General features: G+C 45.1%; 2 protein-coding genes across 2 annotated transcripts; both read left to right on the forward strand.

Annotated features, from left to right (window-relative positions):
* Positions 1–13681: 13681 nt before the first annotated feature.
* LOC123439812 (protein FAR1-RELATED SEQUENCE 5-like) lies at positions 13682–58482 on the forward strand. The gene is made up of 3 exons (XM_045116476.1): positions 13682–14019; positions 14122–15595; positions 58414–58482. Exons 1-3 carry the CDS (start codon positions 13682–13684, stop codon positions 58480–58482), a joined length of 1881 nt encoding a protein of 626 aa, XP_044972411.1.
* Positions 58483–76703: 18221 nt separating this feature from the next.
* LOC123443541 (COP9 signalosome complex subunit 2) lies at positions 76704–83581 on the forward strand. Its single transcript, XM_045119957.1, has 12 exons — positions 76704–76863; positions 77006–77098; positions 79633–79711; positions 80709–80949; positions 81038–81112; positions 81205–81339; positions 81952–82139; positions 82226–82294; positions 82383–82473; positions 82575–82709; positions 83114–83226; positions 83308–83581. The coding sequence occupies exons 1-12, from the start codon at positions 76854–76856 to the stop codon at positions 83396–83398; spliced, it is 1320 nt and encodes a 439-aa protein (XP_044975892.1). The 5' UTR covers positions 76704–76853; the 3' UTR covers positions 83399–83581.
* Positions 83582–144179: the final 60598 nt, after the last annotated feature.

The raw sequence follows: 144179 nt of genomic DNA on the forward strand, positions 1-144179 counted from the left end.
TCATGCTACTAGGAGTACTAGTAAAGTACACATCAACATCATGTATATCAAATACACTTCTTTCGACTTTCGCCAGCCTTCTTATCTACCAAGTATCTAGAGTTGCTCTGCCTCAGTGACTGTTCCCGTCATTACAGAAGCACTTAGTCTCAGGTTTGGGTTTAATCTTGGATCTCTACATTAGTGCAGCAACTGTTTTGCCGTTTCATGAAGTATCCCTTCTAGCCCTTGCCTTTCTTGAAACTTAGTGGTTTTACAAACCATCAACTATTGACGCTCTTTCTTGATTTCTACTTTCACAGTGCCAAACATCGCGAATCGCTCAAGGATCATTGTATCTATCCTTGATATGTTATAGTTCATCACGAAGCTCTCACAGCTTGGTGGCAGTGACTTTGGAGAACCATCACTATCTCATCTGGAAGATTAACTCCCACTTGATTCAAGTGATTGTCGTACTCAGACAATCTGAGCACACGCTCAACGATTGAGCTTTTCTCCTTTACTTTGTGGACAAAGAATCTTGTTGGAGGTCTCATACCTCTTAACAAGGGCACAAGCATGAAATCACAATTTCATCTCTTTAGAACATCACTTATGTTCCGTGACGTTTTACAACGTTTTCGGCGCCTTGCTTCTAAGCCATTAAGTATTTTGCACTGAACTATCGTGTAGTCATCAGAAACGTGTATGTCGGATGTTCATAACATCCACAGACGACGCTCGAGGTGCAGCACACCGAGTGGTGCATTGAGGACATAAGCCTTCTGCGTAGCAACGAGGACAATCCTCGGTTTTACAGACTCAGTCTGCAAAGTTTGCTACTACCAATTTTCAACTAAATTTTCTCTAGGAACATATAAAAACAGTAGAGCTATAGCGCAAGCTACATCATAATTCGCAAAGACCATTAGACTATGTTCATGACAATTAGTTCAATTAATCATATTACTTAAGAACTCCCACTCAAAAAGTACATCTCTCTAGTCATTTGAGTGGTACATGATCCAAATCCACTATCTCAAGTCCGATCATCACGTGAGTCGAGAATAGTTTCAGTGGTAAGCATCTCTATGCTAATCATATAAACTATACGATTCATGCTCGACCTTTCGGTCTCATGTGTTCCGAGGCCATGTCTGCACATGCTAGGCTCGTCAAGCTTAACCCGAGTGTTCCGCGTGCGCAACTGTTTTGCACCCGTTGTATGTGAACGTTGAGTCTATCACACCCGATCATCACGTGGTGTCTCGAAACGACGAACTGTAGCAACGGTGCACAGTCGGGGAGAACACAATTTCGTCTTGAAATTTTAGTGAGAGATCACCTCATAATGCTACCGTCGTTCTAAGCAAAATAAGGTGCAAAAAAGGATTAACATCACATGCAATTCATAAGTGACATGATATGGTCATCATCACGTGCTTCTTGATCTCCATCACCAAAGCACCGGCACGATCTTCTTGTCACCGGTGCCACACCATGATCATCCATCAACGTGTTGCCATCGGGGTTGTCGTGCTACTTATGCTATTACTACTAAAGCTACATCCTAGCAAAATAGTAAACGCATCTGCAAGCACAAACGTTAGTATAAAGACAACCCTATGGCTCCTTCCGGTTGCCGTACCATCGACGTGCAAGTCGATATTTCTATTACAACATGATCATCTCATACATCCAATATATCACATCATATCGTTGGCCATATCACATCACAAGCATACCCTGCAAAAACAAGTTAGACGTCCTCTAATTTTGTTGTTGCATGTTTTACGTGGTGACCAAGGGCATCTAGTAGGATCGCATCTTACTTACGCAAACACCACAACGGAGATATATGAGTTGCTATTTAACCTCATCCAAGGACCTCCTCGGTCAAATCCGATTCAACTAAAGTTGGAGAAACCGTCACTTGCCAATCATCTTTGAGCAAAGGGGGTTACTCGTAACGATGAAACCAGTCTCTCGTAAGCGTACGAGTAATGTCGGTCCAAGCCGCTTCAATCCAACAATACCGCGGAATCAAGAAAAGACTAAGGAGGGAAGCAAAACGCACATCACCGCCCACAAAAACTTTTGTGTTCTACTCGAGAAGACATCTACGCATGAACCTAGCTCATGATGCCACTGTTGGGGAACGTCGCATGGGAAACAAAAAATTTCCTACGCGCACGAAGACCTATCATGGTGATGTCCATCTACGAGAGGGGATGAGTGATCTACGTACCCTTGTAGATCGTACAGCAGAAGCGTTAGTGAATGCGGTTGATGTAGTGGAACGTCCTCACGTCCCTCGATCCGCCCCGCGAACAATCCCGCGATCAGTCCCACGATCTAGTACCGAACGGACGGCACCTCCGCGTTCAGCACACGTACAGCTCGACGATGATCTCGGCCTTCTTGATCCAGCAAGAGAGACGGAGAGGTAGAAGAGTTCTCCGGCAGCATGACGGCGCTCCGGAGGTTGGTGATGACCTTGTCTCAGCAGGGCTCCGCCCGAGCTCCGCAGAAACGCGATCTAGAGGAAAAACCGTGGAGGTATGTGGTCGGGCTGCCGTGGAAAAGTCGTCTCAAATCAGCCCTAAAACCTCCGTATATATAGGTGGGAGGGAGGGGCCCTTGCCTTGGGGCTCAAGGAGCCCCAAGGGGGTCGGCCGAGTCCAAGGGGGAGAACTCTCCCCCCCCCCAAACCGAGTTGGACTAGGTTTGGTGGGAGGGAGTCCCCCTTCCTTCCCACCTCCTCCTTTTTTTTTCTTTCTCTCTTGATTTTCTTCTCCTTGGCGCATAGGGCACTTGTGGGCTGTCCCACCAGCCCACTAAGGGATGGTGTGTCTCCCCCAAGGCCTATGGGCTTCCCCGGGGTGGGTTGCCCCCCCCCCGGTGAACTCCCGGAACCCATTCGTCATTCCCGGTACATTCCCGGTAACTCCGAAAACCTTGCGGTAATCAAATGAGGTCATCCTATATATCAATCTTCATTTCCGGACCATTCCGTAAACCCTCGTCATGTCCGTGATCTCATCCGGAACTCCGAACAACATTCGGTAACCAACCATATAACTCATATACGCATAAAACAACGTCGAACCTTAAGTGTGCAGACCCTGCGGGTTCGAGAACTATGTAGACATGACCCGAGAGACTCCTCGGTCAATATCCAATAGCGGGACCTGGATGCCCATATTGGATCCTACATATTCTACGAAGATCTTATCGTTTGAACCTCAGTGCCAAGGATTCATATAATCCCGTATGTCATTCCCTTTGTCCTTCGGTATGTTACTTGCCCGAGATTCGATCGTCAGTATCCGCATACCTATTTCAATCTCATTTACCGGCAAGTCTCTTTACTCGTTCCGTAATACAAGATCCCGCAACTTACACTAAGTTACATTGCTTGCAAGGCTTGTGTGTGATGTTGTATTACCGAGTGGGCCCCGAGATACCTCTCCGTCACACGGAGTGACAAATCCCAGTCTCGATCCATACTAACTCAACGAACACCATCGGAGATACCTGTAGAGCATCTTTATAGTCACCCAGTTACGTTGCAACGTTTGATACACACAAAGCATTCCTCCGGTGTCCGTGAGTTATATGATCTCATGGTCATAGGAACAAATACTTGACACGCAGAAAACAATAGCAACAAAATGACACGATCAACATGCTACGTCTATTAGTTTGGGTCTAGTCCATCACATGATTCTCCTAATGATGTGATCCCGTTATCAAGTGACAACACTTGCTTATGGCCAGGAAACCTTGACCATCTTTGATCAACGAGCTAGTCAACTAGAGGCTTACTAGGGACAGTGTTTCGTCTATGTATCCACACAAGTATTGGGGTGGGAGTCCACATCCTCCCTTCAGTCGGTGCCCTTGGGGCTCCCTTGAGCCCCAAGGATAGCCCCTCCCCTCATCCTATATATATTGGTTGTTTTAGGGCTTTTGAGACATAACTTTGCCACGTGCAACTCAAACCTATACCACATAGTTCTTCCTCTAGATCGGATTTCTGCGGAGCTCGGGCGGAGCCCTGCAGGAGTAGATCATCACCACCACCGGCGTGTCGTCACGCTGCCGAAGAACTCATCTACTTCCCCGTCTCTCTTGCTGGATCAAGAAGGTGGAGATTGTCATCGAGCTGCACGTGTGCTGAACGCGGAGGCGCCGTACGTTCGGCGCTAGATCGGAACGGATCGTGGGACGACGGTGATTTGAATCACGAAGTTGTACCACTACATCAACTGCGTTTCTTAACGCTTCCCGCTTAGCAATCTACAAGGGTATGTGGATCCAATCTCCCTCTCGTAGATGAACATCACCATGATAGGTCTTCGTGTGCGTAGGAAATTTTTTGTTTCCCATGCAACGTTCCCCAACAGTCACACCCTCCCATCGAGCTTCCCCTCCCACCAAGCACCGATTTTTTTCTATCCCACAAAAACCGGTTGATGAACAAAAAACCCCGAAAAAACATTATGTTGAAACCTATTGTACGTCCTCCCTCCCATTCTCATCTCGAGCCGCCGCAAGCCCCTTTCATTCCCTCCTGTTATATCCTCGACTCCTCCCCTACCGTCGCTACTCCACTCCGGCCCTGACCCTCCACACGTGTTGTTGGGCCACGTCGCCGCATACCGGTCATACGGTTCCTATATGCCACTCCCTCTACCCCGGCCATCCACCAGGTACGTGAGGGGCATCCATCCGAGGCATTGGTGGAGGGAGTGAAACTGATTGGCTATGTCGTCGTGGCCACCGACAAGGGAAAGCCCGCGCTCCGGCGTCGGGACGTGGTTGTCGCATGGTGTAGCACGGTCCAGGCTCTCGAGCTGCAGAGATGATTGGTGCAACAGGTCTGGATCTCCATCTACACCCTCGCCGACCCGGAATCCACCAAGAACGAGGACACTCCAAAGACGAGGTAATCTCGTGAATACAATGAAGATACTATCACGTACATGATACACACGGTTCAATGTTGAGCTCACTTGGAGCTACATGCTTGTGCAACCTGTTGGGGAACGTCGCATGGGAAACAAAAAATTTCCTACGCGCACGAAGACCTATCATGGTGATGTCCATCTACGAGAGGGGATGAGTGATCTACGTACGCTTGTAGATCGTATAGCAGAAGCGTTAGTGAACGCGGTTGATGTAGTGGAACGTCCTCACGTCCCTCGATCCGCCCCGCGAACAATCCCGCGATCAGTCCCACGATCTAGTACCGAACGGACGGCACCTCCGCGTTCAGCACACGTACAGCTCGACGATGATCTCGGCCTTCTTGATCCAGCAAGAGAGACGGAGAGGTAGAAGAGTTCTCCGGCAGCGTGACGGCGCTCCGGAGGTTGGTGATGACCTTGTCTCAGCAGGGCTCCGCCCGAGCTCCGCAGAAACGCGATCTAGAGGAAAAACCGTGGAGGTATGTGGTCGGGCTGCCGTGGAAAAGTCGTCTCAAATCAGCCCTAAAACTTCCGTATATATAGGTGGGAGGGAGGGGGCCTTGCCTTGGGGCTCAAGGAGCCCCAAGGGGGTCGGCCGAGTCCAAGGGGGAGGACTCTCCCCCCCCCCCCAAACCGAGTTGGACTAGGTTTGGTGGGAGGGAGTCCCCCTTCCTTCCCACCTCCTCCTTTTTTTTTCTTTCTCTCTCGATTTTCTTCTCCTTGGCGCATAGGGCACTTGTGGGCTGTCCCACCAGCCCACTAAGGGCTGGTGTGTCTCCCCCAAGGCCTATGGGCTTCCCCGGGGTGGGTTGCCCCCCCCCCCCGGTGAACTCCCGGAACCCATTCGTCATTCCCGGTACATTCCCGGTAACTCCGAAAACCTTCCGGTAATCAAATGAGGTCATCCTATATCTCAATCTTCGTTTCTGGACCATTCCGGAAACCCTCGTCACGTCCGTGATCTCATCCGGGACTCCGAACAACATTCGGTAACCAACCATATAACTCATATACGCATAAAACAACGTCGAACCTTAAGTGTGCAGACCCTGCGGGTTCGAGAACTATGTAGACATGACCCGAGAGACTCCTCGGTCAATATCCAATAGCGGGACCTGGATGCCCATATTGGATCCTACATATTCTATGAAGATCTTATCGTTTGAACCTCAGTGCCAAGGATTCATATAATCCCGTATGTCATTCCCTTTGTCCTTCGGTATGTTACTTGCCCGAGATTCGATCGTCAGTATCCGCATACCTATTTCAATCTCGTTTACCGGCAATTCTCTTTACTCGTTCCGTAATACAAGATCCTGCAACTTACACTAAGTTACATTGCTTGCAAGGCTTGTGTGTGATGTTGTATTACCGAGTGGGCCCCGAGATACCTCTCCGTCACACAGAGTGAAAAATCCCAGTCTCGATCCATACTAACTCAACGAACACCTTCGGAGATACCTGTAGAGCATCTTTATAGTCACCCAGTTACGTTGCGACGTTTGATACACACAAAGCATTCCTCCGGTGTCCGTGAGTTATATGATCTCATGGTCATAGGAACAAATACTTGACACGCAGAAAACAATAGCAACAAAATGACACGATCAACATGCTACGTCTATTAGTTTGGGTCTAGTCCATCACATGATTCTCCTAATGATGTGATCCCGTTATCAAGTGACAACACTTGCTTATGGCCAGGAAACCTTGACCATCTTTGATCAACGAGCTAGTCAACTAGAGGCTTACTAGGGACAGTGTTTCGTCTATGTATCCACACAAGTATTGTGTTTCCAATCAATACAATTATAGCATGGATAATAAACGATTATCATGAACCAAGAAATATAATAATAACTAATTTATTATTGCCTCTAGGGCATATTTCCAACACAACCATGGGTGTGTGATATGTCTCCAACGTATCTATATTTTTTTATTATTACATGATGTTATGTTATCATCTTAAGATACCTTTTGGGTCATGATGCACCAATTTATATTATTTTTTAGCTCTAACCTATTAACGCAGTGCCACTTGCTGTTTTTTGCGTGTTTTTGAAGTTTTTAGTACCAAATGAAGTCCAATTGCAATGAAACTTTTTTAGGATTTTTCCTGGACCAAAAGAAGACCTTGAAGCTTCAAGAGGAGACCTAAAGCCCCATGATGAGAACAAGGCGCGACCAGGGGGGTGTTCGCGCCCTCATGCCTTGTCCCCTCCCCGTGGCCCCTTTTTCCTCGTTCTCTGGTCTATAAATTACCAAATATTCCAGAATCCCTAAATAAATCCACGAAACACTTTTTATGCTGCCGCTAGTCTTTGTTCCACGACGACTTCATCTAGAGCTCTTTTTTGGCACTCTGTTGGAGGGGGGCGATCACGGAGGGCATCTTAATCAACCTTCATGCCCTCGCGATGATATGTGAGTAGTTCACCACAGACCTACATGTATGTAGTTAGTATCTAGATGGCTATTTCTATTGATATTCAATACAATGATCATCACATCTTCGCTTTGATCTATCCGATGTAATTCTTTTGTATGGTGTGTTTGTTAGGATCCGATGAATTGTGGGTTTATGTTCAGATTATCGTGAAAAGTATTTGAACCTTCTCTGAGTTTTATGATTCTCATTCGCATGATTATCATAGCTACGTAAATCTATCCGATCTATTGAATTGCTTTGGCTAAGTAGTTTGATCTTTTTTTAGTGGTAGATGTGTGTTGTAGTGGGTTCAACCAGACGAATTTCTATATCCCATTGACCGAAGGGGACAAGATGTGTATTTTTGTTGTTTCCACTAAGGATAAAACGATGGGGTTTATTCATATTGATTGAGTTTACTTTGTCTACATCATGTCATCGTTCCTCAAGCATTATTATGTTTTACTTAATACTCTAGATGCATGATGGATAACGACCGATGGGTGGAGTGATAGTAATAGGTGCGGGCAGGAGTCAACCTATTTTCTTATGGACATGATGCCTATATACACATGATCATTGCCGTGAAAAATCGATAACTATCCATTGTTATATCAATTGCCCAACAGTAATTTATTTACCCATCATATGTTGCTTTCATGAGAGATGTCACTGGAGAACACTATGTCCCTCTGGGTCTATTCACTTATATATTCAAAAAAATATAATTTCCTCGTTGTTTTTTTTTATTTTGCAAGTCACAACTATTTACAATTATCTACACACCTCATTTGCTTGCAAATAACGAGATCAAGGGGATTGACAACCCTCTTGCCAGCGTTGGGTGCAAGTTGTTTGCTCTTTTGTGTGCAGCCGCTGAAGACAGTTGATGATTGATATTTCTATTGGTTCGATAAACCTTGGTTTATTAATTGAGGGAAATACTTACCTGCATCGTGCTGCGATAATCCGTTCCTCTTCCCGAAAAACCCAACGCAGATCACAAGCATGAGTGTGAGGTGCCGGCTGAGGTAATACGGTCTATGCAAGGTAAGAGATAACTCTCCTAGAAGATATTTGTATTTTTTTGGAAATATCGGGCACCTGGACCGAGGATCAAATATGCCAGGACCAATGAGGGAATTGTGGGCCTTCATATTAAATATTTATTACCTTCTTGCATTCTTCATTTTTTTATAGATTACATGAACTAGGTGTCTTCAAGTGTCTACACACTACAGGAAGTAAGTTTCCTATATAGTATTGGAAGTGTCTACATACTGTGTCGTACGGTGTCTTACGTATAGGCGTTCATGGACGCGGCTGAAAGGATCGATATGGTTGACTAGAGGGGGGGTGAATAGGCAACGACCACTTTTTAATTAATCTTAACAAGTTAGGGTTAGCAACATAAAGGTTCTCTAAAATGACAACAAGGTGATGAACCTATATGATGCTACCAACTATAAACACTACGGCAAGTAAGAGATAGTCTACAACAAAAACATACACAATGTAAAGATTAGAGATAACCGCAAGTGGAACCAATGCAGACGAGGATGTGTTACCGAAGTTCCTTCCCTTTGACAGGAAGTACGTCTCCGTTGGAGCGGTGTGGAGGCACAATGCTCCCCAATAAGCCCCTAGGGCCACCGTATTCTCCTCATGCCCTCACACAATGCAAGGTGCCGTGATTCCACTATAGGTGCTCTTGAAGGCGGCGACCGAACCTTTACAAACAAGGTTGGGGCAATCTCCACACGAAGCTTGGAGGCTCCCAACAAGACCACGGAGCTTTACCATAATGGAATGTGGATCCGAGGTGACCTCAACCGTCTAGGGTGCTCAAACACCCAAGAGTAACAAGATCCGCAAGGGATTAGTGGGGGGAATCAATTTTCTCTTGGTGGAAGTGTAGATCTAGGCCTTCTCAACCAATCCCTAGGAAATCAACAAGTTTGATTGGCTAGGGAGAGAGATCGGGCACTTTTGAGCTTAGGGAGCAACAATGGAGCTTGGGAGGTTCAAAGGTAGGGTTCTTGAGCAAGAAGAACCCTTTATATAGCGGGGGGGGAATCCAACCATTTTCCCACTCACAGCACGAGCCCAGCGGTACTACCACTGGCTAGAGCGGTACTACCGCTGAGCCCATGGTAGCGCAAAGATACTACCGGGCCAACCACCGCCAAGAAAGTCTTCGCAAAAAGTCTGACGAAGTACAGCCGCAAGGATGGCGGTAGTAAAGTCGTGGAGCGGTACTACCGCTGACCAGTGGTGGTACTACCGCCAGCTCTAGCGATACTACCGCTAATCCCAGCGGTACTACCGCTAGGGCCAGCGGTACTACCGCTAGGTGACCTTTTTGCAAGAGGAGAAAAACCAGAGATGGGAAAAGCTCCAAAGTTGCAGGGAAAGGGGATGGAGATAAAGTGTGTGCGTGCAAGATTGATTCCACCCAAACCTTTCCAATACGGATCCCCTCTTAATAGTACAGCGTCCTACGACTCACAAACCACCAAACAGAATCGTAGAGGACACCGTGCTTCTATTCCATGGAGGGTGTCGAATCGTCTTGTTCCTTTGTCATGTATTATCTGAAAGCTCAATGCACACGATTAGTCCATTAAGGTACTGTCATCAATCACCAAAATTACTTAGGCATAAATATGCCCTAACAATCTCCCCCTTTTTGGTGGATTGGTGACAATACCGGATTTGCACAGTAGAAAGCATGTGATCATAAAGATAATTTAATAGAGATAATTGAAGAGCATATGACTCAGAGCATATGATAAAAATAGGTCTCACAATAAAAACAAGTCTCACATCACACATAGTAAAGATAGCAAATACAATCAAACCAAGTTCAAAGCAAACACGATAAAGATAAAGCAAAGCAAATCCCTAAAGCAAAGCAAATCCAACTCCTAGACTCTCTCCCCCTTTGGCACAAGACACCAAAAAGGGGGCACACCTAAGACATAGGTGGTCACTCCTCATCCCCAGACTCATCCGTGGCATCCAGATCCTGCTCGTCCTGCTCCTCCTCAATGTCCTCCTCCTCAGCATCAGACCCAGTCCACTGGTAACCTTGAGCCCTCATCCAGTCAGTCTCTGGGGTGATGTCGTCCTCTGAGCCGCTTGAGATTGCCACATAAAGGGTCCTTAAGACACGCTTGTGCCTCTAACGGTTCTCCTTCTGGGCCACATGAGACTGTTACTTTCCCTTGGCCTGCATACAGAATATAGTCTTCATCTGATCCTTCAGCTTCACAACCGAAGATGGCATAGCAGAAGAGCGGGTATGCGAAGCAGGTCCTCCTCCAGCAGCAGTCTCTTTGTCCGTATCCATGGGGTGAGAAGAAGTTGATGGGTTGGCCCATTTGTCCTTTATACGCAGCTTGATAGGATCATGCACAAAATAGTCAGCTTGAATAGGGAAGGGATCTATCAGATAGATATCGTTCCACCTCTTCTGAATATAGGCAAACAGGTAAGGCCCGTAGATGGGAACCTTACGGTTCATGATGCAATTCCAGAGCTCATGGAACATCACATCTGCTATGTCGAGAGGCGCAGTTTCCTTAGTCCTTGCCTCCTCACACAGCAGAAGCATCTCAGCCAGATGACCATGCACCTCGTCCTTGTTGCCAATACGAGGGAACAGAGAGTTGCGAAGACCCGATGCATGATATCCAGATGCGTGGGGAGCACACCTTTTTTGATGTAATGTTGTTGCAGCCTGTCCTTGGGGGTGGCAGTAGAAGAAGTAGGAGCATGAGTACGCATCCCAAGAACATTTTATTCCCCCTAGAAGTCGACGTTGAGGAACAGCATGAGCTCCATCCACGAACCAGTCAACTTATGATTACCGGTCATCCAGGTCATGGTGCGCTCGTCATCAGGTTGAAAGTGAAGAGTGGCATAAAACTGGGCCACAATATCTGGATCAAAGTCCTTTCTGAAGGTGATGATATTTGTAAGGCCAAGCTTTTCAATCAAGGAGAGAGCCTCGCCAAAGTAGTCTGGATGCCGTCGAAAGTGAGTGAGGTCGATCCACTGCACTAGGACAAAGATATTCTTGAAGGGCATGATGATGTCACGATACATCATTGCGTGTTCCCGTGACCAAACATGATCGACGCCCCTGAGCTCAGCCTTGTCATCAACATAGGGATCACGGGTGCGGAGTGCCAGAAAATCCTTGGGGGCCATAGTGCGAACGTTGACCCCTTTGGACTTGGTAGCAGTCTTCTTGAAGGACCTCTTCTTAGGATTCAGATTGGAAGTGGCGGAACCTTCTGGAGCCTCTTGAGTGCGATACTGCTTTGGTTGGGTGTTACGCGCAGGGTTCGAGCGACGAGGACCACCTGTGACACACAAGACACACACACACCAAAAAGAGCGACAAATGGAGTCATGGCAATTTTCAAAAATCATAAGAAGAAACACATATTGCCAAGAGAAATCAAAATAAAAAGAAAATACCCTCATGGCGGTAGTACTGCTCGCCCTGGCGGTAGTACCGCTGGGGCCCTAGCGGTAGTACCGCTAGGGGGTTGACTTTCAGATCTGGATATATTTGAACCCGCAAAAACTACTAGATTCATTTCAAGAGATTCACGGCTAATAAATAAACTAATTACAAGAAGGTGGCTGCTACAAATCTGTCGGCTGATTTGTACCAGACGTAAGCCCCTTGGAGAGCCGTCCGATGTGCCGAGCCCCCACCGTCGGATTCAGTCCGGACAACGTCCCACCTGAGCAGCCGTGCGCCGACACCCCTCGTAGCATTTTGCGTGCTGCATTCAAATGTACCGGGCAGACACAACCCCACCTGAATCCCCGCGGATCGCAGGCGGCGACGCGGTGACCTGCGGCGACTCCGCCCTCCCTACCCACCCTCCTGCCCCACCACCCTCTGCTGCCGTTCCACCCCCCACACCCCACCAGCGCCGTGCGGCAGATCTCGCTCGCCTGCAGCTAATCGCAGTACCACAACCGCCAAAACGAATCCGCCCTCCCAAACCTACTGTTTGGGCCACCATGGCGCAGCACATCTACAGAGACATGGCTGCTTCAACTTTTGCTCGAAGCTCAGATGGATCGAGCTACCTAAATCCAGTTGTGTTCTTCCCAGAAAATCAGACGTATGGTTCCGCAACAGATGTGGTGAGTTACTCTATAAAAACACCTTGTGTTGCAGTGTTACTATGCTGAAAAAACACATGCTGTCAAAATATGAAAGCAATGCTTGTGGTTCTATGGTTTTTTTAGTTGAACATGGTAGTCTTTGCCGGGTAAAAAATCAGTATGGTTGCTGTAAAAATACAGTTTACGCAGCAACATGATAACTAAAATCTCTACGCCTCTACCAGTGGGTGGACTAAATTTCTGTCTTGAGATGTACATGATGCTTAAAATACATGAATAAGTAAAAAATGCCCTGACCGCCACATGTCAAAAGCTCTTAACATCGCTGAGGCATACACTAGTAATTTCATTTCCACCCACAGTTTTTCATGAGCTCTACTTTCTTCACTTCTTTCATCTTTATTAGGGGGGAAATGTGGTTCTGAGTCATTCTTTCAGTTTATTTTGCTCACATCTCTGTTGGAACTGTGAAACCATATTTGTTCTTGTTTTTGTTGCAGTGGCCAGTGATGTAACTCTGAATTCTACTAACAATTGTAACATTTGATTTACCTAGAACCTCCTTGACATTTAGACTTGAGTCTGTATCCAGCTATGTTTCTGTTTGTTGGTTTTCCTGAAACCTCTGTTGTTACTTGGCTGATGATGTCTTACAAGTAAAATATCTGACACACTTGTCTTGTAAAAAATGTATATTGCCTGAGTGGCTGCAATATCAGTCAATGCTAATGTTGCACTGCCACTATGATAAAGAAAACTCATGCTATCAAAAGCAGTATGGTTGCTGTGCAAAAAAAAGTTCTATCCTTGTCCAACAATGTTCAGAAAAAATGTGTGTTCAAAAATTAGTAATGCAGTAAACTTTTGTGAACTGGTAATGTGTATCATTGCCCTGATAAGAAAAAATGTTGTTGTGAACTATTGTGAAGAAATGTTAAACCCTTGTATCCTTGTGCTGCAAAAAAATCTTTTAGAACAATTATTGTGCTGCAAAAATTCATGCATGCTTGGGTGATCTATTGAGGTTAAATAGTAGTGATGTATGGATGTACTTTTGATGTATTTTTTGTAGGATGCTCATGATGGAACAGAAGCTCAACATAGTTATGTGGCTCATGCTGGACTCAACTCGACTGCTACAATGTATGACTGTGATGATGAGGAAGAAGAAATTTCATCGCAACCGCTATTGCCATTTGTTGGCATGCAATTTGACACTGTCAAAGATGCCAGAATATTCTACAATGAATATGCCTTCAAGACTGGATTTGGAATACACATAGGCGCTTCTCGAAACAGCCAAAAGAAAGGTCCTACGACACTTATCAAGAGGGTTTTTGAGTGTGTCCACACAGGCAAGCCATGTAGCAAAGCTGATAGTAGCACTACTTCAGAGGGTCTATCAATTGGTGCAGCCTCGTCTAGCAAAGATAGTTGGTTCGAAATGGATGTTATGAACAAACGTCAAAAGAATAGGTTGATGCGACATGATTGCAAAGCTAAAATGATAGTTGGAATCAGGGGGAACAGGTGGCTTGTATCACATTTTGTTGCTCAGCACACACACCCCCTGATGCCACAGCCAGAGCTTGTACGATATTACCGCTCACACCGCAACATTCCGGAAGAAGATATGGATCTCATAATGACAATGCATGATGTAAACTTCTCAACTTCATCGTGCATGGGGATGCTCTCAAGGGTGCGCGGCGGAGACCTCAGGATACTACCATATGTGAAGAGGGATGTTTCAAATGTCCGGTCAAAGTTGCGCCAAAACCTAAACCTCCGAGACATGGATTTGACAGTTGAGTATTTTAAGAGGCAGGTAGCTGAGAATCCTCAGTTCTACTATGAAAAAATTGTTGATGAGGATACCAACTCGGTTACAGGGCTCTTTTGGGTGGATGGCAGGACAAGGGCATTGTACCCTAAGTACAAAGACTGTATTTTCTTTGATACAACATTTTGTACAAATAGATACAACATGCCATTTGCTCCGATTGTCAGAGTGAACAACCATTTGCAAACGGTGTTGCTCGGTTGTGCGTTGCTACCAAATGAACAGATTGAAACTTTCAAGTGGGTCTTCGAGAACATTCTGCTTGCAATGAACAATGAACACCCATTGACCATTATGACAGACCAGGACAAGGCCATGGAAACTGCCATATCACAAGTCTTCCCCAACACAGTGCACAGATGCTGCAAATGGCATGTCCAGAGAAAAGCTCGTGAGAAGCTTGGCAGGATAATGAGCAGAGATGAGGTTTTTGAGAATGCTTTCTACAGGTGCATCAACGATTCTGACACGGTTGATGAATTTGAGGAGAACTGGCAACATATGATAAATTTCTTCGAATTAGTTGAGAATAGACATCTTTGCAACATGTGGCGCACCCGTCACACATGGGTCCCACCATTCTTTCGGAAGGGCTTCTTCCCCTTCACAAACACTACTGGGAGGTCAGAGGGGCTAAACTCCTACTTCAAGACATTTGTGCACCCTCAAGATTCGGTGTGGAGGTTCGTGCAACAATATGAGATGCTACAGGAGACTATGCCAGACCGTGAGGACAATCAAGCTTTCATTGGTGCAGCAACCACAACCCCGCTTTACTCTAGGTACAAGATTGAACGTCAAGCAGTTGGTTTCTACACTCGAAGCGTGTTTTCCAAGTTTCAAGCAAAATTGGCTGCATCAACAGGCTTTGTTCTAAACCAAGTTCCTTCTATTGACATTGGAGGTGTGAAATTTGAGCTCTTTTCAAATTACTATGAAGACCCCAAGATATTTACAGTAAATGTTGAGATGGAACAAGAGATATTTGAGCACAGCTGCAATTTTTTCGAAATGAATGGCATCATATGTGCGCATATCATTAGAGTCATGGTCCACCTCAATGTCCAAGCTATACCACAATGCTACTTGCTAGAACGTTGGTCGGAACAAGCAACTACACCAACCGGCAATAGTGCTCATCTACTAGATCTTGCGCTCCCTTCAAACAATACACTCAAGTACAACAAATTGTGCAAGAAGTTCACATGGTTGGTGATACGTCTCCATAGTATCTACTTTTCCAAACTCTTTTGCCCTTGTTCTGGACTAAAATTTGCATGATTTGAATGGAACTAACCCGGACTGACGTTGTTTTCAGCACAATTGCCATGGTGTTGTTTTTGTGCAAAAATGAAAGTTCTCGGAACGTCCTGAAAATTTACGGAGAATATTTATGGAAAATATGAAAAATACCAGCGCAAAGATCCACCGGAGGGGGTGAGCCTGTGGGCCACAAGCCCTGTGGCCGCGGCCACCCCCAAGCCGTGCCGTCAGGGCTTGTCGGGCCCACGTGGCTCCGCCGCCTCCAAACTCAGCTCTATATATTCCCTTTCGTCCCGGAAAAAAAATCAAGAGAGAAGATTTCATCACGTTTCACGATCCAGAGGCACCGCCACATCCCGTTCTTCATCTCGAGGGCAGATTTGGAGTCCGTTTTGGGTTCCGGATCAAGGAGATCGTCGCCATCGTCATCATCAACCTTCTTCCCTCTCCAATTCCATGAAGCTCTTCATCGTTCCTGAGTAATCTATCTGTAGGCTCGCTGGGCGGTGATGAGTAGGATGAGATCTATCATGTAATCGAGTTAGTTTTGACGGCGATTATCCCTAATATCCATTATGTTCTGAGATTGATGTTGCTACTACTTTGTCATGCTTAATGCTTGTCACTAGGGCCCGAGTGCCATGATTTCAGATCTGAAATTATTATGTTGTCACCAATATATGTGTGTTTTAGATCCGATCTTGCAAGTTGTAGTTACCTACTATGCGTTATGATCCGGCAACCCCGGAGTGACAATAACCGGAACCACTCCCGGTGATGACCATAGTTTGAGGAGTTCATGTGTTCACCAAGTGCTAATGCGTTGGTCTGGTTCTTTATTAAAAGGAGAACCTTAATATCCCGTAGTATCCATTTGGACCCCGCTGCCACGGGAGGGATGCACAATAGATGTCATGCAAGTTCTTTTCCCTAAGCACGTATGACTACACACAAAATGGATGCCTACACACAATAGATGTCATGCAAGTTCTTTTCCCTAAGTTCTTTGTCCTGCTGCTGCTGCCACTACTGTTGCTACTGCTGTTACTCGCTACTTCTGCTACTTGCTACTGCTGTTACTCGCTACTGCTGCTACTTGCTACTGCTGTCACTACTGCTGTTCCTTGCCATTGCGACTACTCGTTACACTGCTGCTACCTGCTACAATACTTTTCTGGCGCCATTGATACTTCAGTTGGGAATAATCTGCCTTGTCAACAGATCGTTTCTGGCACCGCTGCTATCATACTACCTTTGCTGCTTATATCCTGCTTGCAGATACTAATCTTTCAGGTGTGGTTGAGCTGACACCTCAACTGCTAATACTGGAGAATATCCTTTCATTCCCATCGTGTCGAACCAACAAATTTGGGTTGAATACTCTACCCTCGAAAACTTCCGCGATCCCATATGCTGGTGGGCCTTTGCAAGACAATTGCTAATTGTTGAGCAACTGGAAGCAACTCTTTTCTGGCGTCGTTGCCGTGGAGGCATCAAGTCAGGAATAGTTGCACGTCAACACCATTTTTCTAGCGCCGTTGCCGGGGAAGGATAGCTATATTCTCTGAGTCACTTGGGATTTATATCTGCTGATCACTATGAACAATCTGAAAGATCCAAGAACCAAAGTCTTGCCCTCAACTACGAGGGGAGGTAAGGAACTGCCATCTAGCTCTGCACTTGATTCACCTTCAGTTATGAGTAAGTTTGCAACACCACCTCCTGCTAGAGATGCTACTATGCCTGATACTGCTAGAGATGCTATGCTTGATACTGATAGAGATGCTATGCCTGATACTGCTAGAGATGCTATGCCTGATACTGCTAGAGATGTTGTGCCTGATACTGCTAGAGATGCTATGCTTGATACTGCTTTGCCTAATGATGCTAGAGATGCTATTTTTCCTGATGATGCTATGCTTGATACTGCTAGAGATAATACCTTGCCTGATATGCCACTAGGGGTATTCCTTGATGCTCATATTGCTAGAGTTACTGCCAATGCTCGTGATGCTTCTGAAACTGTCGATACTATTGAGATAGAACCTGCTTTTGCTCCTGCTAGATCTAGCTCTCCTAGATATGAATTGTCTGATATACCTGAGGGTTATGTTATGGAGGGAGAGATAGCTGAGGATTTTCTTGCGTGTAAGGATGCCTATGACGCTGAGAAATTACTTCTCAAGTGGAAGGAAAAATCTCTGAAAGCTAGGATGAAATACGACCCGAAGTTTGCCACTTCACCTATCTTTATCACCGATGAGGATTATGAATTCTCTGTCGACCCTGAGATAATCTCTCTAGTTGAATCTAATCCTTTCCACGGTTATGAGTCTGAGACGGTCGTAGCCCATCTTACCAAACTACACGATATAGCCACCCTTTTCACTAGTGAGGAGAAGATCCGCTACTACTATATCCTTAAGCTATTTCCTTTCTCTCTAGGATGACGCTAAAGCCTGGTTCACTTCTCTTGCTCCTGGATGTGTGAGTAGTCCCCAGGATATGGTCTATTACTTCTGTGAGAAATATTTCCCTGCCCATAAGAAGCAAGATGCCTTGCAGGAAATATACAACTTTGCTCAACTCAAAGAAGAGAGTCTCCCACAAGCTTGGGGGAGGCTCATCCAGCTACAGAATGCTTTGCCTGATCACCCTCTCTAGAAGAACGAGATAGTTGATATCTTCTATAACGGACTTACCGATGCTTCTAGAGACCACCTAGATAGTTGTGTCGGTTGTGTTTTTAGGGAACGAACTATAGAACAAGCTGAGATTCTACTGAATAACATCTTGATCAACGATAATGCTTGGACTATTCCCGAACCACCTCCTAAGCCAACTCCTAAGAAAATAGGTATTCTAGTCCTCAGTCCCGAAGATATGCAAGAAGCCAAGAAATCTATGCGAGAGAAAGGCATTAAATCTGAAGATGTCAAAATTCTACCACCTATCGAAGAGATCCATGGTCTCGATAACCCGATACAGGTAGTAGAAGTAAATTCTCTGCGTAGGTTTGATGAGAGTGATATTCCTTTTGATAAACCTGCTAGCCTATGCTTTGATGAATTTGACAACTTTGTTGCCAAACAACAGAGTTTCAATGATTATGTTAGCAGAAAATTGGAACAAAGTACTCGTATGCTTAGTCATTTAAGTGCTTAGGTAGACAGAAATGTCAACGATCTGAAGCTTCTGAGTAAACATGCCTATATACAAGTACTTAAAGCTCAGAATGACTTGCTCAATGAATTAAATGACAACTCTGTCAGAGTCATTACTAGAGGAGGCAAAATGACTCATGAACCTTTGTATCCTGAAGGCCATCCTAAGAGAATTGATCAAGATTCTCAAGGAATTAATGCTGATACACCCAGTCATCCTAAGAAGAAGAAGGATGATAGAAACCTACGTGTGAGTTCACCAAATACTATCAAGCCTGAAGAACCAAATGATATTTCTACGTCTGATGCAGAAACACAATCTGGTGATGAACATGAACCTGGTGACAATATGGACAGCGATGTTCATAATAATGCTCAACCTAGCAATGATAAGGATGTGGAGATTGAACCAACGGTTAATCCTGATAACCCACAACCTAAGAGATACGATAAGAATGACTTCACTGCTAGGAAGCATGGTAAAGAAAGGGAGCCATTGTGACAGCCCGATGCCGAAGTTCCAGAAGATTCCCCCTTCTTTTCCGTTTCCGTCGTGTCATATTTTGTTTGTTGCATCATCATGTAGATTGCATCGTCGCATCATGCATGGCATCTTGCATCATCTGTCGTGTGTGGTGTTTTGAGTGTTGTGCTTCGAGTGATCACCGAGTCGTAGTGTGAGGGTAACTCCTCCTTTTTCTCCTCTTATTTCTTTCTTTGTGGTTTTGCTAAAGTTTCCGTTTTAACCCCTTTTAAAAATCATCTTCTTTTAAAAATCATTTTATTAAATGTGGGGGCAACCCCTAGGTTTTGCTTTATTTTTTCCTTTGTTATTTGTTTTAAAACTAGTGACCCTTTTATTTATAAAAGGGGTTTGATTTTTTTTATTCTTTTGAAAACGGGTTTTAATTTTAATTCTTCAAAAGGTTTTATTTTATTTCTTTTAAAAATGCCCAATTATTTCTTATAGTTGGGGATATTTTTTTCAAAAGAGTCAAAAGCCTTTATTTTATTTTATTTTTGTTAAAAGCTTTCTTCGTTTTAAATTGTCTGATTTTAAAAAAAGGGGTTTAAAAATTAAAAAAAACACTAGGGGGAGGGAGCCCAGCCGAGCAGGCCAAGGCCCAGCTGGCCCACCTACCCCGCTACCCTAGCGAGCACGAGCCCTCGCTCGGCTCGATCCATGTCTTCCTCCTCGAGCCCTACCGCCGCCTCTCCCTCCTCCCTGTCCTGCCGCCTCGCCCTGTGCCTCGCCATGGCTGCCACGCGCCGCCGGCCTCGGCCTCGCCTCCCGGTCGCCGCCAAGCCCCCGTCGCCGCCTCCCTCTCCTGCGCCCCGGTCTCTCGAGCCCCCTCCTCCTCGAGCCCGCGCCGTCCCCATGCCTCGCGCAGTCGCCAGCCTCTTGCTCGCCGCGCCGCTTCGCTGCCCGCCGCCGCCGGCCGTTCCCCTGGGATGCGGTCCCTCAAGCCTCCCCTCGGCCTCGCCCCTCGACCACGCCGCCTCTCTGCGTCTCCAGCGCCGACGCCCGCGCCTCACGTCACCGCGCACGCCTGCCCGAGCTGCCCGTCGCCGGTGCGTCATCCCCACCGGTGTGCTCGCCTCCCTGCCGTCAGAGCTCGCCGAGCTCGCGTCCCCGTCGCCTTGGTCCCGTGGGCATTGCTCTGCCGAGCTTCTGCCTGTTGCTGCGTCGCTATTGCTGTCGGCATGCTGCCAGCCTGCTTGCCGTGGTGATGCTGCTGCTTGCTGTAGCCGCTGCTGGTTCCTGTTGCCGTTGTTGCTGCGCTTGTTGCTATGCTATTGTTGTCGTCCTTGCGCCGCTGCCGTGCGATTGCTGCGTGCCATTTGCTGTAGTGCCTTGCTGCTAGCTTGCTTGCTGTCACCTGCTGCTTGTTGTTGCCGCTGCCGTTGCCTGCTTGCCGTTTTACTGCTGGTTGTAGATGATGTAGCTGCTTGTGCCGAGATTAGCTGCTGCTTGTGCCGAGGTGGTTTGTTGCTGCTGTTAGTTGCTAGTTGCTGTTGCTAAGTTGTAGATGCTAGCTGTAGCTGCCAGTTGGATTTTGTTGCTTGCTTGCTGTCGTTGCCGACAGTCGTTGCTGTTGTGTCGCCGTTGTCTCCGTCATCCCCGCCACCGTGAGTCATCGACAAATTTGACGAGCACCACGTCATCCTCGACGAACCGCAAACATCGACGGAGACGTGATTGACTGCCGATGCCGAAGACCCGAGAACCACGACGCCGAAGACCCGAGAACCACGACGCCGAGCGATCGACTACCGACGCCGAAGACCCAGAACCACGATGCCGAGCGAACGACTACCGTCGAAGAGACCGTGTACGACTACTTCCACGACGACCACAACCTCCACGACATCTGCTTCGACTGAACCCCTCCGATTCGCACGCGTCGAAGGTTTACCGATGAGACGTTGTCGTGACCGCGTGCATGTGATGTATGAGTTGAATGTATGTTTGCACCGTATGTTTGACCATTGCACGTTGTCCCTCTATGTTGTGCTCGGCACATGGGAACCCGGTAGCGGGATCACCCCACCTTTATTTAACGTTCCTACACACGTTTACTATACGTTGGCACGATATCTCGATGAGTTATCGGGATAGGAACGTTGTCGTGGCATTGTTTCCGTCTTGCCGATAGTTCCCCTTTCGCTCGCCGTGGCGACACTTGTTTCTGTCTCTTCTTGCCGTGGTGTTGATGAACTCTCATGCATGACGCATTCATGGCATATAAATCTTGTGTTGCATGCCTCTTGTGCCATAGCTCCGTTCTATGCTCCGCGTGTTAACCGTCTAGGATGCCATGTAGGATCACCGCTTCACCTCTTGCCATGTTAACAACATTTAATATTGCGTGTTACATAATCGGGAGTGAATTAAATAATTAATCGTGGAGTTTCGTCGATATGCAACCCGTTGCATATCGAGCTTCACTTAATGTGTAGAGTTGTGTGAGGTGAATTTCCATGCCATCCCTTGCATCATTGAATTGTTCACGCATCATAGTAGGTTGTGCATCATGTTGTGCATCGTGTGGTGAATATCTGTGTTGATGTTTGTTTCTGGTTTGCTCCGTCTCGATAGAATTCCGCAAGCGTGTCGGAATGTGAGGACCCGTTTGACTACGTTGGTTCGCCGACTTCACGGAATTGTTCTTCTTCCAAGCGGGGTCTCAGGCAAGATCACCATTTCCCCAGATACCATTACTATCATTGCCATGCTAGTTTTATCGCTTCTACCACTTATGTCTTGTTGCCTACCACATGTTAAATATCAGCCTCTCTACAATGCCATGATAACCTTCAACCTGTTCGACCTAACAAACCACTGATTGGCTATGTTACTGCTTGCTTAACCATGTTGTTAGCATTGCTAGTTGCAGGTGTAGTTGCTTCCATGTGATAACGTGGGTTCCTTGTTATATCACCATATTAATGCTATTTAATTTAATGCACATATATACTTGGTAAAAGGTGGAAGGCTCGGCCTTTCTAGCCTGGTGGTTTGTTCCACCTTTGCCCCCTTAGTTTTCGGCTACCGGTGTTATGTTCCATAAACGAGCGCTCCTAACACGATTGGGGTTGTTATGGGGACCCCCTTGATAATTCATTTTAGATTAAAGCTGGTCTGGCAAGGCCCAACTTTGGTACTACATTTCCCTAATAACTAATGAACTTCATAGAGAGTAATTAACCCGAGGAAATTTAATCAACCCCCGGGCCAGTGCTCCTCATGAGTGTTGGCCCCACCTAAGCGATGTCCGGCACCCCTCTGGTCACCCGGAGGTTTAGTGATCCTGACGTCCAGCTCATCCGCTGTGTCGTGAGAACGAGGTACGCGACTCCTATCGGGATCGTCGACACGTCGGGCGGCCTTGCTGGTTTAGTTTTACCTTTGACGAGATATCTTGTGCATCGGGATTCCGGTGATGCTTTGGGTAAACTCAGAGTTGTGGTTTTCCACTAGGGAATCCGACGAGATCGCGAGCTTCGTGGTTGAGGATTTCTATGCGGCTTGTGGTAATTTGTGATGGAATAGTTGGAGCACCCGTACAGGGTTAAATCTTTCGAAAATCCGTGCCCGCGGTTATGTGGCAATGTGGAAACTTTGTTTAACACTGGTTCTAGATAATTTGAAGTTAACTTAATTAAAATATACCAACTGTGTGCGTAACCGTGACTGTCTCTTTCGTGAGTTCCTTCCCCGATCGAGGACACGGTGGGGTTATGTCTGACGTAGGTAGGTGTTCAGGACCATTCATTTGATCATCGGTAGTTCACGCCCGTTATGCGTAGATCTTCCCCCTCTTATTTCTTGTACTCGTAAGTTAGCCACCATATATATATGCTTAGTCGCTGCTGCAACCTCACCACTTATCCATGCCTCACCCATTAAGCTTTGCTAGTCTTGATACCTTTGGAAATGAGATTGCTGAGTCCCCTGTGGCTCACAGATTACTACAACACCAGTTGCAGGTACTGGTAAAGGTTACTTGATGCGAGCGCGTTGATTGTTCGTTTGGAGTTGCTTCTTCTTCTTCTTCTTCTTCGATCTGGGATGGGTTCTATGCCGTCAGCCTGGGATAGCAAGGATGGACGTCGTTCTTTTTTTGTCGTTTGTTTTCGTCCGTAGTCGTACCCTGCTCTTACTCTTGATGAATATGTAATGTACTGCTATGACTCTGATGTAGCTTGTGGCGAGTGTAAGCCAATTCTATATATATATGTATATCTCTTCTTTTCAGTACATGTACTTGTAACGATATCCATTCTTGCGACACGACGGGATGCGCTTCTATCCCTGACGAGGCCCTCGTGCCAAATTGAGGATAGGGTCGCATCCTGGGCGTGACAAGTTGGTATAAGAGCAGTACCGACCTAGGAGCCCCCTTGATTGATCGAACTTGGCCGAGTCGAGTCTAGTCAAAAACTATTGAGTCTTAGTTATATGTCGAAGAGTAGGATTCTTTTTTCTCCTGTTCTATGCTCTGGTGAGGAATCCTGACGTAATATTTTAATTCTACTCCTCTTCTCACTCAAAAAAAATTAGGATCACGCGGATATTTTTGGAATCTATATGATGCCGATGTGACGGAGTTCTGTCTTGGTGCCTCCTATCTGCTTTGAGTTTCAGGGGAGTTGAGCTCCAGGGGATTCTTGAGCACATCGTTATCATTCAGATTTCTTAGTATCTCAGGACGAAGGATGTTCGTAATTGCTTCAATACTAGTAGTGGTGAGATAACCCCGATGTCCCCAGTACTAGTGCAGATTGTTCGGGAGTACTGCCATACTTTGTATCATTTTGATCACGAGGGTCTGTTGTAGATGAAGGTCCGAGATTCTGGTTGTGTGTTGACGGATGTGATACAAGTGACGGGTTAGTATAGGAGTTGTGTGATATTACTCCTTGTATCCGTGTACCAGATTGCGTGACCAGATATTTCGGGAATTCATAGGTGGGAATTCAAGTAGTTACTTATAGGACGATCTTCCAACAAATTCGTGTTGCTTCGATGTCAAGTGGTGATATCAGATCTTTTCTAAGAGGTGTTCTCATATTTTTATGAGAGTATTAATTCTTTTTCTCTATCAATTATCATGTCAGTTCCTTTTCAACCAGAGTCATCGTATCAATTTCATTCAACCGGTGTGCTTCTCTTCAAGTGTATTCTATCCTCTATAATTTTGCAAGATCATTCTCTTATTCCATCCGGAGTTCTTCTCATCCGTCCCAAGTTGTCTTTGTTTTTCAGATCTTTAATTATTTCGAGGTGCTCTACCTCATCTAGTTTTCATTTGTACCGGTGCAATATCTCTCTTTCTAAGAAATCTTTTCTAACGGTGGTTTCTTTGAGTGGGCCCATAACCCACAGGTTTTCCCAGGATCTTATCTGGCTCTTGTAATCTTTCCCGAAGATCTCTAATTCTTTCAACTATGACGTAAGTATGTTTTCCATCAGTCATATTACTTCTTCAAGATCTATTTGAATTAATTCTCATAGTTGGCTCAACCTTTCGTTCTTCATTATTCTAGAGTGTCTCAGTAATTCTTGGTGTTGTTCTCATCATCATTCTCATCTTGCATTCGAAGGAGTGTTTCTCTCAATCTTGGTCCATTCTCTTCATGATTCATCGTTTTAGCCTTCTGGCATCATCTTGAATTATTCCCAATCGTGGGTAATTCCTTTCGTGCTATCCGGTGCTTCTCTGAGTTGTTTTCATTCTCGATCCTCCGAAGGCCATCATTTTAGAAGATTCTTTGTTCTCAGCTTTCAGCTTTCATCCACAATTCTACTCAATTGTTGTCTCTTTGTTCATCTCTCGATTATCCGCTGTCTTGTTTAAGTTTTTATCTTAGGTGGATCATGATCTCTTCATTCTCTTGTATCTCTATTAATTCATGGTGTCCCCATTTATTTGTGAATTCTTACCAGTGCATCCTTCAATCATGCCTCAAGTGATGCTTATCTCTCTCCTCAATCATTTCTAGAAGATTAAGTCGTATGCTAATTCCGTGCTTGTCATCAATTAAACTTGATGAAGTATAAACATAACATAATTCTTATTCTTGCTCTTAGTAATCTGAATTCTTCTTCCAGAGTGGCTCATGATATCAATTCCTTGTTCTCAAAGTGTTCTTATCTTTTCTTTCCGGAATTCCAAGTTTTGTCAATTATCTCTTTGTGAAGCTTCTTCGAAGTCTTGCAAGGTTACAATCTTATTCTTTCATCCTTCTTATCTTTGCATCATCCTTTTCATACGGAGGCTCGTCATGGTGATTCTTCAAGGATGTGTTTTTTCTCAAAGTGTTCTTCAACATTCCTCTTGGAGTACCTCAAGTATCCTTTCTCTTGCATCTCCAGTGCATTTGTTCTTCCTTTATCCTTTGAGGTGGTATTATAGCATTCTTATTAGTGTAGGAGCCTTGAAGAGTTTTCCTTTCAAGAATGAGATAATTAAATCCACCAATTCTTTGATCATGAGATATTTCAACCCATGATTTCTTCTTTGAGCTATCTTGGTTTGGATTTCACCTAAAGCTTTTTCCTATGGATTGTTGCTATCATGGTGCTTGTCATTAATCCCAGTTCTAATGCACCCTCGGTGTAAGAAGTTTTGATATCTTTGCTTTCAACTATCCATGTTTCTTTTAGTGGTTGGTTGTCACCTCATATATGTTGAGATGATTTTCATAAGCCCACTTGAAAAGACCTCGATGATGCCTAGAGGGGGGGTGAATAGGCTATTTAAAAACTTCTTCGGATTTGGCTTGAAACTAATGCGGAAATAAACTAAGAGGGTACTTGTCAAGCACAAATCCTAAATGCACTAGGCACTGCAACGTGTATCAACAACACGATTTACCAAGATGGACACAATACAGTTACTAACAAGCACAAGTAAGTTACACAAACTTACTTGAGCTATATCACACGACAAGTAGGTGAACAACACAAGATACTAGATCACACTATATCACACGATATATCAAAGGCTGCAAGTATGAACGTGTGGATATAGAGGGTATGCTTGAATGATTAATCTTGTACAAGAAATAGCCAACACAATATAATGAGCACAAATAATATGCAATGTATGTATGCTCAAGTAACACAAGTAAACCACAAGTAAGGAGTTAGGGTTAAGGATAACCAAGGTCACTGACACGAAGATGTATCCCGATGTTCACTTCCTTGGAGGGAAGCTAGTCACCGTTAGAGAGGTGGATGTTACCACGAAGGCACACCAACGCCACAAAGGCTCACCCTATTCTCCCTTTGAGATAACACCACGAAGGCGTTTCTCAACCACTAGTGGTAAGCCTTTGAGGTGGCTTCCAAACCCTCACAAACTTTTCCGGGGGAAATCACACAGATTGATTCCTCTCCGAAGAACTCCTACCGCCTAGGAGTCTCCAACCTCCAAGAGTAACAAGATCACGGGGAATGCTCAAAACTAGCTCAAATCACAAATAGCTTGGGTTGAGAGAAGGAGAGGGAGACGATCTATCTTTTGATTGGAACAACTCTCAAAGGGGCTCACAAATGCTCTTGGGATCTAAGATTTGGAGTGAGCAAATGTGTGTGAGGTGGAAATGTGTTCTTATGAGGATAAGGCTGTGTTAGGCCACCCTCTCACGAAGTGGGAGGGGGTATTTATAGAGGGGAGAGAAAAAGAGCCGTTGGGGACACTTTAAGTCACACAGGGTCCGAACGTCCGACAGTTGTCGGAAGTCCGGGCGTCCGCGAGGGGTCATACGTCCGACGGGGGTCGGTCGTCCGAGGCCTGTAGATACGACTGAAACTATTTTGAATTAAACAGCGACCGGATGTCCGACAGGGGTCGGTCGTCCGAGGCCTGAAGATACGACTGAACCTATGTTGAATTTATCAGCCACCGGACGTCCGGAGAGGACCGGAAATCCGAGTTATACAGCTCAACTTCTACTGGTGGTATGTTCCGTATTTCCGACGGGTGTCGGACGTCCGGCGCTCGAACGCCCGGAGGGAGCCGGATTTCCGAGATATAGAACTCAACTTCTACTGGTGCAGGCTTCCGGATTTCCGGGCCTTGGCCGGACATCTGGGCCTTGGACGTCCGGAGGAAGCCGGAAGTCCGAGTTATATGGCTCTGATTTCTCTGGTATAGGATTCCGGATTTCCGAACTAGTCGGTCGTCCGGTCCTCAGACGTCTGGAGAAAGCCGGATGTCCGAGGCACTGGTTCTGTTTTCAGATAACAACAAAGCAGTGGAGATGTGGTCTGAGCAGAAAGTGATGATGTAGTTTGAGCAAGTTCATCGCAAAACCTGTGATCCCCTCTTAATAGTGCGGGATCCCTAAGGACTCAAGAATCATAAAAGAGTATTGATGATCCATACTTGAGTGTATACTTTTATTCGCTGATCATCACTCCGCACATCTAACGTCAAAGGAACTGATACCTTTGAGTTAGCCCTTTCACCTGAGCTTGATGTTGTTGTTCCTTCTTGGCTCAAGTTGAAAGCAAGACATGATGAAGTCTTCAAGTAGCTTTCCCATACACAATGCGGAAAGCCTAGCTTATGTATTCATCTTCATTTGTCCACCATGTGAACATCCACAAGAATCAAGCATGTAGTGCTCACGAATGCTTATCTTGATCTTGTCCTTGTTAGCACGTGAGGTTGTCCTTATCAACATCCTTGTTAGCTTATGTTTCAATGATATATTCGTGTTGATCCACTTGAACTTGCACACCACAATCTTGATGACGATCACCACTTGACGTCATCCTTCATGGGTTGTATGAGATCTTCCTTTTGACGCAAGCCCAATGAAAGCACACCTAACCCCCACACAGGAGTCTCACAAAGACCATGGGTTAGTACACAAACACGTAATGGACAATGCTTACCATACCATGGGATCACTTGATCCCTCTCGGTACATCTTATACGCTTTGTGTGTTGATCATCTTGATTTACTCTTTGTCTGAGATCTTGATCAACCTAGTGTTTCTATGACCATTCTTTGGATAATACCTTGAATAACATCTTGGTCATCATATAAACTCCTTGAACCCAACAGATGGACTTCAAGAAGTGCCTATGGACAAATCCTATAAATATAACTTAAGGCAACCATTAGTCCATAGGAATTGTCATCAATTACCAAAACCACATATGGAGATATATGCTCTAACAATCTCCCCCATTTTGGTAATTGAAGACAACCACTTCAAGAGAGTTTATGTAAAGAAATAAGCATAACCAAGCGCACACATACAAGGTAATAATGCATGTGTGCAAGATGTAAATGCTTACGCAATAAAAGCAAAACCCTCTAAACATATCCAAAGTAAACTCTCTAAACTTCTCCCCCATTGGCATCGATTGCCAAAATGGACAACAAGTTTAGAAAGCCAAAATAGTAGGTGGTCCTCCAAAAAGTGTGTACTTCTCAGCAAATGAGTGCAGAAAAATACACAAATACAATGATAAGTAGTTGGAGGAAAACAAACTATATTGAGGACCCAAAGATTGCAAATAAAAGGATCATATGCCACAAAGACATACAAAGATGGAGGCAAGCAATCAAAGAATTCCAGATGGAACAAACGATCATATGGTCCTTCGAACCACATGAATAAAAGATATTATGATAGAAGCAAGCAATCAAAGAATTCCAGATGGAACAAACAATCATATGGTCCTTCGAACCACATGAATAAAAGATATTATGATAGAGGCAACATAGTGCTTTATCAAAAACTAGAGAAGCTCCCCATGATTTGTGCACTAATATGAGATTTTTGTATTTGACACAGGTGCACAAAATAGGATTGTTGGTCCCCAGAATTAATAGAAACACACAAGAGTGCAAGAAGATAGATGAGACAATAGGCATATCAATTGCACAAAACTAATGGTTGAGCAACATGTACAGGAAGCAACTTAAGAATAAGCTCAACCAAAGTAATGTGTGTGAGTCATGGCAAAGCACTTGAGAAGACTTAAGATAAGGATGAGCATTGCTCATCAACATAGTCTTGATGAATATGAGATACAAAGTGCAAGACATATCATTCCCACGCACACATACTAGAAAATGGGTTCACAAGCTTACTAATAAACAAAATAAGAACCAACGCTTGTGACAACCCATTGTGAAGATAGGAAGTAAGAATCTTGTCAAGAGGAGGGATACTAATTGAAAATGGCAAAACCCTCATCAAGACAAGCATGAGGAAAAATAATCTTCACGGCCAAAGAGTGCATCAAGATGTAGGAAAATCAGATACGCACTCAAAACAAATCCTTTCACGAAGCCACCAAAAACTGAAAAAGGAAATGTAACGATGGACGTGAAAGAAAAGAGGATATCAATTAGAGATGTAACTTCTCTCATGTGTAAAAGATTCTAAGTAGAAGACAATCATGATGATATTTATCCACAGAGAAGGATATACACACAAAATGGTTACAAGAAGGAACAAACTAGATATCCAAAAGGAAGTCATAAATATATCAATGAGATCTTTTGCTTGGAAGCATAGCACATGGCCTCATATTTTCTTATTGTATAATATGAACTTCCAACATACGAACATCAAAGACATCCCAACTAGTAGTAAGACATCATCGTTCGGATGCTTTGAGAAAGCAAACAAGTACTACAAGAACGAATCAAGAGATTCATGCCATGATGCAACCTGGAAAAGAAAAGACAGGTTGGGTCCTTTGCAAGAAAAGAATGCATGAAGTGGATACTTGTTACTGAGACAACATTGGATTGATGTAGTAGATAGTTGTTCTTTGATCATCCTAACTTGGCTCCAATAATCACATGGTCTCAACATCTTCCTTATAGGTGAGCCGAGCATCCAATGCATCTCCAGTTGTTCCTGGAACAACAAAACAAACAAAATGGTGCCCAAACTCATTGGGACCAAAGAGTTAGAAAACCAGCAATACATAGGACAAACTCCACACACATATGTGCATATATATATGAATTTGAATTTCATGCACACCTTAGCCAATTTATGATAGGTGGAGTTTCCCTTATATATTGGGTCAAAGGAGGAAAGCAAGCAAAAGAAGTTGTATATAGTAGCTAGATACGCATGCTCAAGACACTCAAGAATCAACTCACCACAAAGTTGATAAGTCATCAAAAGACAAGGTATCAAGTGATAATAAGATCCTAAAACAAAAGAACTATCACTTGAAGGATATCAATTAAAAGATACATCAAGGAATGAGATATCCATTGACACATGCCAAATAGAAGGCAACAAGAAACCAATTGAAGGAAAACAAACACGAGGTATCTAGTTTCCAAGAGAGAGCTAGGTTCCAACAAACAAAGCCCTCTACAAATTTTCATGATGGCACAAAGCATCATAAAGAGCAATACTTGCCTCCCATCAACACACACTTGATGGGGATCAAATGATTTTATGATGGGTGAATAAAGAGAGTGTTTTAAAGAGAATAGGATAGCTCCCCCAAGGGACGTGCATTATATAGAATTTGCATTTGAATACAAAATGCACACGATGGGATCATCACTTTCTCTATATTTATAACCACACTAGACATGTTAAAAATAGATTCATAAGAGGCAAGAAAGACAAACGAAACACAAAATCCAATGTAAAGATGATTATCAATTCCAATCACATGATCGGAATACCAATTGTCAAGGACAAGAAGTATTTTTGAAATGATACTTATTGGTAGATCACAAATATATCCAAGATCATCTTTACACATAAAACGCAAGCAAATGACACTTGTAGAGCTAACATGCCACCTAGGAACAAGATAATTTACAATATCAACATTAAGTGGCAATACGTCAAATGTACACATTTTCTAGGTTTGTAATATGCACATAGCATATTACTCCCCCATAATGTGATAAACCAATAACATTAACAAGTGGCAAATTAAAACCAACAAGAGATACTTAATGGACCATATAGAATTTGAATTTCTCATGAGTAAGACATACCACATAGACACTAGATAATCTTGAAGCATCAAAACTAAGTGGTATTCCCCATGTATACACATTTATAGGATTGTGAGGTGTGCAAAGCACATCACTCCCCCACAATGGGATAGTCCATTAATCTCTCACAAGAGCCAACAGAAATACAGACAAGATGCAAATAGGCTCAATACAAGACTCACATGTACATGATGTGCAAACCAACATACACATACTCGATTACTCAAGATAAGCAAGTTGGAAGCACAACATATACAAACGCATGCAAGGTACAAAACCACAACATGCAAAGGGGCAAGCACCTAACAATGTAAACAATTTAAGTATAAGTTACCGTAAGGAGGCACATTGGATATAAGACAGAGACTCGATAATCCAAATGACTTGGCTTGAGATAATATGAATGATGAAGACCCCTTAATTCTTCATTATGTATCCAAGTCTCTAATGTCCTCCAAGGTCACCTATTGATCAAGTTTGAGCTTGTTGGTCCCCAACTACATTGGGTCCTAAGAGGTTAATCACAATAGGCTTGGCAACCCAAATGGTTCTTTTCTTGGCACCATTTTGAGTACCAACAAACTTGGCAAACACATTGCCAACCTTATCCTTCCCAAGGGAATATGTATCATCAATAGTGATTGGGTTGGATAAGTTACCTTTCGTGCAAGACGAAGCGACGTGACCCTTCTCACGACATAAGTAGCAACATCTACCCTTTGTTTTCTTCCCAGTTGATTTCTCACCTTGGGGAGTGTTGGCTTGGGTCTTATTGGGAAGAGGCCTTCCTTCAACTTGTAGTTGAATATGTGATTGAGTTTGTGGCCGCTTCCCTTGTTGCTTGTGACTTTGAGACTTCGTCTTCAGAGGGCAAGATCTAACATGGTGCCCTTTAACTTTGCACTTGAAGCAAATGATTTTGGCCGAATTCTTGACTTGTTCTAGGCCCCTCTTGTTCTTGTTTGAGTTTACTCCAAACTCATTTTTGTCATTCAGAGATGTTTGCTCACACAGGACGTTGTTGAGTGTGGGCATCCCTTCATGACACTGTTCCAAGTCTTTCTTCAAAGAACTGACTTGGGCCTTGAGCTCTATGATCTCCTCTGCACGGTTAGTATCAATGCAAGTACTAGAGGAAGTGTAAGCTTCAATGTTAGAGCAACAAGGCAAGGAAAGTAATTCATCACACGAGGTAGCAACATTATGAGTAGATGAATTACGAGGACTGGCACATGGAAATATAGTACTTTGACTAGAAGTAGTGCCATTGTCCACATGAGGCTCGCTTGATGTTACCTTGGTGATGATAGCCTCATGAGCTAACTTTTGCACATTAAGGGATGTTAGAAGATCGGCATGAGAGCTTGTGAGCATTACATGGTTTTCTTCCAACTTCCCATAATTGCTAGTTAGTAAATCAAGTTGAGCACGTAGCTCAACATTCTCCTTCAATGTTGATACTTCAAAAGAGACGGGGTTAGATGTACAAGTATCATCAACAATATGAGAGGAATAAGTAGCGATCAGAGACTTCTCATGAGTAGATTGAAGCTCCTCATAGATCTTAGAGGTTTTGACGAGCTCTCCCTTGACATTCTTGCATTTAAGGAGAAGGGCCTCAAAATCCTTCTTAAGTTTATCATGAGCAACTTCAATCTCTCCTTTTGAAGATCTTAAGTCTCTACATGCTTGATGACTCTTCTCAAGTTCATGTTCAAGTTGTTCACTTTTAGCTTGTTCATGATTAAGTGAATCATTACAATTTTCAAAGTAAGCAAGAACATCTTGGAATCTTTGAAGAGTGTTATTTTTAGCTGTATGAAGAATTTTACTGATCACATAGATATTTTCGGTCAAATCATCATCATCATCCTCATCGCAAATATCATTGTTATTGCACATGGAAGATGATACCTCATTATTACCTCTTGCCATGAGGCACATGTGAACTGGAGGAGTTGATGATGATTCTTTTGGTGAATCAGATTCTTCATTAGTCAAAGGTACTTCATATTTCTTGATTTCCCCTAAATGATTAGTCATAGAACAACTAGGGAGAAACAAGATATTTTGATCAAGAGGACACGAGGAAGCAGGCATATCACCACAGACATTTGTCGAGGGATCTTTAGGTGAAATGCATGACCTATCAGCACAATAATTTACACTATGTGTGGTGCTAGATATGCTCGTGTCCATAGAGGCTATGACATTTTCATCAACATATATTTCTTCACTCACCATGTCATTACCTTGTGAGATTGAAGATGCTGAGGTGTGCAAGCAATCGGATATGGAAGTAGTGGTGGAATCTTTAAGATCGAAAAGAGTGAAGAGCTAATGCACCAACTCCTTCATCATAATACCGTCTTCATCAAGATTGGACCCACCATATATATCTTCAAGTTTAGTCCAAACTTCATGAGCTGACTTGCAAGTCGAGATAGACTTAAACACTTCAGGACTTATAGTTCGATGAATGGCAAGAAAAGCCTCATAATCAAGATACATCTCATTAGTAGATGAAGATGCATCATCCTTTTTGTCGGCAATCCCTACAAGAACAATTCGTAAAGTATTTGGGCCCATGGCTCGAAAGTGATGATGTTGGGGAACGTCGCATGGGAAACAAAAATTTCCTACGCACACGAAGACCTATCATGGTGATGTCCATCTACGAGAGAGGATATTCGATCTACGTACCCTTGTAGACCGCATAGCAGAAGCGTTAGTGAACGCGGTTGATGTAGTGGAACGTCCTCACGTCCCTCGATCCGCCCCGCGAACCGTCCCGCGATCAGTCCCACGATCTAGTGCCAAACGGACGGCACCTCCGCGTTCAGCACACGTACGGCTCGACGATGATCTCGGCCTTCTTGATCCAGCAAGAGAGACGGAGAGGTAGATGAGTTCTCCGGCAGCGTGACGGCGCTCCGGAGGTTGGTGGTGATCTAATCTCAGCAGGGCTCCGCCCGAGCTCCGCAGAAACGCGATCTAGAGGTAAAACCGTGGAGATATGTGGTCGGGCTGCCGTGGCAAAATTGTCTCAAATCAGCCCTAAAACCTCCGTATATATAGGGGGAGGAGGGGGAGCCTTTCCTTGGGGTCCAAGGACTCCCAAGGGGGTCGGCCGAGCCAAGGGGGGCAACCCTCCCCTTCCAAACCGAGTCCAACTAGGTTTGGAAGGAGGAGTCCTTCCCCCTTTTCCCACCTCCTCCTTTTTCCTCCTTGATTTTCTTCCTATGGCGCATAGGGCCTTCTTGGGCTGTCCCACCAGCCCACTAAGGGCTGGTGCACCACCCCCAAGGCCTATGGGCTTCCCCGGGGTGGGTTGCCCCCCCCCCCGGTGAACACCCGGAACCCATTCGTCATTCCCGGTACATTCCCGGTAACTCCGAAAACCTTCCGGTAATCAAATGAGGTCATCCTATATATCAATATTCGTTTCCGGACCATTCCGGAAACCCTCGTGACGTCCGTGATCTCATCCGGGACTCCGAACAACATTCGGTAACCAACCATATAACTCAAATACGCATAAAACAACGTCGAACCTTAAGTGTGCAGAACCTGCGGGTTCGAGAACTATGTAGACATGACCCGAGAGACTCCTCGGTCAATATCCAATAGCGGGACCTGGATGCCCATATTGGATCGTACATATTCTACGAAGATCTTATCGTTTGAACCTCAGTGCCAAGGATTCATATAATCCCGTATGTCATTCCCTTTGTCCTTCGGTATGTTACTTGCCCGAGATTCGATCGTCGGTATCCGCATACCTATTTCAATCTCGTTTACCGGCAAGTCTCTTTACTCGTTCCGTAATACAAGATCCCGTAACTTACACTAAGTCACATTGCTTGCAAGGCTTGTGTGTGATGTTGTATTATCGAGTGGGCCCCCAGATACCTCTCCGTCACACGGAGTGACAAATCCCAGTCTAGATCCATACTAACTCAACGAACACCTTCGGAGATACCTGTAGAGCATCTTTATAGTCACCCAGTTACGTTGCGACGTTTGATACACACAAAGTATTCCTCCGGTGTCAGTGAGTTATATGATCTCATGGTCATAGGAACAAATACTTGACACGCAGAAAACAGTAGCAACAAAATGACACGATCAACATGCTACGTCTATTAGTTTGGGTCTAGTCCATCACGTGATTCTCCTAATGACGTGATCCAGTTACCAAGCAACAACACCTTGTTCATAATCAGAAGACCCTGACTATCTTTGATCAACTGGCTAGCCAACTATAGGCTTGCTAGGGATAGTGTTTTGTCTATGTATCCACACATGTATATAAGTCTTCATTCAATACAATTACAGCATGGATAATAAACGATTATCTTGATACAAGAATTATAATAATAACTATATTTATTATTGCCTCTAGGGCATAATTCCAACAGTCTCCCACTTGCACTAGAGTCAATAATCTAGCCCTCACATCATCATGTGAATTACATTGTAATAAATCTAACACCCATACAGTATGGTGTTGATCATGCTTTGCCCGTGGAAGAGGTTTAGTCAGCGGGTCTGCTACATTCAGATCCGCGTGCACTTTGCATATATTTATGTCCTCCCTTCGACGTAGTCGCGGATGAGGTTGAAGCGTCGTTTGATGTGTCTGGACTTCTTGTGAAACCGTGGTTCCTTTGCTAGGGCAATGGCACCCGTGTTGTCACAGAACAAGGTTATTGGATTCAGTGCGGTTGGCACTACTCCAAGATCCGTCATGAACTGCTTCATCCAGACACCCTCCTTAGCCGCCTCTGAGGCAGCCATGTACTCCGCTTCACATGTAGAATCTGCTACGACGCTTTGCTTGGAACTGCACCAGCTTACCGCACCCCCATTAAGAATAAATACGTATCCAGTCTGCGACTTAGAGTCGTCCGGATCTGTGTCAAAGATTGCATCGACGTAACCCTTTACGGCGAGCTCTTCGTCACCTCCATACACGAGAAACATCTCCTTAGTCCTTTTCAGGTACTTCAGGATATTCTTGACCGCCGTCCAGTGATCCACTCCTGGATTACTCTGGAACCTGCCTGCCATACTTATGGCCAAGCTAACGTCCGGTCTAGTACACAGCATTGCATACATGATAGAACCTATGGCTGAAGCATAGGGGACGGTGCTCATATGCTCTCTATCCTCATCAGTTGCTGGGCACTGAGTCTTACTCAATCTCGTACCTTGTAAAACTGGCAAGAACCCTTTCTTGGACTGTTCCATTTTGAACCTCTTCAAAACTTTATCAAGGTATGTGCTTTGTGAAAGTCCTATCAGGCGTTTCGATCTATCCCTGTAGATCTTAATGCCTAGAATGTAACCAACTTCTCCTAGGTCCTTCATAGAGAAACTTTTATTCAAGTAATCCTTTATGCTCTCCAAAAACTCTACGTTGTTTCAAATCAGCAATATGTCATCCACATATAATATTAGAAACGCCACAGATCTCCCACTCACTTTCTTGTAAATACAAGATTCTCCAACCACTTGTATAAACCCAAATGCTTTGATCACCTCATCAAAGCGTTTGTTCCAACTCCGAGATGCTTGCACCAGCCCATAAATGGATCGCTGGAGCTTGCACACCTTGTTAGCATTCTTAGGATCGACAAAACCTTCGGGTTGTATCATATACAACTCTTCCTTAAGGAAACCGTTAAGGAACGCCGTTTTGACATCCATCTGCCAGATTGCATAATCGAAAAATGCAGCTATTGCTAACATGATTCTAACGGACTTAAGCATCGCTACGGGTGAGAATGTCTCATCGTAGTCAACTCCTTGAACTTGTGAAAAACCGTTTGCCACAAGTCGAGCTTTATAAACGGTCACATTGCCGTCAGCGTCCGTCTTCTTCTTAAAGATCCATTTGTTCTGAATAGCCTTGCGGCCCTCAGGTAGTACTTCCAAAGTCCATACTTTGTTCTCATACATGGATCCTATCTCGGACTTCATGGCCTCTAGCTATTTGTTGGAATCTGGGCCCACCATTGCTTCTTCATAATTTGCAGGTTCATTGTTGTCTAACAACATGATTGACATGACGGGATTACTGTACCACTCTTGAGCAGCACGTGGTCTCGTCGACCTGCGTGGTTCGACAGGAACTTGAACCGGAGTTTCATGATCATCATCATTAACTTCCTCCTCAACCGGCGTCGCAATGACAGAGGTTTCCCCTTGCCCTGCGCCACCATCTAGAGGGATGAGAGGTTTGACAACCTCATCAAGTTCTATCTTCCTCCCACTCAATTCTCTCGAGAGAAACTCCTTCTCGAGAAAAGCTCCGTTTTTAGCAACAAACACTTTGCCCCTGGATTTGAGATAGAAGGTGTACCCAACTGTCTCTTTTGGGTAACTTATGAAGATGCACTTTTCCGCTTTGGGTTCCAACTTTTCAGGCTGAAGCTTTTTGACATAAGCATCACATCCCCAAACTTTAAGAAACGACAACTTTGGCCTTTTGCCATACCACAGTTCGTATGGTGTCGTCTCAACGGATTTTGATGGTGCCCTATTTAAAGTGAATGCAGCTGTTTCTAATGCATAACCCCAAAACGATAACGGCAAATCGGTAAGAGACATCATAGATCGCACCATCTCTAATAAAGTACGGTTACGACGTTCGGACACACCATTACGCTGTGGTGTTCCAGGCGGTGTCAACTGTGAAACAATTCCACATTGTCTTAAGTGAGCACCAAACTCGAAACTCAGATATTCACCCCCACGATCAGACCGTAGGAACTTGATCTTCTTGTTACGATGATTTTCAACTTCACTCTGAAATTGCTTGAACTTTTCAAATGTTTCAGACTTGTGCTTCATTAAGTCGACATAACCATGTCTACTCAAATCGTCAGTGAAGGTGAGAAAATAACGATATCCGCCGCGTGCCTCCACGCTCATTGGACCGCACACATCGGCATGTATGATTTCCAACAAGTCACTTGCACGCTCCATTGTTCCGGAGAACGGAGTTTTAGTCATCTTGCCCATGAGGCATGGTTCGCACGTGTCAAGTGAATCAAAGTCAAGTGACTCCAAAAGTCCATCGGCATGGAGTTTCTTCATGCGCTTTACACCAATATGACCTAAGCGGCAGTGCCATAAAAATATGGTGCTATCATTGTTAACTCTAACTCTTTTGGTCTCAATGTTATGTATGTGTGTATCACTATCAAGATTCAATATGAACAATCCTCTCACATTGGGTGCATGACCATAAAAGATGTTACTCATAGAAATAGAACAACCATTATTCTCTGACTTAAAAGAGTAACCGTCTCGCAATAAACAAGATCCAGATATAATGTTCATGCTCAACGCAGGCACTAAATAACAATGATTCAAGTGCATAACTAATCCTGATGGTAACTGAAGTGAAACTGTGCCGACGGCGATTGCATCAACCTTGGAACCATTTCCTACGCGCATCATCACTTTATCTTTCGCCAGCCTTCGTCTATTCCGCAGTTCCTGTTTCGAGTTGCAAATATGAGCAACAGAACCGGTATCGAATACCCAGGCACTACTACGGGAGCCGGTTAAGTACACATCAATAACATGTATATCAAATATACCTGATTTTTCTTTGGCCGCCTTCTTATCAGCCAGATACTTGGGGCAGTTGCGCTTCCAGTGACCCATACCCTTGCAATAGTAACACTCTGTTTCAGGCTTAGGTCCAGCTTTGGGTTTCTTCGTTGGATTGGCAACAGGCTTGCCGCTCTTCTTTGAATTACCCTTCTTGCCTTTGCCGTTTCTCTTGAAACTAATGGTCTTATTCACCATCAACACTTGATGCTTTTTACGGAGTTCAGACTCTGCGACTTTCAGCATCGCAAACAACTCGCCGGGTGACTTGTTCATCCCTTGCATGTTGTAGTTCAACACAAAGCCTTTATAGCTTGGCGGCAGTGATTGAAGGATTCTTCCAGTGATAGCCTCTTGCGGGAGTTCAATCCCCAGCTCAGCTAGACGGTTTGAGTACCCAGACATTTTGAGCACATGTTCACTGACAGACGAGTTCTCCTCCATCTTGCAAGCATAGAATTTATCGGAGGTCTCATACCTCTCGATCCGGGCGTTCTTCTGAAAGATGAACTTCAACTCCTGGAACATCTCAAATGCTCCATGACGCTCAAAGCAACGTTGAAGTCCCGGTTCTAAGCCATACAAGACTGCACATTGAACTACTGAGTAGTCCTCCTTATGTGTTAACCAAGCGTTCTTAACATCCTGGTCAGCCGTAGCGGGTGGTTCATCTCCTAGCGCAGCATTAAGGACATAATCCTTCTTCCCAGCTTGTAAGATTAGCTTAAGATTACGAGCCCAGTCTACAAAGTTGCTTCCATCATCTTTCAACTTAGCTTTCTCTAGGAACGTATTAAAATTCAGAGTGACTGTCGCGTGAGCCATGATCTACAACACAAATATATTCAAAGTGGACTTAGACTACGTTCAAGATAATTAGAGTTTAACTTAATCAAATTACTCGCTAAACTCCCACTCAAAAAGTACATCTCTCTAGTCATTTGAGTGGTTCATGATCCACTTACACTAGCTCAAGGCCGATCATCACGTGAGTTGAGTATAGTTTCAGTGGTAAGCATCCCTATGCTAATATATCATTTATATGATTCATGATCGACCTTTCGGTCTCATGTGTTCCGAGGCCATGTCTGCACATGCTAGGCTCGTCAAGCTTAACCCGAGTGTTTTGCGTGTGCAACTGTTTTGCACCCGTTGTATGTGAACGTTGAGTCTATCACACCCGATCATCACGTGGTGTCTCGAAACGACGAACTGTAGAAACAGTGCACAGTCGGGGAGAACACAATTTCGTCTTGAAATTTTAGTGAGAGATCACCTTATAATGCTACCGTCGTTCTAAGCAAAATAAGGTGCATAAAAGGATTAACATCACATGCAATTCATAAGTGACATGATATGGCCATCATCACGTGCTCCTTGATCTCCATCAACAAAGCACTCGCACGATCTTCTTGTCACCGGTGCCACACCATGATCTCCATCAACGTGTCGCCATCGGGGTTGTCGTGCTACTCATGCTATTACTACTAAAGCTACATCCTAGAAAAATAGTAAACGCATCTGCAAGCACAGACATTAGTTTAAAGACAACCCTATGGCTCCTGCCGGTTGCCGTACCATCGATGTGCAAGTCGATATTATCTATTACAACATGATCATCTCATACATCCAATATATCACATCACATCGTTGGCCATATCACATCACAAGCATACCCTGCAAAAACAAGTTAGACGTCCTCTAATTTTGTTGTTGCATGTTTTACGTGGTGACCATGGGTATCTAGTAGGATCGCATCTTACTTACGCAAACACCACAACGGAGATATATGAGTTGCTATTTAACCTCATCCAAGGACCTCCTCGGTCAAATCCGATTCAACTAAAGTTGGAGAAACTGACACTTGCCAGTCATCTTTGAGCAACGGGGTTACTCGTACCGATGAAACCAGTCTCTCGTAAGCGTACGAGTAATGTCGGTCCAAGCCGCTTCAATCCAACAATACCGCGGAATCAAGAAAAGACTAAGGAGGGTAGCAAAACGCACATCACCGCCCACAAAAACTTTTGTGTTCTACTCGAGAAGACATTTACGCATGAACCTAGCTCTGATACCACTGTTGGGGAACGTCGCATGGGAAACAAAATTTTCCTACGTGCACGAAGACCTATCATGGTGATGTCCATCTACGAGAGGGGATATTCGATCTACGTACCCTTGTAGACCGCACAGCAGAAGCGTTAGTGAACGCGGTTGATGTAGTGGAACGTCCTCACGTCCCTCAATCCGCCCCGCGAACCGTCCCGCGATCAGTCCCACGATCTAGTGCCGAACGGACGGCACCTTCGCGTTAAGCACACGTACAGCTCGACGATGATCTCGGCCTTCTTGATCCAGCAAGAGAGACCGAGAGGTAGATGAGTTCTCCGGCAGCGTGACGGCGCTCCGGAGGTTGGTGGTGATCTAATCTCAGCAGGGCTCCGCCCGAGCTCCGCAGAAACGCGATCTAGAGGTAAAACCGTGGAGATATGTGGTCGGGCTGCCGTGGCAAAGTTGTCTCAAATCAGCCCTAAAACCTCCGTATATATAGGGGGAGGAGGGGGAGCCTTGCCTTGGGGTCCAAGGACTCCCAAGGGGGTCGGCCGAGCCAAGGGGGGCAACCCTCCCCTTCCAAACCGAGTCCAACTAGGTTTGGAAGGAGGAGTCCTTCCCCCTTTTCCCACCTCCTCTTTTTTTCTCTTTGATTTTCTTCCTATGGCTCATAGGGCCTTCTTGGGCTGTCCCACCAGCCCACTAAGGGCTGGTGCGCCACCCCCAAGGCCTATGGGCTTCCCCGGGGTTGGTTGCCCCCCCCCCCCGGTGAACACCCGAAACCAATTTGTCATTCCCGGTACATTCCCGGTAACTCCGAAAACTTTCCGGTAATCAAATGAGGTCATCCTATATATCAATCTTCGTTTCCGGACCATTCCGGAAACCCTCGTGATGTCCGTGATCTCATCCGGGACTCCGAACAACATTCGGTAACCAACCATATAACTCAAATACGCATAAAACAACATCGAACCTTAAGTGTGCAGACCCTGCGGGTTCGAGAACTATGTAGACATGACCCGAGAGACTCCTCGGTCAATATCCAATAGCGGGACCTGGATGCCCATATTGGATCCTACATATTCTACGTAGATCTTATCGTTTGAACCTCAGTGCCAAGGATTCATATAATCCCGTATGTCATTCCCTTTGTCCTTCGGTATGTTACTTGCCCGAGATTCGATCGTCAGTATCCGCATACCTATTTCAATCTCGTTTACCGGCAAGTCTCTTTACTCGTTCCGTAATACAAGATCCCGTAACTTACACTAAGTCACATTGCTTGCAAGGCTTGTGTGTGATGTTGTATTACCGAGTGGGCCCCGAGATACCTCTCCGTCACACGGAGTGACATATGCCAGTCTAGATCCATACTAACTCAATGAACACCTTCGGAGATACCTGTAGAGCATCTTCATAGTCACCCGGTTATGTTGCGACGTTTGGTACACACAAAGTATTCCTCCGGTGTCAGTGATTTATATGATCTCATGGTCATAGGAACAAATACTTGACACGCAAAAAACAGTAGCAACAAAATGACACGATCAACATGCTACGTCTATTAGTTTGGGTCTAGTCCATCACGTGATTCTCCTAATGACGTGATACAGTTATCAAGCAACAACACCTTGTTCATAATCAGAAGACCCTGACTATCTTTGATCAACTGGCTAGCCAACTAGAGGCTTGCTAGGGACAGTGTTTTGTCTATGTATCCGCACATGTATATAAGTCTTCATTCAATACAATTATAGCATGGATAATAAACGATTATCTTGATACAGGAATTATAATAATAACTATATTTATTATTGCCTCTAGGGCATAATTCCAACAGATGAAGCATACGAATTCTCCATAGGGTATAATTTGTGCCATCAAAGTCAAAGATGCCATTGTGCACTAATCCAATAGTCGACATCGATACTCTCTAGGTCGTGAAACCTAATTAAAGAGAGACCTAGCTCTGATACCAATTGAAAAGACCTCAATGACGCCTAGAGGGGGGTGAATAGGCTATTTAAAAACTTCTTCGGATTTGGCTTGAAACCATCCGGAGTTCATCTCATCCGTCCCAAGTTGTCTTTGTTTTTCCCCGCCCTCCCGCCCTTTTTTCAATGTTTGGATTTCATCCAAGTGCCTACTTATTCAGTGATGCTTCCGCTACCTCTTCTTCCTTTTGTAGCCGGTGATTCATTGCGAAGATTCTCAGGAGATTCGTGTTCCTCTTTATTCATTCTTGTCATCTTTCCGGTGAATTTAATTCAGTTGTCTGTGTTGATCATATCCTATTCATCCTTGTAATTCTTCCTATGTTGGAGTTTCTTGTCAGCCTATCTTGTTTTTATTTTCTATCTATCCTACCCGGAGTGTTGAAGATATCTCAGAGTTTCTTGTTTCAGATCTTTAATTATTTCGAGGTGCTCTACCTCATCTAGTTTTCATTTGTACCGGTGCAATATCTCTCTTTCTAAGAAATCTTTTCTAACGGTGGTTTCTTTGAGTGGGCCCATAACCCACAGGTTTTCCCAGGATCTTATCTCGCTCTTGTAATCTTTCCAGGAGATCTCTAATTCTTTCAACTATGACGTAAGTATGTTTTCCATCAGTCATATTACTTCTTAAAGATCTATTTGAATTAATTCTCATAGTTGGCTCAACCTTTCGTTCTTCATTATTCTAGAGTGTCTCAGTAATTCTTGGTCTTGTTCTCATCATCATTCTCATCTTGCATTCAAAGGAGTGTTTCTCTCAATCTTGGTCCATTCTCTTCATGATTCATCGTTTTAGCCTTCTGGCATCATCTTGAATTATTCCCAATCGTGGGTAATTCCTTTCGTGCTATCCGGTGCTTCTCTGAGTTGTTTTCATTCTCGATCCTCCGAAGGCCATCATTTTAGAAGATTCTTTGTTCTCAGCTTTCAGCTTTCATCCACAATTCTACTCAATTGTTGTCTCTTTGTTCGTCTCTCGATTATCCGGTGTCTTGTTTAAGTTTTTATCTTAGGTGGATCATGATCTCTTCATTCTCTTGTATCTCGATTAATTCATGGTGTCCCCATTTATTTGTGAACTCTTACCAGTGCATCCTTCAATCATGCCTCAAGTGATGCTTATCTCTCTCCTCAATCATTTCTAGAAGATTAAGTCGTATGCTAATTCCGTGCTTATCATCAATTAAACTTGATGAAGGATAAACATAACATAATTCTTATTCTTGCTCTTAATAATCTGAATTCTTCTTCTAGAGTGGCTCATGATATCAATTCCTTGTTCTCAAAGTGTTCTTATCTTTTCTTTCCGGAGTTCCCAGTTTTGTCAATTATCTCTTTGTGAAGCTTCTTCGAAGTCTTGCAAGGTTACAATCTTATTCTTTCATCCTTCTTATCTTTGCATCATCCTTTTCATACGGAGGCTCGTCATGGTGATTCTTCAAGGATGTGTTTTTTTCTCAAAGTGTTCTTCAACATTCCTCTTGGAGTACCTCAAGTATCCTTTCTCTTGCATCTCCAGTGCATTTGTTCTTCCTTTATCCTTTGAGGTGGTATTATAGCATTCTTGTTAGTGTAGGAGCCTCGAAGAGTTTTCCTTTCAAGAATGAGATAATTAATCCACCAATTCTTTGATCATGAGATATTTCAACCCATGATTTCTTCTTTGAGCTATCTTGGTTTGGATTTCACCTAAAGCTTTTTCCTATGGATTGTTGCTATCATGGTGCTTGTCATTAATCCCAGTTCTAATGCACCCTCGGTGTAAGAAGTTTTGATATCTTTGCTTTCAACTATCCATGTTTCTTTTAGTGGTTGGTTGTCACCTCATATATGTTGAGATGATTTTCATAAGCCCACTTGAAAAGACCTCGATGACGCCTAGAGGGGGGTGAATAGGCTATTTAAAAACTTCTTCGGATTTGGCTTGAAACTAATGCGGAAATAAACTAAGAGGGTACTTGTCAAGCACAAATCCTAAATGCACTAGGCACTGCAACATGTATCAACAACACGATCTACCAAGATGGACACAATACAGTTACTAACAAGCACAAGTAAGTTACACAAACTTACTTGAGCTATATCACACGACAAGTAGGTGAACAACACAAGATACTAGATCACACTATATCACACGATATATCAAAGGCTGCAAGTATGAACGTGTGGATATAGAGGGTATGCTTGAATGATTAATCTTGTACAAGAAATATCCAACACAATATAATGAGCACAAACAATATGCAATGTATGTATGCTCAAGTAACACAAGTAAACCACAAGTAAGGAGTTAGGGTTAAGGATAACCAAGGTCACTGAGACGAAGATGTATCCCGATGTTCACTTCCTTGGAGGGAAGCTAGTCACCGTTAGAGAGGTGGATGTTACCACGAAGGCACACCAACGCCATGAAGGCTCACCCTATTCTCCATTTGAGATAACACCACGAAGGCGTTTCTGAACCACTAGTGGTAAGCCTTTGAGGTGGCTTCCAAACCCTCACAAACTTTTCCGGGGGAAATCACACGGATTGATTCCTCTCCGAAGAACTCCTACCGCCTAGGAGTCTCCAACCTCCAAGAGTAACAAGATCACGGGGAATGCTCAAAACTTGCTCAAATCACAAATAGCTTGGGTTGAGAGAAGGAGAGGGAGACGATCTATCTTTTGATTGGAACAACTCTCAAAGGGGCTCACAAATGCTCTTGGGATCTAAGATTTGGAGTGAGCAAATGTGTGTGAGGTGGAAATGTGTTCTTATGAGGATAAGGCTGTGTTAGGCCACCCTCTCACGAAATGGGAGGGGGGTATTTATAGAGGGGAGAGAAAAAGAGCCGTTGGGGACACTTTAAGTCACATAGGGTCCGGACGTCCGACAGTTGTCGGAAGTCCGGGCGTCCGCGAGGGGTCGGACGTCCGACGGGGGTCGGTCGTCCGAGGCGTGTAGATACGATTGAAACTATTTTGAATTAAACAGCGACCGGACGTCCGACAGGGGTCGATCGTCCGAGGCCTGAAGATACGACTGAACCTATGTTGAATTTATCATCCACCGGACGTCCGGAGAGGACCGGAAATCCGAGTTATACAGCTCAACTTCTACTGGTGGTAGGTTCCGGATTTCCGACGGGTGTCGGACGTCCGGCGCTCGGACGTCCGGAGGGAGCCGGATTTCCGAGATATAGAACTCAACTTCTAGTGGTGCAGGCTTCCGGATTTCCGGGTCTTGGCTGGACATCCGGGCCTCAGACGTCCGGAGGGAGCCGGAAGTCCGAGTTATATGGCTCTGATTTCTCTGGTATAGGATTCCGGATTTCCGAACTTGTCGGTCGTCCGGTCCTCGGACGTTCGGAGAAAGCCGGATGTCCGAGGCACTGGTTCTGTTTTTAGATAACAACAAAGCAGTGGAGATGTGGTCTGAGCAGAAAGTGATGATGTAGTTTGAGCAAGTTCATCGCAAAACCTGTGATCCCCTCTTAATAGTGTGGGATCCCTAAGGACTCAAGAATCATAAAAGAGTACTGATGATCCATAGTTGAGTGTATACTTTTATTCGCTGATCATCACTCCGCACAACTAACGTCAAAGGAACTGATACCTTTGAGTTAGCCCTTTCACCTGAGCTTGATGTTGTTGTTCCTTCTTGGCTCAAGTTGAAAGCAAGACATGATGAAGTCTTCAAGTAGCTTTCCCATACACAATGCGGAAAGCCTAGCTTATGTATTCATCTTCATTTGTCCACCATGTGAACATTCACAAGAATCAAGCATGTAGTGCTCAGGAATGCTTATCTTGATCTTGTCCTTGTTAGCACATGAGGTTGTCCTTATCAACATCCTTGTTAGCTTATGTTTCAATGATATATTCGTGCTGATCCACTTGAACTTGCACACCACAATCTTGATGACGATCACCACTTGACGTCATCCTTCATGGGTTGTATGAGATCTTTCTTTTGACGCAAGCCCAATGAAAGCACACCTAACCCCCACACAGGAGTCTCACAAAGACCATGGGTTAGTACACAAACACGTAATGGACAATGCTTACCATACCATGGGATCACTTGATCCCTCTCGGTACATCTTATACGCTTTGTGTGTTGATCATCTTGATTTACTCTTTGTCTGAGATCTTGATCAACCTAGTGTTTCTATGACCATTCTTTGGATAATACCTTGAATAACATCTTGGTCATCATATAAACTCCTTGAACCCAACAGATGGACTTCAAGAAGTGCCTATGGACAAATCCCATAAATATAACTTAAGGCAACCATTAGTGCATAGGAATTGTCATCAATTACCAAAACCACATATGGAGATATATGCTCTAACACCACTACTATCTTGTTCTTCGTTGTTAGTTTTCTAACTACTACGTCAATTCTCTGTACGAAGGCTCTTCAAGTCTATTGTGATGATAGTTGGCATTCTTTCTTCATTCTCTTCTTCTGCTTGAGCTAGTTCATATTCTCTTGTTCCGTAGGCATTCTGATGTTGCTCTTTTGGGTCTATCATGCTGTTCTATCAAGATCATGGTGTTCCCTTGTTCTATTTAGTTGTTTGTTATGTATATTGTCGAATTCTCTCTTCGTATCGAATTTTTTGTCCCATTTTCCTACCGAAGTGCTGCCGAAATTTTCCATGAATTCTTGCTTGTTTCTCATATCATTCCTCATCTCTTTGCAACTTTCAAGGATCGTTGGTTTCACTCGTTTGTCAAAGAAGCGACTAAGTTTTTACCTCGTGTTCTTTCTCATCCTCTCCCCCCTTTCATTCTTGGATCTCGGGGCGAGATCCTCTTGTAGTGTAGGAGAGTTGTGACAGCCCGATGCCGACGTTCCAAAAGATTCCCCCTTCTTTTCCGTTTCCGTCGTGTCATATTTTGTTTGTTGCATCATCATGTAGATTGCATCGTCGCATCATGCATGGCATCTTGCATCGTCTGTCGCGCCTGGTGTTTTGAGTGTTGTGCTTCGAGTGATCACCGAGTCGTAGTACGAGGGTAGCTCCTCCTCTCTCTCCTCTTATTTCTTTCTTTGTGGTTTTGCTAAAGTTTCCGTTTTAACCCCTTTTAAAAATCATCTTCTTTTAAAAATCATTTTACTAAATGTGGGGGCAACCCCTAGATTTTGCTTTATTTTTCCTTTGTTATTTGTTTTAAAACCAGTGACCCTTTTATTTATAAAAGGGGTTTGATTTATTTTATTCTTTTGAAAATGGGTTTTAATTTTAATTATTCAAAAGGTTTTATTTTATTTCTTTTAAAAATGCCCAACTATTTCTTACAGTTGGGAAATTTTTTTTCAAAAGAGTCAAAAACCTTTATTTTATTTTATTTTTGTTAAAAGCTTTCTTCGTTTTAAATTGTCTGATTCAAAACAAGGGGTTTAAAAATTTAAAAACACTAGGGGGAGGGAGCCCAGCCGAGCAGGCCAAGGCCCAGCTGGCCCACCTACCCCGCTACCCTAGCGAGCACGACCCCTCGCTCGGTTCGATCCCTGTCTTCCTCCTCGAGCCCTGCCGCCGCCTCTCCCTCCTCCCTGTCCCGCCGCATCGCCCTGTGCCTCGCCATGGCTGCCGAGCGCCGCCGGCCTCGGCCTCGCCTCCTGGTCGCCGCCAAGCCCCCGTCGCCGCCTCCCTCTCCTGCGCCCCGGTCTCCCGAGCCCCCTCCTCCTCGAGCCCGCGCCGTCCCCACGCCCCGCGCAGTCGCCAGCCTCTTGCTCGCCGTGCCGCTTCGCTGCCCGCCGCCGCCGGCTGTTCCCCTGGGATGCGGTCCCCCAAGCCTCCCCTCAGCCTCGCCCCTCGAACTCGCCGCCTCTCCGCGTCTCCAGCGCCGACGCCCGCACCTCACGTCACCGCGCCCGCCTGCCCGAGCTACCCGTCGCCGGTGCGTCATCCCCGCCGGTGTGCTCGCCTCCCTGCCGCAGGAGCTCGTCGAGCTCGCGTCCCCGCCGCCTTGGTCCCGTGAGCGTTGCTCTGCCGAGCTGCTGCCTGTTGCTGCGTCGCTGTTGTTGTGGGCATGCTGCCAGCCTGCTTGTCGTGGTGATGCTGCTGCTTGCTGCAGCCGCTGCTGGTTCCTGCTACCGTTGTTGATGCGCTTGCTGCTATGCTGTTGTTGCCTTGCTTGTGTCGCTGCTGTGCGATTGCTGCGTGTCGTTTGCTGTAGTGCCTTGCTGCTTGCTTGCTTGCTGTCGCGTTGCTTGCTATCGCTTGCTGCTTGCTGTCGCCGCTGCCATTGCCTGCTTGCCGTTTTACTACTGGCTGTAGATGATGTAGCTGCTTGTGCTGAGATTAGTTGCTGCTTGTGCCGAGGTGGTTTGCTGCTGCTGTTAGTTGCTAGTTGTTGTTGCTAAGTTGTAGATGCTAGCTGTAGCTGCCAGTTGGATTTTGCTGCTTGCTTGTTGTCGTTGCCGACGGTCGTTGCTGTTGTGTCGCCGTTGTCACCGTCATCCCCGCCACCGTGAGTCATCGACAAATTCGACGAGCACCACGTCGTCCTTGACGAACCCCGAACATCGACAAAGACGTGATCGACTACCGACGCCGAAGACCCGAGAAGCACGACGCCGAGCGATCGACTACCGACGCCGAAGACCCGAGAACCACGACGCCGAGCGAACGACTACCGTCGACGAGACCGTGTACGACTACTTCCACGACGACCACAACCTCCACGACGTCCGCTTCGACCGAACCCCTCCGATTCGCACGCGTCGAAGGTATACCGATGGGACGTTGTCGTGACCGCGTGCATGTGATGTATGAGTTGAATGTATGTTTGCACCGTATGTTTGACCGTTGCACGTTGTCCCTCTATGTTGTGCCCGACACATGGGAACCCGGTAGCGGGATCACCCCATCTTTATTTAACGTTCCCGCACACGTTTACTGTATGTTGGCACGATATCTCGACAAGTTATCGGGATAGGAACGTTGTCGTGGCATCGTTTCTGTCTTGCCGACATAGTTCCCCTTTCGCTCGCCGTGGCGACACTTGTTTCTGTCTCTTCTTGCCGTGGTGTTGATGAACTCTCATGCATGACGCATTCATGGCATATAAATCTTGTGTTGCATGCCTCTTGTGTCATAGCTCCGTTCTATGCTCCGCGTGTTAACCGTCTAGGATGCCATGTAGGATCACCGCTTCACCTCTTGCCATGTTAACAACATTTAATATTGCGTGTTAAATAATCGGGAGTGAATTAAATAATTAATCGTGGAGTTTCGTCGATATGCAACCCGTTGCATATCGAGCTTCACTTAATGTGTAGAGTTGTGTGAGGTGAATTGCCATCCATCCCTTGAATCATTGAACTGTTCACGCATCATAGTAGGTTGTGCATCATGTTGTGCATCGTGTGGTGAATATCTGTGTTGATGTTTGTTTCTGGTTTGCTCCATCTCGATAGAGTTCCGCAAGCATGTCGGAATGTGAGGACCCGTTCGACTACGTTGGTTCGCCGACTTCACACAGTTGTTCTTCTTCCAAGCGGGATCTCAGGCAAGATGACCATTTCCCCGGATATCATTACTATCATTGACATGCTAGTTTTATCGCTTCTACCGCTTATGTCTCGTTGCCTACCACATGTTAAATATCAGCCTCTCTACAATGCCATGATAACCTTCAACCTGTTCGACCTAGCAAACCACTGATTGGCTATGTTACTGCTTGCTTAACCATGTTGTTAGCGTTGCTAGTTGTAGGTGTAGTTGCTTCCATGTGACAACATGGGTTCCTTGTTATATCACCATATTAATGCTATTTAATTTAATGCACATTATACTTGGTAAAAGGTGGAAGGCTCGGCCTTTCTAGCCTGGTGTTTTGTTCCACCTTTGCCCCCTTAGTTTTCGGCTACCGGTGTTATGTTCCATAAACGAGCGCTCCTAACACGATCGGGGTTGTTATGGGGACCCCCTTGATAATTCGTTTTAGATTAAAGTTGGTCTGTCAAGGCCCAACTTTGGTACTACATTTGCCTAATAACTAATGAACTGCATAGGGAGTAATTAGCCCGAGGAAATTTAATCAACCCACTGGCCAGTGCTCCTCATGAGTGTTGGCCCCACCTGAGCGATGTCCGGCGCCCCTCTGGTCACCCGGAGGTTTAGCGATCCCGACGTCTAGCTCATCCGCCGTGTCTGAGAACGAGGTACGCGACTCCTATCGGGATCGTCGACACGTCGGGCGACCTTCCTGGTTTAGTTTTACCTTTGATGAGATATCTTGTGCATCGGGATTCCGGTGATGCTTTGGGTAAACTCAGAGTTGAGGTTTTCCACTAGGGAATCCGACAAGATCGCGAGCTTCGTGGTTGAGGATTTCTATGCGGCTTGTGGTAATTTGTGATGGACTAGTTGGAGCACCCCTGCAGGGTTAAATCTTTCGGAAAGCCGTGCTCGCGGTTATGTGGCAACGTGGAAACTTTGTTTAACACTGGTTCTAGATAACTTGAAGTTAACTTAATTAAAATATGCCAACTGTGTGCGTAACCGTGACTGTCTCTTTCGTGAGTTCCTTCTCCAATCGAGGACACGGTGGGGTTATGTCTGACGTAGGTAGGTGTTCAGGATCATTCATTTGATCATCAGTAGTTCACGTCTGTTATGCGGAGATCTTCCCCCTCTTATTTCTTGTACTCGTAAGTTAGCCACCATATATATATGCTTAGTCGCTGCTACAACCTCACCACTTAACCATGCCTCACCCATTAAGCTTTGCTAGTCTTGATACCTTTGGACATGAGATTGCCGAGTCCCCTGTGGCTCACAGATTACTACAACACCAGTTGCAGGTACAGGTAAAGGTTACTTGACGCGAGTGTGTTGATTGTTCGTTTGGAGTTGCTTCTTCTTCTTCGATCTAGGATGGGTTCGACGCCGGCAGCCTGGGATAGCAAGGATGGACGTCGTTCTTCTTTTGTCGTTTGTTTTCGTCCGTAGTCGGACCCTGCTCTTACTCTTGATGAATATGTAATGTACTGTTGTGACTCTGATGTAGCTTGTGGCAAGTGTATGCCAATTCTATATATATATATATATATATATATATATATATCTTCTTTTCAGTACATGTACTTGTAACGATATCCATTCTTGCGACACGACGAGATGCGCTTCTATCCCTGACGAGGCCCTCGTGACAAATTGAGGATAGGGTCGCATCCTGGGCGTGACAGCCATGGGTTCAGAGACCTATGCCCTTTCCTCCTAAGCCATCCAAGAAAAAGGATGATGAGGATTTTGAGCGCTTTATTAAAATGTTGAGACCCGTCTTTCTCCAGATGCGGTTAATTGATATGCTCAAAATGTATCCATATGCCAAGTACATGAAAGATACCGTGACCAATAAACGGAAGATACCAGATCCTGAGATCTCCACCATGCTTGCCAATTACACTTTCAAAGGTGGAACTCCTAAGAAACTTGGTGATCCCAGAGTGCCCACTTTACCTTGCTCCATTAAAGGAAACTACGTAAGAACTGCCTTATGTGACCTTGGAGCCGGTGTTAGTGTTAGGCCTCTCTCTCTTTATCGTAGACTTGAACTGGATAAGTTGACACCCACTAAAATTTCTCTGCAAATGGGCGACAAATCAACTGCTTTCCCTGTCGGCATTTGCGAGGACATGCCTGTTGTGGTTGCTAACACCACTATCTTAACAGACTTTGTTATCCTGGATATTCCCGAGGACGATGCCATGGCTGTCATCCTCGGAAGACCCTTTTTAAACACTGCAGGGGCTGTTATAGATTACAACAAAGGCAATGTCACTTTCCATGTCAACGGTAATGAGCATACAGTGCACTTCCCGAAGAAACGATATCAAGTACATTGCATCAATGCTATCGAAAAAACTTCATCGATTCTTATTGGGAGCTTTGAATGCCCTATTCCTCGTGTTAAGATGAAGTATGATTTGCTTGTTGGGGAGATTCATATCCCCATTGAGGTGACTTAGTGGCTATTCGACAATTCTTCGTTTCCTTTTGCGATTTGAAAAGGTTTTGTCATGAGGATGTGATCAACCCCATTGACGGATTTCATTCGATGACCATGAAATGGATGAATCAAAGAGTCACAAACCTATGTTTTAAGCTTTCACTTTCTGTTGCTTAGAAGAAAAATGATAGGTTTAGTTTAGTTTTCCCTGTTTTCTGTCTTAGCGTCCGGTGGAAAAGTACCCCGAAAATAAAAGTTCTCTGAACGCTGTGAAAATAAAATATGATTTTTTCTAGAATATTTGAAAAATACTGGGACTGAGAGCTGGCCTGGGGGCCACACCAGTGGGCCACAAGCCCTGTCACCACGGCCTCCCCCCTGGCCGCGGCCACCAAGCTTGTGGGGCCCACAGGGACCCCCCTGCACTCATTCCAGCTCCCATCCTCTTCTTCTACCTCCAGAAAAAATTGTTTCGTAGCTCAAACCCGTGTTCTTGCTCATTTGGTTGTGATTTTCGATCTCCTTGCTCAAAGCACCATTCTCCGAACCGTTTTGGGGAAATTACTCCTTGGTAAGTGACTCCTCCATTGGTCCAATTAGTTTCTACTCTAGTGTTTTATCCTTCGCGTATTCTTGCTACCTTGGTGACCTTGTTCTTGAGTTTGAAATGTTGATTTTAGCTGGTCCCAAGTAGTTTTAGCGCGTGATACGGTCTCTCGGCACTAGTAGGAGTAGTTGCTACAAGGTGTGTTGGTCTTTATTCACTTTTCTCTTGAACTTCAAAAATTTCAGCAAAAAGAAATTATGTTCAGGAGGAAGTTTCATGGTGGTTCCTCAAGTAAGAAGGGTCCCCGTCTTCTCTATTAGGGAGCCCGGTCCTTATCAACTAAGGGACGCACCTGTACAACCATGTGAATGGCCTTCCGATGAGTTCATGATCGAAGCAGGCTTCAAGGATGAGTTTGATGCACTTGTCCGCAATGCCGGGTTAGAAGAATTCCTCTCGGATAAATGTGAACAGTATGTTATGCTCACTGCCTCTTTCGTGCGTAGATTTAAATTTTCAGTTGGCTGTGACTCATCCATACTGTTTGATCTGTATGATTAATCCTACACCATGGATTTAGAGGATTTCAATAGGATTTGCAAGATACCTGATGGGGGTAGTCTTAATGATCCTGCTAAGTCTTCGGTTAGAGATTTTGTCTCTAGTATAACTGTTGGAGAAACTAGAGACATCACGCAAGCTACCATAGGAAGCATTCATTTCCCTGCCTTGCACTACTTTGCCCTCTTCATAGGTAGATGCATTAACGGCAAGGTTGAACATTGTCACCTGTGCGCACCCGACCTTACTATCCTTAAGAGCGCAGTGACGGGTGACAAAAGCTTCAACATGGGAGCTATTATAGCAAGGAGGCTGAATAAGAATGCTATTGATGGGGATTTATTTGGTGGGATCTATGCCACTCGCATAGCAAATTTTCTTGGAGTACCCATCCGCGGAGGAGATCCCCCGCTCCATACAGCTTTACTTGACCACGTCGCTATGACACGCTACCAGTTCCTTGAGAGGGATGATGCATCCCTCCTATACCGATTGATATTTAACTGGCAACGTGTTTTCCATATTACCCTTCCTGCTCCTGCTTTCTTTGACTTTCATGTAAAACGGAGATATTACATAACCAGAGGAGAGGCAGAGGAGTATGAGAGGGAGGCGATGGCTGCTCGTCTTCGTGAGGCACCTATTCAGGCAGTGGCTGCAGCGCTCCCGTATAACCCCGATTATGATTTTGGGTTTCGCCAGGACCGTCCTTGGGAGTAGACCAATCTAGGCCAAAAGCCTAAGCTTGGGGGAGTACGTGTTCTCACCAGTTTTACATTCTTACTTATGCTTTCACTTTGTTAGTCGGTGTTTACACTTTGCCACTCTATTATCCATGCTAGTTTATTTTCGTTTTCCTGTTTTCTTGTTTTGTGTCCTTTTGAGAAAACCCAAAAATATTTTCCTTTCTTCTTTTGCTTGTTGGGAGCTTTCCCGTGTAAATAGTTTTCTTTTTCTTTGGGTCAAGGTAGAAGATATTGGTTACAATGTTTAGAGGCTCTTGCATGCATACATGTTTAGCTTTCAAAGAGCCATATTACTTTGTCTTCTCCTTTGTGTTTGCCTGCAGATTCCAGCTTTAGTCCAATGCACGACCACTCTTATTATTGTTCACATCGTTCGATCGTGCAAGTGAAAGGCAATAATGATGATATATGATGAAGTGACTGAGACTTTAAAGCTGGTATGAACTCTATCTATTTTGTTTTTGTAAATATGACTAGCTTGTCGTCCCAGATTCAGCTTTGTTGAGAGAGAACCATGTTTGCAATGACAACTTAGAGATCATAGTTTCTCATGCCATGCTTAATTAGCTAGGAGCTTATAATGGCTTGTCTTGAATGCCAACATAGATTTTGAGATGACTATGATGTAGTATGATAGGATGGTATTCTCCTTTGAATGATTCAAATGGCCTGACTTGGCGCATGTTCATGCATGTAGTTGAAACAAAATTAACATAGCCTCTATGATGTTCGTGTTCATGGTGATTTATATCCTCCTCATGCTTGCACTCAATGTTAGTCAAACTCATTGCATCTTGATGACTGTTGTCGCTCTCTAGTTGGTCGCTTCCGAGTCTTTTGCTAGCCTTCACTTGTACTAAGCGAAATACTGCTTGTGCATCCACTTCCATGAACCCAAAAGTTTTTCCATGAGAGTCCACCATACCTACCTATTTGCGGTATCTAGTCGTTCCAAGTAAATTTGCATGTGCCATTCTCTAAACCTTCAAGAAATAACCTGTTTTGCATGCCTGAACCGCTCATGTGGTGACAGGGGGCTATTGGTATCTTCCATGTTAGGCGTGTTATCCTCGACATGTGTTTATTCACTGTCATTCACGAGAAAGGGGTCGGTAATTGGAATGCCCGGTTCCACGCTTAAATCGAAAACATAACTGTAAAACAAGACTCCCCCCGGATTGATGCTAGTATGGACGGTACCCGAGGATTCGGCTAGCCGTGGAGTGTGATTGATTGGTGGTGGGGGAGTTAAACTTTACTTTTCTGTTTGGGAACCGCCTATAGCATGAGTAGCATGGAAGATATTGAGAACTCTTGGTCATTGCATTGATAATGAAAGCATGCCACCCAAAATTATTATCTCTATTTTAAAAGCTTGAGCTCTAGCACCTTTGCAAATCAATGCTTCCCTCTGCGAAGGGCCTGTCTATTTATTTTCCTGTTGAGTCATCCTCTTCTTATACAAGCACCAATTAGAGAGCACCTCTGTCATTTTTATGCTTTGTTTTTTATTGATATTGAGTATGACTATGACTGGATCTTCGTTGCTATGAATTAAAATGTTTAGTCAACCCTTGATCTTTGAAAGTGCTCTGCATTTATGTTTTGCGGTCTCAGAAAGAGCTAGCGAGATACCACCTATTCATATTGCTTCATGCTTGTTTCGATTGAATTGTTGGTATCTGAAACTCATTATTATTTGCTCGCTAGCTGATTATGCCATTGATATTAGTTTACCGTGAGACCTTTGTGTCACTTGCTTATGTGGTTAACTTGTGATCTTGCTGAAATTCTGGTTATGAGTTAGACATAGTTGCAACAACAAGATCAAACAGAGTTTGTCAAAGTTTTTCTCTCTCTTTCAGTTTGTCAACTGAGTTGCTTGAGGACAAGCAAGGTTTTAAGCTTGGGGGAGTTGATACGTCTCCATCGTATCTACTTCTCCAAACTCTTTTTCCCTTGTTTTGGACTCTAATTTGCATGATTTGAATGGAACTAACCCGGACTGACGCTGTTTTCAGCAGAATTGCCTTGGTGTTGTTTTTGTGCAGAAATGAAAGTTCTCGGAACGTCCTGAAAATTTACGAAGAATATTTCTGGAAAATATGAAAAATACCTGCGCAAAGATCCACCGGAGGGGGTGAGCCTGTGGGCCACAAGCCCTGTGGCCGCGACCCCCCCCCCAGGCCACGCCGTCAGGGTTTGTGGGGCCCACGTGGCTCCGCCGCCTCCAAACTCAGCTCTATATATTCCCTTTCGTCCCGGAAAAAAAATCAAGAGAGAAGATTTCATCACGTTTCACGATCCAGAGGCACCGCCACATCCCGTTCTTCATCTCGAGGGCAGATTTGGAGTCCGTTTTGGGTTCCGGATCAAGGAGATCGTCGCCATCGTCATCATCAACCTTCTTCCCTCTCCAATTCCATGAAGCTCTTCATCGTTCGTGAGTAATCTATCTGTAGGCTCGCTGGGCGGTGATGAGTAGGATGAGATCTATCATGTAATCGAGTTAGTTTTGACGGCGATTATCCCTAATATCCATTATGTTCTGAGATTGATGTTGCTACTACTTTGTCATGCTTAATGCTTGTCACTAGGGCCCGAGTGCCATGATTTCAGATCTGAAATTATTATGTTGTCACCAATATATGTGTGGTTTAGATCCGATCTTGCAAGTTGTAGTTACCTACTATGTGTTATGATCCGGCAACCCCGGAGTGACAATAACCGGAACACTCCCGGTGATGACCATAGTTTGAGGAGTTCATGTGTTCACCAAGTGCTAATGCGTTGGTCCGGTTCTTTATTAAAAGGAGAACCTTAATATCCCATAGTATCCATTTGGACCCCACTGCCACGGGAAGGATGGACAATAGATGTCATGCAAGTTCTTTTCCCTAAGCACGTATGACTACACACGGAATGCATGCCTACATCACATCGACGAACGGGAGCTAGCCACATATCTCTCCGTGTTATAATTGTTGCATGATGAATGTCATCCAACGAATCACCGATCCATGGCCTACGAGTTTGTCCCACTGCTGTTGTTACTTGTTTCGCTCTGCTGCTGTTACTACTGTTGGTGCTACTGTTACTTGCTACCACTGTTACTTGCTTTGTCCTGCTGCTGCTGCCACTATTGTTGCTACTGCTGTTACTCGCTACTCCTGCTACTTGCTACTGCTGTCACTACTGCTGTTCCTTGCCATTGCGACTACTCGTTACACTGCTGCTACCTGCTACAATACTTTTCTGGCGCCATTGATACTTCAGTTGGGAATAATCTGCCTTGTCAACAGATCGTTTCTGGCACCGTTGCTATCATACTACCTTTGCTGCCTATATCCTGCTTGCAGATACTAATCTTTCAGGTGTGGTTGCGCTGACACCTCAAGTGCTAATACTGGAGAATATCCTTTCATTCCCATCGTGTCGAACCAACAAATTTGGGTTGAATACTCTACCCTCAAAAACTGTCGCGATCCCACACGCTGGTGGGCCTTTGCAAGACAATTGCTCATTGTTGAGCAACTGGAAGCAACTCTTTGCTGGCGCCGTTGCCGTGGAGGCATCAAGTCAGGAATAGTTGCATGTCAACAGTTGGCCTCTCAAGCTTGTAGCAATGATTATGCCTACAAAATACTAAATGATGCAGCTCATAACCTTTAGCCCATTATTGTTGGAGCAAAAAAAGGGAGACTGCAAGAACAGCGGGAATCACAGCAGCAGCAGCACACCCAACAACAAAACACGGTACAACATGAGCAGCGGCAAACAACAATGCAGTAGCGGCACATGTCGCGTCAGTCAAAGAAGCAGCAGCCAAAACAGCCAAAAACCACAATCCAACAGCCAGAAGCACCAAACCAGCTGGTTGAACAAGATAACAGGGAGAGTGTCATGCTTCAAAACCCAACGCGTGTCCCGAAGAAAGGTCGACCATCGGAAAAATCAAGAAGGACAAAGACTTTGCTTGAGCAAAGAGAGGATGCAGCAAAGAAGAAGGCAAAAACAAAGGAGAAGAAGAAAGAAATAAGACCCAGAGGAAAACCTGGACCAAAGAAGAAAAAAGACATATGCCCATACTGCAAAGAAGATGGTCACATCGCCCAAGTGTGCGAGGAGTTGAAACTTGCGATGGATGTCAAGAAATGCAACTATTGCACCGAGGATGGTCTTGCAGCAAATACATGTCCCTACCTGAGGGCTGCAATATCAGTGGATGCAAATGTCGCTAGAGCAACAAAACTTAGGCTTTGGGAAAAAAGACATGAAGAGCTGATTCGCTTGCTGCATACAAAAAAGTCAAAATGTAGGGGCTGTTATGTCACTGTAAAAATCTCCTTTCTAGTTTTTGGTCACATGAAAAAGTCTCCTTTAGAAAATTGTAAAGTGAAGGTGTTTATTTAGTATTAATATACAATTGTTACATTTGTGCTTATTTCTTCAAAATATATTATTTTCAGTCTCTACGTGTGTGTGTTGGACAAAACTTGTGATGTTTGATCCTGTTTCACACCTTCCTTACAATTATGATCCATTTTTGAGACAAAAAGCCAACTAAAAAACATCTATGCAGCACCTTGCATTTTTAGGATATATAAAACATCTTGTGGTGATAAGCATTTATCAAACATAAACTAAGAATGTAGGGATGTCTCCTGAGAGCATTTGAAAAAGAAAAAAATGCAAAAATGGGGACCTTGTATACAGACCGAGGAGAGCCCGACACTAAAAATCAAACAACGAGGTTCATTCATCTTCATCACAGAAAAAATGAGTCCCAACAAACTGTACATAAACTGAAATTATCGTATATTCATCACACAGAAAAAATGAGTTGCATTCATCTTCAACAAAAAAGGGGCCAAATAGATACATGCGAGGGGAGTGATATCAATTTCATTTCAACACATCGTATTAACATCCCAACAAAAGTACCTCCACAACATTCATTGAATGCTATTGATGCGTCAAAAGTACCTCCAACACGGAGTTGCAACAATCCCAGACACTTACGAAAAAAGAAAGGTTACATCTTGGTTACATCAAAGACACTGTATTAACATCTTGGTTACATCAAAAAATCACACGATTTAGCCACCAGTAGGGGAACCCAGTTCCATCTCCACCATTTGACTTTAATCAATCTTCCAGCAGCTTCCTCAGCTGCACTGTAGGGTCCAAATTGTTGCTGGGATGCTTCAAAAGATTTGCTGCAATTCGTTTTCAGAGGTTGGGGATGTAAGTCTAACAACACAAACAACAAGAAGACAAAAAAGGGTTAGATGGATATAAAAGGGGCGTTAGAAATAGTAAAAACATGTAAAATAACTAGTAGAAAACATGTTTCATTGACTGAACTGAAAAAACCATGCACACCATTTTTAGGCGCAAAAAATCATAAATCTATAAGAGGAAGGTATATTTCGGTACCTCATCAAAATGCATCATGACAACACCATTGTAGTTTTCCAAGTATAGAATTGCATAGAAGCCACAATTATAACTGAAAAAATATATTAAAAAAGAAGATATAAGTATTTTCAGAATAAGATTCATGCCTAGCATTGTCAAAATCCATCCATCCTTGTTGCACACAAGGAAAAGTTTAAGCACATGTATGAGGAATCAGTTGCATCACACCAAAAAAAAGGCTAACACAGGCCCGTGACCACACTCACACCATTCTTAACAAATGGAAAGGAAAAACTTATGTATCAAAACCGGCATGCTTTCATTGTCATAGTGTCATCCTCTCATAGAAAAGGAAGTGCAACAAACACCACCGGCATGCTTTTCATTGTCATAGCATCAAAAAACTTGATGGATTGTATGAAATTAATACAAAAGTAAGGGGACAACACAAGTAGTTTCAACTTCTGATAAAATACCATGCCACGTGTCTAAACCGGCAACGGCTATACTAGTTATCAACTATTTATTCAATTATAAAACTATCAAATCAATACCTTATCTACATCAAAAAGAAAAACCTTATTGAGCAGCATTGAGAAAAATCCTACAGCCATATAGGGGAGAAAAATCGTGAATCTAAACAAGTACAAGCCTACATGTACAAAGCCTTATTGTGTTCCTTGTGCTGGGTAATCTAGGTGACAAGCTCAAAGCTATTGAGATCAAACTTGAACGCGGATTCGCAGTTTGCTACCTTCTTTATGTTGGTGATCTGATTGGATGCAACATAAAACAATAGTTTTAAAAAGGGTATTCTGGTGTGTGAATCATACTGATATTGAAACAAAAAGTGATCATACAAAAATAAATATACTAGGTTGATTACTCTCACAAAAGGCAGGTAATAAACTTCATTACCACATTGTTGGTTGTGTTCGTGAGCAATGTAACATCCTCGGAATTCTTGATAGAGTCGAAGACATTGAATTGTTTATGCATCAAGTTAGCAACAACTATAGCCCAATGTCTGTTCTGGACGACGACAATGAAAAGCTGCGATGGAACAAAAACCAAGTACAAGTATAAAAAATAGGCTTGATATAAAAAAAGATACACACAACATATGGTGCGAGATGAGAACTTACTAGATCAGATTTTGTAATCTGGTTATTTTCGCAAGCCCTTCGGAACTCTCTTTCGCAACTTTTTGGATTGAACAAGCCAGGATCCATTGCCAATTGAGACTGAGAAACAAGAAAGAATTGGATACTCATTACCACTAACTTCTCTATTGTGTGCAAAAACAAGTGAAGAAAAAAGAAAAAAGCAAATATGTGGGAAACACTAACCCCCATGAAGACAGAGAATGCAAACTTCTTAGGCTTCTTCCTGTTGTACATTTTCTCCAGGTTGAATGTTTTTAGATAGAGTGTCATTATATCGGAGTCAATCTCGGCTCGTGGCTTCAAGGAAGCATGGAAGTTCTCAAGTGATGTGTGAAAACCCTCTATTTCAATGAAATCAGGACTGCAAAAAGATTAAAAAGATATTAGCACAGAAAACAGATGGAAAACAATTTTTTTTACTACTTTTGACAACCCAACGACCACACCATATGTTGCAATGAAAAATGAAAAAACATATGAGCGATAAAAAGGAGACTCACATCGGTTTGCCGTGTTTTGTTTTTGGTATCTTGTACCTGCTCAAAACGCAGTGTTGGTATAATGCATCGTCTTTTGGCTCGATCTTGATCTTCTTCATCCTTTGAGCATTAGCAGAGGGCTGGGTTGTTCTCTTCTTTACCGCCTTCTTCACATGTTTGACTCGCGCGCTGCTATCACTAACAATCTTCGCAAGGCAATCATGCAACTCTGGAGAAACTTGTTGCACTAGCACAAGGAATAAAAACAAATATGAAGAGAGAAAAAACATAAGTAACTCCGGATAAACTACTTGATACATGGTATTCAAAATAAAAAAGCTTCAAGCAGAAATATATGGCCAAAAAAAGGGACAAACCTGGAGCTACAAGTGGATCTGCAAATGCAATTGGAGATGATTGTCTTGGTATGTTAGTGAGCCTTGGAAGCTTTGGTTCAGTGTCAAAACAAGGACCATCTCCATCGTTTTGTGCTGGAAGCTTTGTGTTGTTGCCCTGCGTTGCACGCTTTGGGGGTTTGTCATATGTAGGTCCTGCTGAAGCATGGATGGGAGTTTCAATTCCATTATTTTCTTCCTTGTACTTCCTTGTCGTGTTATCATCCATATTGAGCCATTCGAAATCTTCAGTTCCCTCTTTGAACAGGCTCATTGATGGACCATCGTCAAACTCCAAAGCAAGTCCTTGCAACGCAGCCATCGTGTCGTGTGACAAAACAACATTTTGACCCTCATCAGCAACATCTGGATCTTTCAAATCACCCCACCCCCGACTTCAGCACCTACTAACTTCTCACGTTCTCCAAGAATAGGTCCTTGCTGCACATCTTCAGTCCCTGGAAAACAACAACTCTGCATTTTCTCCAAACCAATGTCCCGTTGTGCTTCATTCTGCTTGGTGTTTCTACAACCTGCAACTTCCTTGTATGCATCCACTTCCTGTGGTGCAGGACTCTTGTGAGCTTCAGGGCTAGTGTGGATGGGAGCCCTGGTGTGACCTGCATTTGCTGCATTGCCTGCTGGGGCATGAAATGTAACATCTTCGGGCTTATGATGATTGCTGCTTGTTGCAGTGGCATTAGCTTCGACCAAAATAGATGTCAAACGCTTACAGAACATTGCTTCTAGAACCTGGCCAAATGATTTCAAAACCTTCTTAACTTCTGTTGCATGGAGCTTCTTGTGCTTTTCGTATATTGGTATCATGTGCCTTGGAATCTGTTTCAAAAGGAAAGAACAAAAATGAAAACAGAGGAACAAAATTAGATTGCCCTCAAACAATGAAAAGCAGGCACACACAACAAAAAAAGAATAAACAAAAAAATAAAGCATTTCAACAACAATTTTGCTGAAAAATGATGAGAAGCTCATGAAAAAAGTGCTTACCTCCATTTCTTCACTTGAAGGCAGTGGATGCAGCCACTCATCTAGAGATCCACAGACATCACCGCCAACCTCACATCCATCAAAGGCTGGGTTGCTTGGTATATCACGTGTTGGTGCATCTATCCGAACTAACTTGTTGTTCTGATGTTGAGCTTCACTTCAGCCGTCTAGCCGTACATACGACATCTCCGCCAAACGCCGAAGCTGTGAAAACCAGTGCATAAAGGATAAAAGGGTTAAAACCACAACCAAACAAAAAAAAGGATTGGAAAAAATGAAAAAAATAAAAGGATAATGTGCTCTTACATTCCGTTTTCCAAAATCAATCTTATCTAGGCTTAGCTTATTCCTATCAATTTCTTGTATCAACTTATAGTCGTCATTGCAAACGAAGCAAGACCTTGGGAGAGAGTAGTCAATTCTATGCTCACAAGCCAGCAAACGAGGCACCTCGACAAAGTCCATGTAAATAATCTGAAAACAAAACATAAAAACAACATTGTGAGACAACCTGTCATAGATGGATGCTGCAGCGCAAAAAAAATGAAACAAAAAAAATTGACACGCAACAAGCTCATGGGCCATACCGCAAACATTGGTAGACAGCCACTGATCTAGAAGGCAGTTTTCCCTTCATTCCTCTTATTTTGATACTTCTTGACCTCATTCAACGCAACAGCCAAGAAATGCTCATCCCAAGCAAACTCACTGATACTGTCCATGTCAACCAAGCTCGCAAGATACTCTAAAGGAACCATGTTGCCAGTACCAGGAGAAAGCACAAGAGCAATACACAACAGTACCCATGCCCTCTTTATAGTAACAACATCAAGAACATTTGCAACTTCAAGCACTTCGATAGTGCGCCCTGTTGGGGCCCTCGACCCAACTCGATATGGTTCACCCAACACATGTGGTTCATTCCTCCTCAACAACTCAACTGCCCTTGACCCAGAAGTTACATTGAAAATTTTCCGCACCATGTCTTTTGTGAACAAAATGGACTTCTGTTTGTGACTGCAGCAAATAGAGTAAACAGCTGATCCTATAAGAAACAAAACCTATAGCAAGAAAATGGTGGGAAAATGTTATTCAAGAGCAATATGCTTGAAAAATGCATACCTAAACAATGACTTCTCTCGATCAATTTTCATGACTACCCAATCCAGCAGATCAGTGGGTACAGAAAAAGAGTTGATGTTCAGGAGGGAACCAAAACTGCATAGGCGTATAACATCCTTCTTCTTTTTGGGCAGACGATCCGCAATCTGTCGCAAGCGGGTGGTTGAGAAACGCGTTGAAAAAGACCCATCAACAACCGGACATTCGTCATCGTCCATTCTGCAAAACACAAAAACGCATTGATCAGCATGTTCGAGAAACATACTCTCAGGCTGACTAAGAAGCCAAGCACATTACACCCCATCCAAAAAGGCAGATATAATGCACCGCAAAAACAAATTAAAGATGATCTAATCCTATACTATGTTGATAAAAATACTAATAATAGTTCCGACATGCGAGGGGAGTGAAGCCAACGTAGAGCTCGGAAACCAGATCACCATCACCTCCATTGTTGTTTAGCACTGTGCCTCTGCACCGGAGTAAGCCTCTCTTTAAACAAAGAGATTGTTGTAACATATCACTCAGTATCAAAACGAGGAATTCCTTCAAGTTGAAGGATTAGCTCTAGGGTTTGGTACATGTGATCAAATAGAAAAAACCAATGGAAAAGAAAGTCTCATGTTGCTGCTAAGAAAACACGTCGACTAGTTTCATTGGCCCTCGTCGATGGGACAATCAAGTGTTCGTGAAAAGAATGCTTCGTTGGAAAAACCAAGGCCGACGTTAAGATAAAACTGGGGAAATCAGCCCCCTCTTACGCCGTACGATAGTGACAAACACGACGTTGGATCGGTCCACTGAGATCCCGCCAAACTCCTAAGTAACATCCAGTACCTGCAAGCTCCCTGTTGCGTCTACTTATCGGAAAGGAAAAAAGCTCCCTGTTCCTATGTACTACCAGCAAATTCAGGTTTTGCTGCTTGGTTGGCAACAACAATGCAATCTTGGTGTCACGCCCAAGATGCGACCCTATCCTTAATTTGGCACGAAGGCCTCGTTAGGGATAGAAGCGCATCTCGTCGTGTCGCAAGAATGGATATTGTTACAAGTACATGTACTGGAAAGATGATATATAAATAGAATTGGCTTACACTCGCCACAAGCTACATCAGAGTCACATCAATACATTACATAAACATCAAGAGTAAGAGCAGGGTCCGACTACGGACGAAAACAAACGAGAAAAGAAGAACGACGTCCATCCTTGCTATCCCAGGCTGCCGGCCTGGAACCCATCCTAGATCGATGATGAAGAAGAAGAAGAAGCAACTCCAAATGAACAATCAACGCGCTCGCGTCAAGTAACCTTTACTTGTACCTGCAACTGGTGTTGTAGTAATCTGTGAGCCATAGGGGACTCAGCAATCTCATTTCCAAAGGTATCAAGACTAGCAAAGCTTAATGGGTGAGGCATGGTTAAGTGGTGAGGTTGCAGCAACGGCTAAGCATATATTTGGTGGCTAACTTACGAGTACAAGAAATAAGAGGGGGAAGATCTACGCATAGCGGACGTGAATTACTGTTGATCAAATAAATGATCCTGAACACCTACCTACGTCAGACATAACCCCACCATGTCCTCGATCGGAGAAAGAACTCACGAAAGAGACAGTCACGGTTACGCACATAGTTGGCAAGTTTTAATTAAGTTAACTTCAAGTTATCTAGAACCATGTTAAACAAAGCTTCCACGTTGCCACATAACCGCGGGCACAAATTTCTGAAAAGATTTAACCCTGCATGGGTGCTCCAACTAGTCCATCATAAATTACCACAAGCCGCATAGAAATCCTCAATCATGAAGCTCGCGATCTTGTCGGATTCCCTTGTGGAAAACCTCAACTCTGAGATTACCCAAAGCATCACCGGAATCCCGATGCACAAGATATCTCGTCAAAGGTAAAACTAATCCAGCAAGGCCGCCCGGCGTGTCGACGATCCCGATAGGAGCCGCGTATCTCGTTCTCAGGACACGACGGATAAGCTACGCGTACGAGTGCCAAACCTCGAGTTTCCTCGCGGTGGCCCCGCACAATGCTCTGTTTTGGACCAGCACCATCAGCACTGGCCCTCCCTGTATTATGTGAAGTTACTCCTCGGGTTCATGACGCCCTATGCTTTCAGTATTAACAAGATTATTATGTTGGGCAAATGTAGTACCAATGTTGGGCCTTGCCAGACCGGCTTTAATCTAAAACGAATTATCAAGGGGGTCCCCATAACAACCCCGATCGTGTTAGGAGCGCTCGTTTATGGAACATAACACCGGTAGCCGAAACTAAGGGGGCAAAGGTGGAACAAAACACCAGGCTAGAAAAAGGTCGATCCTTCCACCTTTTACCAAGTATATAGGTGCATTAAATTAAATAGCATTTAATAGGGTGATATAACAAGGAACCCATGTTATCACATGGAAGCAACTGCAGCTACAACTAGCAACGCTAACAACAGGGTTAAGCAAGCGGTAACATAGCCAATCAGTGGTTTGCTAGGTTGAACAGGTTGAAGGTTATCATGGCATTGTTGAGAGGCTGATATTTAACATGTGGTAGGCAACGAGACATAAACGATAGAAGCAATAAGCTAGCATGGCAATGATAGTAATGGTATCTAGGGAAATGGTCATCTTGCCTGAGATCCCGCTTGGAAGAAGAACAACGCCGAGAAGTCGGCGAACCAACGTAGTCGAACGGGTCCTCACATTCCGACTCGCATGCGGAACTCTATCGAGACGGAGCAAACCGGAAACAAACATCAACACAAATATTCACCACACGATGCACAACATGATGCATAACCTACTATGATGCATGATCAGTTCACTGATGCAAGGGATGGCATGGCAATTCACCTCACGCAAACACTACACATTAAGTGAAGCTCGATATGCAACGGGTTGCATATCGACGAAACTCCACGTTTAATTAATAGTTCACTCCCGTTAATTTACCGGCAAGGTTAAATGTTTTTAACATGGCAAGGGGTGAAGCGACGGTTCTACGTGACATCCTAGTAGGGTAACACGCGAGACATAGATCGGAGCTACGACACAAGAACATGCAACACAAGACAATTATGCCATGAATGCGTCATGCATGCGAGTTCAAACATCATGGGCAAGAAGAGAAGGAAACATGTGTCGCCATGGCGAGCGAGAGGGAACCATGGCGGCAAGTCGGAAATGATGCCACGGCAACGTTCCTATCCCGACAACTCGTCGAGATCTCGTGCCAACGTACTGGGAACGCGTGCGGGAACGGTAAATAAAGATGGGGTGATCCCAGTTACCGGGTTCCCATGTGTCGGGGCACAACATAAGAGGAACACAACGTGCAACGGCCAACACACGGTGCAACACACGATACAACTCATACATCACATTCTTTGTTACACGACACGTTCTCACGGTATACCTTCGACGCATGCGAATTGGAGCGGTTCGGTTCGGAGAAGGAGACCAACGGTCGTCGTGGTTGTCGTGGAAGTAGTCGTACACGGTCTCGTCGACGGTAGTCGATCGCTCGGCGTCGGCAGACGGTCTTCGGCGTCGGTAGTCGTTCACGAATCCGTAGATGTCCGGGGGTCGTCGGGGACGTCATGGTACTCGTGAACTTGTCGAATCCACGATGGTGGGAATGGTCTAAGCGGCGACGGCAAGCGACACAACAGCAACATCAGGCAACTACGACAGCAACCTAGCGGCATCGACGGTAAGCAGCAGCCTGCAGCAACTACAACAACTAGCTTCTAGCAAAGCAAGCAAGGCAGCAGCAAGCGCTAAGCAGCAAGCAACAGCATCGTCAGGCAACAGCAAAACGGCACAACAGCATCGGCCTAGCAGGCAAACAGCAGGAGCAAAGCAACTAGCCTGGCAACTACATCTAACTATCATCTACAACCATCAACCTAGCAACAATAGCTGGCTACAGCAGCCTAACAATAGCTACACACAACAGCAAGCAACGACATCAAGCAACTGCAGCTATGCAAAGGCAACAACTAATAGCAGCAGCACACGGCGACACCTACAGTAACAGCAAAAGCAGCAACCCGCGGCAGGCACACATCAACTACACGGCAGCAACATGCATCGCAGGCAGGCTTCAGCAAGCAACATCACATCGGGCAAGCAACAGCGCAACACGCACGACACAACAACCACCGCAACAGCAGGCGGCACTAGCAGCAGCACGCGTGACAGCAACAGCAGCTCCAAGCAGCAACGGCGGCAGGCAAAGGAGGTCGGGGCCCTGGACGGCGGGGCATGGGCGGCACACTTGCAGCTGTGAGTCGGCGGCTCTGTGCGCGCGCGAGAAGGAGGTTTGGGCGAGGCAGGCGCGGGAGAAGAGGCGGGGAACGGACGAGGCCGAGGCCATGGCAGGGCGGCGAGCAACCGACTGCTGCGGGGCCGAGGTGGAGGGGATCGAGCGCGAGGACATGAGGAAGGAGGCGCTGGGAGGAGGAAGGAACGAGAGGGAGATGGGGATCGAGGATGACGGCGCTGCGGGATGGAGGGGAGGACGAGGAGAAACGGGTTGGCGCTAGGGTTGGAGGGGGGTCGAGCTGGGCCTTGGCCGGCTGGGCCTCTCCCTCTTTGGGGTTTTTTCCTTTAAAAAAACAGAGATACACAAAAAAAAAGGATTTAACAAATACAAAATAACCCTTTGCTCCTTTTAAAACCACACCCCAACTATAAGAAATAGTTAGGCATTTTAAAACAACTAAAAATAAAACCCTTTTGAAGAATAAAATAAAACCTCTTTTATTTAAAGAATAAAATAAAAGCTCTTTTAAAGGAGAAAAGAAAAATGAGACTCTGTTTTAAAAATAAAACAAAAGGAGAAATAAAATGAAAACCCAAGGGGTTGTCCCCACATTTAATAAAATGATTTTTCTTTAAAAGAAGATGAATCTTTATTTTTAAAATAGGGGTTAAAACTAAAGTCTTTAGCCAAACCACAAAAGGAAATGAGAGGGGAGAGAAGGTTTTAGGTCTGCGGTGCAACAGGGCTTAGCGGTGGCTCTCACGCACCCTCTCTCATCACTCCAACAAAACAACGCCACTCACGAAGCACTATCACCCAACAACACGGAGCAGCAGGCAACACCGACAAAACACAGTTGACATGATGCCATGCATGATGCGACGATGCAAACTATATGATGATGCAACCAACAAAATAAAATAGCCACGCGACGGAAACTGAATAAAGGGGGGAATCTTCTGGGGCGTCGGTCTCGGGCTGTCACACTTGGTGAGCAGCAGCAAACAACAATTGCCAATTGGGTCGTCGGCTCCTCCAAGGTACGGACTTGGGTCCATTCCTTTTCCTTCCCGAGCAACCTTGGTGAGCTAGCCGATGCCAATGTCGATTCCGCTCTGTATTTCTGCGTAGCCTCGGTTCCGCACCTACTTTGTTAGCTCCCCCACGTACTGCCTAGGTCGACTTCGTTGTCGCGCTTGGCCCTGTTAAGGGAATTAGGCCGCTGCTGTGTATGGACCCGTAAATGTAATCTCTGTGAAATGCTAGAGGGAATAGGTTGGTTTAGTCAGTGAAATCTGTTCTGGAGTGTGCAGAAATGTTCATACTCGTCTGATTTGTTGGTTTGTATTTCCACGTACGAGTTCAGTTCGGCAGGGGAATGTTCAGGTGTCATGTGGGCTTGTTGCTCAAATTGGTATGTTTCTAGATTATCCCCCACCCAGCAGAGATTTATACAGTTAGGGTGTCATTTTAATTTCATATTCTTTATATCACTTCTTTGTTCTACGGAATGGGTGAGAATGGGATGCTGCTGCATTAATTTACCGTTTGTTGTGAAGATAAGGGCATAAAGCTTTCGACACGTATAAAAAGGAATTTCAAAGTTTCATCCTTGTTTCCTTCTACAGTACATTATTTGTTACAGCTATTCTGTGGTTATCTTGTATGTTCCACCCTGATCATAATATATTTTTTAGTCCAGCGCCTGCAGAGCCTCGAGGTTGCCCAAGTTGTGAGTTGTGGTACCCGATGGAGGATCTCCGAGAGCCACTGCTTGCAGATATCATCAAGAGGATTACCATGTCGAGTGATCTCAATTCTCTTTGCCTCGTGTCAAAGAGGCTCTGCACCGCCGAGGCGGCGCATAGGGGTGCTATCCGTGTTGGCTGTGGTGTTGACCCTACAGTGGAAGCCTTGACATCACTGTTCTCCCGGTTCTCCTATTTGTGGAAAGTGGAGATCAGTTACTCTGGTTGGACACCCAATCATGGGGACCAGGTGAACAACCAAGCCATCCTTCCCAGTCGAAGGGCGGTGGCCGGACCCAGCTGAACGTCTCATTTGCAACGGAGAAATACAACAATGCAGCTGCTGGCCTCGTGGCGAAATGAAACATTGGGTGGATGAGCCAGTGCAGGAACCCGTCGGCAAACACCGGCGCTAGATTGTGGCACACGGCTGCAGACAGGGCGGACCCGACGATCCCAAGCACCAACCCCCCACAGCAACTCCTCCCCCTACCACCCCCAACCTACACCTACCCAAGGTCCTCCATCATCATTCCCTCTAGAAATGGGCCTAGAAATGCTCCGCTTCCTACCGCGCACATACCAGATATAGAGAAAAACTGACCTCAGATCTGCTTCATCGTCGGCCATGGAGTGCGAAGAAGATGCGCGAGTAGCCGCTCCCTCTCTGCCCACTGGCGGCACTGGTGCCTTGCCCAGCTGCCGCGCCGACTGTCGCATCCGCCAGTTGTGGATCGAGCGAGAGAGAGGAAGAGGAGGAGTGAAAGTTGCAATGCTCAACTACAAGCTGCAATGAAGCGCGTGGACTCTGGTGGACCAAAAACACCTGGTTGGTGCGGCGCGTGCTGCAACCTGGTCGGAGACTCGGTGCTGCCCAATGTCCCGGACGACGCGATTTTGAACCATCCGATTCCGTCCGATCCGACGGCACAGGAGCCGGTTTATGGACAGGACGAATCAGCCGGTTGATCTAGAGCATTTTCCTTACAAGAAACATCATAGCCCTAACACATGTGGAACTCGAGATCATCTAGATGGAGACAAGCCTAGTCAATGGGATCCAAGTTTTAGATCAAATCCATGAGATGTATGATAAGAGCTAATAGATCTAAAACATGGAGAACTAGGGCATGTCAAGATATTTGCAATGAAGAACATTAGACCTAAAATCCCCTAAGATATCTCCCCCGTTCCATCCAAAAACTAAGCACAAATCATATCCATGGATCCAAATCAACAAGCTCCTAACCCTAGAACCAAACACACCAACCAAGAGAAGAAGGGGAGGAGCTTTACCGGAGTCCATGGCACTTGACGGAGGAAGAAGGAGGGGAGCAAACCCTCCAACTGAAAGGAGAGGAGGGGCTCCATAGAGAGAGATCTAAATGGGGGGAGTTCGGTGTAGAGGAAGAGAGATCCACGAGGAAGAAGAAGCAGGGCAAGAAAAAACGGCTCCCCCTCCTTTATATAGTCCAAGGGGTACGGGCCTAGCGGTAGTACCGATGGGTCATGGCGGTAGTATCGCTACCCTGGAGGTAGTACCGCTCCCCTTGGCGGTAGTACCGCTGGGGTCCTAGCGGTAGTACCGCTCCCCCGTGAGACAGCCCTAAAAATCCCTAGTCAAGCCTCGATAGGCCGGGGTCCTGGCGGTAGTACCGCTACCCGTGGCGGTAGTACCGCTACCCCTGGAGGTAGTACTGCTGGGGTCCTGGCGGTAGTACCGCTACCCCTGGCGGTAGTACCGCTCAAAAAGGCACAACGAGACATCGGACTTCATGGAAATGATGTGGGCAACGACTAGTCAGTGTAACAAAAAAAGATAACACGAGCAAGATATACTGACTAGTCATTTTGTATCCTTTCTTCAACACGAGCGAAAGGTGGGGGCAGTGACCGAAGCCACCTATGTTTGAGACAAAGGTATGACACCGTGAAGAATTATCCTTGGGTTCATGACCAACGCTCCTCTTTGAAGCACAAGTGTCATTTAATAATGGCCAAAGTGAAAGACTTTATCGATTTATGCATAATGGGGGGAGGGAAAGTTCATTGAAAGAACAACACCCCCCCTATGTCCATGCCTACACCTAGAACAAGATGTAATGTAGAGTGAGGTGCAAAGTGCCTAGTTTCAATCCACATTACTTGAATCAATGATATTTAGCTCATGCCTTAACTCCCGGAACCTTGCTTCATCTAGGGGCTTAGTGAAAATATCTGCAAGTTGCTCTTCAGTGTTGATGAAGTGAACCTCAATATCACCTCGCTTGATATGTTCACGAATGAAGTGATGGCGAATATCAATATGCTTGGTCTACGCAAGAGCCATGTGCTTGTGATAAGCATACTTAGTGTCTTCAGGGCAGCTCTCCTCTTCCTCATCCTCTTGTTCTTCTTCAGAAGCAGCCTTTGCCTTTAAAGCAAGGTTGGGTGAAGCTGTCTTTGACTGAACGCGAGCAAGTGCATTGTCAGCGGTCTCGTTCATGATTGACATTGCAATGAATTCATCCAACACCTCACTGGAAGACAAGGAGTGGAAATCTGGTCGTTGGCGAATGACTGATGACATGGCTTTGTTCAAAGGCATGATGGCCTTGAGAAAATTGCGCTTGATCCATGTGTCATCCACATCCTTGCTCCCATGATCCTTGAGAGCAACAACAATAGCAGTCACCCTTCGATAGAGATCACGAGGGTCCCCATCTTCCTTCATCACAAACTCATCGGCCTTATCAAGTACCACTTCATAGTTGGACCGTTGAATGCTTGAGCTTCCCTTGTACAGCACCATAATGTGCTCCCAACAGTCCTTAGCCAGAGTGAAGGGGCGCAAGTGAGGAAGATCTTCAGGAGGTACTGCGGACTGTAGAATAAACAACGCAGAGTGATTATATTGATTGTCCGCTTCTTCTCTTGGAGTGAGGTTGCTTGGGTCATGAGGATAGTAGCCTTGCTCGATGATTCTCCATAAATTTGTTGAGTTGTGATTCAAATAAGACTTAATAGAAAACACCCAGTTAGCAAAATCACCCTTAACAAGCTTAGGAGGAGGACCAACATGGTTAAGACGCGATGTAGGAATAGGTCCTCCATAGACCCTGGGAGGTGGAACTGAGGCATAGGTTCCAGTCCCATCATTTTCGAGAGGGGAAGAAGTTCGCATACCTTTAGCCGGTTCCTTAAAGGAATTGGCCTCTGAATCTGTGTTGTCGGGTTTAACCACCAACGTCGGTTCGGGTGAACCTTTAATTCCCTCAATTAACTCTTTAAGCATGGTTTTGACTTCGTTCGTCAAGGACGTCTTGAGGGCGGCCATAGCCGTATTCAAGTCGTCCCTTGTGACCTAAGTCAAGGCCATGGCCTCGGGTTGCCCATGGGGAACTCCCTCATCATCTTCCATACTCTTCGGATGGTGAAACCCTTAATAAAGAGACATGGCTCTGATACCAATTGAAAAGATCGATATGGTTGACTAGAGGGGGGGGGGTGAATAGGCAACGATCACTTTTTAATTAATCTTAACAATTTAGGGTTAGCAACATAAAGGTTCTCTAAAATTATAACAAGGTGATGAACCTATATGATGCTACCAACTATAAACACTACGACAAGTAAGAGATAGTCTACAACAAAAATATACACAATGTAAAGATTAGAGATAACCGCAAGTGGAACCAATGAAGACGAGGATGTGTTACCAAAGTTCCTTCCCTTTGATAGGAAGTACGTCTCCATTGGAGCGGTGTGGAGGCACAATGCTCCCAATAAGCCACTAGGGTCACCGTATTCTCCTCACGCCCTCGCACAATGCAAGGTGCCATGATTCCACTATAGGTGCTCTTGAAGGCGGCGACCGAACCTTTACAAACAAGGTTGGGGCAATCTCCACACAAAGCTTGGAGGCTCCCAACAAGACCACGGAGCTTTAACACAATGGAATGTGGCTCCGAGGTGACCTCAACCATCTAGGATGCTCAAACACCCAAGAGTAACAAGATCCGCAAGGGATTAATGGGGGGGATCAATTTTATCTTGGTGGAAGTGTAGATCTAGGCCTTCTCAACCAATCCCTAGGAAATCAACAAGTTTGATTGGCTAGGGAGAGAGATTGGGCACTTTTGAGCTTAGGGAGCAACAATGGAGCTCGGGAGGGTCAAACGTAGGGTTCTTGAGCAAGAAAACCCTTTATATAACGGGGAAAAAAATCCAACCATTTTACCACTCACAGCACGAGCCCAGCGGCACTACCACTGAGCCCATGGTAGCGCAAAGATACTACCGCCACCGCCAAGAAAGTCTTCGCAAAAAGTCCGACGAAGCACAACCGCAAGGATAGCGGTACTAAAGTCCTGGAGCGGTACTATCGCTGACAAGGGGCGGTACTACCGCTGGGCCAGCGGTACTACCGCCAGCTCTAGCGGTACTACCGCTAGCTCGAGCGGTACTACCTCTAGGTGACCTTTTTGCAAGAGGAGAAAAAACCAGAGATGAAAAAAGCTCCAAAGTTGCAGGGAAAGGGGATGGAGATAAAGTGTGTGCGTGCAAAATTGATTCCACCCAAACCTTTCCAATACGGATCCCCTCTTAATAGTATGGCGTTCCTACGACTCACAAACCACCAAAGAGAATCGTAGAGGACACCGTGCTTCTATTCCACGAAGGGTGCCGAATCGTCTTATGCCTTTGTCATGTATTATCTAAAAGCTCAATGCACACGATTAGTCCATTAAGGTACTGTCATCAATCACCAAAATTATTTAGGCATAAATATGCCCTAATAGCGGCCATATTATATTTCTTGATGATCATACAGAGAGCGAGACATGCTACCTTCTCAAATCAAATGCGTTAATTCAAATGTCAAGAAATTCATTAACAAAATGTGTTCTACAATACGTGATCATCGTCATCATTGTTCATAGCAGCCATTTGTGCGAAAATATAGAAATCAAGCACTATATCAATTTAAAAATCAAACTTTCAATGCAATTTATTAGCTAGAAATTTAATTACATGTGCAATTAATTAGGTTCATTTAAATAGGAATGAGAAAGAAGAAGATGAGGCGTCGATGACGACTACACTAATGTTAACGTAGTGCTGGTTGACGCCAATGAAACGGGTTAACGAATAGGCTAGGAGGAGAAGATGTAGGATAGGATGAGTAAGAGAAGAACGATAATTATCCCTTCTAACAATGAATGGTATGTGAGATGGAGTTGAAACTTATTGATGACTATACGAATATGTTTACGTTGCCACTCACTTTCAATGTCGCTGTGTGTTTCCAATGTCGGTGACCATAATTATTTGTTGTTGTCAATATTATGTGTTATTCTAATCCATTCTATTATATTGTTAAAATGAATTTTTTTATCGTTGTTACAATGCACAACAAAAATAAGATAAATATTCTTTGATTTTAAAGAAGGTGTCTCCAGCGAGAAATGTGTAGCTATGGCAAAAAAACGAGCGGGAGGGGAAGGATCTCACAGAAAAAAAGAAGTATGTCGTGGTGATTTAGTGTTAAACTTAGAGCATCTCCAACAACCGCGCTATACTAGCGTCGTGCCGTAAAAAAAGCAGTTTTAGCGCGCGCGCAAAAACGGCGCGCGCGGCATATGCTGTTCAGCGCGCTGGCCGAAACGCAATCGCGCACGGTGTATTTGGGGCGTCCGCTTCCGCGCGCGCCAGACTCGAACGCTCGCGCGAAAGTCTCTCCTCTCCTCTCCTCTTCCTCCTACGCACCGCGCACGCCGTCGCCGGTGCCCTGCCACCGCACCCATGGACGCGCACACCGGCACCCCGCTCACCCCGTTGTACAACCGCGCCCCCCGCCGCCGCCGCCGTCGAAAACCCTAGCGCGGGGAGCGTTGGCGTCGCCACCGCCGGAGCTCCGCCGACAGCCGGCCTCGCGCGCAGCCTCTTCTTGCCGCCGCGGACCACGGCGACGGGTGACGTCGCGCCGGCGCCGTCCCGTGCCGCCGCCGCACCGTCGAAGCTCCTCAATGCGGCTCGGCAGAAAAAGGGAAAAACTTCCGGGAAGAAGAACAAGGCGGCGGACGGCTCGGACGGCTCGAAGGGAAAAAACATTTTTGCGCACTGCTGGAGCGGCGCGCGCGCTGCTGGAGCCAGCGCTGCGCGACGCGTCAAACCAGCCGAAGCGCGCGCGGCGCGAAGGCGGCTGTTGAAGATGCTCTTATATGTTAGAGATAACATGACACATAACCCTTAGCAACGCAGGGGTAGTAGATGACCCTGTTTTAAAGCCGCAGTTCCGAGGGGCCAGCTCGCAAAAGTTGTTCCCCCCTCTCTTCCCCCGTTCTCCTCCTCTCGCCTCGCCTCGCCTCCGCTCCGCAAACCCCTCCTCTCTCACAAACCCTAACTCTCGCCCCCGACGCTCCATTGCCGCTCGGGTCGCCTCTTCCCCGCCGTCATGGGTTCAGGTAAACCCTACTCCCGCGATTAGTGCCCTCCGCTTTCATCTTCTCGATTCCCCACGGTCTGGATTGTCGCTGTTTCTCTCTCACGAGGGTTTCTTTCCGTGACCGTGTCCTGTTTTTTGGTGCGCGTGGTGTCGATGGTTAGATGCGGACATGGAGGACTACGGTTTCGAGTATTCGGACGACGAGCCTGAGGAGCAAGACGTCGACATTGAGAACCAGTACTACAACTCTAAAGGTTTGGTTCCTTGTGCCTGTTTTATTACCCTCGGTGATCCCTATCCCTGTTTCGAGTGGCGGTTCCGTCACTAGAAGAAATCCCGATTGGAGTATTATAAGTCCAACTTCCTCGTGTATCCTCATTTTCTACTAGTAGTGGGGTTCCGTTTGGAATTTTTATGTATGGTAATCGCCTTTGTGTGTACTGTGCAGTTGTCAGATTAGCTGTGAGGTGTGTCCCGTTAAGTGTGAAGTGCGTTTTAGTAAGGCCATTGAATGAATAGCTATGATCGTATTTTGATTTGGGAATAAATGTTAGTTGAATTGACACCGTGTGGTGCTTGTCGGGCCAAGTAGGCTACCCATGTGTGGTTTGTCTTGGTCCTATCATGCCCTTTCGCAGTTAACAGGTAAAGTTTGTTCCCGCGAACACTTCTGTCCCGACTAAAAGGAAAATACAAGAAACTAATAGATGCACAAGTTAAATGCAGACAGACTGTTACCATTTAATTTCAACCCAAGCTGCCGTAGAAGTATGGACAATGTGCCTTTGTATATATTTGAAGCTAGGATGGAAGACTTTGCTACCCTTCTCATTGCTTTTAATCGAGTGTTTCATTGTGAATGCCACACGCTTCATTGTTTAGTTCTGCAAATAGTATATGATCTATCTGTTCTTCATATCTTTGTTTTCCATATTAGTTGAACTAACTGTTTGCTCAAATTGTAAGAGAGAATGGAAATAGTGCTTATGGAAAAAATCTTCATCTTTATAGTTATCATTTATCAGTGACCACCACAATACTAGATGAACTTCTTCCCTTTCCTGCCCTCTTAGGTACTGTGAGGATTTCTTGGGATTTCCCCTTCCTTTGATTTGCGGATTCTGCAGTGTTTTCTAGCCTACTAACCAAATTAGGCTGCTTTAGTTTTGCCAGTTGTTTTTATACATAAGACTCTTATTTTGTGTTTTGTGTGACTAAATACTCTCATGGTGCAATGTTCTGAACTCAAGGTTGGAATTAGTTCAAGTTTAAGCTTATTATAGTGATAGAATAGCTAAAACATTGTTCTCAGACAAGTCAATGGTTTTTCTCTACTACATAAATTATACAGGAAGAGGCTGGTATGTATTGTTTGCTTGCGATAGGCAAATGTTTGAGAAACTTGGTTGTAAAGAATGGAAAGATACTTGCTTGCTACTGTGATGTCCTAGCCACCTCCTCGATATCCTGCTTCCTTTATTTCTTTCCTCTATTAGATCCAGGACTATATCTGCATCTTTCTAGCCATCATTGACACTGGGAAGCAGAATTGATTGCGATCAATCTGATGCTTCTCTTCCAACCAGTGTCTTGGCTGTCCTACCACTTTTGCCAAGGCCTGGGATCATGCTAAAAGCTTAATGCCATACTTTCTTACGGAGACGCCTTTTAAGAAACATTCTATTTTGTAACATATTTGCTACTCAATCGAAGATGCTTCTACAGAAACTTGTATGTTCTTCTGAAATGAAAAAATAAATGCATATGCGTTAAGTCTGCACATTTGATTTTGCACGAAAGTATGTTTCTTTATCAAATGTATTTTTGTATTTCGTTTCATACACTAAACTTATTTTAGTGGAAGATGCCACATCACTGTGTTCAGTTGTTTATCTTATTGCCATATTTTGCATCTACTCTATTAGTTTATTTGTTCACCTTATTGGTAGTTGGCCAGACACACACTCACGCATGTGCTCGCACACACACACATATACATATATACTCCCTCCGTTCCTAAACATAAGTCTTTCTAGAGATTCCAGTACTGACTACATACGGAGCAAAATGAATGAATCTACACTCTAAAATATCTCTATATACATCCACATGTAGTCCATAGTAGAATCTCTAAAAAGACTTATATTTAAGAACAGAGGGAGTATGATATTGACCACTTCCTAGGCTAATGCTATCTCCACCATCCACTACTTGCTATTGGGATCCGTGCAAAGAGAGAAGAGAGAGGAGAGAGATTATTATTATCTCAGTTGTCTCAGGGTGAACCCCACACACCTGTCACGCACAGAACCCTCCCTCCCTCCCTCTCTCTCTCTCTCTCTATCTCCCTCTCTCTCTCTCTCTCTCTCGTTCACTCTCCCCTTTCCCGATCTGGATCGGGAGGGAGAGCTCCCCATCACTCTACATATTAGGGATAATTCTATATATGAAAGATTGTTTGGGTTAGGATAATTTTATTGTGTTTCTACATGTAAGGGACTTAACATGTGGTGATCTTTTTTTAGCAGATGGATCAAAATAAAATAGTGGCTTTACTCTAAGTGGAAACCAAGTGTTTTTGGACATGTCTTTTAATATGGCAGAATTTAAATACTAGGATTGTGGTTTGTCCTATTTTGTGTACTTTAGGCAACAAACAGTTATTTTTTATTTATCTATAGAAATGTAAGCAAATTCATCATTTCATTAATTTAACACATTCTAGTGGTTGATGCTGTTATGCATATGTTGCTGCACAGTATGATGTTGAATGGGTATCCTTCTGCAGGTATGGTTGAGACAGACCCCGAGGGTGCACTTGCTGGTTTTGATGCTGTAGTTCGCATGGAGCCTGAAAAGGCTGAATGGTAAGCATTTTTAACTCTTCTGATGCACTATTCTGTTTTATCTGCAATTCCCCTATGTTTGCTCCAGGACAATATGAATGTTGAAGTCTATAGTGTCTTATCTGATATATGTGCTACTATCTGTTATCCTTAAGCTTGGAGCTTGAGGCATCAAGCTGTTGGGTATGTAGATTATATGCTTCGCCCACAAGCTGTCAAATGTATTGTGGGTCTGTCAGTTAGGACCAATCGTGGGTCGTGGATAAATTTAGGTCATAAAATGGAGTAATTGGGACTTCTCCTGATATGAAATATAGCTTGTGCCGCTGGTGGAACTCTTACTGTATAGTCGCTGCCTTTTTTTTTTGGATTTCTGAAGCTTTTACACTCTTGGCCGAATGTTTTTGTTCTGTTAACCAGTTATTGACACTAGACGGTAGCTGCTGCTAAGCAACAGAAAATATCAGAAACAACCTTAAACTATGTGATGTATTAGATTATTAGTTTGTCCTGAGGACCTCTGTGCGTCTATTCATCCTTGAGAGTCCATTTTCAGGTTGATGTAGTCTAGCTCAGGCTAGTAGCAGTTAGATTAACAACAGACTGAAGGGTATGAAAAGAGGCAGCATATAGAATGCTAGACGACCAGCTTTTTTTTTACATATGATTCAGTGGAACTCTACCATCTTAATGTACTGAACACTTTGCATATCTACTTGTTAGGTTATTGGTCAATTCCCTGAAAGCTAGACTCCTTTTGTTGACATGTTCAGTGCCTGTTACAGTCAGTTCTTGGTCAGGACTGGTATTGTCCTTCTGTATTAATTGGACATTACTTGGTAAAATTGAGTGGCTTGACCCATACTTCCAGTGAAGTAACAACGACAATACTTAATCGGTCTAGTTGAATTATCACTCTTCATCAACACTGTTTCCTCAGTGAAATCAACTGTTGCATAAACAAAAAAATATTCATGTTGAGGTGTCTAATTTTTATCTTTCAATTTTATGTCCATAGGGGATTCAAGGCTCTCAAACAAACTGTGAAGCTTTATTATAAGCTGGGGAAGTACAAAGAAATGATGGATGCTTACAGAGAGATGTTGACATACATAAAATCTGCTGTGACACGTAACTACAGTGAGAAATGTATAAACAACATAATGGATTTTGTTTCTGGATCTGCTAGTCAACACTTCAATCTTCTGCAAGAGTTCTACCAGACAACACTTAAAGCTCTTGAAGAGGCAAAAAATGAGGTTGGGTTTGTTGTATTATTGAAACTAGAAAAATATTATGATCTATCAAACGATTGGTCTTCATGTATTATCATTGTTTGTTGTGCAGAGATTATGGTTTAAGACAAATCTGAAGCTTTGCAAAATTTGGTTTGACATGGGGGAGTACGGCCGCATGAGCAAGGTGCTTAGATATGTTCTTCTTGTCATTACTGATTACTTGCTTCCTTCATTCCTTATTCTTTATGCATTTAACGTATATCCTTTTACTAACAGATACTGAAGGAGCTCCATAAGTCTTGCCAAAAGGAAGATGGTTCTGATGACCAGAAGAAAGGCACACAACTTCTGGAAGTCTATGCTATCGAGATTCAAATGTACACTGAAACAAAAAACAACAAAAAGTTGAAGGTAAGATATCTGTCCTTGTGTACCTTTATTATGATTTCTTAACTTGTTAGACAGCTTTCACTCTTCTGTTGTGTGCAATTGTGTTACTTTTTGCTGTGGCATCTTCTTGTAAAGCACTATGTGACTACACAGCTAAATGCTACTCCTTCTGTAAATATAAGATGTTTTTGAAACTGTCATGGACTCTAAAAACGTCTTGTAAAAAGTTACAGAGGGAGTATGTGATTGCATACAAAGTTCAGATGTTATTGGCTTGTTTCGTCGAAGGATTCTGAACTGTTAGCTGGTTCTTTTGTCATCCATTGTTATCTCGGATTGGATGGAATTATAAGTTTTTCTCGCTTAAGGGAAATATGCTTAGCTTTAAGATTGTAATATCTTGTGCACATCATCGGCCATTGGAGAAAATTTGTTTTTTTTCTCAGTTTTATAACCTGAAACCTGCGACAGTGATATGCACCATTTGTATTCTTTGCAACATTAGCTCAAGAGCATTAATTTTGTTGAGAATTATGCTTCTTTTTTGTAGTATCATGTGTAACTCAGGTGAGTCTCACCTTAGATTGTTTAGAATGGAACACACTATCTGAATTGAACTGTGTGATGTTGCAGGAATTGTACCAGAGGGCTCTTTCTATTAAATCAGCAATACCTCATCCAAGAATTATGGGTATAATTCGTGAATGTGGTGGGAAGATGCACATGGCTGAGAGGCAGTGGGCGGACGCAGCGACTGATTTCTTTGAAGCATTCAAAAACTATGATGAAGCTGGCAATCCACGGAGAATCCAGTGTCTTAAGTACTATCATCAGCACATCTTCTCCGTCATAACTTTGTTTAACTCATTGTAATTCCTAACATAACTTTCCTTCTGCTGCGAATTAGATATCTTGTTCTTGCCAATATGTTGATGGAGTCTGAAGTGAATCCTTTTGATGGACAAGAGGCCAAGCCGTAAGACTTCTGATGATACCCTCTTAGGTCTTATAGGGTCTTGTAGGTTGATTTTCGTTACTCTCTGTGACTCCTCAAATTTCTGCAGGTACAAAAATGATCCTGAAATCCTTGCAATGACAAACTTGATTGCAGCATACCAGAAGAATGACATCATGGAATTTGAGAAGATCCTAAAGGTCAGCGTTCTTGAACAGATGCTATTTCCTTGTCTGCCGCAATCCCAAACTATTATTTTTTGGTTCACTGATTCCATTGTAATTTTTATGTCTTTTGCCAGAGCAATAGAAGAACAATAATGGATGATCCATTTATCCGTAATTACATTGAGGACTTATTGAAGAACATCAGAACTCAAGTGCTGCTCAAGCTTATTAAGCCATACACAAGAATAAGGATTCCATTCATTTCACAGGTGAATATTTTACAGCATATCCACACTTTGCTAGCAAGATTTCATTTTTCATATGCACAATATGTGTTTGTTCTCCATCAGATTAACACAAGTAACGTATCGTGATAACAAAATTTACATGAATGATACTGTGTGTGCTTGTTCTGCTTTCAAGGGATTACATAACATACAGCATGAAGCTGGATCATTTCTCTAGTTCCCTTTGTTAACTAAACCATCTGAGTTCAGTTCAAAACATAACATATGTGCGCACTTAAATCTAGCAAAGTAATTGCAGTTCTTTTGCAAAATGGAGGCACATTTTTTGTAAATCATGTCATGTGTGACATGTTCATCGTAACATCGACTGTTTCAGTCAAAAGTTTGTATTTAGGAGCTAAAGACATCAATTGTTTGTGTTTTAGGAGTTAAATGTCCCAGAAAAGGATGTTGAGCAGCTGTTGGTGTCATTGATTCTGGACAACCGTGTCCAGGGCCACATAGATCAGGTGAACAAGCTGCTAGAATGCGGTGACAGGTGCGTACTGCCACCTTCTACTTTCTTGAAATATTCTTTGTGAGTAAGTTCTGAGGGTGCAGATTTACAAATTTTATTCAGGTCAAAGGGGATGCGGAAATATCAAGCCATCGACAAGTGGAATACTCAGCTCAAATCCATTTACCAGACGGTGTCCAACAGAGTTGGGTGAGAGATGGCAGGTTTCCATTCATACCTGCTGGTTTTGTTTTGGTGTTCTGGGGGGGCTTAAATGTGAAGGAGTATTTCGTTTGGTCCGTGGGGTGGGCATCCTGAATGTGGGTAAAGTAACTTGTCACTGTAATGAACGTGACACTCCAGTTGGTGGATTATATCGTCTTAATCTTTTCTGTGATTTGGCCAGCTGGATGTTGGGATTTTGTCCTGAGCTGAAACGGCGCTGCTAGTTCCAATTTCAGCCTCCCTAGATTTTACTGTTGTCGAAAACTCGGAATCTATGCTTAGCGCGATCGAGTAGTTAGTTTGTTCATTTAAACTGAATTTGATCATGGTTGCTGCGCCACAAATGTCTCAGCTTGCTTCAACCGACGCATATTATTACCTGGCGTTTGGCATTTCACTGCGCCTCTTAGTGAATGAAAGATCTGTTGATGTGTGCGAATTGAGATATTGGTAAGCGTCTCGACCTCTTCCAACCTCCACAAGGAGGCCGCATCATTTAGTATGTAAAACCTGCCGGACGTGTTCTGCCATCCAAAATTGTATTGTATTCCATCGAGTTTGGAGGTTTATCCTCCTTTGAAAACCCTCCTGTGCCTGTTATTTGCATTCATGCCGTTGTACTCCCTTTGTTTCTAAATATAAGACCTTGTAGAGATTGCACTATGGACTACATACGGATGTATATAGACATGCATAGAAAATAGGTTCATTCATTTTGCTCCGTATGTAATCTCTACAAGGTCTTATATTTAGGAACGGAGGGAGTAGATTGTTTGCTTCGCATTAACGCGAGCCTACAGCGGACGTTGAACTGGTGCGTCGGTCCTGACTGTCATGCTTACCTTCATTGGACTACATGTATGCCGGAAAACCTCCTTCGGTGCACATGTTCGTCTGCCATTCGACATGCACTAAACACATGCTTGGTTGGCTCCCCGAGGCCAGGCGTTGGATAAAGAACGCAGCCACACCTTCGCTTCCCATCTCCTTGCACCATATTTTGCACACTCTTCATGGCATCCGTCGAGCAGGGAGAGGGCTTCTCCGGCATAAAAGCCGGTAATACCATGGGCGAAGTTGCAGACGGGCAAGCGGATGAGCAAGCCACTGCTCCAAGCGGACCCCTCGTGCAGCAACTCGCTGCTCGAACCTAGCTCGCAGAGGAGTGGATGAGCAAGCCACTGCTCCAAGCGGACCCCGCGGACCCCTCGTGCAGCAACTCGCTGCACGAACCTAGCTCGCAGAGGAGTGGCCAGTTGCTCCAGGTCGTCAAGTGGGGGAGCATAGTGCCACGGGCATCGTGGCTGCCGTGGATGTTGTCGTGTCGTCACGCTCCTCCCGCTTCATCATCACATATATTGATGAACCGTGCCCTGCCAACGGAGGTGACCAACACGTCTGCGGCGACCGTCGACTAAGGAAAAGTAAAACATGAGAGACTGCCACTGCTTGGGTCCCACAATGACCACCTCAACTGCATCGCTGACATACACAACCAATTTCTTGCCCTCTGGCTGAAGTATGGCCACTCCGATGAGCGGCGCAGCCGGATAGGGAAGATATGGCAAGTATGTCCACTCCGATGAGCGGCGCGGCCGGATAGGAAGGTATGGCATAGGTGGAGGCCACTGAGGGTAGCCATGTCGGGGGAATAGAGGTCCGTCACGATCGACATTAGACTAGGTGATTAGTTGAAGCACGTTTGAAATTATATCTTCAGAATCGGATGAGATCCGCTTTTAGTTGAAGCATGTCCGAAATGTAATGAATTTTGTTCGGTTCATATGAAATTCACCGTGCTTACATGAATTTCATTCAATTAGTTAAAATGGTGGTTGAAATGTATGCGAACAGTGTTGGATGCAAATTTACGGATTGGTGTTAGAAATGCCCTTATACGTGCACACCTCTCTCATGAATCCGGTTACTTAATTTCAATCACAAACACATGATGAACTAAGGTTCAGATATTACATGAATTCCTTTAGCCCGAACAGTAAATGCGACTTGGCCTCGAGTAGCTTCGGTGTCGCAAGGAACATGGTGTCTTGAGGCGGAATCATCTAGTCGAAATGTCTAGGCAAGCAACTGAAATTAGCGATGCTAGGCGTCCGCAGGCCGTTCGAGTAGTTCGGCCAGTCCTGTCCTAGCCATGTGATCAATTTCTAAATGCCCGTTGGATCTAAGTCTAACCCAGTCATTTTCTCTTTAAAAAAATTCTGATCTTTTTCAACCCCGCGACATTTTTCTTATAAAGACGCTAGGTTAGCAAGAACGAAGGCCTTCACGTCGCCCTATAGCGCTATGAATAGTACTTTGCCACCGCTTGTAAATTCGATGCCCCGTCGGGGGCATTTTTGTTATTTCACGTGTAGGCGTATAAGAGCAACTCTAGCAGACCCCGCATTCCGCCCCGACCCGCAAATAACCGCCAAAGTGCGTGTCGGGGCGGAAAACCTGCCTCATCAGACCCCGCATCCCGCCCCGGTCCGCAAATATTTTTGCGGGGCGCGGCAAAACCCCCAACCTCTAGTTTCACAGGCCGGGAGGCCGACCCGAGCTCAGCCTCTATCCGCAACAAGATTTGGCAGGAGGGACATTTTCGCGCGACCTTTCCCGCTCCCCCACCCGCCGCCACCATTGCCTCGCCACCGCACGCTCCGGTGTATCCTCCGCGACCGTCCCTCGCCGCCATGGACGCCTCCTTGCTGCCTCCCGTCATCGTCGAGGTCGCGCATGCTCCTTCCCCTCGGGCAGATCTCGTCGCCGGCCATGTTGGCCCCGCCGTCGCTCAAGCTAGCGTTGCGCCTGCCCGCAAGCGGCAGGGCAACGTGGTCGTGCCGGGCGCAAATCCGACAGCCCCCGCGGCGAAGGCTCGCGCTCCGGGCGCTAACGCTGTTGTGCGATCTCGGCCGGCGGCGGAGAAGGTCACCAAGGCCGCGGGCGTCAAGAGGAAGATGATTCAGTCTCCTCCTTCATCCTCTCACTCCATCCCGGAAAGAAATGCCCCGGTGATGCCGTTCAACGGTGTCGCTCCCCCCGCAAGCGAGGTGTTCGACGAAATGGCCGGAAGGTATGCGTCTTCGGTCATGGTCATTTCCTTTCGTTTTCGCCATTTGTTGTGATAGATCGTGACTTGTCAATCGTTCAATATAGCCAAAGATCGAAGAACTACACGATCTTGGAAGATCAAGCTTTGATCCAAACATGGAGTGCGGTGTCTCTTGATGTATGCACGGCTACATTTCAAACCGCCAAGAGATATTGGCAAAGGATCGAAGATCAATACTTCCGCATTATGGCAAAGCATCCCAATAGGACTCCACGCACATTTCGGTCGCTTGAAGGGCATTGGGAGAACATCAAGCCTATGTGCAGCCGTTGGGCAGCTTGCTTGGAGCAAGTACGCAATGCACTTTCAAGTGGGACCGTTGAATCCGATTATGTGAGTTTGTTTTGCCTTTGTTCAAGTTGTGTGTAATCATATTTGCATCATGAGAATTGATTACATCACTTTGTTCACATTGTGTAGGACAAGATTGCCCAACATAGATACAAAGACATGCAAGCTTCGGAAGACAAATTCTTTAAACTAGAGCACTGTTGGGAGTTGCTCCAAAAGTGCAGAAGTGGAAGTTGATCGACAAAAAATCTTTGTTGCTCGCCAAAGAGAACAAGATCATGTCAATGAACCGCGATGAGATGGATGACCTCACCAAAACATGGCATGATATGGCAAGGAGAGAGATCTTGAAGAGGAGAATGGTCTTCTCTGCTCCATATGGTGGCAATACGGAGCGAAGATCGACCAAGATGATGCAAGACCCCCTTTTGCGTTTGTCGTACTGAACTTGGCTTTTATTTCCGCGTAAAACTGTGTTATGTTTGTTTGAATTTGAACTTATTTGTGAGAACTTATGTCAAATGCGAGAATTGAGCGTTTTTTGTTTTCGGGGCGACGCGGCCGTGTCCGAACACACCCCGCAAAAGCCGACCAGTATAAAAGCATATTCGGCAAATATACTTTTATACGGGTCCGTTTGGGGGGTCTGCATCCATGCCAGGCCACGCCCGCCCGCAAAAGGGGTTTTGCGCGAACTCCAAACGCGTTTTGCGGACCGGCATTATGCGGGGTCTGCTAGAGTTGCTCTAACAGCCAGCCGCTCCTGTGGAGGAAACGTGACCACCACTCTCTTCTTCCTGGCGCCCCGGCTCTCTGCTTCCTCCAAACCCTAGCCACACACGCCGCCGGCCGCACTGCTCTGGATCACGCGCCGCCTCCGCCACCGGCAGGAGTGGTCGGGCCGTGCAGGTGGCCGAGCTGTCTGCGGCGCGGTTGTGGTTCTTGTGGACTTGGCAGGAGTAGGAGGAGGAGAAGGTCCATCCATCCATGGCGCCGTTGACGTTGTGCCTCCGTCAAGAGATGCTCGCGCTTCCCGAGTCAGATCCACGGTGCACGACCTCTCACGCTCTCTCGCGACCCTCAATTGTGCCTAGGGTTTCGGGCTGGGCATCACCTACGTTGCCGGTGCGGGTCTGGTGGACTCCGGCCGCTCCTCTCCGTCTTCTCCCTCGCCCCCACGTGCGATTCAACTTCTCGCTGGCCATGGGGTGTAGCCTTGCAGGGACGCATCAGGCTGGGCCTCCTCTATTTCCGGTGAGTTCATCCCCCTCCTACTCCCCTCTCATCTGCTCTAGGTGTCACCAAATTAGTTTATGATGCAACAATTATTTCTTGATTTGTTGAGATAAGCGAGGCTCTTCATGTCTGCTTTGTTATTATACAAAATTGTAGTTCTTCAGGTATATAGATTGTTGGCATTAAAAATCATAGCTTCAATTATTTTTGAATCATAATAGTGCCTTATGATTTTTTTATCTGTCCACTTCCAAAATACTTATTTCCTATGTCGATACTATTAATCAGTTCCTTGCTTTATATCTTCTCTAACATGTTCATTCTCTTTCCCATACATGCTACATAATCTCAAAGAGTTTCTAAACCCATTTGTGGAACACATGGTCATCAAAATCACATGTGGATGTGTTCAGATGCAAGTTTGGGCTAATTGGACTAAGTGTGTCTAGACATCAAGGTTTAATCAAGTGACATGTGTGTCTTTGTTTTTGAGGCAAAGAAGGCACACCGTGAGCCAATGTGCATAACCTTTTGCAAGGTCAGTTAATAAACGCTTCCCTATTTTCATGTTGCCTTCTGCATGCATTATATAAATTCATTGCTGACACTAAACAATCTTAAACAGATCCAACTATCAACGCACATAAACCAGAAGCCAATAGGACAAGCATATCCATATGATATAGCTAGCTATGTAGTTTGCTTTATAAAGGTAGTGTAAATGAGCTATTGCAAACTACCTTCGTAGCTTCCTTTCGATGTAAGTTGTTGTTTTTCTTCTATAGAGCTGCCCATTCTATTACCATGATATGCCTCAGACAATTATGTATAAATATGGCCATTCTAAGTCTTGCATGGTATGCCTGAACCATGATGTTATCATGATGGATAAATATGCCATCTAAGTGTCTCCTCCCTACTATTTAAATAAGCTACATATGTCTGATTACGGTGCATTCATACTCCCTCCGCTCCGCGACTCCGCGCCGGAGCGGGGTGGCGTCCAATGTTAATTCGGGGAGTTCCTAAAATGCAGCTCCGCCCACTCCGCTCCGCGGAGGGCTACCGAATAGGCGCTATGTATAAAGACGTCATATAAATACCGGCTTTCGTAATGACTTCAATGTTTGGTTTGCTTTGGCTACTTGCGCAAGAGGTGCAACGGGTCGTCAATGGCAACCCATTGAACACACCTACAATGAAGAGCTGCTTGGACGATCTGGTCATTTTTCATATCGATGAAAATGCAGCGATGTCTATCTAATGTCGACAACTATATGTTTTGGTCGTACATAGCATGAGAAGATTAAAACAACATAGGTTAGAAGACGAGAGCTATCTATATGATATATGGCTACCTATATAGCGTGCTTTGCTTACGATGTATTGTTTTCATGGCTTTTTCTTGGGTCTTTGTATCATCACTAAGCATCTATCTACCAGCAATAGGTACTTGATACGTCCATTTTGCATCATGCTTTCATGTTGATATTTATCGCTTTTTGGGCTATTATTACACTTCACGGTACAATACTTATGCCTTTTCTCTTTTATTTTGCAAGGTTTACATGAAGAGGGAGAATGCCGGCAACTGGAATTCTGGCCTAAAAAAGGAGCAAGTTTGAGATACCTATTCTGCGCAACTCCAAAAGTCGTGAAAATTAACGAGGATTTTTTTTGGATTTATAAAAAATACTGGGCCGAAGAAGTACTAGAGGGGCGCCAGTAGGAGGCCACAAGCCTGCTAGGCACGGCCTCCCCCTAGCCGCGCCTAGGGGGCTTGTGGGCCCCCACTTGGCCCTCTGGCTCCCCTCTTTTGCTACAAGAAGAGTTTCGTTCCAAAAAAAATCAGGAGGAGGCTTTCGGGAGGATTCGCCGCCGCCACGAGGCGGAACTTGAACAGAACCAATCTAGAGCTCCGGCAGGACGATCCTGCCGGGGAAACTTCCCTCCCGGAGGGGGAAATCATCGCCATCGTCATCACCAACACTCCTCTGATCGGAGGGGACTCATCACCATCAACATCTTCATCAGCACCATCTCATCTCCAAACTCTAGTTCATCTCTTGTAACCAATCTCCATCTCGCGACTCCGATTGGTACTTGTAAGGTTGCTAGTAGTGTTAATTACTCTTTGTAGTTGATGCTAGTTGGATTACTTGGTGGAGGATTATATGTTAAGATCCTTGATGCTATTTATTACCTCTCTGGTCATGAATATGATTATGCTTTGTGAGTAGTTACTTTTTTTCTTGAGGACATGTGATAAGCCTTGCTATAAGTAGTCATGTGAATTTGGTATTCGTTCGATAATTTGATGTGTTGTATGTTGTTTTTCCTCTAGTGGTGTTATGTGAACGTCGACTACATAATACTTCACCATTGTTTGGGCCTAGAGGAAGGCATTGGGAAGTAGTAAGTAGATGATGGGTTGCTAGAGTGACAGAAGCTTAAACCCTAGTTTATGCGTTGCTTCGTAAGGGGCTGATTTGGATCCACTAGTTTAATGCTATGGTTAGACTTTGTCTTAATTATTCTTTCGTAGTTGCGGATGCCTGCGAGAGGGGTTAATCATAAGTGGAATGCTTGTCCAAGTAAGGGCAGTACCCAAGCGCCGGTCCACCCACATATCAAACTATCAAAGTAGCGAACGCGAATCATATGAACATGATGAAAACTAGCTTGACCGAAATTCCCATGTGTCCTCAGGATCGTTTTACCTCCTATAAGACTTTGTCCAGGCTTGTCCCTTGCTACAAAAGGGATTGGGACACTTTGATGCACCGTTGTTACTTCTGTTACTCGCTACTTGCTACGAATCATCTTGTCACACAACTACTTGTTACCGATAATTTTAGTGCTTGCAGAGAATACCTTGCTGAAAACCACTTGTCAGATCCTTCTGCTCCTCGTTGGGTTCGACACTCTTACTTATCGAAAGGACTATGATAGATACCCTATACTTGTGGGTCATCAAGACTCTTTTCTTGCGCCGTTGCCGGGGAGTGAAGCGCCTTTGGTAAGTGGAATTTGTTAAGGAAACATTTATATAGTGTGCTGAAATTTATTGTCACTTGTTACTATGGAAACTAATCCTTTGAGGAGCTTGTTCGGGGTATCTTCACCTCAAACGAAATCACAAGGAGTTCCTCCTCAACTTTCTGCACCTAGTGAAAATATTTTCTATGAATTTCCTTTGGGTATGCTTGAGAAACTGCTGGCTAATCCTTTTACAGGAGATAGAACATCACATCCCGACTTGCATCTAATCTATGTAGATGAAGTTTGTGGTTTATTTAAGTTTGCAGGTTTGCCCCAGGATGAGGTCAAGAAGAAGGTATTTCCTTTATATTTGAGGGATAAAGCATTGACATGGTATAGGCTATGTGATGATAGTGGATCATGGAACTACAACTGGTTGAAATTGGAATTTCATCAAAAGTTTTATCCTATGCATCTAGTACATCGTGATCGGAATTATATTTATAATTTTTGGCCTCGTGACAGAGAAAGCATCGCTCAAGCTTGGGGGAGGATTAAATCAATGTTATATTCATGCCCCAACCATGAGCTCTTGAGAGAAATTATCATTCAGAACTTCTATGCTCGGCTTTCTCATGATGATCGCACCATGCTTGACACTTCTTGTACGGGTTCTTTTATGAAGAGAGATATTGACTTCAGATGGAATTTATTGGAAAGAATTAAACACAACTCTGAAGATTGGGAGCTTGATGAAGGTAAGGAGTCAGGTATGAATTTCAAGTTTGATTGCGTTAAATCCTTTGTTGAAACAAATACCTTTTGTGATTTTAGCGCTAAGTATGGACTTGACTCTGAGATAGTAGCTTCATTGTGTGAATCATTTGCTGCTCATATTGATGTCCCCAAAGAGAAGTGGTTTAAATATCATCCTCCCTTAGAATTCAATGTAGTTAAACCCAATCCAGTTGAAGAGAAAGTCATTGCCTATGATGATCCTATTGTTCCCAGTGCTTACAATGAGAAACCACCTTTCCCTGTTAGGATAAAGGATCATTCTAAAGCTTCAACTGTGATACGTAGAGGCTACATTAGAACACCTACACCCCCGGAGCAAATTAGAGTTGAACCTAGCATTGCTATTATCAAAGATCTCCTGTCTGACAATGTTGATGACCATGACATTCACTTATGTGAAGATGCTGCTAGAATTGCTAAACCACATGCTAGAGACAAACATAGGCCTGTTGTTGGCACACCTGTTGTTTCTGTTAAGATAGGAGATCATTGTTATCATGGTTTATGTGATGTGGGTGCTAGTGTTAGTGCAATACCTCAATACTTATATGATGAAATTAAAGACGAGATTGCACCTGTCGAGATAGAACCCATTGATGTCACTATTCAGCTTGCGAATAGAGATACTATCTGCCCTGTGGGAATTGTTAGATATGTTGAAGTCTTGTGTGGTAAAACGAAGTATCCTGCTGATTTCCTCGTTCTTGCTACCATGCAAGATAGCTTTTTTCCCATCATATTTGGCAGACCCTTCCTCAATACTGTCAATGCTCATATTGACTGTGAGAAGCAAACTGTCCCTGTTGGCTTTGAAGGTGTGTCACATGAGTTTAATTTCTCCAAGGTTGGTAGACAACCTCATGAAAAAGAGTTGCCTAGTAAGGATGAAATTATTGCCCTAGCTTCTATTGCCGTGCCTCCTACTGATTCTTTAGAGCAACACTTGCTTGAGCATGAAAATGATATGCATATGGATGAAAGGGATGAGATAGGTAGAGTTGTCTTAGAACAATATCCTATCCTTAAGAATAACTTGCCTGTTGAACTGCTTGGATATCCACCCCCACCAAAGGGTGATCCCGTGTTCGAGCTTAAACAGTTGCCTGATACTCTTAAGTATGCTTACCTTGATGAGAAAGAGGTATATCGTGTTATAATTAGTGCTAGCCTCTCAGAACATGGAGAAAAGAAATTACTAAAAACTCTGAGGAAGCACCATGCTGCTATTGGATATACTCTTGATGATATTAAAGGCATTAGTCCCACTCTATGCCAACACAAGATTAAAATCGATCCTGATTCCAAACCAGTTGCTGATCATCAAAGGAGATTAAATCCTAAGATGAAAGAGGTAGTAAGAAAAGAAATACTAAAGCTCCTGGAAGCGGGTATTATTTATCCTGTTGCCCATAGTGACTGGGTAAGTCCGGTGCATTGCGTCCCTAAGAAGGGAGGTATTACCGTTGTCCCTAATGATAAGGATGAATTGATCCCACACAGGATTATTACTCGCTATAGGATGGTGATCGATTTTAGGAAATTGAATAAAGCCACTAGGAAAGATCATTACCCTTTGCCTTTTATCGACCAAATGCTAGAAAGACCGTCTAAACATACACACTTCCGCTTTCTAGACGGTTATTCTGGTTTCTCCCAAATACCTGTTGCACAATCCGATCAGGAGAAAACCACTTTCACCTGCCCTTTCGGTACCTTTGCTTACAGACGTATGCCTTTTGGTTTATGTAATGCACCTGCCACCTTTCAAAGATGTATGATGGCTATATTCTCTGACTTTTGTGAAAAGATTGTTGAGGTTTTCATGGATGACTTCTCCGTTTACGGGTCTTCTTTTGATGATTGCCTCAACAACCTTGATCGAGTCTTGCAGAGATGTAAAGACACCAACCTTGTCTTGAATTGGGAGAAGTGCCACTTTATGGTTAATGAAGGCATCGTCTTAGGACATAAAATTTCTGAAAGAGGTATCGAAGTCGATAGGGCTAAAGTTGATGCAATCAAGAAAATGCCATGCCCGAGAGATATCAAAGGTATAAGAAGTTTCCTTGGTCATGCTGGTTTCTATAGAAGGTTCATTAAAGACTTCTCTAAGATTTCTAGGCCTCTTACCAATCTCTTGCAAAAGGATATTCCTTTTGTTTTTGACGATGATTGTGAGGAAGCCTTCGAAATACTTAAAAAGGCTTTGATAACTGCACCTATTGTTCAACCACCTGATTGGAACTTACCTTTTGAAATCATGTGTGATGCTAGTGATTATGCTGTTGGTGCTGTCCTAGGGCAAAGAGTCGATAAGAAGTTGAATGTTATTCACTATGCTAGTAAAACTCTAGACAGTGCCCAAAGAAACTATGCTACTACTGAAAAGGAATTTTTAGCAGTCGTGTTTGCATGTGAAAAGTTCAGATCTTACATAGTTGATTCCAAAGTCACTATTCACACTGATCACGCTGCTATTAAGTACCTAATGGAGAAGAAAGACGCTAAACCTAGACTTATCAGATGGGTTCTCTTGCTACAAGAATTTGATTTGCATGTTGTCGATAGGAAGGGTGCTGATAACCCAGTAGCAGATAACTTGTCTAGGTTGGAGAATGTTCTTGATGACCCACAACCTATTGATGATAGCTTTCTTGATGATCAATTGAATGCCATCAATGCTTCACGTAGTACACCGTGGTATGCTGATTATGCAAACTATATCGTTGCCAAATATATACCACCTAGTTTCACATACCAGCAAAAGAAGAAATTCTTCTTTGATTTGAGACATTACTTTTGGGATGATCCTCACCTTTATAAGGAAGGAGTAGATGGTGTTATTAGACATTGTGTACCTGAACATGAACACGGACAGATCCTACAGAAGTGGCACTCTGAGGCCTACAGAGGACACCATGCGGGAGATAGAACTGCACACAATGTACTGCAATCAGGTTTCTATTGGCCCACTCTCTTCAAGGATGCCCGTAAGTTTGTCTTGTCTTGTGACGAATGTCAAAGCATAGGTAATATCGGTAAACGTCAGGAAATGCCTATGAATTATTCACTTGTCATTGAACCATTTGATGTTTGGGGCTTTGATTATATGGGACCTTTTCCAAAATCCAACGGGTATACTCATATCCTAGTTGCTGTTGATTACGTCACTAAGTGGGTAGAAGCTATCCCAACTAGTAGTGCTGATCACAACACCTCTATCAGGATGCTTAAATAAGTTATTTTCCCTAGATTTGGAGTCCCTAGGTATCTAATGACTGACGGTGGTTCACATTTCATTCATGGTGCTTTCCGCAAAACGCTTGCTAAGTACGATGTCAACCATGGAATTTCGTCCCCTTATCACCCTCAGTCCAGTGGTCAAGTAGAGCTAATCAATAGAGAGATTAAACTAATTCTACAAAAGACTGCCAACAGGTCTATAAAGAATTGGTCTAAGAAGCTCGATGATGCATTGTGGGCTTATAGAACTGCCTATAAGAATCCCATGGACATGTCCCTGTACAAAATGATTTACGGTAAAGCATGTCACTTACCTCTTGAGCTAGAGCATAAGGCTTACTGGGAAATAAAAGAGCTCAACTTTGATTTCAAACTTGCTGGTGAGAAGAGGTTATTTGATATTAGCTCACTTGATGAATGGAGAGCTCAGGCATATGAAAATGCGAAGTTGTTCAAAGAAAAGGTTAAGAGGTGGCATGATAAAAGGATACAAAAACGTGAGTTCAATGTAGGTGATTATGTCTTGCTATATAATTATCGTCTAAGATTTTTTGCAGGCAAGCTTCTCTCTAAATGGGAAGGTCCTTACATTGTTGAGGAAGTATATCATTTTGGTGCTATCAAGATCAACAACACGGAAGGTAATTGTCTGAGAGTGGTAAATGGGCAGAGAATCAAGCATTATATTTGAGGTACTCCCATAAATGTTGAAAGCAATATCATCAGTGCCATAACTCCGGAGGAGTACCTAAGGGATATTTATCAGCCTGTTTCAGACTCCGAAAACGAAGAGGTATGTGATTCAGTAAGTAAACAGACTCCAAAACTTTTCCAGTAGGAATTTTTCTCCGTTTTGGAATTTTTGAAAAAATAGAAAAATTTGAAGTAGTCCGAAAAGCGCACGAGGAGGCGACAAGCCTGCCAGGTACGGTTCACCCCCCTGGCCGCGCCTGGGGGCTTGTGGCCACCTCGTGTGTCCCCCGGACTCCGTTTTCTTGTGGAGTACTCCTTGTGGTGTGGAAAAAATAATTATATATTCTCCCGAAAGGTCTGACCCTCGTATCACACAAATTTTCTTCTGTTTTCGTTTCGAGCCTGTTTTTTGCCACAGATTTAGGGCAAGATGTCGTCTCAGGAATCTGTGGGGGAGAACAATCTCCCCCAAGTCTATGGAGAAGTAAATGTTGATCTGAAAAGAATGGAGCTCATGGAGGCCAAGGAAAGGCTACCTAAAGAAAACAAGGGCAAAACTAAGGAGGAGAATCAGGCGTGGGACGAAGGGCAATCTGTGTTCAACAAGGAAGAAGTTGAAGAAGTGGATTTCCTTCAACCCTACCTCCACCTACTATCTCTATCCTTGACTGAACTCTTGAGGTTTTGTGAAACAACTCGTGCTTGCAATACTTATATCACTCGTGAAGTTGTTTTGCTGGAGAAACATATCACAGAGCTCCAAGGTATAAATCAAAGACTGATGGCCCTCTTGGAATCAAAGGTTGCAGCAACTCCACCACCATCAGCTCCAAAGGAAGACAACTAATCATGGGTATGGGCAATCCCCTTGGCTTGTGACAAGCTTGGGGGAGTTGCCCCGGTATCATATCACCATCACATCTTTTGCCTTTACCTTTCTTAGTTCGTTCCTTTTTGGTTTTATCTTTCTCTAGTAGAATAAAGGTCTTAGTGTTTCAGGCTTGAGTTTTGCTTTGTGTCACCCCCGATGTATTCGAGCTCGTGAGACATATAATAAAGAATGTCTTAGTTAAGGGCCTTGTCCCATGCCATGATCAAAAGGATGAGAAAAGAACAAAAGCATGACAGATCATGTAATGATCTTATGAGAAGTGATGGCTTCACATATAAAAAGAATGTTGATTGAAACTTGTTGAGGGTAGACAAACGTAGACCTTGGTCATTGTTGCAATTAATAGGAAGTGATAAAGAAGGAGAGGTTCACATATAAATATATCATCTTTAACACCATCTATGATTGTGAACACTGACTATACTATTGCATGCTTAGAAGTAGATGTTGGACAAGGAAGACAACATAATGAATTGTGTTTGCTTGGTTCCGAACAATGTTATATGACTAGAGATCCCTTAGCATGTGACAATTGCTTCCACCTCATATTAGCCAAAATTCCCGCACCAAGTAGAGATATTACTTGTGCATCCATAAACCTTCAACCCAGTTTTGCCATGAGAGTCCACCATACCTACCTATGGATTGAATAAGATCCCTCAAGTAAGTTGTCATCGGTGCAAGCAATAAAAATTGCTCCCTAATATGTATGATCTATTAGTGTGTGGAAAATAAGCTTTGTACGAACCTGTGATGAGGAAGACATAAAAGCGACAGACTGCATAATAAAGTTCTTTATCACAGGAGGCAATATAAAGTGACGTTCCTCCACACTAAGAGGACACACATCCAAACCTCAAAAGTGCATGACAACCTCTGCTTCCCTCCGCAAAGGGCCTATCTTGTACCTTTACTTTTTGCCCTTGAAAGAGTCATGGTGATCTTCACCAATTCCTTATTTCGCCTTTATCTTGGCTAACATCATATGCTAGGGAAAGATCTATATTCATATGTCAACTTGGAAGTAAGTATTCATGAATTATTATTGTTGACATTACCCTTGAAGTAAATGGTTGGGAGGCAAAACTATAAGCCCCTATCTTTCTCTGTGTCCGACTGAAACTTTGATCTCATGAGTACCACGTGAGTTGTAGCAATTGTAGAAGACAAAAGGATGATTGAGTATGTGGATTTGCTTTACAAGCTCTTATTTGACTCTTTCCGATGTTGTGATAAATTGCAATTGCTTCATTGACTAAAGGCTATCGGTTGTTAATTCTCGATAAGGTTCTTGATCCATACTTTACTTTGTGAAGGAATTGTCACTTTGGCATAAGACATGATATGATGGTATTTCTGTTCTAATCATGATCATGATGCTTGCATGTTCGTATCTTGTTTTGTCGACACCTCTCTCTAAACATGTGGGCATATTTATTGATCTCGGCTTTCGCTTGAGGACAAGCGAGGTCTAAGCATGGGGGAGTTGATACGTCCATTTTGCATCATGCTTTCATGTTGATATTTATCACTTTTTGGGCTGTTATTCCACTTCACGGTACAATACTTATGCCTTTTCTCTTTTATTTTGCAAGGTTTACATGAACAGGGAGAATGCCGGCAGCTGGAACTTTGGTCTGAAAAAGGAGCAAATTTGAGATACCTATTCTGCGCAACTCCAAAAGTCATGAAAATCAACGAGGATTTTTTTTGGGATTTATAAAAAATACTGGGGCAAAGAAGTACCAGAGGGGCGCCAGCAGGAGGCCACAAGCCTTCTAGGCGCGGCCACCCCCCTGGCTGCACCTAGGGGGCTTGTGGGCTTCCACTTGGCCCTCTGGCTCCCCTCTTTTGCTACAAGAAGGGTTGCGTTCCAGAAAAAATCAGGAGCAGGCTTTCGGGAGGATTCGCCGCCGCCATAAGGCGGAACTTGAGCAGAACCAATCTAGAGCTGTGGCAGGACGATCCTGCCGGAGAAACTTCCCTCCCGGAGGGGGAAATCATCGCCATCGTCATCACCAACACTCCTCTCATTGGAGGGGAATCATCACCATCAACATATTCATCAACACCATCTCATCTCCAAACCCTAGTTCATCTCTTGTAACCAATCTCCGTCTCGGGACTCCTATTGGTACTTGTAAGGTTGCTAGTAGTGTTAATTACTCTTTGTAGTTGATGCTAGTTGGATTACTTGGTGGAGGATTATATGTTCAGATCCTAGATGCTATTCATTACCTCTGTGGTCATGAATACGATTATGCTTTGTGAGTAGTTACTTTTGTTCTTGAGGACATGGGATAAGTCTTGCTACAAGTAGTCATGTGAATTTGGTATTCGTTCGATAATTTGATGTGTTGTATGTTGTTTTTCCTCTAGTGGTGTTATGTGAATGTCGACTACATAACACTTCACCATTATTTGGGCCTAGAGGAAGGCATTGGGAAGTAGTAAGTAGATGATGGGTTGCTAGAGTGACAGAAGCTTAAACCCTAGTTTATGCGTTGCTTCGTAAGGAGCTGATTTGGATCCACTAGTTTAATGCTATGGTTAGACTTTGTCTTAATTCTTCTTTCGTAGTTGCGGATGCTTGCGAGAGGGGTTAATCATAAGTGGGATGCTTGTCCAAGTAAGGGCAGTACCCAAGCGCTGGTCGACCCACATATCAAACTATCAAAGTAGCGAACGCGAATCATATGAACATGATGAAAACTAGCTTGACAGAAATTCCCATGTGTCCTCGAGAGCGTTTTACCTCCTATAAGACTTTGTTCAGGCTTGTCCCTTGCTACAAAAAGGTCTGGGCCACTTTTCTGCACCGTTGTTACTTTTTTTACTCGCTACTCGCTATGAATCATCTTGCCACACAACTACTTGTTGCCGATAATTTCAGTGCTTGGAGAGAATACCTTGCTGAAAACCACCTGTCAGATCCTTCTGCTTCTCGTTGGGTTCGACACTCTTACTTATCGAAAGGACTACGATAGATCCCCTATACTTGTGGGTCATCAGTACTTATTTTTATATGTTTCGGTATGTGCTCAAATAATATTAATGTACACTCTTTCAATACATGGCTTGCTATCGACCTTTGCGCCATCAGCACAACGGGTCATCTAGTAGATTTAAAAGAGCACGGGTAAATAGAAAAAGAAGGCAGTGCCTCCGCTCGCGCTTGCACGCCATCATCGATGCTGCTCACCAGTGTCCCCACCCTTGTTCCCATCATGGCGTGCTCCCGGTTGCAGCGACCCTCGGTTCGCACAAGCTCTCACTGGTTCGCCGCATGCAGCTCCTGCCTTCAAAGGCCGAAGCTCCGATGAACAACAACACCACATCCAGCTTGTAGCAACGCCGTTCGTCGTCTATGATCACATCCCCGGCAAAGCTGTCCAGTAGTTCACTGAGTTGTATCAAGCAAAAGGCTCGTCCCAACAAAAGTATTCCTCGTTCCAGCAAATCAAACATCCCCATCGCCAGGTTGTAACAAAAATTGTGACCGGTTCCAGCAAAACAAAAATGACGGTGCCAGCAAAAATAAGTCACGCTACTTTGGCTCCAGCAAAATGCTAGTGAGGTTGTATCTTTTGTGATGCATCTCGCGCAACTCCTAGGATGTGCGGCGCTGTGCTTTGTCGCCTCCGGTCACAGCACCGTGCCACCCATCGCTCCAAGCTGCATAGTCGTCCTTGCTCGTCACCGCGCTTGCCGCCGACATCGTAGTTCGCAGCAAACCACCACCAAAATCTCGCCACCTCCTTGAAGCATTGTGGGAGTCCATCAATGGATGTAGAAAAAAAATTTGGTAGTAGAAAAAAAAGGTTGCAACAAAAAACTCTTGTTGTCGTCGCTGGTTGCAGTTTTTTGCGGTGCGGTGGCTGAGCTCCACCTACCTCATATCTAGCTGAAGCTTTTTTCAAATTGGGTTGTAGCAATTCGAAAGACTGGTTGTAGCACGACGTGACACCAATTGTAGCAAAAAATCTCGACGTTGGTTTGTGCAATGTAGCAAAACATGCAAACACCGGTTGTAGCAAATTTGGACACTAGTTGTAGCAAATTGTGACACCGGTTGTAGCAAAAATCAATGGTGACCGTGACAACCATGCGGCACACCGGACCGCCGTTCCAGCTCCGCTGGACTATGGTTCCAGCTCTTTTGCCCACGGTTGCAGCACACCCTTGCCTGGTTGCAGCAAAAATCATCTGATCGTCGTCGCCGGTCTCAGCTCCAGCATGATGGATATAGCAATTTTTTTTGTCGGTGGTAGCAAAATCGGAGGACGATTGCAACAAAAAAAGCAAATGCAACATTTTTTAGCAGGAATTATACTCGATGCGGGCTGGAGATGGAAAACAGGTAAGAGATAAGAAAACAATACGTCCGCCGCGTAGGGTCCATCACGTATGCGAGCAGTGTGCGTGGGCCTGCAAAGCTAGTACAATTCTAGGCCCGTGAAAGTGACACGGCCAGCCGAAAGTTGCATCGGCATGCCGGTTCCAAGCGTTTTCCTTGAAATTAGTGTCAAAGGTGAAATCGGAGAAGTAGTTGCACCGAAGCTAATGGGCTTAATATATGTGACCCACTCAATGCCTAGCGGGTGCGACAAGGAGAAATCAACGTTGAAGGTGTCAGATAGGTGTTGCCTCTTCACCGAGCAGCTGCTAGCTCGTGATGGGCCCTCTCATGGCCGAGCCAGCTAAAAGACAAGGTTCCTACGACGAGGCCTACACGCCTCTTTTTGGAAATGTGATGACCGATCGACACATGCATGCCTACATGCCTATTGCTACCTACACTTTGAAGAGAGTATTTAACAAAAACTACCACATTTCGGCCAAACGTGCTCGGAAACTACCACTTTACGTTTTTGTGCCAAAAACTACCACTTTTTCTCTAATCCGTTGCAAAAAAGTACCAAGTGTGAAACTTGCCCGCTTTACCGCGGTTAAACGCGTTTCTGCTAGGCCGGGCTTACATTTCAGGCGACTGCATGGCAAGTCGTTGACGACCAGGCATTAACGGCCGTTAATGGCCTGGTAGGCCATCGGTGGTCAAGGTGGGGGCCCTTGCTCTCTCACTCTCTCCTTCCTTGCTCGCTCATTCTCTCCCTAGGCTCCGTGGGCGTTGGCGCCGCCGCCGCCATTGTTGCCGATAGAAGTTGAGGATGCCTTCGTTGAATGACCCGGAGAGCTCAGACGATGACATCTCCATGGTTGGCATGGAGCAGGATCTCCTTGTAAGTACATGTATCCACGGATCTAAGTATTTGTTAGTGTTAGGTCATTAATGTTGCAATGGTTGATTCCATGTATGTTATGGTTCAAATCTTTGCAGGAAACCCCTGACACTGTGGTGGATCCATCTTTCTGTGGATCTGTGACTGAATCTGAACCAAAATGCATGATCCACAGGCAGAGGCCGAGCAAGATGGTTGCTTTCGAAGGTATGTTGATCGGGAGGCGATTCCTAGGTTGTTCTGTGCAGGTGTGTGATCTCGAGCTTTAGTTTCAGCAATACATAGTTAACTAAACTCAGTTAAAAAATACATCTTAACCTAGGGTTTTAGTTAACACTTAACTAATATATAGTGTGTGTAGTATTGTAATATGTGCTAATTTTAGAAACATCGCATTTGCAACATGGAGGTGTGAACTGTGGGGTGGTGGAGTGGGTTGATGCTCCTTGTCCAGATATCCTACAAAGGTGCCTAGCAAGGATTTGGGACATGTACCATGATCATAATTTGGGTAGGGTGAAGGACAAAGAGGCTCATGAGAAAGAGGTGGCCAAGCTAAAGAAAGAGATTGGCTTCCTAGGAAACAACTATGGCCAGTTGGTTAATGATGTATCCAACTTATTTGACTATCAAGATGGCAAGAAATCTTATGACATGGGCTACACTAGCCAGTCAATCAATGAACTAAAGGAAAAGAAGAAGCAACTTGAGGATCAGGCAAAGATTAAGATAGACATGGAGAAGCTGAAGCTAGCCAAGGCGAAAAGGTGCATTATTCAAACCCAAACTTATATAATTCAAAACATGAGGAAAGCGAGGAAGGAAGTGGAGGGGGAGAAGGACCTACTTAAGGAGAAGAAGAAGCTGGAGTATATGATTGCAGAACTGCTGAAGGCTGGTCAAGGATGCAAATCAAAGCTAGAGATGATTAAGGTAATCCTGGATGAGTGAAGTCCTTTGGGTGTGTTGGTTACGTAAATATAAGGCCTGTATATAGCTGGCCTTGGGGATGTTATATGATCTCTAATGGTTTTAGAACCAAGTCCTTCTATCTATGATGTAATGACTACGTATGATGTTAAGACTACCTATGATGTAATGACTTTTATGTTAAGACCATGTGTGCTAAGTTAAGTAAGTAAGAAAATTTAAGTATATGCCAGCTTGTTAGTCCTATATTTTTTTATATCATTTTCTGTTGTTTTCATATATTAAAAACAACATTAACATGCAAACATTGAAATAGATAGAACAAATAGATAGATAGAAAGCAACATAGTAATAACATAGATAGATATGAATATTACAAACTAACGCTGAAAAAACTGACCAAACCTAGCTTACTAAACCCAGCTAACTGAACCTAGGCTACTAAACTTAGCCCCAAATAGTGAAGATAGGAGCATAGCAATTTATGATCCGTATAGCAAGACTTATGCATCACTTGGCTGTGGGTTTTCACTTCTTGGATGCATCGGAACTACTTCCTGCACCGGAGTTGCCACCTAGTCTTGCAGAGCGATGCACCAACAACTGAACTGGTGGCGCCAGTTCTTGGACCTCATCCTCATCTGTGTCCAGGACGACGATGGACGCGCCATGAGTTAGCGGTGGTGCCACCACATGAACTTCGTCATCAAGAAAGCGAGTCCTGTACTGTGCCCAGTGTTGGCTGCATTAGCCTCCTTCATTGCCCACAATAAAATGTGAGCTGTACTCGATGCATGTTGTTCTTCTTCTCTTGCGTGGCATGAGGCCTTACTACATCTGCAGCAAGGACCATCTCTTGCACACTGTGGTACATATTGGTTATTTCCATGTAGTCAGTGAAGAGTTGGTGGTTTCCTCTTGCTGAACCAAGCAACATAGCCATCCATACCGACCTAGTTGGGAAAGGGTTGGGGTTAGGGTTGGCCATGAGCTTGCAGTAGAGGAGGAGAAGAAGACCAGGTGATAGATATGAGGTTGAGAAGAGGTGGAGTGTTGTATTTAAAGATATGAGAAGAGATGGAGTGGCGAAGTGTGGTAGAGAGAGTAAATATAGGAGTTACAACTAAGTGGAGTGATTCAGTGGAGAAGTAGAATGGAGTAAATTTAGGAGTTAAAGCTAGTTGGAGTGATTCAGTGGAGAAGTTGAATGGAGTGGAAGAGTGCGCAAAAAATTGACCGATTGGACTAGCAGCGAGATGGTAGTAGTTGGTGTATTAATGGTGGCATTTGCATTTCAGAAAATTTCATACTTTCAGGCATCACATTTCAGACTAAAAATAGATAGATATGCAAATCCCAATATATAGATAGCAACAGACGTACATGGATAAACAGGTAGAAATATAGCAACATTCACACATTCAGACACAAATAAACAGATAGAAATATAGCAACATTTAGACATTCACACATTCACACATAGATAAATAGCAACATTCAACCCAACAGCAGTAGTCCGCTGAAATGGAACTAGATTAAGCGATGCAACATGCTCACTCCATGCACAACTGGCGAAGGCGCTCTGAACGACGAACATGGCCCGTCAGCATCTTGGCAGCTCTATTATTCTTCCTCCTTGATGTGCTTGGCTCCTCCACCTGCTGCAGACGCTGTTCTTGATCCACCTGCTATTGATGCTGCTGACACGCCGCCATAGCGTACTACTCCGTCTCCATCCAGGTCACGAGGACGATGGGCATAACCCTTTTGACCATGCTATCAACCCGACGAAGTTGATTGCGGTTCTGGTACATGTACCAGCGAGCTCACTACAAAAGATCAGGTGAATACCTCACTTCCCCCCATCGCTTAGATTAGATTCTCGATCAGAGGTCGATGGAGGTTAGGAAGGCACTTACTCTCCTCATGAGTTGCGCATGCCCTCACGACCAGTGCATGGTTGTTCAGGATGGTGGGGCTGGCGAACCAGGTGGTCCCCTCCCTGGCATACTCTAGCTTCTTCTCGTCACCGACACAGATCTCCTTGAGGGCAAATTGCCAACCGACGCCAAAGGCCATCGCCGACAATGGAGAGGTGGTTCTCGGCTAGCGAAGAGGCAGAGAGAGGGAGTTGGAGAGGGAAGGGAGTGAAGAAGTGGAGCGGTTTGGTGGAGTGGTGAATGGGCGTGGTTATAAAGGAGGTGAAAGGGTGTGTGGCAGTAAATTTTGGTTCTTGGATTTTGGTGCTGGTGACATAACAAACAAGATATAATAAGTGGTACATAGTTCATACATAACGAATAATAGTCATCTTCAATACAAGGATTCACATAAGACAAATTAAAACACACAACTGTTTCAGTGAAAACAAATTAAAACATGCAATAGTTTCAGAGGAACTCATTCAGTAATTTCCACTAGAAGTGAAATAGGAATCCCACTTGGTGTTAGGTTTCCTCTTTCTCTTACCTGTCAATACTTCATTTTCTCCAACGTGAGATGTTCTAGGTGAATTTAATCCCCTTGTTGTGTATCTTGGAAGACCTGTTGTGGCTGGTGCAGATGAGGTTGGTACTGCTGTCTTTGGTGTCGTCCTAACTTTAGTAGGAACAGGAGGAGCTGATGTTACCGAAGGAGTTGGATTTGGATGCTGAGCAAATGATGATCCACGCATGAAAGTTTCTCTGTTTTCCCGCATGTTCAAACTACACAATTAGTAATAATAGCATACCAATATCTAATAATGATCATACAATCTTTTCACAATATCTACTAACCTGGTGTGAATTCTTTCTCACGTGAAGACTTGGTTTTAGACTTGACTGAAAGTGGGTGTATCTGTGGCCTTGTAGACTGCAATTACTGCATGTAATTGTTCCCATTCTGCTTGTGTCCTTTGGTGCTGGCACCTCATATTGACCTTTCCTCCTAGCTATCTGTTTCATGCCTGGTTTTCCTATGAAAACAGGTGGCTCAATATCTGGGGTGTGCGTGTCAGGCCAGAATTCAGGTCGAGGGACATGATAAACAATGTCTTTATATATTTCTATGTATAGTGGCTTCTTGAAAAAATCATGCACATAGTCCTCTGGGTGAATATGAAGCATGCTCATTGATGCTATTGCATGACTGCAAGGAACACCTGTCATGTCCCACCTCAGTCACATTATCTTTTTTCTAGATTCAGCGAGTACTGTTTCTCACCACTTAACACCTGCCAAATAGAAGGACGAGTCCTATCAACCTGGCAAAACCTGGCATATTTGTTATTCCCCTCCAATATTTCAGAATAGTTGGGTGTGATCATCCACCTGTCGGTCTCTGTTTTCCCCTTGTCTTCTACCTTTTGATCATTTGCTTTATCCTAATTCCTTCAAACATTGTCCTAATTGGTTTGGCCCTAACATCAAGGATCATTTTGTTGAAAACTTCACTCAAGTTTTTCACAACAAGATCAGTTTTGCAATTCTAATCCATTGAAGACCTACACCAGGTTTCTGCAGGGATTTTATTAAGCCAAGCCCACACATCTTCTGACTCTGCTTTCAACTCTGCCATTGGCAATTCATGGACATGTTTGGTGAATGAGTAGCTAGCCATGTCTACATTTGTTTAATCTTTTCTCTCTAAAACTAGTTGGCTCGAAATTGGCATATATGTGCCTAAGACAGTATCTCTGAGGGGATTCAGTAAACACTTCATTTATAGCCTTAAGACACCCCTATTCATAAAATGTATAACCATGATCATCAACTACAATGAATAACCAAGTAAATCTAGTATAATGCAAAGATAATGTGCATACCTTTTGCATGATAGATATAATGGTGTAGGTTCCAAATTTGCTTCCACTACCAATGCAACATCTGAGATGGGTTAGGAACTATGTCGAGCCGTGAGTATCTTCCTTATCAACCACCCCAAAGGCGATGGGGTAGATGTTGTTGTTGCCATCTCTTCCTGTGGCTGCAAGAATTTTTGGGTCCTCAAATGTTGTAACAATGCACCTGCTGCCAGGGTTTGTATCTAGAACTGCTTGTAGATAGTCCCTAAGTCTCAGGTACTACTACTTGTGGTCAACTTGAACTACCTGAATGGCCTTCCTCCTTTCCCTATAGGCCACACTCCTTGATACATCAACAGAAAACTTGACTTTGCTTTTTTTATTAGTGCTTACACATGTGGTCTAGGATCTCCTCTAAGAGAAGGCTCATCAGCTTTGGAAATCCATTAATAGTAATGTTTGTGTTCTCTGATGATGCTGGACAAGTGTGCTCCATGTTACACATCTTAATGCAGAATGTTCTTTCATGAGCTATCCTGGAGGCATGCATGTAAAATTTACATCCTTTCTCTCTCTGTGAATACCAAACAATAATTCTTGTGGGGGAGTTCCTCTGGTACTGAAAATACCTCAAATTCCTTATATGAAAACCCCTTAAAGCATCTCTGAACTGATAAAAACTGTCAAAACACAAGCTCTTGCACAACAGTAAATGTGAATTAGGAATTTAGGGATCAAACCATAGCCTATCTTTCATCCTTTTCTTATTCATCTTTTCCTTCTTCTAGAGGAATGGTAGTTCAACTTCATCTTCTCCTTGTTTTTCATCACTGATGCCATAATCACGAGGAAAAGAAAACTCATCTACTTCAGGAAACCAATCTAGAATTTGTTTCTTCTCTGACTCCTAGTGAGATCTAGAGGATGGACCTGTATTCTTCACATGTTTGACAGGAAGTGTGTCTGCAAATAGTACCAATGCTCTTTCATATTCAAAGACTATAGTATGCACCACACTGTCTGATTGAGTAACTATAGCATCATCACCCCCATCTGAATGAACAGAATCATCTGAACAAAATTCAGAGACTTCAGAATCCCCTTCAAAGTGGTTAAAATGTTGCTCTCTTTGAATCCTGCTCCTCTCAAGGTGATACTTTCTATCATTTATCACATTTCAGATCTGGTGAGTGTTCATGTAATTATCAACAGACTGTGTCCTACTGTCAGGTTCACCATCTTTGAGTACTTCAATGTTCGGAACCTTCTGATGATGATAAAGCTCCGACATTTCCTTAGCACTACCTTCTGTACTTAAATACTTTACTCCTTCAATTCCAGTCTCCCCTTCCTTTACATAATACATGAAATCACTCTCACCATATCCCTCATTAGCAATTAGTGATACTAGAGTCACAAAAGAAATATCTCTCTCATATATACCCCTTTTCACAGGGTTTCTTCCGTTGAAATGAAACCATATGTGCCACTTCCCATCACTCAAACTGCATAAATAAGTACAACACAACACATATCACATGAAATTGAATTGAAATAATAACAAGAATTCAATACATAATGCTTACTAAGATTTATTCATGTCAAACAAAACAAAGTAAATACAAGAAGCAGAGTATTATCATAGCCGCAATCCATGTCGTCGCGTAAAGCATGCTGTGCCTTAGGCTGCTGCAAAGCCAAGTGTGAAGCATGCTTCATCACGTAAGTGTTCCTCCCCAGCCAGTTATCGACTTCAGAGGAAGAGCCCACCCGGTGTGCTGCACCGCCGCAACCGCTTGCTGCATTGCCGCAACCGCCTGTTGCGCCTCCGCCGCCGCCGTCGCCAAGGCTAGATCAACCGCCACCGCAACATAGCTCAGAGGCAGGGAACAACTTCGTGGTCTCAATACCAACCACACCACCACCGATATTGCCCCCTTCGCCGGACGGACTCACTGACGCCATGCCGGCCGCCACCTAGTGTAACACCCAAGATTTTTCAACTTTTATTTTCTGGATTTCCTTGGATTTTTTATTTATTTTGTACTTGACAAGAACTTTGAAGTTTTATTGCCAATCTGCATGAGAGAAAACTTTTGAGCTTCTTCTCCACCAAACAAATTCAGAAATATCCTCTTGGCCTTTCTCATAAATGAAATATTTAAAAGAATATTTCTTTTATTCTTAAATTGGATTCCTTCTATTCTTGGTTTGGATTTTTCAATGAGCTTATTTATTAATTCTTCAAAGAGAATTAATCACCATTCTGTTTTTAAATATTTTAACTCTTCTCCTAATCCCTAAGCTTATTTTTGAAAGTTTTCCAAAGATTTAGAAGGGTTGGATCACCCCAATTATTTTTATTACTAAAATGGGAAATTCTTTAATCAGTTTGAGCTTCAATGTTTTTCAAAGGAACCTCCTTTTTCCTTTGGAATCTTGACCCCAAACCTTGGCTGTTTGTAGTCCTTAGTATCCTCAACCAATTCCTGCAAAAACTTTGGGTCATCAAGTTTGAAAATTTCAAATTTTGTTTAACTGAAGTTTTACCCAAGAATCTCATTTTTGATTCAAACCTGCCTTAAACTCCACCAAAAATTCTGAATTTTTTTGCACCATATTTTCTTTCAATGAGAGTGCTCCCCTCCAAATTTCAGCATCAAATTCTTTTTCTAGCTAGAGTTTTCTTTCTGTCGAGCACCTCATCTGCACCTGACTAAAACTTTCTGAATTGATTTCACACCAAACTTCAGACAGGCGCAACCTTCCCCTCTTCATCAATGTTTCTGAATTCCTTTCGTTCGAGTTTTATTTTCTTACTGGTTTTTGCAAGATTAACCCAGGTTTGAGAAAATGAGTCGACCCTGGACATGCTCCATGCCAAGGGACATTGGAGAAAATCAATCCACTGAGACAGGGAAAAAATTCACTCAAGGCCAGTCTAGCCAACATGAAAGCAACCCAGCACTCTCAGAAGTCTGTCATATATATGAGCAGAGCCAACAACAACATCATGAAATGATGAATCAACTAATGAACATGGGAAATCAGCGTGGTCCACATCCACAACACCCCCGACTGGCTGAGCTACAAAGGACAGCTCCAAAAACATTTTCACATACATACAAACCAATGGAAGCAGACGACTGGCTACGTGACATTGAAAGAAAGATGACAATTGCACAATGTTCAGATAATGAGAAAGTATTGTACGCTCCCCACTATTTAACTGGAGCCGCAACCTCGTGGTGGGAAACATCCTCCGTGTGCATCGAGATGAGAACAGTATCACATGGGCTGAATTTAAGGAAAGTTTCCGTGGAGCGCACATACCCAACAGTGTTATGAAAATAAAGAAGAAAGAATCCGAAGACTTGAAGCAACGGAGTTCCAGCGTGATGGAGTACCTGGATCAGTATAATCAACTGTCCCGATACACAAGTGAAGACTACAGGACTGAGGAAAGAAGGATGGAGAAGTTCCTGGATGGAATTGCTCCAGTATTAAAGTGCCAACTGGTTGTCCACACGTTTCCAAATTTGAAGACACTGGTAGACAAGGCCATTATGCTAGAAGCTGAATGTCGCAGCCTGGATGACATCAGCAAACGCCGTCGTAGTAACTCTACCCCAGTATGCAACACCAGGCACAAGACAGAGGACTCAAAGACTCAACCTGTGCGTACTTCAACACCAACCACTAGATTCAACAACAACTCTTATGTGAGGAACAAAGATTTTACTCCCCGTACCAGTATCACTTGTTTTGCATGTGGAGAAACAGGACACTACGCTCAGCAATGCCCAAAGGCCAGAAATGGTGCAGCCAAGACCAACGCTTCCAACTTTGACTCAACACCAAAGCGCAACAATTTCAACCCCAATAACAGTCACATGAAGGGTCACGTGAATCTTGTTGCCAAGGAAGATGCCATGAATGCACCTGATATTGTACTCGGTAAGTTTCCTGTCAACAAAATTCCTGCCCAGGTTTTGTTTGATTCTGGAGCTTCCCACTCATTCATTTCAAAAAGATTTGTTTCGAAACACAACTTTTCAACCCTCCCCTTGGAAAACTCAATGACTATCAAGTCCCCGGGAGTACAACAGACTACTCAAGAATATTGCAAGAATGTTACAATTGAAGTCATAGATTTGGTGTTTTGGGAAAATCTTATTGTTATCGAAAGCAACACAGTGGATATTATCTTGGGAATGGACTTGTTAAACACCAACAAGGGATTCATTGACTGCTTTAATCGGACGGTCACCCTCACTCATCACCAAGGTAAAAAGGTAATTGCCGCAGCCATACGAAGGGAAAAATCAAGCAAGGCAAGGTTAAACCAAACAGAAGCCAGTGAATTGAAAAATGTTCCAGTAGTATGTGAATTTCCACATGTATTTCCTGATGAGCTACCAGGTATGCCGCCAGACCTTGAGATAGAATTTGTCATCGAGCTTGCACCCGGTACAACCCCAATATATAAGAAGCCGTACCGCACGGCACCAACTGAGTTAGTCGAACTTAAGAAACACATAAAGGAACTATTGGACAAAGGATACATCAAACCCAACTCTTCACCTCGGGGATCACCAATACTTTTTGCTAAGAAGAGAGATGGAACGCTAAGGCTATGCATTGATTATCGGGCACTCAATATGGCCACTATCAAAAACAAGTACCCACTACCCAGAATAAATGATTTGTTCGATCAATTAGCCCAGGCTAAGGTATTTTCAAAAATCGACTTGAGGTCAGGGTATCATCAGCTCAAGATCCGCCCAGAAGACATTCCAAAGACAATCTTTACCTCAAGATACGGACCGCACGAGTTTACAGTAATGCCTTTCGGGCTAACCAACACACCAGCTTACTTCGTACATCTGATGAACAAAGTACTCATGAAGTATATGGATAAGTTTGTCGTAGTCTTCATCGACGACATACTTGTCTACTCCAAAAATCCCGAAGAGCATGCGGAACACCTAAGAATTGTATTGGGAGAACTCCGCAAGCATCAGCTATACACGAAATTCAGCAAGTGCGAATTTTGGCGTAAACAGGTCGGATTTTCGGGACACGTAATGACTCAAGAAGGCATAGCCGTGGATCCAGAAAAGGTCAAGGCCGTAAGAGAATGGCCATAACCAGTAATGTGACAGACATCCGGAGTTTCCTCGGATTGGCAGGATATTACCGCAGGTTCATTGAAATTTTTACTACTATTGCGCGACCTATGACCCAGTTACTCAAGAAACAAAAGAAATTTGAATGGAACGAAGCGTGCGAGACAAGTTTCCAGGAATTGGAGAAAAGGTTGACTACAACCCCAGTACTAATTGTGCCTGAATTGAACAAGGATTTTGAAATATACTGTGACGCCTCCTGAAAAGGCCTTGGATGCTTACTCATGCAAGAAAGGAAGGCGGTGTCTTATGCCTCACGACAACTCCGACGTCACGAAGAGAACTACCCTACTCACGATTTGGAGTTGGCCGCTGTGATTCATGCTCTCAAGGAATGGAGACACTTTCTTCTTGGAAATCATCGTGAAATATACACGGATCATAAGAGCCTCAAATATATTTTCACACAACCGGATCTCAACCTACGACAACGATGATGGTTGGAATTAATTAAGGATTATGACGTGGGCATCCATTACCATCCGGGTAAGGCTAACGTAGTAGCAGATGCTCTCAGTCGGAACCCCGCCTCAGGCAAGAAGCCTGTGCCAAAGATGAGACCTAAGCTTGCAAAAGAGTTAGCTCTGCTAAACCTGCTCCTCGTTCGAGAAGGTAGAATGGCACAACTTGAACTAGAACCCACCTTGGACAGGAATATCAAGGAAGCTCAAAAAGGTCACCCCAACATTGAGGGCATAAAGAAAAAGATGAACCTCGGGAAGGCCCCCGAGTTTATTATTGATGAGCAAGGAACTCTGTGGTACATAGGTTGACTATGCGTACCGAACCAAGAGAACCTCAAAACCCAAATCATGGAGGAAGCCCAGAACATGCCCTATTCTATTCACCCCTGAGGCACAAAGATGTTCAAAGACCTCGAAGCAAAATATTGGTGGCACGGAATGAAGAGAGATATTGACTCCTTCGTCGCTCGTTGTGACTCATGTCAACGAATCAAGGTAGAACATCAGAAGCCAACAGGGCTACTACAACCTATGAAGGTACTCGAATGGAAATGGGATGAGGTAGAAATGGATTTTATTGTCGGGCTACCCCGGTCCCCACACAGACATGATGCTATATGGGTGATTACTGATAGACTCACCAAAGTGGCTCACTTCATACTAGTCAAGACCACATACTCCACCCCGAAGCTAGAAAGACTATACCTCGCCCGCATTGTGTGTCTACACGGAGTACCCAAGACTATCGTATCCGATAGAGGTACCCAGTTTACCTCGAGATTTTGGGATTATATGCAACAAGCCTTGGGAACACAACTAGTATTCAGCACAGCCTATCACCCTTAGACGAGAGGACAAACCGAACGTATAAACCATATCCTTGAAGACATGCTTAGAGCTTGTGTACTCACATATGGGAACAGTTGGGAAGACAGTTTGCCCTACGTCGAGTTTTCTTACAACAACAGTTATCAAGCAAGTTTGGAGATGTCACCTTTTGAAGCTTTATACGGAAGACGATGTCGTACCCCTCTAAATTGGTCAGAGACCGGAGATAGCCGCATCTTTGGACCACAGTTCCTCTAAGAGGCCGAGGACAAGGTGAAAGTCATAAGAGAGAAACTCAAGACAACACAAAGCCGCCAGAAAAGCTACTATGATCAAAAACACCGGGATGTCAGTTTCGACCCCAATGATTATGTATACCTTAAGGTATCACCCATGAGAGGACTGCAGATATTCAAAGTCAAAGGCAAGCTTGCACCTCGCTTCATTGGACCATTCCGCATAATCGCTCGTAAGGGATAAGTTACCTATCAGCTAGACCTACCAGCAGAATTGTCAGATGTACATGATGTGTTCCACATATCTCAGCTAAGGAAGTGTGTGAGGAACCCCGAGCAACAAGTAGCTCATGATAGCATAGAAGTGCAACCGGACCTATCCTATTAGAAACACCCCGTAAGGATATTAGAGGAATCAGAAAGAAGGACTCGACGGAAGGTCACCAAGCTATTCAGAGTACAGTGGAGCAACCACTCAGAGGATGAGGCCACATGGGAAAGAGAGGATTAGCTACAGAAAGAGCAACCACAACTTCTTGAGGAATGGCTTAAATCTCGGGGACGATTTTTTTCTTAAGGGGGTAGGTGTTGTAACACCCAAGATTTGTCAGCTTTTATTTTCTGGATTTCCTTGGATTTTTTTATTTTTGACTTGACAAGAACTTTGAAGTTTTCTTGCCAATCTCCATGAGAGAAAACTTTTGAGCTTATTCTCCACCAAACAAATTCAGAAATATCCTCTTGGCCTTTCTCATAAATGAAATGGTTAAAAGAATACTTCTTTTATTCTTAAATTGGATTCCTTCTTTTCTTGATTTGGTTTTTTCAATGAGCTTATTTATTAATTCTTCAAAGAGAATTAATCACCATTCTGTTTTTAAATATTTTAACTCTTCTCCTAATCCCTAAGCTTATTTTTGAAAGTTTTCCAAATATTTAGAAGGGTTGGATCACCCCAATCATTTTTATTACTAAAATGGGAAATTCTGTAATCAGTTTGAGCTTCAATTTTTTTCGAAAGGAACCTCTTTTTTACTTTGGAATCTTGACCCCAAACCTTGGCTGTTTGTAGTCCTTAGTATCCTCAACCTATTCCTGCAAAAACTTTGGGCCATCAAGTTTGAAAATTTCAAATTTTGTTTGAGTGAAGTTTGACTCTAGAATCTCACTTTTGATTCAAACCTGACTTAAACTCCACCAAAAATTTGGAATTTTTTTGCAGCATATTTTCTTCCAATGAGAGTGCTCCCCTCCAAATTTCAGCATCAAATTCTTTTTCTAGCTAGAGTTTTCTTTCTGTCGAGCACCTCATCTGCACCTGAATGAAACCGTGTGAATTTATTTCAGACCAAACTTCAGACAGGCGCAACCTTCCCCTCTTCGTCAATCTCGCCAGTAGCAGCGAGTTTGCCGTCGCTCGTGTGCCTCGTTCCTATGCACAGTGTCGCCGGAGGCTTGGCCCCTTCCTCTCGTCGGTAGCTCACCGACACAGCCAGCCAAAGCTCTGGCAGCGGCTTTGCAGCAGCCGCAACAGCTCCCTGCTTTGCTCCCGCGCCGCCTGACACCGCCCTTTGCTCCTGCTGTTGCCGCGTGCCCCTCCTCCACCCTGTGCTCCGCAAAGACCGTTGCCATGCACCGTGCGGCTCAGAGCATGAGTTGTGCAGCTGTAGTGCATAGCAATGGCCGCGTCGTTGCCGCGTTGCCACGGTCGATGACCAAGCCCCCTCTGGTCAAAAATGGAGCCCCAGTAGTGTTTAGGTGCGATTCTAGCCACCTAACCGCCTGCCCAAGCTCCTGCATCACCGGAATCACTCGCCGGAGTTAATGCCATAGCTCATCTCGTGGCGCCTATAAATAGAGCTCCCCTCCAGTGCTTCTGACCTCACCAAGCTCTTCCCCATTCTCCAGCTCCACCCCTAGGATCCAGCAAGGGGTCCTCGAGGGGCCTTCTTCCCCAGCTCCGGCCGCCCCGATCCGCTTCAGGATCCAGCCACTTCCATGCAGATTAAGTGGAGGTAGGACCCCGTGAGGCCTTCGTTTGCATCCAAGAGATCCTCCCCTGCTTACCCTGTGGTTGGTTGTATCGTAGAGGCTCTCTGTTGTCGATCTCCTCGCGTCACCGGACTTGCTGCCGCTGGAGATCTGTTGCCGTCGACGTGAGGCCTCCCCCGCTGTACTATCCCTCTTCATCAGTCAGGCGAGTCAATGGTGAGTGCACCCGCACCCCCAGCTGGCTCTCCCCTCCCTCCTAGCGTCACTGGTGATTGCCGGATGCTTCTGGCGCCGGTGGGCATTCGAACCTGACACGGGGACCCCCTCTGTCAGTGTCTCTCTCCCTCCGAAGTGTTTCATTGGAAACGTACTCGGCCTGTTGCCGTTTTCCTTTCAGGGAAACGCCTTTCCCTTCGGGCGTTTTGACTAAATCTCAGTCTAGCCCCTAGTTCTATTAAAACTAATTGCAGAATAGTCCCTTACAATGTTTTGGCTATAACTTTTGATCCATAACTTATTTTTAAGTGATTCTTTTTGCAAATTGTTCCTGGTAATGCCTAGTTTATTTTAATATTTTTCTAAAAATATTTTAAGACCACTAGATAGGCAGTACCACTTATACCCTTGTTTGATCTATACCATAGATTCCGACACCGAAATACCGGACGTCAACTGCACCGAGCTTGATCCCGACTACGTGGAACCAGGAAAGCATGTTTGTTACTTTTGGTGTGCTGTTTGTTAACTTAGCTCATATTTATTATTCATCACCTTGCATATCTCATACGTGCTATACATATTCAACCATAATAAAAATATGATGATGGCAAGTGGTAGTCAGTTGTGGAATAGCCTAGTCATGCGGAACGTGATAGGTTATGACCTTGTCATGGCTTGAGAACAATGGTGCTGGTATAAAATTGGTAAACTCCAGTATCGACCTAGATCGAGTCTTGTCCGTGTCATACTTCTTATAGTGCTACCACAGTTCCCTGGATAATGGGTTCGGTATAGTCAGTTGTAGACCTATTATAAGTCACACACCAAGTAGAGGGGCCGGTACGAAGGTATCCATGGCCCTGGAATAAATCCAGTCATCCGGTCAGGGGACATGGGTGTTTTCGGTCTGGGACCGGAAGGGAGGGCACTCCCTGTTAGCGCGTGATATAAATATTGTTGATCCCATGCTAGTCGAGGTCGGAGCCTCCCCGTCTTATGGTTTTACCTTGGCAACGTAGTCCGGGTGAATCCGGGCTTCGCGGAGGTAAAGTGGGTGTGTGAAGATTTTTAGTGTCCACTTCTAAAATGCCGTACGCGGGATTAGTCATATTGACTATTGAAAACCGTGGGGTATGGGTAAAGAGTACACCCTCTGGAGAGTCAAAACTATTCGAGTAGCCGTGTCACCAGTCAAGGACGTTGTTTGACGAGTCAAGTGTCGGTCCTAGAGTCGGTCTTTGGAGTATAAGTGATATTATTAATATTGGATGTGGTGAACCATATGATGATGTGGTACATTGTCATATCGTGTATTATTTCTGTGGACTATGGAGTATAAGCTTGATCCTTGGGACGCTTCTACCTCCTGGATATTCAATTTATTCTTACAAGCCCTTTATGTGGTGTCGCCGAGACACCCGACTGTGGCATTGTTTTATTATTCTTATAAGCCCATTATGTGGTGTCGCTGAGAAGCCCGACTGTGGCATTGTTTTATTATTCTTATAAGCCCTTTATGTGGTGTCACTGAGACGCCCGGCTGTGGCTTTGTTTTATTATTCTTATAAGCTCTTTATGTGGTGTCCCTGAGACACCCGACTATGGCATTGTTTTATTATTCTTATAAGCCCTTTATGTGGTGAGCTGAGACGCCCGACTGTGGCATTGTTTTTATTATTATTATAAGCCCTTTATGTGGTGTCACTGAGACGTCCGACTGCGGCACGTTATTTTATTTTTATCCATGCCCTTACTGTGGTGTCGCAGAGACGCCCGTTCGAGCCTTATTATTTATTTCATTTATGTTATGCCCTCTTTGTGGTGTCGCTGAGACGCCCAACGATGGTTTATTTTTATTTCTTATGTTCCAGATATCTCGGGAGGACTATCGCCTAATTTATCCTCTAACTTATTTATTTTCTGCACTTATATTATGAATATAACTTGACTCTAACCATGCATAATAAAATCAACTGCATGCATCTCATCTTTTGTGCAAACTGTTTGCGAGTATTTCTCGGAGTACTCACTGGCTTGTTGTTGTGGCCAGATATGGATGAAGGAGACCTCATGGATGAAGAGTTCGATAGTGAGTCCGATGTATGGAGGAGTCCCAGCCAGTCTTGTGATCCTGGAATCCGTCGCTGTTTTAGTCCACTACTTCCGCCACCTCGAATAAATTGTTGAGCTTCACTGTGAGGCTTAACGCGTACTAGTACTCGTCATGTCACATTACCCTGATGTGACGTGCCCCCATTATTTTCGCGAGCAGTAGAGTTACCCTAAGACCACTGTAACATTTCCATCTATCCTTAGACTTGGATGTGTTGTAATAATTTGTAGAGAGACCCTCGCTCTACTTGTATTATATTGAGTACTACTGGTTTTCTGCATCAAGTTGAGTGTGTCAGTGAGAAATATTTTCTTCACTATGGACGCGAATGGCTGATTTCCAATTAAATCTTTTATTTGGAAACCGGCCGTGACACCTAGGTCAAAGAGAGGGGAGAGCTCGTGATAAGAGAGAGAGAGTGAACTATGAGAGCGAGCACGATTGTGGTCCACCCACCTTGACGACCGACGGATGACGGGCTTGCCACACTGTGGCCTGAAATGTGGAGCCGACTGGCAGAAACACGTTTAACCACGGTGAAGTGGGCGAGTTCCAAACTTGATAGTTTTTTTGCAACGGATTAGAGAAAAAGTGGTAGTTTTTGACACAAAAACTTAAAGTGGTAGTTTCTGGGCACATTTGGCCAAAATTTGGTAGTTTTTGGTTAAATACTCCTTCGAAGATAACCATTATGAGTCAACAATAAAAAGGTTCACCTCGTCTCGAGGCGAAAGCGCGTGACACTTATTAGAGATGTGATAGGCGCCACACCTTTTTGACCCTGGAACCAGCACGATCGAATTAGGCTGGTTGTAATGGGGAGTATCATATACTAGTATCATGCATATGATACTAGTGTATGACACTACATCCGTAATGCATAGTATCACGTAGTCGTATCGTAGAACAATTCATTTATTGCCATGCATGACACATAGTAGAACAACATTTAATATGATACGGTATCATAATATGCCTAGTTGGCATGCATGGTACTACTTATGGTACTACCATTACAACCAGCCTTATTCACATTGTCTTTGTGCTAGTGTCTTACGGGCCCCAATGAGATATAACTAGTAGTATGAACACGTCTCTTGAGGAACCGACTTGACTTGTCACCCACCATGTGTTGTGGTTTTGTCACGGCAGATGTTCTCGTAAAAGGACTTAAAGATGGAGCCATCGCACCTTGGTGGCGACTCAAAGGGGGTGAGCGAAAGCGAGACTCAGATTTACCCAGGTTCGGCCCCTCGTGAGGAGGTAAAAGCCTACGTCGTGCTTTGTGTAGATTAATGGTGGTTTCGATTACAAGGAGGGCATAACTCGCCTGACCTAGATCTCGATTCTTTCTAACTCCCCTGACCTTTCCCTGGGACTCGCCTTTATATACAGGTCGAGGCCCTAGGGTTTACAAAGTCCTGTTACCCTACTCTTGGTAGTTTTCCTTATCTCTAAGTCGCCGTGCTCCCCACGACCAGGAGCTTCCTTGACGTTCCATCATCCGCATGGTCTTCTTGAACTGCCCCACAACTCCTGGGCCAGTGGGTGTATGGCCAAAGGTGAGTCGCCCCTTTGGTGACCCGGCCCATTAAGGGCGGGTTACCTACAGGTAACATCCCCAACATTAGGCCCCAGATTGTCGTGAATTCATTCGCGTCAATAAACTCCCTTCAATCTTGGGGCGACTCTCCTTATTTCCAGCCTTCGGCAAACGCTGAGCCGCCATTCGTGGCGCTCTAACTTGAGCCGCCATACAGTATTTGAAGGGTGTCGCCACATCTCCTCGGTTCCAGTCCCCAAACACTGTAACTGTCAGCGAATCTTTCGCCCATAATTGTTTATCCCGAAAATCTAGGCGCCATCATTGCGTTTACTAACTTGTTGCCTCGATTCCCGCATTGATAGTCTCGTTTCCCATTCCTGCTCCTTAAATAGCAAGAGAAATGGGGGGGGGGGGAGAGAAACCTCGTCAGCAACCCCCATCCCACCTTCGTCTTCGTCTCCGCGCACCGGCTTCCCGGCACCGTCTCCGAGCTCCAGCATCCCGGCGTCGTCCTTGGCTCCAGCGCCCGACGTCATCCCCGGCTCCCTGAGTCTTTCTCCATCGACCGCGGCTCTCCGGGCGGCAAGGAACACGAAGCTCCGAGCCTTTGTTCCCGGCGGTGATCCCCTGTTGTCAGCTACACTCCTTCCCTCTCTTAGGTGTAGACCAAGAACTCCATGGACGTAGCTCTCTTGCCAGCCAGCTCCATGGCAGGACGAACATCTCGAAATATGTTAGATCTGCTCCCCATTGCAGCGATTAGCTTTAGATTGCAACATGCATCGGCCATTTTAATCACGGCCTCCCACTAGTTCAAACCCATGTTCTGTTGACCAACACTGTGGTTGTACTATATGCGCAGTTCATCGCCATTACCTCAGACGATATTTTCTTAGTTTTATCTGTCCGTAGATCCATAGCTTACTGCCTATCCATAGAAACATGTTTTTTCACTCATTGAGAATATCTCTAAGGACAAGAACATTTCCGAGAGTCGCCTTTTAACTTCAGCCCTCATGGCGACTCAGTTTAGTTAGTGTAGTCAGGACGCCTTTTTTTCCAGGCTGGAGGGCGAGTTAGAACAACGCTCGAGGGTAATACTCGTAGATCACCCAGATAACGGGCTACGATGCACATTAACCGTTAGGCGAGTTATCAAACCCTTTTGTGAACACCATAGACCCGTACCAGCGGGTTTAGAATACTTTCTAATCTTTTGCTAAGTCGCCTCGCACTCCGTTCTTTTTTGTAGTCATGACCATCACGAAGTGTGACTGGTTGCCAACCAAAGTGGACGATTCCACACTCGAGTAATACGTCGACGCGGGTCTCCTTGAAAGTAAGGAAACTATTGGTTGGAGAACCGTCCCGGGTGAGTTGATTCCCAACCCAGCTCCAAGAGAAGTGGTGATCTTCACCGATTACCTTGAGCGTGGATTCAAGCCGCCAGGGTCAAAGTTTTTCCGAGACGTCCTCACTTCCTCAACCTCCATCCTCAAGACCTAGGACCCAATTCCATCACCAATCTATGCCAGTTACAGGTATTCTGTGAAGTGTATTTACAAAAAGAACCCTCGGTCCCTTTGTTCTGGAACTTCTTCCACTTAAACCGCCAGACCGAGTTCTCCAACGGTCCCAACCATGAGCTTGGAGGAGTCAACGTTCAGAGACGCCGCGAGCGTGGATTCTTGGCAGTTCTTTTGCCCAACCACCCCAAAGGATGGGCCGAGTCATGGTTCTACTACCAAAACGCTTCTCCACCAGGCGAGAACCCTCTCCCGGGTTTCAGAGCAGACTGTTTGCCTATGGATTTCAAATTCCCGGACAAGCTCACTGAAGAAGAAGAGTCAGAGTTCATCCCGCTCTTTTCAGATCTGAAATTCCTGAACAACAATGGGCTCATTGGGATCGACCTGTTCCGCTGCTGGATAGAGTGGAATATCCTTCCCTTGAGCCATCCCAGTGGGCTGATGTATGATTATGATGGCACTTTAGAGCATCCACAGCGCGTCAGTCGCCGCCAACTTTCAGAGAGCGAAATTGCCGGAGTCATCAAGAAATTGACCGACGAGTCTTTGGAAGAGTATGCCAAGATCGGCCTTAAAGGCTTCTGCTGTGCCAACCCGGTGCCACCAGTAATAATCTAAGCCGCCACTTGTCTTGTTTATACTTAGCAACCTTCGTGGTTAAAGGCCTACCTCTGTTTATCAGAAAACCGATGTGTTTTGGCGGAGGGGTCCCAAAACCGTCCCCCCAAAGTCCACCAAGGTGCCAACCAAGAAGAAGAAGACGGTGAGCAGGAAGAAAACCTCCACAAAAGATTCATCTTTTGTTGGCGACTCTCATGCAAACGAGGCAAATTCTGAGGTAAGGCTTTTTTCCTCATCCCTTCTCTATATGTTCCGACTTAAGCTTATACCATATTATCTTTACATGTAGGGTGATGACGATGAGAGAAAGAATGATGCAGTCGAGGTAATTTCCATTTCTTCCGACTCACCTTCTTCTTCCCCTAGACCAACTAGGCGGATCTGCGGAAAATGCCCATATCTCATCCTTATGCTTATTTGGACCCTGATTTCCTTTTGAAGAAAGCAAAATTCACCCCCTCTCGCAAGACCCGCAGTCGCTCTGGCGACTTGGTCACCGGACTACCCGAGAAGACGACCGGTCGGAAACGGACAAGTGAGGTACACCTTTGTCTTGTTATATCCTTGCTGTGTGAAATATAACCCGCCATTTTTGTGACCTTCGAGTCTTTGTCCTGTCAGACTTGTCCTCCCACATCTGGCGACTCGGCCATCTCTGCTCTCCCGCCGATGGTTCGTGTGCAAGGGTAAGTCTTCACTGTTAACCCAAGCTTCCTAAACAACAACATGTGCTTTTAACCTTGGCGCTTTATCGCAGGGCACAAGCAAAGAAGAGGAAAACCGTCGACTCTCCTTCTACACAACAAACATATGATGCCTTAGGCACAGGCACATCTGTTCTTGAGGCTGAAGGGGAGCAAAAGGCGGATTGCGACATTCTTGCAGGCGATTTTCCCGACGCCTGGGATGACTCGCCCATCATTTTGAAAGAGACCGCTGGCCAGAGTAACCCGCCAAGCCCTCTCAAGGCGACCAACGACCCAGATGTCGTGGTTACCGGCTTTGGCTACTCTACTCCCCCAACTGCCGTGCTCTCCTAACATACTTCGAAGGCAAGTCGCCTTTCCCCTGATGGCGACTCAGAGCCCCTCAAACTTTCTCAATACGAGAAGATGGAATTCGACCAGCTATGCTCCAGCTTCACAACTCACCTGGAGAAGGATTTTGAGCTGAACAAAAGCCTGCTCCGCCTTATGAGGAACAAACATGAGGTATGCGGATATATGTTCCTATACTCATTAGCCTTCCAAGGGCCGGGTCATCTTTTTTGAAGATGAGCTGGGTCTTTGCATTATAAAACTTCAACCTGTAGCCCCCAAGGGCCGGGTCATTTTATTTGAAGATGAGCCGGGTCTTGTATTAGAAAACTTCAACCTGTAGCCCCCAAGGGCCGGGTCATCTTTTTTGAAGATGAGCCGGGTCTTGTGATAGAAAACTTCAACCTGTAGCCCCCAAGGGCCTGGTCATCTTTTTTGAAGATGAGCCGGATCTTGTAATAGAAAACTTCAACCTGTAGCCCCCAAGGGCCGGGTCGTCTTTTTTGAAGATGAGCCGGGTCTTGTATGTGGTATGACTTTTTGATAAAAAATCATACATTAGCCCCCAAGTGTCAGGAGTATTGCTTGCAAAAATTCTGAGACTTGTCTCCCCAAATATTATGTGCATGAGTCTATGGCCTAGAGTGAGGCGGCGGTAGCCGACTTAAAGAAGAACTTGACTGGTCAACATGATGCTTACTCCGGGCTGGAGTCTAAATTCCGCTTGCTGCAGGCCGAGTTAGAAAAAATGAAGGCTGACCAGGAGAAATTTGAGAAGAAAGCCAACGCCGACCAAGCCGCCATCTTGAAGCGTGCTGAACAAGCAGAAGAAAAACTGAAAGCCGCCCAACAGGAGCTGACTGGCTTGAAAAATCATGTATCCAATATGACAGTCGCCATGTTTGGTAAGTTTGATCACTGAACTTCTTTTGACTAACCAGGTTGGGATAAAAAATCTCAAAATACTTACATCCCTGTTGCAGGTGCCCGAGCCGTCAAGCTACCAGACGACTGTATGACTAAATTGAGAGCCATATACACTTTTGCTGAGCAGCTGTACACGGGAGGCGTGTTATCAATCAAGGCAGTGATGGGCAGTAAGGAACCAACAATGACCATCAAGCAAATGCTCGGCTTCTTGTCCACGCTGCCTCCTCAAGTAGAAGAATTAAAGAGATCGGCCGCCCGAACAGGTGTGTTGAACACTCTAAGTCGGTGCCTTGCGTACGCCCCGGAGCTCAAAACCGAGGAAATAGTCGCTGGCTACCCTGAGCTGAAGGTTGATGGGTCAGAATTCACCGAAGTGGATTATCAGCGGACCATCGTAGAATCTCTCTATGCGGCGACTCAACTAGCGGAGAGTTTGGACCTTAAGAAGTATCAAGCCGCCTACAATGAAAACAAAAAGAAGGTGACGCCTCCTTCATACCAAATTGCTAGCCTGGTTCCCAGCCACCCCAGGAATCCTTTTAATCTTGACCTGGATCTGTCTCACTTCCTGGCTGAGGAAGATGAGTTCATCGCCTTGTCCAAGTGTAACTGGAAACTGGGCGATTTACGAATTGAAGGCGGAGAAAGCTCAAGGCAAGGCGACTCGTCGGCGGCTTGACTCACCCATGGATCCTTCCTTTGCTGGGGAATGATACCCATTTTGGCCATGAGAGCCATGTAATTATCTTGCTATCGTGTGTGAAACACCAAACATGCCATATTGTCTTTTGGATGGAAACATTTGTAGTCCCTGAACCTTTTCATGACTCGCTTGCAACTTCTTCATAAACCAATAAATGGCTCCAAATTTGCCCTGGTATGTTAGGAAAACAGTAACTTATTTCAGCAAGTGTATGTCCAGGAATAAACCAGCCCCCTGAATCATGGTGAGAGATAAATCAGCCCCTGGGTTAGGAAAAAGCCTGAACCAGGGTGAGTTATAATCAAGACCAGTTCAAAGGAAAATTTTATCGACTCAATGAGTTTCGATAGGATAAGACGAGTCTGCATAACTCTAGTGTTACCCTTAGGAAGCTTTTCAAAAAGCCTTGTTATTTTAGACCGGCTAATCAGGCGCGAGTCAAGCTTCTGTGAAGAGGTTGAATGAACCAATGGTTTCTCTATTTTCCATGCGTGACTCTGGCCGGTACCTTTTATGTTTTAACCAAGGCGAGTTCAGGGTCCCAATAACGGATTGACTCGCCTCGAGGACATAGGTCCGTGTGGCAACTTGTTCAACACATAGTCCGGTATAACCATTTGTAATCTGGCAATTTTTCACTAGCCAAGAGGGTATTCAGGCTGAACTCAATGAGTGGAAGCCCCCAAGTGACCTATGGTTTAGAAAGAAACTAGACATAGGATTACAGAAGCGTATACGCTCTTACTGCAAAACGACTTGGGGACTAGTAGCCCCCAAGTAAGCTGGTTTACTCCTCAAAAACCATATAAGGCGCCTTTGTTTGAACCGTGCGACGTGGCAACTTTGGTCCTCTTTGGCTTACCAGTATCCAGTTTTGAAGTAAGTGCATCATGGCGACTTATGCTCTTTGATACTGATAGCGTCCATGTTTGGATGACTTATGGAACAATAAAGACTCATGCTTTCAGAAGCTGAAACGGCGAAGGACCCCGAATTTAATGGGTGCCGGCTTTATTTCTTTCATAATTTATGGATTACAAAAACTTGATAAAAGAAAGAAAGGGAGCTCATGGCTCTATGTATAGTAAGGCCGCAGATGGGCTATGTTCCAGGGGCGAGTTGTCTCAACCTCCGTAGTTGGCCGATCTGGACGAAGATCCATCAAACAGTACGAGCCGTTCCGAAGATTCTTGCTGACGACAAACAGTCCCTCCCATGGAGGTGACAGCTTGTGCATACCGGTATGATCTTGAATCAAACGGAGCACTAAGTCGCCTTCTTGGAAAGCTCGGCTCTTGACCCGGCGACTATGATAACGGCGTAAATCCTGTTGGTAAATCGCCGACCGTGATGCGGCCAAGTCACGTTCCTCCTCCAAGGCGTCCAGCGAGTCTTGCCGTGCTGACTCGTTGTCCTGCTCCACATAATCGGCGACTCACGGAGAATCATGTTTGATGTTGCTAGGTAACACTGCCTCCACCCCATAGACCAGAAAGAGGGGAGTATCGTGGAGCGGTTTGGATTCGTCCTGATACTCCACAGAACTGATGGCAATTCCTCAACCCAACATCCCGGCGTGCGTTCCAAGGGACCATGAGTCGGGGCTTAATTCCTCGTAATATTTCCTGATTCGCCCTCTCTGCCTGTCCATTAGACTGGGGGTGCACCACCGCGGAAACATCAAGTCGGATATGCTCTCGTGAGCAGAACTCTTGCATTGCACCTTTGGAAAGGTTAGTACCATTGTCTGTAATGATACTATGTGGATATCCGAACCGGAAAATTAGCTTCTTCAAGAATTTGACAGCCGTCTCGGCGTCACAACTGCTAACAGGTTCTGCTTCCACCCATTTGGTGAATTTGTCAACCGCCACCAACAGATGAGTCTTTTTATTAGACAAAATTTTGAAAGGGCCGAGCATATCGAGCCCCCAGACTACAAACGGCCAAGTGATTGGTATCATCCACAATTCCTGAGCCGACACATGCATCTGACGTCCGAACTTTTGGCAGCCATCACATCGGCGAATGATCTCCTCTGCATCTGCGTGAGCCGTCAACCAATAAAACCCATGCGTGAAGGCTTTAGAAACCAAGGATCGGGATCCAGCATGATGACCACAGTCGCGTGCATGAATCTAATTGAGGATCATACAATCTTCCTCAGAAGAAACGCATATTTGAAATACTCCTGAGGTGCTTCACTTGTGTAACTCGCCATTATGTATGACCATAGATTTGCACTGGCGGACAACCTGGCGAGCTAAAAGCTCGTCGGCAGGTAACTCTCCTCTGGTGAGATACGCCATGTAGGGAACTGCCCAGTCTGGAGTAGCGTGAAGAGCCGCCACGAGTTGAGATTCGGGGTCTGGTACCTTCTTCCGAAGGCAGTTTTACTGAAGGGTTATACAATATATCCAAAAAGACATTGGGAGGAACCGTCTTACGCTGTGAACCAAGGCGGAAAGAGTGTCTGCTGCTTCGTTAAGCCGTCGATCAATGTGATCCACTTAATAGCCACTGAAATGACCCACCACATCTAACGCAACCCGTCTGTAAGCCGCCATCGAAGGGTCTCGTGAATCCCAGGTGCCAGAAACCTGCTGCGCCACCAGATTGGAATCTCCCAAGCATCTCACTCTCGTGAGGTTCATCTCCTTGGCGAATCGCAAACCATGAAGCAGAGCTTCGTATTCTGCTGCATTGTTAGTACATGGGAACATGAGTCGGAGGACATAGCAAAACTTGTCACCGTGAGGCGAGGTTATCACCACACGAGCCCCCGAGCCTTCCAGCTGTCTGGACCCGTCAAAATGGATGGTCCAATATGTAAGATCTGGTTTTTCCTCAGGGATTTGTAACTCGGTCCAATCATTGATGAAGTCCACGTGCGCTTGAGACTTGATAGCTATCCGAGGCGTATACCGCACCTGATGGGGACCCAGCTCGATGGCCCATTTGGCAATCCGTCCAGTGGCCTCCCGGTTATGTATGATATCGCCGAGGGGAGCGGAGCTGACGACCGTGATCGGGTGTTCCTGAAAGTAATGCTTCAACTTTCGACTCGCCATGAATACCCCGAAAACCAGTTTTTGCCAATGCGGGTAACGTTGCTTGGAGAGGGTAAGGACCTCGCTGATGAAATACACCGGCCTTTGGACGGTGTATTCCTTCCCTTCCTCCATTCGCTCGACAACTACTGCCACGCTGACTGCTTTGGAATTGGCCGCAATGTACAAGAGCATAGGTTCTTTGTCTACCGGAGCCGCCAGCACCGGTGGGTTAGCCAATTGCTGCTTCAAGGCTTCGAAGGTGTCGTTGGCCTCATCTGTCCATATGAAATGATCGGTCTTCTTGAGCAGCTGATAGAGAGGGATAGCCTTCTCCCCAAGGCGACTTATGAAATGGCTCAAGGCCGCGATTCGACCCCCTATGCACTATACTTGGTTAACGTTGGCTGGTTTCCCAAGCGAAGTAATTGCTGCAATCTTTTTCAGGTTGGTCTCGATTCCTCGTCCTGACACCAAGAAACCCAATAGCTTCCCTGCGGGGACACCAAATACGCACTTGGTGGGGTTAAGCCTCATCTGGTAAATACGCAGGTTGTCGAACATTTCTTTGAGATCCTCCAACAGCGACTCCTTGCGGTAAGATCTGACCACGATGTTGTCCACATAAGCATGGACGTTACGGCCTATCTGGCTGTGCAGGCAGTTCTGGATGCAGCGCTGGTAAGTCGCCCCCGCGCTCTTAAGCCCAAACGACATGGACACATAACAGAAAGCTCCAAAAGGGGTTATGAAGGATGTATTTTCCTGATCCGCCACTGGCATTTTTATCTGGTGGTATCCTGAATAAGCGTCCAAGAAACACATACGTTCACAACCCGCCGTTAAATCAATAATTTGATCAATGCGAGGAAGGGCGAACGGATCCTTTGGGGAGGCTCTATTGAGGTCCATGTAGTCAATGCACATGCGGAAGGTGCCATTCTTCTTGAGCACCAAGACCGGGTTAGCAAGCCATTCTGGGTGAAAAACTTCGATGGTGAACCTGGCAGCAAGGAGCCTAGCCACTTCGTCGCCAATCGCCTTACGACGTTCTTCGTTAACTTTGGGGGTCAGTATTGAGATGGTGCTCATCGAACTCTCTCGGCACACCCGACATGTCAGAAGGTTTCCATGCAAAGATGTCCCGATTCTCACGGATGAATTCGATGAGCGCGCTTTCCTATTTGGGGTCAAGGCCCGCCCCAATAGTGAGCTGCTTGGTGGAGTCGCCCGACGTAAAATCGATGACCTTGGTGTCGTCCACCGGTTTGAACTTGAGGGGCGGCTCGGAACCGATAGTTGGCCTTTTGAGCGGCGTCATGTCTGCCGGGTCGACTTGGGATTGGTGAAATTTAAGCTCCTCAGCCGCGCAAGCTGACTCGCCATAGGCCGCATCTCCTTCTTCGCTCTGTTGGGCTATTTTCCTGTCGTCGTGGACGGTGATGGGACCCTTGGGTCCAGGCATCTTGAGCTTGAGATAAACATAGCACGGACGGGGCATGAACTTGGCGTAAGCCGGCCGTCCAAATAGCGCATGGTAGGGGCTCTTGATCTTGACTACTTCGAACAAGAGAGACTCGCTCCTGTAGTTTGATTCCATGCCATAAGCCACATTAATTTTGACCCGCCCAATGGGGTATGCCGACTTAGGAGGCACAATACGTGGAAAACCATGGACGATGGCATCAGGTCCTTCTCAAGGAGGTTCATCCACCAGAAAGTGTCGAAGTATAGGATGTTGATGCTACTGCCCCCATCCATAAGGACTTTGGAGAGGGTGTACGCCCCGACTTGGGGAGCCACGACCAGAGCTAAGTCGCCGGGGTTGTCGACTCGGGGAGGATGGTCTTCCCGGCTCCATGTTATGGGTTGCTCTAACCAGTGAAGGTACCGAGGGAGCATCGGCTCAGCTACGAAAGTTTTGTGCTTCATCTTGCGGTCCCGTTTACAGGTGTTAGTGGTGAACACGTGGTACTTCCCGCTGTTCAACTGCTTAGGGTTGTTTTGGAACCCGCCCCGTTCCTCCTGCCGCTGGGGGTCCCCTTGCGGGGGGGGGGGGGGGGGTTGCTGGAACACTCCCGGTGGGTGGTACTGCTGGTTATGAACTTGGTATTGAGCAGCGTTGTGCTGTGACCCGCCCTGTGGTCCTTGGTTGGGGAAACCCCCGAATGTGACCTATCGCGACCCGGACAGGGCGGGTTGCTCCTACCGCTGGCCCTGCTCGCCGCCTTGACTCCTTTTGAGCGCCTCAGCCCGGAACTCTTGCATCACATAGCAATCCACCCATGAGTGGGTCGCCGGTCCATCAGCCGTGGCGTGCTGCGGGCACGGGCCCTTAAGCATTTCATGGTAATTACATGGTTTCTTCCCACTGAAGCCCCGTTTCTTCTGATGCGGGTTTGCGTTGCCAGTGTTAGTATTAGCTACAAATTCCATAGGGCCCTCCTGTTGCCGCTTCTTGCCGTGCCCGCCAGGGTGGTTATTTCCCCGGTTCTAGAACTGGGATTGGCCCTTTTGTAACTCGCCCTTGCGGGTAGCTCCAGTTTTATCGTCGCCTTCCCCGAGGTCCTTAGTGTCATTCGACTCAGCGTATCTGGTGAGGGCGTCCATCAGCTCGCCCATGTTCTGCACCTTTCGCTTAAGTCTCCCTAGTTTCAGCACCAGAGGTTCGTAATGGCAATTCTTCTCCAAGATCAACACCGCCTGAGCCGCCGAAATATCTTCCGACGAATGGATGACTTCTGCAACTCGCCGGGTCCAGTGATGGGCCGACTCATCCGGTCGCTGAACGCAGTGCTGTAAGTCGACGATGGTCATCGGGCGCTTGCAGGTCCCTCTGAAGTTCTTGATGAAGCGCTCCTTCAGTTCCGCCCAAGTGCTGATAGAGTTGGGCGGCAGGTTTTTCAACCAAGTGCGTGCCATCCCTTCGAGCATCACGGTGAAGTATTTTGCGGAAACCGCCTCGCTAACGTCCAACATATCCATCGCGAGTTCATAGCTCTTGATCCATAACCCGGGCTAGAGATCTGGCGAGTAGTTGGGGACCCTCCTGGGTCCTTTGAAGTCCTTCGGCATGCGCTCATTGCGCAAAGCCGGCGCGAGACATGATACTCCAATGTGTTTGCCCCCACCATCTAGGGGTGCAGGTGACGGTGGTATGTAGGCCGGATAGGCTTGACCCGCCATGGCCGTTGGCTCCATGTGCCGTGCAGCCCGCGCCGCGTCCACGATATCCCGGGCTCGTGTATCAGGCATCCCAAGCAGATTGTGTTGGGGGAGCCGCCGCGGCCCGCTGGTTACTGCGGGGAAATCCTCGTGGCTACTTGTGGTGTGACTGGCCTGAGGCGTAGAGTGGATCCGATCAAGGCTATGGGAATACTGCACGTGCTGAACCACATCCGTTTTCAGCATCTCAATGGCGTTTCTAGCTTCTATCTCAACCGGGGTGTTTCCGTAAATCGGAAGAGACTCCAGGTGGCGGGTTGCAGCCAGCACGTTGTCGACGGGGTTTGAGAAGCGACCCCGCGGTGTATGGAATCGAGTCGCATGAACGTCCATGGGCTGACCCGGTGGCGGATTGGGTGGTGGAACCGTTCCTCCCCTCGGGGCGGCTTGCAAAGGCCGATCAGGACACGCCCCGGGGGTACGCGGGGTGTCAAAGAGGCGAGTTGGGTGTAAGTCAGCCGAGATGCGCCCGCCGTGTCTCCTTTGATGGACGGCGTCAGACGCGCGTTGCTGTATCTCGAGCCGCGAGCCTACGGTGTTCAGCCGATCGGTCTCAGCGGCGACCGCAGCTCGCTGTGTCTCGATCCTGGCGGCTTGTGCCTCCATGTCGCGCTGTGCTTTGGCCATTGCTTCCTGCAGTTTGGTTAGCTCGACATTTACCGACTCCTGATTTCAGATGTAACCGGGGTTGCCATAAGGCTGGCTATCTCCGCTGCTAGTTCCGTCATGGTTTGCGCTGGAGGCTTGGATGTTTCTCCGGTATCGTTGTTGCCAGTAGGGTTCAGAGGAGGTTGGCCTGACCCTGCCATGTAGATGGCGATTTGCCGGCGAGATCTCTCGAGGACTTCGGGAACCATCGCCAGCGATAGCCCCCCGAGTTGCCCTTCCTCAAGGGGGTGGATCGACGCCATCTCGCCCATGGAAGACTCGCCATCGGAATCGGCGGGGGTGATCTCCTGGCCCGCCTCCCTGTCTTGCACTTCGCCTCCCTGCGTAAAGCCGACGAAAACCTGGCGGCTCTTGCTCTGCCGTGTAACAGGGAGGACGTACCTGGCCGGCTCGACGATGTCGGTGGAGATGTCCGGCTCAGGAACAGGCGTCCCGATCATGCCGATGAAGATGTTGATCTTGCCGAAGGGGACTCAGTAGGCAGATTCGACGGAATCGGCCTCCGACTCCCATAGTGTGTTGTCGATGTAGTACTTCCCGCGGCGGCTCTTGGTCATGATGCCGACCGCATAGCTTTCTAACCCTGATAGGGCTCCCTTCGAGAAGTCAACTCCACCGTGCGCTAGCCCCACGGTGGGCGCCAAGTATCGTGGTTTTGTCACGGCAGATGTCCGCGTGAAAGGACTTAAAGATGGAGCCATCGCACCTTGGTGGCGACTCAAAGGGGGTGAGCGAAAGCGAGACTCAGATTTACCCAGGTTCGGCCCCTCGTGAGGAGGTAAAAGCCTACGTCCTCCTTTGTGTAGATTAATGGTGGTTTCGATTACAAGGAGGGCGTAACTCGCCTGACCTAGCTCTCGATTCGTTCTAACTCCCCTGACCTTTCCCTCGGACTCGCCTTTATATACAGGTCGAGGCCCTAGGGTTTACAAAGTCCTGCTACCCTACTCTTGGTAGTTTTCCTTATCTCTAAGTCGCCGTGCTTCCCACGACCAGGAGATTCCTTGACATTCCATCATCCGCATGGTCTTCTTGAACCACCCCACAACTCTTGGGCCACTGGGTGTATGGCCAAAGGTGAGTCGCCCCTTTGGTGATCCGGCCCATTAAGGGCGGGTTACCTACATGTAACATCCCCAACACCATGCCTTAACCATGACAAACCCGCGTGGGTTGTGCAACTCGTGCTCCTGATGGCTGATCGTGCCAGCTGGATGTATAGAGGCCATTGTAGTGCCTCTCATACCTATATAAGGGGAGGAACAATGCCATGTGAAAGGGGGACTATGAGTAAGCCTAGTCCATCGTCGAGCCCAAGGAAAAATAACAACCGAGCCGGACGTTTCCAAGGTGTCAACTTAGTAAGGACGCAACACTGCACACCCATGTGCGCGTGCTCCTTGAGAGCAAGTACAATAAGGTAGAGTTAGCAGGCTGTAAGGCTTAAAATACTATATTTTTGCTGAGTTGGATGAGAGAGAAGAGGAGAGAGAAGGGAATTCGGCTCTTCGTGAAGAGCTAGCTCTTGCACGTGCTCCTAGGTGCTTTGTGAGAATGAAAGGTGGGCCATATATGATAAAAGTAGTACTCTTTTATAGCTAACTATTAAGCTAGCTATAAGATGAGCTATAAGATGACTTATAGCCAGCAGTTGGCTATACTATTAACCATGCTCTGAGAGTGAGGGAGGCAATCTCAATATTCTCACCATGGGGGTTGTGGTTGGTGACGCTATCATTTACTAGGGGGTGTTAAACACGTCGGCCCCTCAACCGTGGGACATGACGAGTTAACCAAAGAATGGAATCCTCCAAAGACTTGGCGCATACTTTAAAGCACGTTTAATCTTCGAAATGTTTATCCCTAGGTGTAACCGTCCTACATGTAACCCTAGGTACCCTCGATGCCTGTATAAACTGAGGGATTTAGTCTTAAGAGGCAAGGTTAGATTCACACACATACAATCTCGAGGGAGATAATCTTGTACCTTGTTCTCCATCCACAGTCATACAACATAAGCATGTCATAGGGTTTTTACCTCTTCGAGAGGGACATAACATGGGTAAAACAATGTGTCCCTCTTTGTCCTCTTACCATCTATACAATATCCACAACTTGGGACCCTATACCCGGGATCCGTTGGATTCAACTCCAACATTGGTGGCCCATAAATGTCTCGCTGTGTGGTCAAAATGGCTCGATGTCTCATCTTCTCGCCAAAGACAATATTGGTTATGGGAAGACCTTATTTCCTCGACAACTTCTTGTCTTGGACATCATCACACTCCATGCCGATACGACTGGACACCTCGGCCAAATTGAAAACTTCTCTCTAGGCCATACCATGAAGTTTGGAAATCTGGAATATGCCACAGATGCTCGCATGGAACTTGCATTTTTGTGCTAGGTGTTAGACCAGCCTGAAAACATCATCGACGCCCTCAAACCAATCCGAGATTCAATCTCGGATCAGGGCCATGATGCGGATCACACCTCAGATCTAGCTTTGAGCCCAAAGCCAAGCATTATACTAGTAGTTCAAGCTTCAAGTTGACCAATCAAACTCTCGAGACCTCATCGGATGAGATCTCAGGCAAGCTTATGTTAAGCCCAACTTTCAGTTCAAACATGGGTGAAGCCGATGAGGCGCTCTTGAACGAGATGTAGATCGAATTTAGAGCCTTTCTGTCTCGGATGACCGAACCTTAGCTTACGATTAAATCTGTAGAAGTTGGGACTTTCAACCCACCCTCCACCCACCTACTCACTACCGTCGATGATTTAAGCAACGTTCTAGTGCATATATCCGACGAAGGAACCGACATGGATGAAGATGTGGGTGAGATGTGAGGAAGCACTTCACCATATGTCACCACTCATACCAGCAAATGGGTAGCCACCTCCACCTATGATGTCTACATGGTAGATACTCACAAAGACAGGGGTGAAGGAAACAGACCATTGTAACGCCCAAGATGCATTCCTATCCTTATTTTGGAGCGAGGGCCTCGATAGGGATAGAAGCACATCTCGACGTTTTGCAAGAATGGATATCGTTACAAATACATGTACTTAAGAGAAGAGTATATGGAATTGGCTTACACTTTCCACAAGCTACATCAGAGTCACATAAGTACAATACATATATATCACGAAGAACAGCAGGGTCCGACTACGGACGAAAACAAACGAGAAAAGAAAACGACGTCCATCCTTGCTATCCCAGGCTGCCGGCCTGGAACCCATCCTAGATCGATGATGATAAAGAAGAAACTCCAAATGAACAATCATCGCGCTCACGTCAAGTAACCTTTACCTGTACCTGCAACTGGTGTTGTAGTAAACTGTGAGCCATAGGGGACTCAACAATCTCATTTCCAAAGATATCAAGACTAGCAAAGCTTAGTGGGTGAGGTATGGTTAAGTGGTGAGGCTGCATCAAGCGTCTAAGCATTTATTTAGTCGCTAACTTACGAGTACAAGAATAAAGAGCGGGATAATCTACGCATAACGGACGTGACTACTGATGATCAAATGAATGATCCTGAACACCTACTTATGTCAGACATAACCCCACCGTGTCCTCGATCAGAGAAGGAGCTCACTAAAGAGACAGTCACGGTCACACACTCAGTTGGCATATTTTAATTAAGTAAACTACAAGTTGTCTAGAACCAGTGTTAAACAAAGTTTCCATGTTGCCACATAACTGCGGGCACCGCTTTCCGAAAGATTTAACCCTGCAGGGGTGCTCCAACTAGTCCATCACAAATTACCACAAGCCGCATAGAAACCCTTGATCACGAAGCTCACGATCTCGTCGGACTCCCTAGTGGAAAACCTCAACTCTGAGATTACCCAAAGCATCACCGGAATCCCGATGCACAAGATATTTCGTAAAAGGTAAAACTAATCCAGCAAGGCTGTCCGACGTGTCGACGATCCCGATAGGAGCCGCGTATCTCGTTCTCAGGACACGACGGATAAGCTACGTGTACGGTGGCATGATAGAAATCACCCAAATTGCCCTGGGTTGGCCCCACACAGTGCTTTGTTTTGGACCAGCACCATCAGCACCGCCCCTCCCTGTATTATGTATAATTACTCCTAGGGTTCATCACTCCCTATGCTTTTCAGTATTAACAGAATTCTTATGTTGGGAAAATGTAGTACCAATGTTGGGCCTTGCCAGACCAGTTTTAATCTAAGACGAATTATCAAGGGGGTCCCCATAACAACCCCTATCGTGTTAGGAGTGCTCAATTATGGAACATAACACCGGTAGCCGAAACTAAGGTGGCAAAGGTGGAACAAAACACCAGGCTAGAAAGGCCGAGCCTTCCACCTTTTACCAAGTATATAGGTGCATTAAATCAAATAGCATTTAATAGGGTGATATAACAAGGAACCCATGTTATGACATGGAAGCAACTGCACCTGCAACTAGCAACGCTTACACATGGTAAAGCAAGCGGTAACATAGCCAATCAGTGGTTTGCTAGGTGGTGAACATGTTGAAGGTTTTCATGGCAATGTCGAGAGGCTGATATTTAACAGGTGGTAGGTAGGGAGACATAACGATAGAAACGATAACACTAGCATGGCAATGATAGTAATGGTATCTGGGGAAATGTTCATCTTGCCTGAGATCCCGCTTGGAAAAAGAGCGACTCCGTGAAGCAGACGAAGCGACACAGTCGAACGTGTCCTCACTTTCCGACACGCTTGCGGAACTCTATCGAGCCGAAGCAAACCGGAAACAAGAATTAACACAAGATATTCACCACTTGATGCACAACACATATGATGCATGAACGGTTGAATATATGCACTCACAACAATCAAACACTACACATTAAGTGAAGTTCGATATGCAACGAGTTCCATATTGACGAAACTCCACATGCGAATTATTTAGTAATATCCCGATTAGGTACACGGCAATATTAAATGTGGTTAAACATGGCAAGAGGTGAAGCGTACTTAAGCAACCTATCTAGGCATTTTAAATGAAGTCAGAAATGACATATAGCATCTCCGAAATGACCCCACACGTTAATTTATAATTCTGTCCAGATTTGAAGTAACACGTTTAAATATTTGTTAAACAGAAAAATAAATAGGTTCACGTGATTCTATGCGTCGTTCCAATCAATTTACACATAGAGAGCATCTCCAACGGAGCTACGGTTCAAAAGATACAAACACCGCAAGATATGATGGCATGAATGCAATATGTGTGCAAATGGCATCCTCAACACCCCAAGCCAAGAAGGCAGCAACATAATATGAAACTACACGAGATTCTAAGAAAGTTTCATGTAGGACGCTATCAAAACGGAGCAACGGTTCAACAACTACGAGCTAAACAAGAAATCACTGCAATCTGCCCGAAACAGCAACATGGCATTTTCAACACCCCACAACAATGAGCTACATAATTCCAAAATGCTTAAACAAGGCATGAGACAGTAGAGGGCAAGATGCACTACAACATAGTACTAATAACCTCTATCATGGAAGCATGGATCACTAGGAAAAGAACTCACAAAATGGCATCTCACACACAGTTTCAGACTTAGTGAAAATATCAGTTTATGACAATGCAGTTTTTGATTCGAAGGAATTTTGACAGCAACAACACTATATTCTACAGGGCACCAAATGACATGAAAATTCACAGCATGCTATACAATCTTAAGGGCTACAACTAACTCCATTGCACCAACTTCAACAGAGTTACATATTACGAGATAACTCATGAAAAGAGAGCAACAAAATATAACAGATTTCAGACATAGAAATATTTCAGCATCTCCAAATCAACACTATTTTCTAGCATATTGAGAACAAGCAAACAACACCTAAACATGGATTTCTATTGCAACCAAAATTACCAGCCGCTAGCCTACACATCCAAGGGCATATCTCTAGTTGATAACTCATTCATATCATGCATGGATTAAATCCCAAAAAATAAACAAAGGGCAACATGAAAATATATCACGCGCACTAACTTTCTCAAAAGCTAAAACTAAATGCATAGTTAAATTCTATGGATTTTTCTACCCCGAAAACATATATGACATATGGGGTTGCAAAAATTAAAATACCGCCACACGTATATGCGAGAATATGTCCTAAACGCGATATAACAAACTAGCGACGGAACCTACATGCAAAAATACAAACAACTACTCTAAAATACATGGCAAAAATGTCCCTAATAACATGAGCATTTAAACTACGTGATTTGAGCAATCCGGACACGCACGCAAATAAATACGGGATAATCCCTTATTAGGACATCACGCAAATCTAGGCATACGGCAAGTCAAACTACTTCAAACATGCATGCAACTTGTAAAATATTAATCTACGCGGAAAACTAATCAAGTTTCATATTTAAAACGTTCCGATCCGATGCACGAGTAAAAAGATACGGGCGTTTGAAATATATCTAATAATTTCTGAAAATACTAATTCACAGAAAAAATCCTAAAATACTAGACTAGCCCAAACTACTTACTGGGCTGAAACTAGTGGGCGCATGATAATTAATCAACGCCTGGGCGCAAAATAGAGGGGCTGGGGCCTCACCTCGGCTCTTGGGTCGGTTCTGGCCGGCTCGGCGCAGAGGAGAGGTGGGCTCGCTTTTGGATGGGTCGAAGGGGTGCGCTGTCCTGCGGCGTCGCCGTGCAGGCCGAGCATCGCACTGGGGCGCGCGTGGGCCGGCTCGGGGAGGCTGCCCGAGGTGGGCCGCGACGATCTGGGGCTGGCGCTGGCCCGAGCCACGTTCCCCCGTGCGGTCAACGCTAGGGACTCGTCCCCTTCCTTCCCTCGCAGGACCAGGCGCCAAGGAAGCTCGAGGTCATGGCAGAGGAGCGAGATTTGGCCCACCCTTGCCAGTTCCGGAGGAGTCGGCAGCGGGGACAAACGTATCCGGGCTCGAGCGTTCCATTTCTGTCGGCGGCCGGCTTCCTAGGATCTCTGGCGAGCTCCTTCCATGGCGCACCTCGTGCCTGCGGGAGGGAGAGAGAGACGTTACACGAGAGAAGGAACCGAGATAAGAGGAAGAAGGGGATAGTGCGGGGCTGTCCTACAGGCTCCTGGTGGCTCGCCGGCGAGGCTAGGGCTGCGCAGAGGCGGCGCGACATGGAGATGCAGGGAGGCGCGGGAAGCAGTGCAACTCGGGAGGAGAAGGGAGCCGGCTGGGGGCGGCGCGATCCGGGACTGAGCGAGCCCCGGATGGGCTTCGGCGGGCCCGACGGCTGAGGAGGAGGGAGAGGGCAGGCTATGGGGGTGGCGGCTAGGGTTAGGTGGGCTCGGATTTCAAGGGAGAGAGAGTGGCTGCCTATTTATAGACGTAGGGGCTAGGTTTATCCGAATCAGGATTAGTTTTCGACACGTGATCGCGATCAAACGGCCACGGACGCGGGGATGTCTAGGTGGCTGTGTAGAGTGGCTAGGCGTAGGTGAGAGGGAAATAGCGTGGAGCGGCCACACGATATTTAAACCCCGAAAACATCCGACGATAGTCCGAAGACGGTGCCGCTACGGTCGACCGTTCGGGTACCAGACGGACTCCGATTGCGATGAAATTTGGCAGGCGGCCTACCTATAACTAAATAAGACCGCACGCCAAGTTTCAACCCAGAGAAAGTTTACACACACTTTTAAAAATAAGATTTAGACGATGCCGCGGGCGTGTGCGAGTGTGATTGGGATCCAAACAGTCAACGACGAGAACGGAGAGAACCGGCACCTAATAACGGATGCAAATTTTAAAACTGGTGGCAATGGAGTGCCGATGCAATGTGGATGATGCGCATGATGCGATGATGATGCGACAAATAAAATAATCACACGACGAAAATGGAATAAAAGGGGAATCTTCTGGAGTGTCGGTCTCGGGCTGTCACAACTCTCCTACACTACAAAAGGATCTCGACCCGAGATCCAAGAATTAAAGGGGGAGAGGATGAGAAAGCAAGAGGTAAAACTTAATTGATTCTTTGACAAACGAGTGAAACCAACCATCCTTGAAGGTTGCAAAGAGATGAAGAATGACATGAGAAACAAGCAAGAATTCACACAAAATTTTGGCAGCACTTCGGTAGGAAAAAGGGACATAATTCACTAAGATAGGAGAATTAGACAAGATTCACAACAAACAACTAAATTGAACAAGGGAACAATATGATTTTGAAAGACGAACTGATAGATTGAAGAGATCAACATCACAAGGCCTCCGTTAGAAAGAATAGAAATGTCACACCCTGTTTTTCACCACAAGTATTCTATGTTGCAAAAATCAGAGCTTGTTAAAACTTTTTCAAATAATGTTGTGGGTGCAATGTGAACCCTTGGTTGAATGTGTGCTTGTTTGTTTGATGACTCAAACCTGTGAAAACTTATTATTTTGCTCTCTTGAAAAACCATTTCTCCTTTATATCAAGATCACCTTCATCATGTTGGGATACACTACTAGCACCTGATGCCAAGTGGCACTTCCAACCAAAGTTGGTGATCTGATCCAAATATTATTTTCATTCATTAAAAACATAAATTGGTGATTTAAAATATTATTTTCCTATTTTATATCTATGTGTGTTTCTAAGGCCAGTAATGATATTCCCACAAGGAAAATTGCTTTCCTGCCTTAGAAAATTCTGAGTAAATTCATGGAAGCTCAGAAGGACATATATTTTCCATATATAAGATTTTCAACCCTATTTTATATTAATATTATTTGAGTAAAACCCTGAAAACCATTTCCGTCAGTTTTAGCTTTTTGAGATGTTTCCAAAGGAAATTATCTCAATGAAATCCCATAAAATTACAGGAGCCCTCCAAAACCATGTTAGGTGCTCACCTAAAATCTCACCTTGATCCAAGGTGGGGAAGTGCACCTAATGAGCCCAAAACCCTCTCTGTCGAGAGTAGAGTTGGAACAACTCTACATTGCAAAGTTTCTCCAATGGAGCTGAAACTTTGCAGAGGTGTTTAACACCCCAAATGAGGACTCCACACCAAAGATGAGATTTGTGAGACTCTGTTTGGCCACACTTCCTTTGTAAAGGACAGTACTGGTCATTTTGAGACATTTTCAAGTTTACAAAGCCAAACTTGTTCAATGGAGCTCAGATTTGGTGGAATCCCATGTTTTTACCCCAAGGCCAAACCTGTTAAGTTTCATTTATAGTGATGGAGTGGAAGCACCCCAAGTCACTGTCGAACACCAACTGAGAGGAAGGTAAAACCCTCCTAGCCACTGTTTTACCCAATGTCAAGGCCCCAAACATGGTGGGTTAGAGCACCAGAACGCCCTGAGCACCCAGTCAGTCAGCCCCTCCCCAACTCCAAGCACAAGTGACAAGAACTCCAATTTGAGCTGCAGGGCTGTACTGGCAACACTAGTGTTCCTTGCTCCCTTGACCCAGAGCGAGCCAGCATGCTGTGGCATGCCAAAACTGTGCTCTGGGCGCGCTGCAGAGAGCCACCAGCAAGGGGCCGACGCTCCGGCCGGTCCCAACCTCCCCAGTTATGTCCAAACGCTCCCTCGACAACCATTCAGTGCAAAGCTACCCCAGGGACCCTCTCCCCCTCGCGCAAGAGCTCAGGCGACGTGTGCCCGTGCGCGCCCGACGCGGCCGAGCATGCACGGTCGCTGCGGCTCGACCCCACTCGCTTTCCCTCTGCGGCCGTTGCACCAGGAGGTCCTAAATCACGTCCCGAACCCGTGGTTTCGCGGCCAGCACCTCACTGTGCTCGCACGCGTGCCACGGTGAGTCACCGGCGTGCCCGAGTCGGGTCACCGTCGTTGGCCTATAAATAGGTCCCGTCGGCACTCCAGCACCCTCCAAGCAGCTTCAGCACAACCAGTAGACACTCCCTAGCCACCCAATCGACCTCGCAGAGCCCCGGTGCTCGAGATCGACCGAGGCCCCTCCGCCTCGGAGCTCCGGTCGATCTCCGGCTACACGTCGGCTCCTGCGCTGCCCGACCTCCCATTACACTCCCCTTGACACCAGGAACATTTCCCCTAACATCCCCGAGCGACTCCGTGCCCCTAGCCCCTAGTTCAACACCAACCCGAAACCCTTCCGCCACGAGCACCTCGTCACCGGTGACCCAGACCACCTCTGGTGACGTCCCGACCACGAGCAGGTAGGCGGAGGCACGAGGGACCCGTTCCCGTTCCCAGATTGGCCTGAGGACAACGGCAGCCTCGCCGGCGTCCATCTCCACCTCTCTGGCTGCAGGTAGGAGAAGGACCCGACAGGTGGAGCCCACCTGTCGGTGTCCTGGGGCAGCCAGCGCGCGCAGCCGCTGACGCTGCCCCAGGGGCCCGCACGTCAGGTTTGAACCTGGCCCGCGCGCGCCTGGTGGCCAGGCCTGCTGGCTGGGCCGACTGGATCCAACCCCTGGCCTTTTCCTTTTATTTTTAATCCAGCAAACTAAATGATTTTTATAAAAAGATTTAGCCAGTAGAAAAATATAATTCTTCCACCAGTAATTTTCTAAAAATGAGTAGTATTTGATTCTGTAATAGTTGACATTTATCAAAAACAGAAACTATTTTGATATAATAAAATGATATTAAAAAGCACTTGTTTGCTTCTGTTTGCTTTTAAATAAATATGCTTAGGTAATAAAACTATAGGAAACATTTTCCAAAATAATAAACTGAATTTATTCAAGCCTTGCAACATTTTTAAAAGCACTTTGTGATCTGTTTTAGTGAGAGCTAGTATTTATTTATTCCTTTCTCGATGGTAGAGTTACCGAGTGACGGAGGATCCGGAGCGGAAGACCTCGAAGACCCCGGATACCTAGCTGACCAAGGCAAGCAGCCCTTTTGCCATGACTTAAGTATATAAAATGATGCATGCTAGAATAGCAAGTATTTTCCGTTGCATGTGATCACGATGCCGGTTCATCATTGATGTGATGGTACCGAAGGCTTCTTCGAAGCACTTGCATTGATAGTAATGATATTCACATGGCTCCTCGGAGCACAAGCATGATGAGCTTGACCCTACCATCTACGAGGATCATGCTACTGTCATGTTGACTAGTAAAGTAAGATCATTGCATCGAGCTTGACCCTACCCCGTGAGGGTCATGTTATACCATGTTGACAAGTAATGATAGAGCATATTATCACAAGCATAATGATGAGTTAAATAAAGAGTTTATGAAAACCCCATCGGGTGCCACTAATGCCCGAGGGTGATGATGAGTTGGTGATCACTTTTGGTGAGGTGATGCACCGGTGATTTTGGTGTGAGTATGGTTTCGGAAATGGGATTAGATTTACGATGTGTCGACCGTCCCAACCTTACCAGTATGACCACATACCCCTTTATGGGACAGGGCTTTGTTGATTACTCTGGTCGGTACTAGCAAAGAGCCACATTACTAGTGGCGGGAGTGATCAGTGTCACTCTCGTGATGGGGTCGTGCCAGGTAGGACGACTTTGCCATTATTATGAGTTCCAGGCACACCGTTGGTCCTCGCATGGTTGTTATGGTCCAGAGTTGGTGCTCGTAAGACGTACAACATGTGGGCTGGATACCAATCGAGTGGACCTCTTTGTCTAGTATCGTTAGGGGAAAGATGATGATCGGGTACTTACCTCGGGTATATGTGATATACCGCGAGTCGTGGATGACACGGAAGTTTCCGTTTCTCCTGGGTCCAGCGTACTACCTCTGCAGAGTGTAAACTATTCGAATAGCCGTGTCCACGCTCAAGGACAGTTGGGTGGTGCTGCTTAAACTACGTCCAGTGTTTCCGCATAAACCAAGTGTGTCTCTGTGTGTGGTGTTAAAAAGGTGTTGTTATGGTAATCACAATAATATGATCAAGTTCGGTGACTTGACATATAGGGTAAACCCGGATGGTTTAGCCCTCATTAATACCTTGAGGTTATGACAAGTCCGATGACTTGGCATACAGGGTGAACCCGGTGTGTTCAACCCTTGACAAATACGTTAATATCTGTAACCTGTTCTTCAAAAGTAATTCTTTAACTTGTTGCACAACCTGATCATGCCACCACATTGCATTCCACTAAATATACGTGTTACCGTTATTCCTTACCATATATATTCATATCATGGGCTGTTTGCGAGTACATTCAAAGTACTCATTGGCTTGCCACTGGTTATGTTATTGACCACACATGGAAGGACCGGAGTTTGGCGATGGGTACGCCGTCGGAGACGAACCTGCGATCTAGGACGCTTCCAAGTCAGAATGCCTGTCGGTGTAGGCTTGATGGCATGGGCACCGCTTAGCCCTTACGAGTTTCCGCTACTCGATGCATCCGTTTAATTTGGGTTTAGGCCTTGCTCTTGAACCTGACCTTCGGGTCGTTCGATGTAATAAATTCGGTACTTGGATGTAAGACTCTATTATTCAGTATCTGTGTTCAGTGAACATTGATCCTTGGGGTCACTGGGCACGGCGAACTCGACTTGCTAGTCGGGGTCACCATAGAACTGGTATTAGAGCCATCCTGACTATAGGAAGCCTTAGATAGCACGGACGCTAACAGAGAACGTTAGGACGCCAGCCTTGCACAAGACTCTTGCACATACAACCTTCTGACTTCTCTCCTATGCCTTGTAGATGGCTGCCGTACCTGAGACGCTTCTGAAGACCGGCTTTCTTCTACTCCTGGTGGATTGTCTCGAGAAGTGCCACGTACGACGCACGCCCATCTTCCTCTACCACGAGCACTGGGTCAACGCTGACACGAAGGAATACCACGTGGACGTGATAGTGAAGGCTAATGACTCCCCGTCTAGGTTGTTCTTCAAAGGACCACAGATAGGAGAGCTGATGTTGGCAGTAGAGGAAGCTGCATGAGAGGCGCTCGTGCATATCCGCAACATTCTCCCTGAGATGGCAAATGAGCCTGTCACTCGTCACCTACCTTTCATTAAGGAAGGAGTGGATGGGAGTTGGACACTCACCCCAGCCACGGAGGATGGAATGCCATTAAGGTTTCAGACCTACTTCAGTCTCTCGTCTGACACCCTGACACACTTCCTCGTTAAGTAATCAGTCAAGCTTCGCCAAGAGCTGCACCTAGTCAAAGGCCTGCTCCACACTGAGAAGATGTAGAACCGCAAAGTAAAGAAGGCAAGCGCACCTGAAGGGAGGATAGCTACTGCCACTAGGGGTGGTGTGTTACCCATCCAGGC

The sequence above is a fragment of the Hordeum vulgare genome, chromosome 3H, assembly GCF_904849725.1.
Source record: "Hordeum vulgare subsp. vulgare chromosome 3H, MorexV3_pseudomolecules_assembly, whole genome shotgun sequence".
NCBI classification, from domain to species: Eukaryota; Viridiplantae; Streptophyta; class Magnoliopsida; order Poales; family Poaceae; genus Hordeum; species Hordeum vulgare.

What these genes read in the sequence shown, in the direction of transcription:
- LOC123443541 (XM_045119957.1), top strand. An exon ending in CCAGTACTACAACTCTAAAG is followed by an intron (nt 77,099 to 79,632) that starts GTTTGGTTCCTT and finishes ATCCTTCTGCAG; the next exon opens with GTATGGTTGAGACAGACCCC. An exon ending in AGTACGGCCGCATGAGCAAG is followed by an intron (nt 81,113 to 81,204) that starts GTGCTTAGATAT and finishes TTTTACTAACAG; the next exon opens with ATACTGAAGGAGCTCCATAA.
- LOC123439812 (XM_045116476.1), top strand. Translation starts at nt 13,682, where the DNA reads ATGTATGACTGTGATGATGAGGAAGAAGAAATTTCATCGCAACCGCTA. An exon ending in AAACGTCAAAAGAATAGGTT is followed by an intron (nt 14,020 to 14,121) that starts GATGCGACATGA and finishes CCTGATGCCACA; the next exon opens with GCCAGAGCTTGTACGATATT. An exon ending in GCAAGAAGTTCACATGGTTG is followed by an intron (nt 15,596 to 58,413) that starts GTGATACGTCTC and finishes GCATGTCAACAG; the next exon opens with TTGGCCTCTCAAGCTTGTAG.